At 40.6% G+C, this 144,179-nt stretch overlaps 1 protein-coding gene across 5 annotated transcripts; it reads left to right on the forward strand.

The window, feature by feature from the left end:
• Nucleotides 1–43,009: 43,009 nt before the first annotated feature.
• Nucleotides 43,010–105,293, forward strand: LOC134474679 (zinc finger protein 709-like). Of its 5 annotated transcripts, none has more exons than XM_063243189.1 (5): nucleotides 43,010–43,147; nucleotides 43,625–43,707; nucleotides 54,686–54,812; nucleotides 98,055–98,129; nucleotides 102,663–105,293. In XM_063243189.1, the coding sequence occupies exons 2-5, from the start codon at nucleotides 43,663–43,665 to the stop codon at nucleotides 102,806–102,808; spliced, it is 393 nt and encodes a 130-aa protein (XP_063099259.1). In that variant the 5' UTR covers nucleotides 43,010–43,147; nucleotides 43,625–43,662; the 3' UTR covers nucleotides 102,809–105,293. The 5 variants fall into 5 exon arrangements, with proteins under 5 accessions (XP_063099259.1, XP_063099256.1, XP_063099257.1 ...); XM_063243186.1 differs by lacking the exons at nucleotides 98,055–98,129; nucleotides 102,663–105,293 and adding exons at nucleotides 55,012–55,072; nucleotides 56,755–70,407; XM_063243187.1 differs by lacking the exons at nucleotides 98,055–98,129; nucleotides 102,663–105,293 and adding exons at nucleotides 55,012–55,072; nucleotides 56,755–70,407 and having other exon boundaries at nucleotides 43,631–43,707.
• The last annotated feature ends 38,886 nt before the right edge of the window (nucleotides 105,294–144,179 follow it).

The raw sequence follows: 144,179 nt of genomic DNA on the forward strand, positions 1-144,179 counted from the left end.
CAATATCTAAAATTGTATACGCCAGTCATTATGAATGTTAAATAATTGGTTTGAGTTTATTATTTAGCAAGAACTAGACATTGCCATTGCAGTAGGTTGTATCTTATTAAAGAGAAGATTCACCTATAATTGTTCAGAAAAGTTTCTACATTATTGGCTGCTTGAACAATTTTTCATTAGAAAAAACTGTGTATTTTTGTCAGTTTCTAGAAGGCTTCTATTATATTATTGAAAGCTGTCTGTAGGTCTCTAGGACCTTGGCTGTATTTTGAAGCATATTTGTGTTTTGAAATTTATATGGAGATTTATTTTTATCTTAGGATTAAACTTAAACTATTGACACTGATAGAGTGAAGCAACAGCCCACTACATTAATTTCCATTGGGTCCTCGTGGCATTTAACATGAGAATTACTGAAAAGCTAAATTAGCTTCATACATACACAAGAATCAGTACTGTTACTGAAAGAGTTTTGGCTGAGACAGAACACTGTAGCCAGTGAGGCAGAACCAAGGAGCTCCTATCTCCTCCACCCCTAGGAATTTACCTGTGACTCCAACTACCCTGTGCCTAGGAATTTACCTATGGTGTCAGACAAAGACCAATGGACTACTTGTGCATCCCTAATGCCCCCTCAAGTTCCACCCCAAACCTAGGTTGCCTATATGCCCCCACACCCCGAGTCCATGAGAGAAAAAGCCAGACTCCAGTGGTCAGGGGGTTTTTGTTTTCTCTCTTCGCATTCTCAGAATAAAGGTCTCTTTTGTTTTATACTTCTCATCTTTTGGATGTACTATATAATCTTATCAGTTAGGATTTTGTGGCCCGATAGAGAAGCAGAATATAAGAAAAAGTAAAAGTGTCCTTTCTATTTAAAGAATGTGGAGAGGAGCCTACAGCCACCAAAGGTTTGACTTTTTTTTCTGACTGATTATGGGATTATGGAGTATATGTGAAATTTTGCTCTATGTGGTGCCTAGCACTGACATTGATATCATGCAAGGAGCTGATAGGAATTTTCTTTGGGCCCCTGGGAAAGGAATGAGGAAGTTGCATTCAGGGAAAAAAAGAGGAAGTAGCCATATGGGTAAGCATGGCTGATTTGAACTTTAACCCTGATGAACTACCACCATGATGTCCTGTAATTTATTCTAGGGCAAAACTCTTTCAAGTACATCCTTCAGTTTGAATTACAAAATTAAAATAAAGAATTTTTGCTATGTGTCTTCTTCCACAGTGAGTGGTAAATGCTAGGGTTATTTCCAAAAGATGAAAAATATTAACAAAAGATGAGAAATATAAAATAAAAAGCGGCCTTTATTCTGAGAACACGGAGAGAGATGACCAGCACCCCCACCGCTGGCATCCAGCGATCTCTCTGGTGGACACGTGGCGTGGGGGCCTGTAAATAGCCTCAGTTTGGGGTGGAACCTAAGGCAGGCATTAGGGATACACAGGTAGCCCATTGGTCCTAGGTTTGGTGCCATATGTAAATTTCCAGGGGTGGGAAGATGGCATCACAGGTAACTTCCTAGGGGCAAGGGAGATGGGGCTTCCTGCTTCTGGTTGAGGTTTTCCTGGCTACAGTGTCCTATCTGGGCCAAAACCCTTTCATATCCCATCTTATGATTATTATTATGAAAAGGGGCAAAGATTTCTCTCTTTAACTACTTTCTGATGGCAAAGGGCACTGTACTGGAGCCTAGGGGAGTCGAAGGGATGAAGGTTGATGCCCAGGTAGATGCTGATCCCAGGTGTTTTGGCCATGACAGCTTCACTGGTGAATGCACGTATGTCAGACTGGAAAAACAAAGAGACAAGACGTTACGAGGAGACATGGCACTGTCATATTTAAGGATCCAGGTGAGGTAGAAGGAAAGGTGCCTTTGATTTAGATATATCATTCTATCAGGACCATGTTGAGGTCGAAACATTTCTATGGTGAGGCAGAATTCTGAAAATTAAATGTGGGTTTAGGAGGAGTGGAGTTATGAGAGGTGATTACTCCCCCATCTGAAAGCATAAAAGTTAAGAGGGTAGGTGTATAAAACTTGTCTCTGGTCCAGGAGTTGAACTGGAAAGAATAGGGGGAGCAGGGAAGGTGGTGGCTGTACCCGTATAGGGAAGGTAAGGGCTTAGGCTTTCAGGGATGTCACGTTTAACCAGACAGCTGAGGGTAGGAAGAACTGCAACTGTTATCATATAGAACGTTATGAAGATTATCTTACGCATGATGTGGGAGTCTTTAGGAAAGACTGTCAAGAGTCCTGCTGTAAAAATGATCATTAATAGAATGTAAGAAATTAGGAACCAAAGTGGATAACAAAACAAGATTTAGCCTGTTAACTGTGGCTGCAAGGCCTTTGTGAGACGGAGACAGGTAGGCGACAGAAGATGAGATCACCACTCAGAATGATCAGATTTAGGGCTGGGAGGGCACCTCTTAGCCTGAGTGATGTGAAACCAGGATGGGAGTCCAGCAACTTTGACTGCTATAGGGGGAGCCAAGTAAACCAGATGGGGGCCACTCCACCTTGGTTGTAGTCCTGTGGATTTAGAACATTTGAGATAAATTAGATCTCCTGGGGATATGGGAGGATCTGGTTTGGCCTCTCCAGAGGGCTGTGGAAGGCAGAGATCAGCATGTTGTCGCAACAGGTGTCGGAGGAAGGAGAGAACTGGGACATAGTCAGCAAGGGGAGGGAGATTTTGGGGAGTAGGAAGATTGTGGTGTAAGAATGGCCTGCCATACATAAATTCAAAAGGACTTAAGAAGGTAGGAGCCCAGGGGAGTGCCCTGAGCTTGGCTAAGTCTAAGGGCAAAAGTTGAGGCCAAGGTTGGTGTAGTTCTAAAGTGAGTTTTGTAAGGTGTGTCTTTATGAGGCCATTTGCCTTTTCTACTTTTCCTGAGGATTGTGGATAGTATGGGATGTGTAGCTGCCAGGTGATGTGTAAGCTTGAGGATACCTGTTGAGTAATCTGAGAAATAAAGGCGGGATCATTATCTGACTGAATACTCTGAGGTAGACCAAACCTTGGAATGATTTCTTGTAATATGACTTTGGTAACTACATCAGCAGTTTCCCTGGTTGTGGGAAAGGCTACTATCCATCCTGAAAAAGTACAAACAAAAGTGAGAAGATATTTGAGAGTTTTGTGGCGGGGCATGTGTGTAAAATCTATCTGCCAGTCCTGACCAGGGGTGTGTCCTTGAAACTTATGGGGAGGAAAGGAAGGGGGTGCCATGTGTCCCTGAGGAGAGGTCCTGGCACAGAGATCACAGATGTGAGTAGTCTTAAGAATGATAGCTTTTAGAGAAGGGTGTGTGACTATTGGGGCTAAGAGTTTGTATAGGGCCTGTGATCCTATGTGAAAACAGTCGTGCAGGTCAGCAATGATGTCTAAGGCCTGTTGATGTGGGAGAACAAGTTTAGATCCCTGAAAAATCCATCCCTGAGTGTTTTGGGTGTAACCTGGTTTATGAAGTAGCTGTAACTGCTCTGGTGAGTAATTAGGCTGAGGTAGACTGTTTGGGACTAACGGGAGAAGATGAGAAGGGCACGGCCCTTGTGCAGCTAACTTGGCTTGTGAATTTGCAAAGGCATTGCCTTGAGCAATAGGATCTGTAGAGCTTTGGTGTCCCCTACAATGAATAACTGCTGCCTGCTTTGGAAGTTGGGCTGCCTCTAAAAGTTTAAGGATAAGGGGAGCATTAATGGTGGGAGTTCCCTGAGTGGTAATAAAAATCCCGTTCTTGCCAGATAGAAGCGTGAGAGTGTAAAATGCTAAATGTATACTCTGAGTCAGTGTAAATATTTATAATCTTGCCTTTTGCTAGTGTAAGAGCCCTTGTAAGGGTAATAAGTTCTGCCCTCTGGGAAGAGGTCCCAGGTGGCAGTGCATTTGCCTCTATAACTTCTGACTGGTTAACTATCACGTACCCTGCCTTTTTTTGGTTGTCTGTGTTTGTTGAACTGCCATCTATGAACCATGTGTCAAAGGCCAAGGAGAGAGGTGTGCTACTGATGTGAGGGAAAGGGGTGGGAGTCATCTGTAAAAACTCAATACAGTCATGGTGAGGATGGCCCTCTGAGGTGGGAAGTAAGGTGGCTATATTTAGGGGACCACTAGTTGCAATAGAGATGCAAGGGTCTTGAGAGAGAGCTAAGTGTACTTGTTGAAGGCGAGAAGGGGTCATTAGGGCAGGGAGCACCTTATGTGAGATAAGCTCACTTAGGTGATGAGGTGAGTATACTGTAATAGATTGCCCTAATGTAAACTTTTTAGCTTCCTGTGTCAAGAGGGCTGCAGCGGCAAGAGCTCAGAGACAAGGAGCCCATCCTTTTACTGTGTGATCTAGCTGTTTTGATAAGTAAGCTACTGCTTGGAAAGAAGGTCCTTTTTTGTGTCCTAGTACACCTATAGCATTGTGGCCCTGAAAGGTAGTGTATAGGATGAAAGGTTGAGTGGGATCAGGAAGGGTGAGAGCTGGAGCTTTTAGGAAAGCCTCTTTTAATTTATGAAAGGAGGCATGTATGGGCCTAGTAGAGTCCAGGGGTTCCAATAAGGGACCCTTAGTGGCCTTGTAGAGGGATTGAGCTAGGGCTGCAAAGTTAGGAATCCAGAGACAAAAGAAATTAGCTAAGCCTAGGAAAGATGTAACCTGCTGTTTAGTCGTGGGCACCTGGAGATAACGAAGGATTGCCTTACGATCTGAGGTAATGGAGCGAGTAGTGGGGATGAGAGCAAGACCTAGGTATTTGACTTTTGGGGAGGCTATCTGAGCTTTAGCAGAAGAGACCCTGTATCCACGACTAGCAAGGAAATTAAGACTAGCAGAGTGGTGCATGGCTAACACATGGGATGGAGAACATAATAGAAGGTCATCTATATATTGAAGGAGAACACTAGGTTTGAGATTAAGTTCTGTGAGGTCAGTATCGAGAGCCTGGCTAAAGAAGTGGGAACTATCCCTGAACCCCTGGGGGAGTACTGTCCAAGTAAGTTGTTGGGACCTGAGAGTGTCTGGGTCAGTCCATGTAAACGCAAAGAGGTTCTGGCAATCAGGGTGTAGGGGGATAGTGAAGAAGGCATCTTTAAGATCTATAACTGTAAAGTGAGTGGTGGAGGGAGGGATATGAGAGAGCATGGTATAAGGATTTGGCACCACTGGGTGAGTGGGGGTAACAGCACTGTTAATTACCCTAAGGTCCTGTAACAGGTGATAAGACCCATCAGGCTTGAGTACCGGGAGAATGGGAGTACTGTGGGGTGAATGGGTAGGTTTAAGAAAACCATTGTCTAAAAGCCGCTTAATTATGGGTTTAAGTCCCCTTAAATGTTGGGGGGCTATGGGGTACTGGGGAACACAGGGAAAAGTTGAGGAATCAAAACAGGCATGGCATGTGTAGCCAGAGTGGGATTGGATGTATCCCAAACTATGGGGTCAACCAGAGAAGGAGGAAGGGGAGGGAATGGCTTTGCGACGCATTGTGAGGCTGTTTGGAGAATTAGGGCTGTGGGGAGAGAGAAAGTGAAGGAAAATTTGAGCTTTTGAAGAAGGTCTCTACCTAAAAGAGGTGTGGGACATGTTGGGATTATTAGGAAGCTATGGGTAAAAAAAAGAGTCTGGAATCTACACGGGATAGGCCCAGTCTGCAAAGGTTGATTTGGCTGGCCATCAACGCCCACAACAGAAATCAAGGATTTACTACAAGATCCTGAGAATTCAGGAAGTACATTATAAGTCGCCCCCGTATCCACAAGTGGAGATATTATCTTACCTGAGATCTCCAGTGAGACTCGGGGCTCCGACAAGGTTACCAGAGTGGGGGCTGTGAGCCCCGAGCCCCATCAATCTTCTGCAGCAAGCCCAAGCAGGTCAGTCAGCAACGAGTCTGGCATTGATGGAATCTCCTGTGAGGGCGAGGGATTAGAGGATGGCTTACCAGCTCATTGGTGGCCAGGACAGTTGCTCTTCCAATGCCCTTTAAGTTTGCAGTATGGACATAGTCCTAGAGGAATGCCAGGGTTAGGGCAATCTTTTGCCCAGTGTCCTTGCTTGCTGCACTGGAAGCACGGTCTGGGCGGGACTCGGGCAGCCACACCTTGTTGCAGATATGTTGTCTTGGGAGCTCCGAGTGCCACTGCTAAGAGGTCAGACTGATATTTAGCAAACTTTAATTTTTGAGCCTGTTTTTCCTCCTTTTGAACCTTATCTCTATTGTTGAAGACACAGAAGGCTAATTTAAATAGATCCCCTTGTGGAGTTTGAGGGCCATGTTCAACCTTTTGTAATTTTGCATGAATATCAAGAGCAGACTGTGAAATAAAATAAGAATTAACAACAATCATCCCTTCTTGAGAGTCTGGGCTTACATTGATATAATTAATTAAGGTTTCCCGAAGCCAATTTAGAAACACAGCCGGGTTTTCATTAGCCTCCTGGACCTGTTCTAAAAGCTCGTTATAATTAGTGTGTTTGTGAGTGATCTTATTAAGGCCCACAATCAGACACTCAATCATCTTATGTAATTTTGTTGAACCTTGACCATTTTGATAGTTCCAGTTAGGGTCTTGGTCTGGCACAGCTACAGGCCCAGGATCATTGTCAGTAGATTTTCTCTGTGCCTGCAATCAGCCTCTTCTCGAGCTGCCTGCCACAGCTGATTTCTCTCTTGTGAGCTAAGGGTAGTATTTAAAATCACATAAACATCCTTAAAATGTAAATCATAATAATTAGTAATAAATTCAAATTGCCTGATATAATTCTGTGGGTCAACAGAAAAGCTACCTAATTTATGGGCAATCTGGGATAGATCAGAAAGGGAAAAAGGCACATGGATGTTAACAAGCCCCTCAGGGCCAGCTTGCTCCCAAAGCAGTAGCAGATCCTGAGGAGATTCTGGAGCAGAGGGCCATTGAGCAGCCATCCTTCTGGTAGGCACATGTGAGCAATCATCTGTAGAGTGGCTACAGAGATGCTGCTGGTCACCCTGGGAAACACAAGCAGATGGCATCTCACTGTGTGCCTTGCAGCTAGAGGACTGCTGTCGGAAGCACAATGAAGCATCATGTGCACTGCAACAAGGTGGCTGTTGCAGTTCACAAGAGGAGCCACAAGGAGACGCCCGTTGACAGTGAGGGTCCTGGAAACATGGCGGTGCCCTGTCACGTGACCCAAAACATGGCAGCACCCTGTCGCCTTGTGGTCCTCCTGAACATGGCGGCACCATGCCACATGGCAGAGGGTTGCAACATGGCAACTGTTCCCGGCACAAGCTGGAACAATCACATGGCCTTCTGGAAGGACATAGCGACCGAGACCTAGTATGGTGAGCGGGCAGTGCGAATGCTGTAGGGGATACAGAATTCTCAGGAGAGGAAGTCAGAGACTGTGAGGAAGCGCTAACAGAGGGATTAAAGCTGCTGGGAGAGTTATGGGTCCCAGAAGGCAGAGAGGGAGACGATCGCACAGCGGGAGGTATCTGCGATGGAGAGGGATTAGAGCTGCTGGGAGAATCAGGCATAGGGGGAGTGGAGGTAACGGCAGGGAACGAGTTTGGTGGTAGGCAGGCGGGGGCCAGGAAAACACCAGAGGAACGTCCTCATTGAATCCTGAGGGCAGGATGGAAAAGTTTGCAGTGCGGTAGAGTTAGCTAAAAGTATCTCAGCAGGAGCACAAGACTTAATGAGAGACTGGCGTGTTCTCAGAACAAGAAAGCCTGGACATAAGGGAGTTCTAATAACTTGTTGCCAGCTTGACAAAAATCATACAAGTTCCTGAGAATGCAGGGGTCAAATGTTCCTTGTTGGGGCCAAGGCTTGCTGATAAGTGGGTAGGTGGGCCAGACCTCCTGGCAGTAAAAAGTTTAGTTTTTATGGTACCTTTAATTTTTAGAGTACATAAATTGGAAATTAGGCATTGTAAAGGCATCTTTTGGGAGTTAGAAAATACGTTCCCGATGACTGATTCAGGCAAGAAAAAAAACCGGAGGTCCAGAACAAGTTGTCACTTATTTGTGGCACCATGCGGCGGCTATGGTTCCAAAAACTCGTAAACTGAAGTCGTCACTGAGAGATTCATGAGTGGAGCCTGCGTGGGGTCAGTAATAGTTTTGCCCATGAAAGCGCAAGTCTTTAAGGGAAGTGAGGCGTTCTTTCAGTGTGGGCGGTCCCAAAGATCTCTGCTTTGGGCTATCCGAACCCAAAGAATGTGAGAGATTTTGTGGACACAGGTTTACCCAGAAAGAACCCTGCCCTGGGTGGTCCTAAGGACATGAAAATGCACAGACCCACACAGATGGGGAGAACATTCCACTAGGGCTGCCCAGTGCCAAACGTTCCCTGGGGAGTGCTCACCTGAAATCAATCTGGCCGATGCAGAGTGAAGGCGGCTGGCGACAGGAACATCTTGGGAGAGGAAAAAGCTCAGGATTAATCCAGGATGTTATCTGGTTATCGGCTAGGGGACTCAACTGACTGTGTATCCCACGAGTCAATCGCCTGCCGACTGAGTCACGGCACCAAATGCTAGGGTTATTTCCAAAAGATGAAAAATATTAACAAAAGATGAGAAATATAAAATAAAAAGCGGCCTATATTCTGAGAACACGGAGAGAGATGACCAGCACCCCCACCGCTGGCGTCCAGCGATCTCTCCAGCAGACACGTGGCGTGGGGGCCTGTAAATAGCCTCGGTTTGGGGTGGAACCTAAGGCGGGCATTAGGGATACATAGGTAGCCCATTGGTCCTAGGTTTGGCACCATATGTAAATTTCCAGAGGCAGGAAGATGGCATCACAGGTAACTTCCTAGGGGCAGGGGAGATGGGGCTTCCTGCTTCTGGTTGAGGTTTTCCTGGCTACAGTGTCCTATCTGGGCCAAAACCCTTTCAGTAAAAAATTCACAAGAAAAGTTTTTAGTCATTTGCTTAATGCATTGTACAAGTAAACACAACGACAGATCAGTTCACTTTCAGAAAACAGAAGCAGCACTTAAAGGCAAGGATAAAGCCCTTCAGTGCAAGTGTCCCTTAAGAGGTGAGATCAACATTTAAGAATACAATCATCTACTGATTTCGCTGACTTCTAGAAAAAGAAAAATTTATAGTGGTATTGCGATAGGGGAATGAAACTCCCGGTCTACTATGCTGATATGAATTTGTGTTCTCTGTAGTCAAAAAATGAATTTTTAGAGCAACAAAAGTCAAGATAATATACTTATTTAGAGAAAGACAGCTGTGGGAGAGAGCGAATTCATCCTGAGTGGGTTGGCACTCAGGATGCCAGACTGTCTTTTCCAAGGACATTTATAGAGTAAAATCATGTGGTGAGATGGGTTTAAGTTGGAGAAAACTGGGAACTCAAAATGCAGATGGGCATAAGATGGGACAAATCTATGCTTGTCAATAAGATAAATAGTCCAGGTAAAGTTAATTAAATTGGGAACAAATGGGGAAGGGAGTCACATAGAAAGCAGGCATTGTTAGGCAGCAGTGAATCTTCCCTTAGGAGGTTGGGAGGGTGACTCTTGATAGGAACTAATTATGATATCAGTCCTTAGGATATGGAGACATTTATTTGAATGGTGACTCCTGACTTCCTCAGGTGCTAGGGAACTATTTAGAATATCAGTCCTTAGCGTATGGATAAATTTGTTGATTTTTCTGTCTTGAGGCTTGGCCCGTAGCAGGAGCTGTCCATTCTTGCAACCTAGTTCTAACCAATGGACCCCCTTTCTGTTCTGTATGCACCATTTCAATAGAGATTAAAATTCCATCTCCAGCAAAGACTAAACTTTCAGCTCCTTGTAAATCCCCCCTCCCCTCCCTATTCTTTTTAGATTCAGTAAACTTGAAGTTTCAGTTTCTTGTAATCCCCCCAACCCCCTTCAGCCTACCTGCAATACAATGTGCTGTGTTTTAGAAAAGTTTAACTACAAGGAAGTTATCAAACTGGGTCAAAATTTGCAACATTCCTATGGTTTTTGGCTTTAAAACCCAACATTTTAGGTTGTAAGGTTGGCAGGCTCCAAATTGGCTCCTGGAGATTGCATTGCCAGGCCTGGCCTAAAATAAAGCCTTTGCTCCCCAAATTTTAATTTCTTGCTTCCTTGGGTTTTATTCCAGAGTCCAAACTATCACATCCATCTTATACATAGGTGCAAGGTATCTGGGTTTCTGCATGGGCTCCTTGGAGGAACTAGCCCTGTCTCACTGCCAATAGTATTTAACTAACTCAGCTTCCCATAACAGTATTTTTCTGAAAATTGAACACAGATGTCTTGTGCTCTGGGTGAATGATCTGGGGATGACAGTGTGCAACGTATATACCAGTGTTGCCCCCTAATTCACATGTTCTGAAATTTAGTTTTAGTTTATTTTTTCTTTTTATCCTTGAAATAAAATGGATTTGGAAGTGAAAAGCCTGAAGTAAAGCCCTTTGGTACACATATTCCTCTGTGTAGCTGAGATCAACATTGTAGAAGACAGCCAGCTCCAGAAGTCCCTGACCATAGTCTATCATTTGGGATCCTCTCTTGCAGGAAGGAGTTCCTTTCCCGGCTTATTTTTAACTTAGAAGAGTGCAGTAGAGAAGCAGTCAATCAGTGATGAAGAGGCAGGCTATATGAACTGTCCAATTAGGGGAGCCATGACAGGTGGTCTCTTGGGTCTCTTCCATTGTCTAGGCATTATTTACCTGTTTGGAGCACAAAACTGGGAGCAGAATACTTGCTGCATCTCATTTCCTCATTTCGAAGTCCTGTGGCCTGATTAGCAAAGAAGCTGGGAGACCCTCTAGCCACAGAATGGTGAGGCTTTGGATGGGAGGCCAGAAATAGGGTGGAATTGGGAGGAACCAGTTACAAGTGTTTAGAAGCAGTTCTGCTGTCTGTAGACACAGGTATTTAGATAGCTTCATTTCCTGATGTATTCTAGCATTGGCTTTGGGTCATCCACTGTCCCTTTTTACTCCTGCTGGGAGTAAGCATAATTTTGTGTCCCCAGAACCCTGACCTAACTATGATAGCAACAGACTGGAGTATCATCTTTGAAATTGTCTACTACCTTGGCACCTCCATTATAGGGGCAGAGGAAGGAGCTTGGGGAGACCCTGACTCTGATGCATTTTGTAGCTGGTGCAGCAGTACTGAGCTTGGTCTCTGTTCTCATTCCTGTTAGCAGCAATCTTTAGGTTCTAAAGTTTATAAATATCTGTAATGCAGGGCCTCATATCCACAATGGCTCTCCTTAAACTTGTGTTTTTTTGTATTTATAGGGATCAACTAAATCTATGGTATGTTCTCACATTTCCATCCTCATGACAGGTGTTGGAAAAAGTCCTAACAATTCAGAGGTGTGTAGTTATGTGCCTCAGTGAAGTAAGGCTTCCCAAACACCTGGTGAACTCCTGTGAATTACACAGAACAATGCAAAGAATTTCTAAACATACTTTTTGTTGCCCACCTGCTCATAGACTATGTGTGTGAGAACAGCGATAGAAATTTGACTTCTGACAAAAATGAAACCGATTTAAAAGTGTTATCAAGGGCAGAGTAAAGTGTGCTTCCTAAGGACAAATTCCAGAAAGGGCTGTCTGTTAGATCCTCATTGAAAAATTCCTAAATTGAGTCATTTGCATGAACTTATACAGATGATATCATTCTGAATGGAAAGAATATGGGTGTCATCTCTGAATTAACAGCTGATTTAATAGCTTTGTTGATCACAGCCATTGTTTAAATACGGAAATGCTCTGCAATGGACTTTCCTAAGTGGTGTAAAGGAGATGCCCTAAATTGACATTGTTCAGGAATATCAATAGTTTAGGCATGAAGGGTTTTCTGCTTAGGGTGGATCAGAAGAGCATGGAAAAGATGTGGAAGTGACTGGCAGGAAACAATGTGCCAATAGCAGGACATACAACAGAGAGCTTCCTCACTAAAAGTCACGTATTCTTAGGGCAAGCATGAAGTTAAAGGTGGCTTATTGTTTCTTCCTTGAGGTGAATAACACCAGCTCTGGTAACAATCATTATTACACATCTCTGTAAACCCATGAATTCTGTGTTCTTCACTTGAGATCCAATTTTGATTATCTCTAATTATGACCCATTGTCATGAAAGTGAAAGTTGAATTTTTTTTGTCCAAAGGATTGAACTCATGATCTCAAGCTTGCCAGTTAGGTTTTCATGCTGCTGAGCTAAATACACAGCTCTGAAAGTGTTTTCTCTATAATATGAATGATATCAAAATTGTTCCTCACAAAATGTTGAATATTGTGGAATTTTTCTATATTTCATGGCTATAATTTTTTAAAGCAAACCAAACGTGTCTTATGCAGTCACTTTTCAAGTTACACATTGTCTGCGAGGTGTCTCAGTCAGGGTTTCTTTTTTTGAGACAGCTCTGTAACGTAGGGTAGCCCCAAACTCAAGGAAGTTATCCTGCATCAGCCTCCCAAGATATATTTATTATATCTGAATGTAAAGTGATCACTTGGTGACACTGAGGTATAATTTGAAGCTTGTACCTGATTTCATTGTCTATACATTTTTTACATATAGCAGTTTTCCATGAACATTTGAGTTATTATTTATGTATCATATTTGATGTTATTTATGTTTTGTTCTATGAAACCAAATTCAAATATCAAAATGCTGCCTAAGTATATTAATAACAAAGGACTCAGTGGCCTAAATGAGATTTGAAGATATAACATTGGTAGTACATCAAAGTGATTGATGAGATATTTGTCTGTCTCTGTGCTTTATGGATGTTGATCATGCAGGTTCCCACTATAAGCTCTGCTTTAGAGACAGTAAATAGGGACTCTTGCACTGACTCAGCACAAGAATCAGTGCTCCTATTTGGCTGTAGCATTAGCAGTGAGTTCCAATCTAGTATTAAATTTGCTGTCTCAAAAAATGTGTATATACAAAAAATTAATGCCTGAGACATGGAATTAAGATTTGAAGGGATCAGTCTCCATTCAGCTGTTTTGTTTGGATTTACTTGTTTAGTTTAGTTTTGTTTTATTGAGACAAGTTTTCTGTATGTATATCAGCTAGATTTAAACCCCTAACAGAGCTCAGAATTGCCCTAACCTCAAAGCAGCACTCCTGTTTCAGCCTCTTAAGTGGGGGGATTATTGATATGTTATTTTTACCCCAGAAAATATTGAGGCTTGTAATTTAGCTGTGTTGTAGCTTGGCATAATGGATGCCATTTTGAGCTTTGCATTTAAATAGTGCCCTGTATTTCACCCAGCAAAATGGAAAATCACTCAGGGTAGAAGTCCCAGGAGAAAAGCAAAATGAGCTGTACCCAATGAAAAAAATTAACCTGCTCAACAAAAGAAGCAGAATACAGTTGTCATCCAAAAATTATTATAATATTCTAGATAAATGATTTCCAACAGGATATTTTGTGATTCTATCTTTTAAAACATCTGTAACTTTCCAGTTCAGAGCCTCTTGTTTAGATCCAGAAATGAGGGTGGGAGTTCTGTATACAAGAGATCCTGAGACCAGCTAATGAAATTCCACATTTCTCAGTTGGGTTGCTTGGCTTCCTATAACTCAACTCAAGCTGCAGAAACCTTTACTGACACAAGCAAACACCACAATTAAAAGGCAGTGCCACTGAAATGAAAGAATAATAGTGAAAAGGAGAGGAGAAAAAAGACAAATGCCATGTGTTATAATGCCCACCTCTTTTCCACAGCAATGAAGAGGCTGAAACAAGACAATGGCCATATACTCAAGGACAGCCTTGAAGAGTTAAAACATTCAGGAAACCCCTCTTGCCTTGTCACTAGATCAGAACAACCAGATGTTCTGACTTGATAGGGAAGTTGTGATCCGACGTCCCCAAAAATAAGAGCACTGTGAACTATCGACCTTGCAGACAGGATATGAGTTTTCAAAAACATCAAACCACCTGCAGCACATAGCTCACCCACCAGTAAACAAACGACACGACCCCCATTAACCAATGCCATCTGCTTCTGTAACTTGCTTTCCGGGCTTTGGCTTTATATCCTTTGCACTCCCCTATTCGGGGCTCTCTCTCTCCCGCCCCCCTCTCCCACTGGAGTGTGGTTGGAGGGTCCCTCGCATGTGCAGACAATAAAAACCCCCTGATTTTTCATGAGAGCTGGATCCTTGGGGCCTTCTTTGCGACTGAGATCTTACAGCCTAACCTACAAGTGAGTGCAAGGCTGGCCAGAACTCCAAAGTGAGACTATGTCTTTAAATCAAAAAACTAAAATGAAAAAAATAAACAACCAAGGAGAGAGAAAGACTATCCAAAAACAACCAAACAAACAAACAAAAATTAACAATAATAGAGCTGTGTGAAAGTTGACTTCTCTAAAATGGAAATTATTGAATGATGCTGCAAAGGAAAGAAATCCATGTAGTGCCATCCAGGAGGCAGTGACCAACACAGACTTAGGAATTGCACCTATTGTGCTACAGTACAAAAGTGATTCCTTCCTGCAATACACCTGCAATTCACTAGACTGAGGATTTCTAAAAGCACATGGAAACATTAAACCAATGGAAAACAAGCAGTTTGAAATCCAGGCTTTGGAACATGGCCTTTAGCAGACATTTCATATTCAAATTGAAATAAGAGAAATCAGGGCTGGGGATTTAGCTCAGCGGCATAAGCACCTGCCTTGCAAGCAGGCAGTCGTGAGTTCGATCCCTGGTACTGATGAAAAAGACAAAAAAAAAAAAATAAGAAAGAAGAGAAATATAATCCTGCCCTGTTTGATGTCAAATGCACCAAGTTTTACGGCTCACAACATTGATAAAGGAAGTCACAAAATTTCTAAAAGAAAGTTTCTAAAAGAAGTTCACAAATTTTCTAAAAAAAGAGAGAGAGAAGTATAGCCCTGAATTTTCAGGAGTGGTCTTCAGCATTTGGCCACAGACCTATTGTCAGGAATCATTTATACAGGAAAGTCTCAATGTGGGTACAGTGTGTGTCTGAAACTACAATCAAAATATAACTTTAAAGCTGCTTAACTAATATTATTCAGCAGGGGAACAATTCAGCCAGAAAATGTATGTGGAAAGAGCCAAGGCATTTTGTGGGAACAATAGTCCAGTTGTTCTGGTCATTGAGTATGGTAATTGAGGCCTATCTGAACTTCCTGGAGGAGGTGGTGGTAACTGTAGTGCATTTCAAGCTATTGTTTTTTTCTCTTCAGGAGCATGTAGACATGGTCACTGCATCTTCTCCTTCATGCCTGGCTTTCTTCAGCTGTGCCTGTAGCAGTGATTGTTGTATTTAATTTTTTGCACTGACTCTTTGAGGGTCCAGTTCCTCTCTGATTGTGTATCAATTTCTGTCTACATTGACATCCTTTGCTAAAATCACAATATTATTTGAATGAATAAAGTGATGTTTACACATTTAAAAATATTCATTAATATAGGCCAGGGATTTAGCTCAGCAGGCAGAAACACCTGTCTGGAAAGTGCTAGGTGGTTACTTTGATCCCCAGTACCTAAAAAAAAAGTAATTTAAATTCCAAGGAAAGAAAATAATTTCATTTATGAAAATGTAGGTTTAAAAAATTTATAACTAAATATGTAAATGGCAAATTAAGCATTGTTCATAGTCATATTTAGTATCTAAAGTAGTTGGGGCTGGGGATTGAGCTCAGTGATACAATGAGCTGCCTGGAGAGCACAAGGTCATGAGTTCAATCCTTCATAGAAAAAAATAATTCACAGTTGTCAATGATGAAGTGCTATGAGCAGATTTATTGAGACTGATACTTGTTAAATATAGGCTCAATGTTTCTTTTGTGGTCTATCTAATACCTGCAGATTACATGGCAATTACTGTGAATGATATACTGTCCCCTATAGGATTGCTATTTTCTGAATTGTTTTTATTTTTTATTTTCCCACATACTTTAAAGTTGAAAATGTTGGCTGGTGCTAGGTAGAAAAACTGTGATAATCATTTATTCAATTTAATGATATATTTCCCTATATTCATTAAGAACATTTTATTTGCTACAATTATTCCAAGTGAAATTGATAAACAATTCTTAATGTTACAGGCAGCTGAGTTAGTTAGATATACAGGCAGCCATACTGTGATAAAGTGGAATGAAATTCCTGACCTTCTATGTCTGGTATGAGTTTGTGTTCTCTAAAATGGAAGAATGAATTTAAGAACAACAGAGGTGAAAAGCAGAATATATATATTGAGAGAAAGAAGGTGAAAGATTTTGCCCTAAATAGGATATTTTGGCAGTGGACTGAGGAACCAGGAAACCTTTATCTTGCGATCACTTTCCCCTCCCCTATGCAACTTACTTGTGTCCAGAAAAGAGTCTCAATCAGGCACCTGCATACAGCAATGCCACCTTTAAGCACCACCCAAATCAAAAACTATATGTGTGCCCACACATTTCCAGAAGAAAAAGCCAGAACCCCAGTGGTCATGGGGTTGTCTCCCTGATTTTAGAATAAAGGCCTTTTTGACTTTATATTCGCTTCTTTACTACACCAAAAATCCTATTGGAAAGCTTCTGTCTGAGAGAAAGAGGAAAGGTTCTGAGCAGGTAGCAAAGGGCTCTGTCTTTTCTAGGGACTTTATAGAATAAAATCATGGGGTGAGATAGGTATAAAGTGGGTTAGATTACTGAGGTTAGTGAGGAGGTAAATTAGCACATTAGAGAAGCAGAATATAAGAAATGGAAAAGTGACCTTTTATTTAAAGAATGTGGGGAGATTCCCACAGCCACCAAGGATTTGGCTTCTTTTTTTTTCTGACTGACTATGGTGTTGTGGAGTATATGTGACTTTTGACTGGATGTGGTGCTTGGAGGGGACATTGATGTCATGCAAGGAGCTGATGGAAATTTTCTTTATGCCCCTGGGAAATAAAGAGGAAGTTGTAATCAAGGAGAAAAGAGGAAGTGGCCATATGAGTAAGCATCCCTGATTTCACCTTCTTCCACCTTGGACTACAACCATGAGGTCCTATAATTGTGTCTAGGGCAAAATTCTTTCAAGTACATACTTTGGTTTGAATGAAGAAATCAAAGAAAGAATTTTTGCTATCTGTCTTCCTCCATGGCTGGTGGTAAACCATTCATAAGAAATATTTTGAGTCATTTCCCTAATGCACTGTTGATACCATAAAAAAATTACAGAACAGTTCACTTTCAGAAAACAGAACCACCACTTGAGGCCGGGATAAAACCCTTCAATGCAAGTATCACTGGAATGGTGACACCAACATTGTAGAATACAAACTACTGCTGATTTCTCTGACTTCAAGAAAGAGAAAAATTTACACTGATATTGCTATAGGGGAATGAATCTCCCGGTCTACTATGTCTGATATGGGTTTGTGTTCTCCAAGGTCAAAGAATGAATTTTAGGAACAAAAGAGATTAAGGGTAACTTATTGAGAGAAATAAAGCTGCATGAGAGAGAGAAGGGTTTCTGAGCAGGTTGCCAAACTCTGATCTTTCTATGGATTTTATAGAGACCTAGTCACATTATATCATAAATCTAAAAAAACCAATTAATTTGTATTTATTACTCTAATGAATCCTGGTATTTCTATGTCTACAATTCAGGAGGACTTGGGGATATCCAGGAAGCTGAAAAAGAATGCAAAATTTACTGGAGATACTTAAGATAATTCGCACTCACGAGGGGAAGGAATGTTCCTGAGTAATTAGTTTGTGAGCAGAAAAATGACAGCCAAAGAAATGAGGCACCATTCAATTTAATGTCAGTAATATTCTCCCAAGATGTATAAGTCAGGGTATGTATAATGAGGGAATTATATCATAAAAATGTATGACATTACCTATAGATGTGTATAAAAGGCATACACTTTGAGTTATGACATTCTGCCTCCAGTTTTTCTATTCATGTATACTTGCAAATACAACATTATTTAACAATTGCTAAGATTGCAATAGAATTTGAAATAAAACTGAGTGCTCATGTTTCCAAGCCATGCTATAGAGAATCAGCCATTCTGATTAAAATTCCAAGTAGGCTGGTGGAATGTTAAGTGCATTCATAGTGAATATCAGTATGCAGTTATCTCTAAAAGTTGATCCCCTCATACTTGTCCTGGATATATTTTTAAAAACTCAAAATCCACATAAAATACAGATACATGCTTACTCATATACAAAGCAGATCAAATTATAAGAGACCAGGCCTTGAAGCAGCTTAGCAATCTATAACTGGATTTGTGGAGAAGGAAAATGTTAATAGACTGTCTGTGATTGTGCATTCTTGTAAACCGAGCACCGTATGAATCAGATTTTGCAGAATGGCAAATTCAAGTTCAAACTTCACAGGTTAATAATCAGTGAAAATCTCTTAAAATACATATAAAAGCTAGAGATTTTATGCTAATAGCTGTTGTTCATTCCCAGCATGGAAAATAAAAACGTGTTATATATTGTCAAAAAATAAATAATATAATGTCATTTACGATAAGAAATACGTGAGTCTTTCTCCCTTCAATTCAGTGAAATAGCTCAGATATGAAGCCTAAAAGGTCACAGGGTTTCTTTTAGATGAGAAACCAAAATATTAATTGTGGAATGCAATGAAAGTGGGTTGATAGAGAAAGGTAACACTGACTGTTTGGAAATGGGAATTACAGGTTAAGGACAGAAGGGAAACTATGATTGAGAAATGTATCAGAATGATTTGTCTGTGATACACACATACACCCATGCCCAAAGTGAAGCTAAATATTCTGCATTTCAAAAGGTACCAACTTTTAAGATTTCCAAATGTGCACTAGTGTTTTGGGAATAGTTGTTTTCAACATATCTTACAAGGCCATTCTGTTGCTTCCTTGTCAGAATTTCTTAGCAAGCATTAAAAGCAGAACTTGACGTTAATGGAGTCATTAACACAGAGACCCATTTCACTGTGATTTTTTTAAAATTTTATATAAGGAAAGACTAAACAAAACAAAATAAGTAGAAATAATGCTACTTTCAAAGTGAAAATAAATGGTAAGATATAACTAGTTGACGATATTATATATGCTCATAGAAATAGTTAATCAAGATACAAAAGTGAAACACATGAAGTGGGGATTCAAACAGTGAGACTGCAAACAGTTTTGTTCAAGTCCCCAACAAGAACTTAGTAATATGGTTATCGATCCTATAGGTGATTTTTTTCTTTACAGAAATGACAAGCTAGGGAAATCCTATGGACACACACCTTGGAATCAGTGTAAAGAAGTATTCCTTTGTACTGCAGAAGGTAATGTGAATGGGAAAGAAACAGAAACACACCACAATGTTCAGATCCATAAAAAATATTGCAGTGGAGGGAAACCCTATGTATGCAAGCAATGCGGGAAATGTTTTACCACACAAGGAATTTGTAAGAAACACAAAAGAATTCACAGAGGAGAGAGACCCTACATATGTAAGGAGTGTGGGAAAGATTTTAAAACATGTACATATTGTTAAGCACATGAAAGGCTTCACTCTGGAAACACAGGTTATAAATGCAACTACTGTGAGAAAGCTTTCAGCACATGTACTTATTGTGTAATCCACGAAAAACCACGTTAGGCAGAAATCGTATATATGTAAAAATGTGGGAAAGCTTTTAGCAGTAACATTCATTGTCAAATACATGAAAGAATTCACACTGGAGAGAAACCCTATGTATGTAAGCAATGTGGAAAAGGTTTCACCCAACCTGGAAATTGTAAGCAACATGATAGAATTCACATTGCAGAGAAACCCTATGTATGTAAAGACTGTGGGAAACCTTTTACCACACGTGGAGGGTAAAAACAACATGAAAGAACTCACACTGGAGAGAAACCTTATGTATGTAAGCAATGTGGGAAAGCTTTTACCAAACACGGACGTTGTAAGGAACATGAAAGAATTCACACTGGAGAGAAACCCTACATGTGTAAGCAATGTGGGAATGTTTTTACCCAACATAGACATTGTAAGTAACATGAAAGTTCACACTCAAGATAAATCCAGTGTATATAATCATTGTGAGAATGGTTTGAGCACATGTACATATTGCATAATGCATGAAATCTTCACACTGGGCAGAAAAGTTTTATATGTAAGGAATGTGGGAAAGGTTCAGCAGAAACACTCATTGTGCAATATATGAAAAAAATTTACACTGTTGAGAAACCCTATGTATGTGAAGAACATGAGAAAGCTTTCACCACACGTGGATATTTTAAAAGACATCCATGACTTCACACTGGTGAGAAATCCTATGTATATAACAATGTGGCAAGCTTTTAATGCTTACAGTCATTGCAAAACATGTGAAAGAATTCACACTGGGAAGAACCACTGGCTATGTAAGCAAGTGGAGACACTTTCAGCAGCCCGAGCCATGTATTTCACTTACACAAAGAAACTCACACAAGAGATAAAATCCTATGTGTTATGGGAATCCTCAGCATACATGATCATTGTAACATATCTGAAAGAGCTCACTGGGCTGAGATCCTATGTGGATTAGCAATGTGTGATATATTAGCAATCCATATTTGTTGTTAAATACCTATTAAAAGCGTCACTGGTCAGACAGTTCAGATCTAAGTTTACTTTAAAAATCCCTAGGAGACCTGAAGAAATTATCACAAGTTTTCCAGAAAGGACAAATCTGAGGTGGAGCTCTCCTCAAGTGCACATGTTGTATGGTTTTCAGTTAATCACTTGTACCTCTCTAGATTTTTTAAAGTGTCTTTGTGCTTCAACATGGCATCTTGTAATTAAACATGTTAAACTGAAATGTGCTTTTCACTTTCAAGTATGGATAGTGACTGTTGTAGTCAGGGGTGTGCACAGAGAACAATTGGATCAAGACAAATGTTTATAATATTATTTTTATAATAGTCACCAGGAGTTAACACAGGAAACTGCAGGAAGTCTATCCGCAACACCAAAGACATAGATTATTTAGTCAAGGGCCTAAATGCCATAGCAATGTCCTACATGAGTCCAGATAAAAATCCAGAGCTCAGGACAATGCCTACTATTAGTCCAAATGGAGGTCCAGAGCACACAAGAAGGACTCATGGAGTCTCTTTTATGGATCCATGCTGGAAAGACTCAAGGGTCAGCGGCGGAAGATAGAAAGTCTATGCCAGCTGGATGATGGAGCTGTGCTAGTGGGATGAGTGTTCTACGCTAGATTTGAGAAGTCACACTCACAACAATGAACAGGTCTATCCTGAAAGGCACCCCAGCAGTCCTCAGTGACACAGAGGCCCGGAGCTCCTCCGATGAGAAGCACAGTCGAGTACATGCCCGGAAGCAGTGTGATGAGCTCATTATGGAGACCAAGCAGCACATGTCTTCCCATCCAAGCCCTTCCTAGTGAAAAAGCAATGCTCAATGTGAGAACCAAGGCTTCCTCAGGAGAACCAACAGCTCAGACAGCAACTCGTAGGACAACCCACAATGCTTCCTTAATGCCTCAACCCTGATCACCTCCCTTCTTCTCCACGTATTTATCCTGGCAACTTACCTCAGGTGGAACATCTTTGCTCAATGCCATGCTGATGTAATCCAGCTGACATTAAGTTGACCACCAGTTCTTAATGTAAAACAGTATCTATGTACTTAATGTTTTGTCTTTAAAACTCAATTTTCATATTTTTTGGTGAATTATAATGTTTTTTATTTAAAGAGAAAAAACAGAAAAAAGGTAGAAATAACACAGAATTTAAAAAAATAAACAATAAGAAATCACTGGTTGATAAGTTACATATTGTCATCTTAGAAATAGTTGTTCAAGTTAAAAAATTAGAGCGTACAAAGTGGCATTCAAATAATGACACTGTGAACAGTTCTGCTCAATGATCCAATGAAAACTTAGTAATATACTTATCTGTCCTACATACTTATTTTTTAATCTTAAACAGGGTAAGATTAAACATGACAAAACAGTACCGAACAGTTCATAAGAAAACAACTTAAAGAAACACAGATTTCAAAGCAAGTCCACTGGAGATGTTCACTGTTTATCTTACTGTCTCTAGTTTTCTTTTAAATAGTTGTTCCCATCTTCACACACATTGAATATATACTGAACATTATAGAACTAATCAAATAATTACAGGATGATGCCGGCTTTTTCGGTCTTCAAGACTGATTTTGGGGAAGCTGATAATAATTACAGTAAGGTCTTTCACTCTCTTCGTAGTAGCTGTCTTTATCTTTATGTATGCTGAAATTCAACATATGAGACTAGACTACTGTCTTAGTTACCTTTTACTCGTTGCTGAGACAAAATATCTGAAGCCCAAAGTTGGGAAAGGAAAGGTTTATTTCATACAGTTCTTCGATGTTTCAGCCCACCCTTAGTTGGCTCCAAGACAGGCGGGCATGACTGGACCGCAGTTGATGGCAGCTGCCAACAGCAAGGTCAAACCAGAAAAGAGAAAGAGATACCTTCCTGCCATTACATCACATCCTGGATCCACTCCTTTGTGGGTGGAGCACTGACAGCATCAAGCCAAGCACTAGACACTGAACGAATAACAAATGCACAATTCAAATTTGTGAGGCCTGGGGGACACAGACATAAACCATGACAACTATTATCACTTTGAACAGTGAAATATAGTATCCTGAGAAGGAGAAAGGTGAGGAATTGCCTAAAAAAAGAAGGCAGAGGACATTGTTAAAAGTGTATCAGGATTTAAAAGCTACAGTAGTCTTATTGGTATGTTTAATGTGATTATATTTTGTTCTGGTCTGTCTACTCATATTAGATTTGAGGGCACAGATATATATCCCAATAATAACAGGTTATACCATGGTAACTATCCTTAATTTCCTATTAACTTAAACTGAAACCCTATATTACTTACATTGTCTTACTATGACTGATCTTATTTGAAGCTGGTTTGTCTGAATGCTATTTGGCCTTGACTGATTTTATTCACATTTGGTATGCTTGCTGGTATCAAGTGTAAGAATAGAGGCAACTACTCTGAAGATGACAAGATGTAAAAGATATGCATTGGTGGGCCAGGGATTTAGATCAGTGGCTTAAGCACCTGCCTGGCAAGTGTGAGATCATGAGTTTGATCCCCAGTACCAAAAAAATAAATAAATAAAAGATACCCATTCCATGTTTGACTATTAACTGCTTTCACATCCTACAATGTCTTCAAAGTGGTTTTCATAAAAATAGCTATGCAATGTTATGCTTAACTATATAATGCTTGATAGTGTGGACAATTCTATTGATAATAACAAAAGAAAGCATAGTAAATACTGTACATCACCTAATATTGTGGTCTTATATGTCTTTTTCATATCATGATTTTATACGAATTTGTTTTGTTGTCTTGTTTTGATCTGTTTTTCTGGATAATACAGAAAGGATTGATATACACATAGAGATTTATACCTGGGAAGAATTTCGAACCTATTTATGGGAACAAATTATATAATACACGATGTAATGAGTAGATACTCTGAAGAAGAGACACTAAGAAACCCAATGCAAATTCTGTAGCATTGTGATATAAAATTGAGCAATACTATTAATTAGTCTAGTCACTTATTTTTTGGTGAATTGTAATTTTAACACTGCATTTGCTTTAATCTTTTGATGCACATGATTCATTTTCTCTTTCATAAATGATGTTTCTGAAGTGGATGCAATATTTGGCCTTAAGATATACATTTATAAGGCTCAAAGCATGTGGTTTTGACAAAGTTGTGTTCTTTTCCCATAACTTGCACGTTAATGAATGTTACTTTTTCCATGTTGTGACGAGACAAGATATCTGCTGATTCCCTACATCACTGGACATCATACTATGTACATTATGTTGCCTGATTTTCTTTCTCGGTGGTGCCAATATTTGTCATTTAACTAAACTGTTGTTTTTCTCACCATCAGAATTTTACCTGTTATGTTTATATTGCATTTTTACTTTGCTAGTAATGTTTCCCCACATGTACCAAAGTAAACCATACTACTGTGAATTTCTGATTTCCCCTTACTGACAGAATCATAACTTGTCTCCAATGGCATGTCACAAAATATATTAATATCTCCAGAAATTATAAAATTTGGCATGATTTATGAGTAACCATACTTTGAAATCAATTTTTCTTAAATATGGAGTTGTTTTGGGGGAAATCGTTGCTATTGCATGTATCATGCAAATGCCTTTATTGTATTCCTTGATGCTGTTAATGTATTATATATTTTGTAATTATTACAGCTTTTTCCTAAAACACTGAAGCAATGGCACGAAGGAAAACCTAAATTTTGAGCTGTCAACACAACACAGTAAAAAGTACATTTGCTAAATTAAGATTCAGAATGTGTTCTGTTTTACTGAATTATGAATTTATACAATGACATATCTCTTTATTTATAATGACCAGTGCCTGATGTTTGTGGTGTGTGCCAATTATCTTTAAACACATACACTGGGCCATGAGTCCCAGTTGGTTTCCTTTGGCCTATGGTTTATACTTCCATTTTAACATTCATGTAATTTGTAAAGTGTTTAATGCAGTGTTGTTGAATTCAAAATCTGCCTAGGTTCCAATGGAATTATGTTTTTAAAAAATTGTGGTGTCATGAAAACACGAGTGAGCATTTCATTAAATACCCCTTATCCAGTGAAGATAGCTTGCCCAAGTCTCAATTATCCTTTGAAGAATACATTACTCACCTGTTGTGTAATCACCACTAAAACTATATCTATTTTGTACCTGAGGAACCTTATATACTTCACAAAGTAAAAGATACTGTGAAGTATATTGTCAGCCTGTATGTACTTCAGCATGTGGCCAGATTCCCTGAAGCACATTTCTGCTTACCATCAATGGGAAAATTTGGAGTTTGTATTGCAGCTAATAGTAGAAGACTGAATCTATAATACATATATCCTGAGTACATGCACTTTCTCATTTTACCATGGAAGTAAATCTTGCTGGTCCTGTTTATGCATGCTTGTAATCCTAGTACCTAACGGAGCTTAAATTAGTGGAAGAGGAATTTGAGTCTAACCTACACAATTAGTGTGACCCTGTCTCAAAATATATCTTCAAGTTCTGCAGATGTAGCTTAATGCTTTACATCTCTTCCCTTTCCTCCCCAGTGTCAACATTTTTAATACTCACAATTACACATCAATAGTTGTCCTTTTATCACTTGGCCACCTAGCAATTATCCCCCAAAATCACTTGGGAAGCCCACTTGTTTATGGAGTGACCATCCTGAGCATCATTGGGGCAGTTGTCATTATAACACATTCATTCTTGTAATGAGTATAGTAGAAATGTCACTTTTATATTACTTGTTACTTTATAAAAACTAAGAAAAAGTATGCAATTTTTGATTATTTTGTATTTAAATAATTGCATTTGTAAAGAGTTACCTATAGAGATTGGCTAATGGTGATTTCTTTAGTCCCAGCATCAGGAGAGAATGAGACGGGATGATCATGGCTTTGAAGCTGACTTTGGGTGGCCACTGCTAGATGATTTAGCAGAGTGTGAAGCAGTTCTTTTTATCCAGGCATTTGAAGTTTAAGGAAACAAGTAAGTTGAGGTCTAGAATAAAAATGTATGATAGAACAAAAGAATCACTACTGCAAATTGTGATTTTTCTTTCACTCAGGAAATGTACTTTTTATCGTAATTTGTGCTCCACTTTCAAATATTACTCTATTAGAGTAAAACATAGTGAAACATGAAAGAGCCAGGCATTCCATGTTCTGAATGTAGAGGTATTAAAAACACTTTTTCTTAAGGCTATTTCTGCTGTTTTGTGTAGAAAATAAGATAGGGTTACAAAACAAGCAAAAAGGACTTTGTAAGATTTTAATCGTCCTGCATAAACATAGAAGCCACGAAAAAGTCAAACAAGATGATGAAATAAACTACAGAATGAGAGAAATTGTACCTGTTCCTCTCTGATAGCTAACATGTAAAACCCATAGGATCGTGAAAGGAATGCACATTTTTCAGCATATGTACAACTTGCCAAGAAATACCTGAAGAACTTTTGAGCATTTTTGCACAATAGAGAAATTCAAATAGGGACATCATCTCATTGCAGAGAAAACAAATCACCACAAGATCTAAGGGACGTACATGAGACTGCAGGAGTAAAGAAACTATTTAACTTGTTGGTGGAAATGTAGGTAAGTAGTTCAACTACAATCAAAATCAGTTTTTAAAGTATTCAAAAGACTAAAATTACTAATTCTCATTAGTGCAGAGCTTCCTTTAGTGGGTCTCTTCCTCAAAGAGTTAAGGACATATTGCAGTGATGCATGCAGATTCCTGTTACTGCAGCAATAGTCATTTTTCTGTTGAGAGCAGCAGCACACACTGCTCCATCACCACCAAATATCAATGATGAACAACAAATACTCACTAGTGTACTCCATTTGGTAAATGGTGTGATATTTTATTGTGAAATGGGCTGCAAGTTAGGTTTTCCAATGTACTGTAGGTCAGTACAAACATGATAGTCATGCTAATGTCTCAAGGCAATCACTAGTACACTATTATGTTCATTAGATGTTGCTATGAAGTCCAGCCTGGCTTTGAGATCACTTTATAAACCAGAGTGGTCTCAACAAGTCTCCTTCCTCAGTATCTCAAGTAATGGGCTCCATGCATGAGCCACCAGGCCTAGTTTAGATTTGGTATATTCAGTGTATTCGGTATATTTTACTTCAACTGTTTTTGTTGTTAAAGTATTTCCACTTTTTTACCTCCAGCATCTGGAGAAACCTCGGCCTTTTTGAGGTGGTGATGTGCATACAACCAGCCTCATGACTTTCTCTCCTGGGTTCAGTGCTGTCAGGGTACTGCAGTGAAACATAAGTGTACATAACTGTTTCTTTTTATCCTTTCCTTAGAAAAGATTTTTAAAATTTCCATGGATAATCAGAGGGTCAATAGCCCTGACTATAGTTTCATTCAAATGCCCATAGTTATGTAGTTTGTAGGACACACAGATAGAAACATATCACATAGTTCCACTGAGAGGTTTGTCAAAGCAGATGTGAAGACTACTTGGTGAAGGTTTGTGTTCCAGAATATTTCATTAGAATGAACCTCAGGTTTTCTCACTGTTGTTTATGTGAAGCAGACCAGATGGCCACTTTAATATATGAGGTGATATAAAACCTGTTTGGATTTTAAGTATCTAAAGAACTGCTCTGGTGCTGTGGCCTGCTTAGTAATGGTCAACTTGGATTACCCAGTGAATGAAGTCATCATGGTTTTGGGACAGAATATCCATTGATGGATTGTTTAAAATAGCATTAAAGGAGAACTAGAGGGAAAGGAGCTGGGATGTTGATTCACATGGAGAAGCTGGTAGCACTGGTTTTCCAGATATGATCTCAGCCATCATCATCATCATCAAAGAAGCTCAGGTCCTCATTATGGCTGTGCATGGCTACTGTTCTCTTTTGCAGATCTCTGGCTCTTATCTTGAGCTTCATGCCTTGGTTCCAGTAATGATCACTCAACTTTGTGGCATAGATTCTGTGACCAAAGGAACAGAGTTTCTAGCTTCCAGCACTGAACTTTGAGCCTTCCAAGTGTACAACCTTAACAGAGACTTTCATGATGCATTGTAAGTGCCTCTAAGTCTCGAGATAAACTTTTGATTGTCCTTGCGATGGGCTCAAATTCTTCAGCTGTACTTGTGATGGATATTGTCATAGCATTCAAGTGCTCAGTTGGATTTATTGGTCTCTAGTATCTGTAAGGCTCTACATCTCTCTAAATCTGACATTCTGGGATAAATATGTTTAAATTATCTTATCAATTATAAGTTCCATGTTAAGTCTCTTTACTCACAAACCCTGACTATAACAGATGGGAAAGGATAAGATGTGACTTTTTGAGACAAGAGAAATTTTCTTAGTTACCTAATGTTATATGTCATTTTTCTCTTGGAGAGAAACCCAGCTATATCAATAGCTTGATTTTCAGGACTGTTGATAGCTTCTCCAAAACTATCAAGCCATTACATTGTGTGTTGCATGGGCAAGAAGTATGTGTGTTAGGAACCTGCATGGTGCTGCCAGTCACCTTAACATGAGCCTTTGCAGCCTATGCTGTCTGGCCTCTGTGTACCTAACTTGTCACTAAAGGATGCACTCACAGAGGCAGTTATTTTTCATTGGAAAATAATTTGAAAGTCTCTCAAGTCTTTTACTGATGTTCTAATGTGAAGAAAAATGTAGGATGCACAACCTGAGTTCCCAAATATAGTTATGATAGCAGTATATACCTATCTGAACTCAATTAACATACAAAAATGCAAACCCAGACTGCAAAAGTGCTTTGAAAGATGTTTCTATGAAACGTGACACTTCTTTGGAAATCCCTGGTAAGTATTATAAGGTCCCTACTACTTTTCATGATCCCCTACCTTCTGGGACAGCTGGTCTGGTTGTTTCCTGTTCACATGCATCAAAAATAGCCACTTTTGTGATTCCTGATGTCATTGATGCTGCTTATACAATCATATTGTTGATTCAATTGTGATCTCTCGTACCCATCAACTAAATGTTTCTGAATCTGTAGCTCAACTAACTGTCTTGTCTTATGTCTCCTCTAAAGGTTGTCATATTATTTATGGAAATCAAGGATATGACTGCAATTTGGTGTCTGCTGCTATTCCCATAGGAGATGCATGCCGAAGCCTCTCTTTAACTATTGACAACCTTTCCTTTTCATGTTTGCTCCTGGAGCTGATGTTACTCTTTTACTTCACTAACTTGGTGATATTTTATTTCCATGGTCAATGCTATTCCCTCTCGTCTCTTGAGATGTACTGGAACACCTATAGTCCTTAGAATTGATTTAATCACTACTATCTTGCCACTTACCAAGGCTTACTTTTCCTTTTTGCTATCCTCTGCTGTTCCCTCTGCAAACACAGGGCTGTAGAATTAGCTCAGTGACATGAATGCCTGCCTTGCAAGTGCACAATCATGATTTTAATCCATTGCTCTTTGAATCCCCACTTTTTAAAAAAATTATTTAAAAGGAAAAAGAGAAAAAACAAAACCAAGTGGTGTAAGGGTACAAGTAATACAGACTACAAAAAAAAGGAAGTAATCACCAGTTAATAGATTACACATTATCATGTTAGAGATAGTTGCTCAAGTCACAGTATCAAAGCATACAAAATAGACATTCAAACAGTGAGACTGTAAACAGTTGTCTTCAATGATCCAACCAAAAACATTAATATGGTCATCTATTTAACACCCCTAAACACACTTGCAGTTGTATCCTTTAGAGGACTTTTTCCCTCTCTTTTTTACAACACAATTTACAGATTTGGGGTTTTATTACTGCTTAGTTCTTATTACTTTTTTTTGGAAGAGAATAAAGTCAAATATGGCAAAACAAAGCTGTCAGTCAAAACCAAGGATAGACATAGCCCATGATGTAAAACCAAAGTGTAAGGTTATTGACAATTGTTACCATAATGCCTCTTGTTTCCTTAAAAAGAATTGTCTATCTCATTAGGTATTATAAAGTTGAACTAAACATTAGAGAATAAGACCAATAAAACCTAAATATTATAAACATTACAGGACTTCCAAAGGAGATAATTGTCAAATCAGAATGGGCATCTTAGTGAATCTTATTGCCTTCTAAGTAGTTGCCTGTACCCTTAAACTTGATACTATCATACAGAATGGAACAGAGTCTAATCATTCAAAACAACATAGTGTGAGTATTACAGGAATTCAAATCAAGTTAATAGGAAATCAAAAATGTACTATAATATATCCTGCTAATTTCTTTTAATTTTTCCCCTTAATTAAAAAATCATAAAAATAACTAAATGATTTTTTAATGAATAAGGGAGAGATTGAGATAAAAGAGGACATAACAACATACAGGTCAAAGCATGACAGTTTCAGCAACCTAGTGCTTCAGCACAAATAATCCAACTTAATAGTAGTTACCATAGTGTCTGTCTTTTTCTTTGAAATATTTGAATATAATTTCATATACTATACCTTCAAATATTTCCATATCAAGCATCCCAGAATAAAGCCATTCCAATTAATAAGTGAAAACTTTGTGAGGCTTCAAGGCCACATAATGGGGAATCATGTGAATCCCCACTTTGTATAATCCACTCTTGTATTTGAACATTTATTTGCAAGAGGACAATATGTAAACAACCAGTGGCTTCTTATAGATTAGTTTGTCTTTGAAAGCATATATCTTTTCCACCTGTTTTCTCTTTTTTTAGCCTATTTTAAATAAAAAATAAGAAAAGAATATCTCTTCTCTTTAAACAATTAAAAAAGAAAAATGCACTTCCTACACAGGTTTTACTATTCTCTTCATGGTGCTATTTACTTTAGGTCAGCAGTCTGTCACAATGAGGCTGTTTTCTTCCCTGATTCAAATACATTCTTGCCAGTATATACCTCTGACAAACCCTTTTGTATGATACAAAACTCCCCAAGACCCATGTGGGCTAAGGCTGATGCCTCTGTTGATCTGGGGAAGGGGCATCCTGTGTGTTTTTGCTAAGGTCTTGTGTGGATTTCTGCTAATTGTGTTTGCCCTGTATGGAATGAGTTGGCATCACAGGCTACAAAATGCAATTCCACCATTTCAACTCTCCCTGAATCAGGCCTTTGATCCTTTTTATAAGATCTCTGCTAGTTGGTCTAAAGCAAATCCAACTGGTTGATTCATAGTTGTAGATTTGAAATTTGTAAGAAGGTATTGTAATTTGGCTTGATTAAGGATATGCTTGAGTGAACTCCGATTTTGAAAGATGTTTATCAATCTGTCCATATATCAGTTGCCTGTTTGTCCAGTCCATTTTTAAGCAGTTGCTGGGAGTTGCTGAGTTAGTGATTGTTCATACCTGTAAAGAAGAAAGCAAAAATACACATACAGGCGTGCTCAAGTGGCACAGAACATCTGGGAAACACACTGAGGGCATAGAATGCTTGAGGTGAACAGGTGTTCCAGCACTGGGAGCATGTGGTTTAAGAGGCAGCTAGTTTAACAAAGAGGCATGGTACAAGTACATAAATGGCCTTTGGGGAACTTAAATATTCTCACAGACCCCGACAAGTTGTGTGCTGATTTCTGTGTTTATTTGAATCCACACTGATCATCTGTTTGTTTGTCCATTTGTCCACTCTGTGAACAGCCGTTCCTTTCATTTTAAGCGCAGTAGCATTTCTCTTTTTCCAAGTTTGCATTGTTTGATCAAAGATATATTTGTGTTGCAAATTCATGAAGCATGATTTCACATTGGTTGGCAGCTGCTCGAAATGTCACAAAGCCTGGGTATATGAATGCAATATGTTGTTATTCATCACTGATTTATAGTCTCATTATTTAGAAATCATATTATTAGGATGAATAAACAAAGTCCTGGAGGAGAAAAGATGGTGGATAGGTAACAGCAGGCTACAGAGACTCTCTGAGATGTAAACTTAGATTCCAAAAATAATACAGCATAGTGAGACCCAGGCAGAGGGAGAAAGACCCTCCCAAGCCTGGAACAAATTAAGCTGAGAGAAACCATTTAAAAATACAGTCACAGTGCTTCTACTGAAACAGCTACAGTCTTGGTGCTGCCACTTGAACTTGCTGCCACTCCTACACTTGATCTCATGCAGCCAAGATTTATGGAAGTACACTCATAAGTTTCATCTCACTGGAGATGCATTTGCACTGAGGATGGGAGTCGGTGATCTTAACTGACAAGCTGAGCTGGCAGGGAAACCTGCATTGACCTGTGGTGAGTGACAGGAATTAACCCCTTCCATAGAGCTCCAAGAGATGACATTCTGGGACTGGGCAAATTGGCCAGAACAAGGGGCTGAAGTGACTTCAGTCAGCTTCTCCCTTCTCAAGTGGGATTGATGGGGAGCACCTGACCTGTGTCATGCCTCAGGCTGAGACCAATAGGCTAGCCCATACCAGTTCCGATGCCTGTCAGTTCACCCTAATACAGTGAAGCCTTCAGTAGGCTGATTAATTCAGAGGGTTGGGCCCAGCATAGGCTTCCCTGGTCTGTATCTACATAGTAGACTACACTGGGTGGGAACATACAACCAGCACTTCAGACAAACTGTAACCAACAAAGAAAGAACCTGGACCTCCCATATACACCTGTATGGAAGGAACAAAAAATAATAAGAGGAAGAAACAAGAAAGGGTTCCCATTCCCCAATCATGAGAACATGGATCCAGGAAAGGTAAATGCAGAGGAGAATGAGGACAGCAAAACATGCAACATCAGACATGGCTCCAGTAGACATAAAGCAATATCTTCAGGAATGCATAGATAATTTGAAAGGTGAAGTATTTAACCAAATAAAGCAAGATATACATAGAATAATTTAAGAAATGCTAAGCACCTTTCAAGAAAAAACATGGAAAAAGGGAAGAAAACAAAAAAAGGGGAGAATTATTTCATGAAGAAAATAGAGAAAAGATAGCAGAAAGAAAGTTGATTCAAAGAGACAACCATGAATTTAAAAAGTCCTTTGAAAGCTGGCAAAATTGATTGCAAGAAACTACGGTAGATTATCCAAACTAGAGGACAGGTTTGCACAGTGGGATTATGAAAGGAAAAATTTCTTAAAAATAATAAGGAAACAAGTATTAACAGGACAAAGACTAGACGATGACAAAAGGATGTATAACTTAAGAATAACGAATGTGAATGAATAAGCAGGAGTACAAACAAAGGAACTACAAAGGCTATTCACAAAAATAAGGAAAACATCCCAAGCATAGGAAAAGGAAAAGATACTCAGGTGTATGAGGCATACAGAACTCCAGCTACCTAAACCAAAACATAACTACACATAGGCATATAATAATCAAGATCCCAGAAATCCAATATAAGAACACAATATTAAAAGCTGTCAGAGACAAGAAACAGATCATTTATAAAGGAAAGTCAATCAGAATTACATCAGACTTCTTGGCATAAACCATCAAATCAAGAAGAAAATGGAGTGAATCATTCCAAGTCCTGAAAGAAAATAACCTACAGCCCAGATTGATGTATCCTGAAAAGTTTTCCTAGAAATTAATGGAGAAACAATATGCTTCCAAGATAAAGAGGAACTGGGAGAATTCACAACTACCAATCCAACCCTACAGAGAATACTATAGGACATTCTAAAGAGAGAGAAAATCACCAGGATTTCAGGAACAGTGGTAGAGAGGCCACAATAAATGGAGCAAAAAGCAAAGTGAAGAAGACAAATAGACAACTGATGACAGAAAAATAGAACAACAGAAATGAGACAGAGAAGGTTGTATATAATTTTTAATGCAGATGTCCTATATACACTAAATTAAGGAAAAAAGAGAGAATCACAGGCAGAATGGATCAAGAAATAGGGCCAATTAGATGCTATTTATAGGAAGTATAATTGACCTGAAGAAGTGTATTTGGACCAAAATTGAATATGAGAAAATAGAACTCGGGGGCTGGGGATTTAGCTCAGCGGCATAAGTGCCTGCCTTGCAAGCAGGCAGTCGTGAGTTCGATCCCTGGTACCGGTAAAAAAAAAAAAAAAAAGAAAATAGAACTCGATATGATAGGGAATGAGAGAGTAATAGGGGTAACTGGACAAGTATTTATGGGTAGGTTGGGAAAACAGGCTGTAATAGGTAAAGAAATACAACTAGAGATCAAGTCCAGGAGTGAGAAAGTTCTGAAACACTTAGATAAATAGCATGTTGCCCCCACAATATAAAACCAAGGGTTTTGGGGAGACCCAAAAATACACAGTACACCGTGGGGGAGTGAAAGGGGAAGAATAGTCTTTAAAAAGACAGAAGAAGATATTGCTATAAGTGTATCAGGAATTAAAATCCATATTACTTGTACCACTCTGTTTAGAGAGAACTTATTCCATTCCAGTTTTTATATGAGCACTAGATCTGAGGGCACAGAGTGCTATCCTAAAAATATCAGGATATAGCACAGTAATCATCTTTAATTACCTGTTAACTTAAACCAGATCCCTCTATAACTTATACTGTTATATGTTTACTGATTTTAGTTAAATCTGATTTGTTTGATTGCTTCTTGTTATTGACTATTTTATTCAAAACCGTTAGGTTGATAGTATCATCAGAGTGTAGACAACTATACTGAAAATAGCAATTATTCACTATAATCCCCATTCTGATTTAATTAATATCTGTTTTTGTAGCTTTACTCTATCTACAAAGTTGTATTTCTGTTAATACTGTTATGCACTGATATATTACTTTATCTGATGTTATAGCCATTTTTATTGATGATAACAAGAGACAATACAGTAACCATGGTAGAACTCCTTGTACAGCAGTTTTAGATGTCTTTTTAGTTTTATGTATCTCTAGGATTATGTTTTGCTCTGTCCTGCTTTGTTCTCTTTCTCCCTCTAATATAGAAAGGATAGTAACACATGTTAAGATGCATGCTTCCATAAAACCTATCAACAATTTACAAGAACTTGTTTTATGACACATGATGAAATGAACAAATACTTTGAAGGAGAAAAAAAGGGAATACAATACACAGTGCTGATTCCATAGTGTCATGATGTGAAATCAAGCAATACTATTAATCTTCAATTAGAGTGATTTTAATCTGCTTTGGTTTGTTTAAACTCAACATAAATGAAGATATGGATAAATACATACATGTTTAAGTGTATAGGATTGATTGCCATATTACTTAGTTTTTATTAGATAGTTGAACACAACTATTTGCAGTCTCCCTGGTTGAATTCCCATTTATATGTTCCACTTTTGTATCTTGAACAATTATTTGTAAGAGGACAATATGAAACCCAAACTAGTGATTTATTACTGTTTATTCTTTTCTTTGAATGTATGTACTGTTTATGCCTGCTTTCTGTTTTGTTTTGTCTTTCTTTAAATAAAAATAAATTTTAAAAGATAAATAAATAAACAAAGTCCCTTAGCTGTGAGATTGGTGGACCAAGCTCTGATTGATAAATAAGAAAGCAGCTGTCTGGTAACATTTTTAACCAGTTTTTGTCCATTGATTAGAGACTTCAATGATCACCAGAGCATTATAGGAGACACCTCAAATAAATTTATGAAATGTATTCCTAAATGTTCACATTGGTCATTATCAAATGAAGTAATATATATTTTTAGTTTAATGATGCCTGTATAAAGGTTTCACATGGTTATGACTGTTGACTGTAATCGACTATATGATATATTGCATATATTCATAATTCTGGATGCATAAGACTCCATGATTGTAAAATGGGGATTACTTATGGTAACAGATGTTTGGCTGATGTGCACACCTTTGCTGATAACAAAGACTTGTGGGATTCACATTCAACTAAAGATCAATAAGTTGTTCAATAATACACAAAAAACTTCTTGACTATTAGATAAGGGTGATTGACTAAAAGGGATATTTTATGTCAAAACAAGAATTTAGATTATTACAAGAATCTCATGATTGTCATGATGCAATACTATGTATGGTTCTTATTCCTGATATGTTATGTAAAATATGCAACTATTAATACTATAGGTATTCAAATGCTAAAATGTCCATGGATAAAAGAATAGGATTCATTTAATGTTCTAAGTTGTTTCATGTTTAGATAAAATAGTAATGTTACACTTACTGCCTCTAATATACTCTATTGTTACCAAAAACAACTTTTGGATGTTTGACAGCTAAGGTTTGGAAGCCAAAACTTAGAGAAACAGATGGAATAAATGGATAGCGAATATTTTGGCCCCAGCCCTTCAAGGGTGGTGGAGACCCAGGGTATAAAATAACTTCTGATTGCATCATCCTAAGATACTCAGTGAGTCCCTGGTTGTCTCATTAAGAAGATGATGAGACCACAGAGCAAAGTCACCTTCAATGCAAGGTGTGCCTATGAAGAGTCACCAGGAGAAAAGTCTCCCAATCTTTCACAGAGAGCAATGTGGTCAAGAAATGATTGTGACTCTTCTAAGTGGCTGACACTGACAGAAAAGCCGTGACGTGTTATGCATGGTTCTAAGATAACTCCTGAGAAGATCTAAGTGACCTTGATAGGAAGTAAGTAACTCAATGTAGTTGTCATGGTTTATACATGTGTCTTGCAGGCCTCATGCATTTGCATTGTGTATTTGTGATGGTTCATTGTCTAGTGCTTGGATTGATGGTGTCAGTGAGAAACTCACATTGGGGTGGAGCCAGGATGTAATTCAATGGCAGGAAGAATGGGTGGCTTGCTGTTTGCTGGTTCCTGCTTGCTCTTTGCAGCCTCTGTGAACTGTGGCCCAGGCATACCTGCCTGTCTAGGAGCCAACTGAGTGTGAACTGAAACCTGCAAAAACTGTAAGAAATAAACCTTTCCTTTCTCAAATTGGGCTTCAGGTATTTTGTCTCAGCAACAAGTAAAAAGTAATTAAGACAGAATTTGGTACCTGGGAGTGGGGTCATTTTCTGTGACTATACTTGACCATGTTTTTCGAGAGGGTTTGGAAATGGCTTGTAGGCAGAGTTTGGAAAGGTTTGGACATGTCACCTGGGTGCGTAGAGCTGGAGCAGCTTAGGCTGTACTGTAGAGGGGATTCTGGTCCAAGCTTAGGAGACCAGAAGTCTGATAGAGGGCCTGATGGTAAAGACCAGGCTTGGGAGGTTTCTGGTGGGAAGAAGGACTGCACTGATTGTTGGACTCCACAATGTGTGTGTTATGGCTTGGCAGAAGGTTTGTCTACATTGTGCTCCTGCCCAGAGACTTTGCTGAGACTGAGACAAAGGGCAATGAACTGATTAATCTTGAAAAAAAATTAAAAAGCAATAAAACCTTGAGGCTGTGGCATGGCTATTGTTGGGGACTTTTAGCCAGATTTATGTTGCATATCAAAAGCAAAGAGATCAGCATGATTGTGTACAATGCTCTGAGTTTGGCCAGAAGGAAAATTCCAGGAAAACTGTGGACTGCAAAGACAGAGTTGAGATTTTGATTCTTGAGGAGAAACAGAGAGATAAGAAAGATGGCCCCGGGGCATCATAGGAAGGGGTCCCCACCCTGTGCAGCTTCACTGCAAAAGTGAAAGAATTTGCTCAGAGGGAAAATCTGCAGAGTGCCATGTTCCAGAATGGTGACAGAGGCCACTTGAGGTTCTAGAATGGTGGCAACTTGGAGAAGCTTTTCCTCACAATCAGGCAAACAGAGCCCTGCAATCCAGGCAACTGACCCCTATAGCCAAAAGACAGAAAAGCCTATGTACTGCTCCAGTCAGCAGCAAACCTTGGTGGCATCCACAAGGTGCTGATTTTAGGTGCAAGGAAAATGCACAAATTCTGAGGCAAGATAGCATCCACCTCAATTACAAAGTGCCTTGGAGGCCAAAAAGTGTGCCCCTGAGAGGGCAATTTGTGAAGACATAAGGGTGAAGCCAAAGGTGCAGTGGAGACCGCAGAAGTTTGCAAAAGGCAGGAATGTGGATAATTCAAGAGAAACTGCAAAAAGAGAGCAGAGAAGATTTAAGAGAAAAGCTGTGGGAGTTAAAATCACTGAAAGTGCCATGAGGGTCGAATTACCCAAGCCTTTTGGAGTTTGCAACCAGATTGCTTCTGATGCTGAACATGGAATTCTAGGACTTAATGTTTACCCTGCTGGACTTCTTTTGTTTCCAATGCTTTATATTCCCCTTCTTGTTACTTTTGGAATGATAATGTTTACCTTGTGCCTTTGCACTTGAGAAATGTTTAACCTTGTTTTATTTGTACAGGGGTTACAGTTAAGAGTTTGCCTTAGATCTTGGAGGAGACTTGGGAATTGGACTGTTCAGCAATGCTGAAACATAGGACACTGGCAACTCTTGGAAGTGGACTAAATGTCTTTTGTATAGTGGCTGTACATGAGTCCTGGGGCCCAGGGGCGGAATGTCATGGTTTATGCCTGTGTCCCCCAGGCTTCATGAGTTTGCATTGTGCATTTGTAATGGTTCATTGTGTAGTACATGGATTGATGGTGTTAGTGCTACACCCACATAGGCGTGGAGCCAGGATGTAATATAATGGCAGGAAGAAAGTGTGTCTTCCTTTTTGCTGGTTCCTGCTTGCTGTTTGCAGCTGCCATGAACTGCGGCCCAGCCATGCCCACCTGCCTTGGAGCCAACTGAGTGTGGACTGAAACCTCCAAAACCGAAGAAATAAACCTTTCACTTCTCAACTTGGGCTTCAGGTATTTTGTCTCAGAAACAAGTAAAAAATAACTAAGACAGTAGTTAATGCAGGTCTCATGTTAGTTTGGCCTTGGATGTCCTTCAGAAAAGCCTGGCCTCTGAAGATGTAAAAGCTTGGCTGTGGGGGAAGCTAGGATCACTAACATCCTCTGACAATTGCTGGCTATACAGGTAAATGACTACTGTTATGAACTGATGGACTATGATGAGTTTAAATTGGAGTTTTCCTCAATGCTTCCCCACCTTAAGCTGGCTACCCATCCTGGGAGTCAACAAGACAAAAAAAGAGACAGATGTTGGAAAGGGTTGAAGATGAATACATGTGCAGGGCTGTAGTGTGGCCCAGGCATGATTGAATTGAGAATGAGGAGACACCATAAGAAACAAGATAGACCACAGCTGAGGCCACCTGGAGACTTCCTGGATAGTTTTTCTTAATTAGAATCATCTGTTGCTCTGTGGGCTCCTTGAACCTCTCCCAGGGGCCTGCTCAGGTTTTTCCATTGTGCACTGACTTCCTTCCTTGTTCTGATTAAATATGGGCTGCCTAGTGACAGGTGACTGGCTGGTTAGCAGAGTTATGAGTTCTAAAGAAGATTTCACTCTTCCTGTTGCCCTCAAGACAATTCCACTTTTCTGATTCTTTTGGTCCTTTGCTGTGCAATTTTTTGGGGGCTAGATATTTAGGCATAGGCCCCAACAGAAAATTAACTTCCAGATAGGATAACTGTAAGTTTCCTGAAAATTTTGTTGCATGTAAATTTTATTTACCTGTAGATGGAAGTGTTATTATCAACAAATATATTGCTAACTTATCAACATATGCTACCTTATTAACATATTGAGGGGTATTATAGTGATTTCTCAGAAGGCATGATTATACACCTCTTTAGATCATTGTGAGTATTCTGCATAACTTTTCTAAGTCAGTACTTATAAGTGAAATTGGTAGATAATAAAGGAGGCCTCCATCAACTTGCTAAGTACTATGTAACATGAGTCTCGGTGTTTCTAGCAGTTCATTTGTTTTAACCATGAATTTCTCACCAGATGCCAGTTATGCCTGCTTGGCAGACAATGGATTGTACAGGAAATTACGTGGTTTTGATCTCCAAAGAATTGCTGGAGTCAAAGTGAAACAGGTAAAAGCTAAAAAACTGTTAGGGTATTCATAGATTAAAATCTCATTTACATAATTAGTTGAAGAATGAGTTGATGCACTGGAAGTTTATTCAGAACATACAGCTAGGTGAATTATATTAGATATTTATTTCTTTACTTTTTTACAGGTACAAAATACCTGACTTACAGAATTTAATATAAATATATTTTTTATCTCATTGTTTCCATGAGGGAAGTTTGGTTTTGACTGTTTCCAAGCATAAATATCTTGGAAAAAAGTGAAAAGGAAAAGGCAACTTTTTTATGAGGTCAGGGTGCCAGAGAACAGTTTCAGAATCTGAGAGGAAGGATCCAGGGACCAGATTTGGTTCATGGGTTCCAACACACATGGCTGCAGTGTATACATATAGAAGTGATCATAGTAATATCCTACACATTTCTGAAGCCAAAAAGGTGTTAAAAATGGATCACCAGGCTTTAGGAAATATATGACTTCTGGGAATGTTAAAATCCTGAAGAGCTGAGTGCCAATTAGTGACAAGGGAACTATACAGCAAGGGGAACTTAGAGTGTGAAGTCCTTGGGTATCCCTGCCTCCTCAGAAGGAAATGTTTAATTGGATTACGAATTTGGTTCCATTTCAGAAATAATTGTCACCTCCATGCTTGGCAATATGATCACTTTCAGAATTCAGCTTTTTTATGAGTCTGAATGAGTAGCAAGCTTGTCTTGGAGAATTGATGCTTGCTTTTATTTCATCTTTACTCTGTTGCAGACCATCACTATCATTTAAATGTAATGTCTTCACTTTACACAGTAACTGTGTTCCTTTTGTGTTCACATACTGGGTTTCTAGGTGGAAAATTAATAGAAATGTGTGAAAACCATGAAAATGAAGTCTGCTACCTCTAACACAGTCTTCTGACTCTCTGTTCTGTTGTGTTCCGCACTGGCCTGGTCTCAGAATATTTTCTGACATCAGTGGATTTTTTATTCCTGGAGGATTGAACTTGAATCCTGAAAACATTTGCAGCCCATTATGGAAAGAGTCCACTGATCCTTGAAAGAAAGCAGGGGTAGCCATAAAATCGCAGGGATAAATAAGAAATTTAGAGAAGACCTAACACCACCACTTCTTAAAATTTAATGAAATCAAATGGGAAATGGTACTTCTCAATTCATTCCTGCAAGCAAGCATTACCGTGATACCAAAACCAGAGAACAATCCAAATAAGAAAGAGAATTACAGACCATTCTGCCTAGTGAACATTGAAGCAAAAATCCTCAATAAGATACTGGCAAACAGACTGCAGAATATCATCAAGAAGATTTTACACCATGATGAAGTGGAATTATTCCCTGGGACACAGGGGTGGTTCAACATACATAAATCCATACATATAATACACCGTTTTGACAAACCCAAAAGCAAAAATCATTTGATCATTTCAATAGATACAGAAAAAGATTTTGACAAAGTCCATCGCCTATTCATAATAAAAAACCTACAAAAGTTGGGAGAGATGATCTTTATCTCAATCTGATAAAAGCCTTTTACTACAAACCAACAGTGAACCTCATACTAAGTAGACAAAAACTGAAAGCTTTCACTCTAAAGTCAGGAATAAAACAAGGATGTCTACTGTCTCCACTCTTATTCAATAAAGTCCTGGAAACTATCTGGGGCAATTAGACGAGAGAAACAAATAAAAGGAATAAAGATAGGAAAGGAAAATCTTAAACTATCATTATTTGCAGAAGACATGATACTCTACTTAGAAGACCCTAAAAATTCCACCAAAAGACTTCTAGTTTAAGAAGCAAATTCAGTAATATAGCTGGTTACAAAGGCAACACTCAACAATCAATAGACTTCATAAACAAGAATAAAAAACTCATGGAAAGAGAAATCAAGAAAACAATAACTTTTACAATAGCATCCAACAAAATGAAATACTTAGGAATCAATCTAACAAAGGATGTAAATGACCTATACACTGTAAACTACAGTACTCTCAACAAGGAGATTGAAGAAGATATTCTAAAATGAAGAGCTATCCCATAGTCTTGGGTAGGGAAATTCAATATAGTGAAAATGACCATCTTCCAAAGCTATTGTACAGATTCAGTGCAATCCCAATCAAAACCCCGTAGCATATCTCAAAGAATTACATAAAATAAATCCAAAAATTCATCTGGAACCAGAAGAGACCTAGAGTAGCAAAGGTGATCCTGGGCAACAAAGGCAAGATAGGGTTCACCAAATCCCTGACTTGAAATTATACTATAAAGGTATTGTGATTGAAAAAAAAAAGATGTGGTACTGACAAAAAACAAAACAAACAAAACCAGACCCAAAGATCAAATGAACAAATTAGAAGATGGAGAAACAACCCCAGACCACTAAACCATCTTATCTTTGACAAAGGTGCCAAACAGAGTCATTGGAAGAAAAGCAGCCTCTTTACTAAATGGTGCTGGAAATCCTGGCTCTATACGTTCTGAATATTATCTTTCAACGTGTATTAAGCTAAGATCAGAATAGATCAAAGATCTTATATTAAAACAGAAACATTAAATCTGCTGCAAGATAGAGTAAGTAAAACTCTTAAAGACATTGATGTAAGCAAAGAATTTATGAAGAAAACTTGGATTGAACAGCAAAAATCAAAGAGAATTAAGAGAGAATCTCACCCTACTGAAAAACTTTTTAATAGCAAGAGAAATCACTAACAGAGTGAAAAGACAATGCACAACGTGGGAGAAAATGTTTGCCAACTGTTCCTCAGACACAGTATTACTATTGAGAGCACGGAAAACTAAAAAATTTTAGTCTTCCCAGATTTAAAGACCCAATCCAAAAATGTGCATCTGAGGTGAAATACACAGTTCTCAGATGAAGAAATAAAAACAGCAAATAAATATGTGATAAAATGTTCTGCATCACTCGTCATTTAACAATTGCAAATTAAATAACACTGATATGTCACCTTACCCCAGAAAAAATGCCTACTGTCAAGAAATCAAGCAATAACGAATGCTGGAGGGGTTGTGGGGGAAAAAGGAACCCTTCTCCTTTGTTGGTGGTAAAGCAAACACTATGGAAATCAGTGTGGAGATTCCACACAAACTAGGTCTACAGGTCCCACTCAACTCAGCTATTCTCCATCTGGGTATCTACCCAAAAGAATAAAAATCATCATACCACAGTGATATATGTGCACCCACGTCTATAGCAGCACAGTTTGTGTTAGCCAGATCTGGGATGGAATGCATAACCTTTAGCTTGCCAGGTGGGCGCTTAACCTAAATACCTAGACCACTTTTTTTTTCCTTTTAACTTTCAAATAAAATGGGTTTGGGAGGAAAAAAACAAGGACTGAGGTAAAGACTTTCAGTGCAAATACCCATCAGATGAGCTGAGATCAACATTCCAGAAGACAGCCAGCTCCAGAAGCCTCCACCATCTTTCATTGGGGATCCACAGTTACAGGGTGGGTTTTTTTTCTGTAATTATTCTTGGTGGGGAAGGCAGGCAGGAGAGCAGGAGCCAATCAGTGATGAAGAGGCTGGCTGAAGAACTGTCCAATCAGGCGGGCCAAGGTAGGCGGTCTCTTCCGGTGTCATGGCGTCAATTGCAAGGACAGGGTAAAATGGGAGCACTAGATGTTTGCTAGACCACTATTTTTTGCTTCTATTCGCTGTGGACTGCTTAGAAAGAACCTGGGAGACCTCCAAACTACGCAATGGTGATGTTATGGGATGGGAGCAGTGAAATGGGGTGGAATCTGGTTGAGACCAGTGAGAAGGGCCTGGGGGATTAGCTCAGTGGCATAAGCGCCTGTCTTGAAAGCAGGCAGTCATGAATTCGATCCGCGGTACCGATAAAAAGGAAAAAGACCAAAAAAAAAAATCAAGTGGTGAGAAGCAGCTGTGCTTCCTAGAGCCTGTGTTCTTAGCCTCAGACCCTGAGGTCCTCTAGTGCTAGCAGTGAGTCATCCTCTGTCACTTTTACCTCTCGCTGGGGCCAGGACTGTTCTGGGTCCCTAGAATGCTGTTCCTACTGTGATACCACCAGGCCACAATGCCATTTTTGAAATTGCCTGGTGCCCTTGCTCCTTCAACAGTCAGCGCCCAGGAAGGGGCATGAGGAGAGCCTGATTCCGATGTGGTTTCAAGCTGGGTGCAGCTGTAATAACCTAGGTCTCTGCTCTTATTCCTGTCAGCAACAGATCTGAAAGCCAGAAGTTTATAAGTGTCTGTGATGCAGGACCTCATAGCCACAACTGCTCTCCTTAAACTTATGCATGTATGTATTTTGTGATCACCTAAATTTATACTATGTTCTCATATTTTCATGCTCATTAAAGGTGGAGGCAAAGGTTCTGAGAATTCAAAGGTGTGTAGTGATGTGCCTCAGTGGAGGAAGGCTTCCCAAACACAGGATGAACTGCTGTGTATTATAAAGAACAATGCAAAGAATTTCTGAACATAATTTATGTGACACATGTGCTCATAGACGATGTTTGGGAGGACAGCCATAGAGGTTTAAATTTTGAGAAAAATGAAGCAGATATAAATGTGTCATCAAGGGCAGGGAAAAGTGTGTTTGCTAAGGACAAATTCCAGAAAGCGCTGCCTGTTAAATTCTCATTGAAAAATGCTGAAATGTAGTCATTTGCATGAACATATAAATACATGATATCCTTCTGAATGGAAAGGAATATGGGTGTTATCTCTGAATTAAGAGCTAATTTAATAGCTTGGTTGATCATATACCAAAATGGAAAAGCTCTGCAATGGACTTTACTAAGTGGTTAAAGTAGATGCCATAAATTAAAATTGTGCAGGGATATCAGTAGTTTAGTCATGAAGGGTTTTCTGCTTAGGGTGGATCAGACGAGCATGGAAAGGATGTGGAAGTGTCTGGCAGGACTCAGTGTGCCAATAGCAGGATATACAACAGAGAGGGTCTTCCCTGAAAGTCAGGTAGTTCTTAGGGTAAGCATGAAGATAAAGTTGGCTTATGATTTCTTCCTTGAGGTGAAAAACACCAGCTGTTGTAAGAATCAGTATTCCACATCCTTGTCAACCCATGAATTCTGTGATCTTCACTTGAGATCTAATTTTGATTATCTCTAATTATGACCCAGTGTCATGAAGGTGAAATTTGAATTTTTTTTTGTAACAGGGACCGAACTCATGATCTCAAGCTTGCTAGGTAGGTGTTCATGCTGCTGAGCTAAATACCCAGCTTTGAAATTGTATACTGTTTACTATATATGATATCAACATTGTTCCTCAGAAAATGTTGAATATTGTGGAATTTTTCTATATTGTATGGATATAATTTTTAAATCAAACCAAAGGTGTCATATGCAGTCATTTTTCAAGTTTCACATTGTCTGTGGGGTGTCTCAGTCAGGGTTTCTATATTTGAGACAGCTCTGTAAATTAGGCTAGCCCCAAACTCAAGGAAGTTATCCTGCATCAGCCTCCCAAGAAATATTTCTTATATCTGAATGGAGAGTGATCACTTGGTGACACTGAGCAATAATTTGAAGCTTATACCTGGTTTCATTTTTTGTATATTTTTTACATATAGCAGTTTTCCATGAACATTTGAGTTATTATTTATGTATCATATTTGATGTTATTTATGTTTTGTTCTATGAAACCAAATTTAAATATCAAAATGCTTCTTAAGTATATTAAGAACAAAGAACTCAGTGGCCTAAATGAGATTTGAAGAGATATCATTGTTAGTACATCAAAGTGATTCATGAGATATTTGTCCACCTCTGTGCTTTATGGATGCTGGTCCTGCAGGCTCTCAGTATGAGCTCTGCTTTAGAGACAGTGCACAGGGACTCTTGCAGTGACTCAGCATAAGAATCAGTGCTCCTATTTGGCTGTTACATTAGCTGTGAGTTGCAATAGAGCATTAAATTTGCTGTCTCAAAAAATGTGTATATACCAAAAATTAACCCCCAAGATGTGGAATTAAGGTTTGAAGAAATCAGTCTCCATTCAGCTGTTTTGTTTGCTTTTATTTTTTAGTTTAGTTTTGTTTTATTGAGACAAGTTTTCTCTATGTATATCAGCTAGTTTTGAACCCTTTGTGGAGTGCAGAATTGCCCTAACCGCAAAGCAACACTCCTATCTCAGCGTCTTAAGTGTGGGATTATAGATATGTGTGTTTTTACCCCAGAAAATATTGAGGCTTGTAAGTTAGCTGTGTTGTAGCTTGGCATAATAGATGCCATCTTGAGCTTTGCATTTAACTAGTGCCCTGTATTTCACTCAGAAAAATGGAAAATCACACAGGGTATAAGTCCCAGGAGAAAAGCAAAATGAGCTGTACCCAAAGAAAAAAATTAACCTGCTCAACAAAAGAGCAGAATATAGTTGTCATCAAAAATTATTATAAGATTCTAGGTAAATGATTTCCAACAGGATATTTTTGTGATTTTATCTTTTAAAACATCTGTAACTTTCTAGTTCAGAGCATCTTCTTTAGATACTGAAATGGGGGTAGGCGTTCTGTATACAAGTGTTCCTGAGACCTGCTAATGAAATTCCACATTTCTCAATTGGGTTGCTTGGTTTCCTATATTATTGTTCGGAAACTCACCTCAAGCTGCAGAAACCTTACTGATACAAGCAAACCTCAGGATTAAATGACAGTGCCCCTGAAATGAAAGAATAGTTGTGAAAAGGAGAGGAGAAAAAAGACAAATGCCATGTGTTACAATGCCCAGCTCTTTTCCCCAGCAATGAAGAGGCTGAAACAGGAGAATTGCCATGTATTCAAAGACAGCCTAACCTACATAGTGAGTGCAAGGCTGGCCAGAACTCCTAAGTGAGACTATGTCTTTAAATCAAAAAACTAAAATGAAAAAAATAAACAACCAAGGAGACAGAAAGACTATTTAAAAAAATAATAGAGCTGAGTGAAAGTAGAATTATGCAAAATAGGAATTATTGCATGATGCTGCAGTGGAAGGAAGGCTATGTAGTGGCATCCAGGAGGCAGTGACAAACACAGACTTAGGAATGGCACCTATTGTGCTACAGGACAACAGTGACCTCCTTCCTCCAATACATTTGCAGTTCACTAGACTGAGGACTTCTAAAAGCTCATGGAAATGTGAAACTCATGGCAAACAAGCAGCTTGAAATTCAGGCTTTGGAACATGACCTGTAGCAGACATTTCATATTTAAATTGAAATAAGAGAAATATAATGCTTCCCTGTTTGCTGTCAACTGCACAACATTGAGAAATGAAGTCAAAAAATGAAGTTCAAAAATTTTCTTAGAAAAAAAGAGACAAGAATAGCCCTGAATTTTCAGGAGTGGTCTTCGGTGTTTTGGCCACAGACCTATTGTCTGGGGTCATTTATACAGGAAAGTCACAATTTGGGTTCAGTGTGGGTCTCAGACTACAATCAACCTATAAGCTTATAGCTGCTTAAAAATATTATTCATCAGGGGAACAAATCAGCCAGAAAAGGTATGTGGAAAGAGCCAAGGCATTTTGTGGGAACAATAGTCCAGTTGATCTGGTCATTGAGTATGGTAATTAATGCCCATCTAAACTTCCTGGAGGAGGTGATGGTAACTTTAGGACATTTCAAGCTGTTGTTTTTCTCTTCAGGAGCATGTAGACATGGTCACTGCATCTTCACCTTCAGGTCTGGGTTTTTTCAGCTTTTCCTGTAGCAGTGATTGTTGTATAATTTTTTGCATTGACTATTTGTGGTTCCAGTTCCTCTCTGATTGTATAACAATTTCTGTCTACATTGACATCCTTTGCTAAAAATCACAGTACTATTTGAATGAATAAAGTGAAATATTCATTAATACTGGCCAGGGATTTAGCTCAGGAGGCAGAAACACGTGCCTGGAAAGTGCTAGGTTGTAACATTGATTCCTGATACCTAAAAAAATAAGTAATTTAAACCACAAGGAAAGAAAATAATTTCATTTGTGAAAATGTAGGTTTACAACATTTATAACTAAATATGTCAATGGCAAATTAAACACTGTTAATAGTCATATTTAGTATCTAAAATTGTTGGGGCTAGGGAATGAGCTCAGTGATACAAGGAGCTGCCTGGAGAGCACAAGGTCATGAGTTGAATCCCTCATACGGAAAAAAAAATCACAGTTGTTAACGATGCAGTCCTATGAGTACATTTATTGAAACTGATACTTGGTATTTAATAGCTCAATGTTTCTTTTGTGGTCTATGAAATACCTGCAGATAGCATGGCAATTACAGTGAATGATATACTGTCCCCTGTGGGATTTCTATTTTCTGAGTTGTTTTCATTTTTGTTTTCCCACATACTTGAAAGTTGAAAATGTTGGCTGGTGCTAGGTAGAAAAACTGTGATAATCATTTTTTCAATTTAATGATATATTTCCCTATATTCATTAAGAACATTTTATTTCCTACAGTTACTCAAAGTCAAATTGATAAACAATTCTTAAATTTACAGGCAGCTGAGTTAGTTAGAAATAGAGGCAACCATACCATGATATAGTGGAATGAAATTCCTGACCTTCTATATCTGGTATGAGTTTGCAAGAATGAATTTTAGGAACAACAGTTGAAGAGCAGAATATATTTATTGAGAGAAAGAAAGTGAAAGTATTTTGCTCTAAATAGGATATTTTGGAAGTGGAGGTGGGACCAGGGGACTTTTACCTTGAAGTCATTTTCCTCTCCCCTATTCAACCTACCTGTGGCCAGAAAAGTATCTCAATCAACTTGTTGCATATCAGCAATGCCACCTTTAAGCCCCACCCAAGTAAAAAAATCTATATGTGTGCTGCCCACACATTTCCAGAAAAAAAAGCCAGAACCCCAGTGGTCACGGGGTTGTCTCCATGGTCTTAGAATAAAGGCCATTTTGACTTTATATTCTCTTCTTTACTACACCAAAAATCCTATCAGAAAGCTTTTGTCTGAGAGAAACAGGAGGGATTCAGAGCCAGTAGCAAAGGACTCTGATTTATAGAATAAAATCATGTGGTGTGTGTGATAGCTTGGACCCCAGCATAAAACCCAATGAAGCAAGAAATTAAAATTTCGGGAGCAAAGGCTTTATATTAGGCCAGGCCAGGTGATGCCGTCTCAGGGAGCCAATTTGGAGACTGTGTGCCTTACAGCTAAAAAGGTTGGGTTATAAAGCTGAAAACCACAGGAATGTTGTGAACTTTGACCCAGTTTGATAACTTTCTTGTAGTTAAACATTTCTTAGGGACAGTACATTGTACTGCAGATAGGCTGAAGGGGGGGAATAACAAGAAACTGAAACTTAAAGATTTTTTGTGAAATGGAGACTTAACCTAAGAATGGGGAGGGGAGGGGAATTTACAGGAGGCTGAAACTTACTGGAGATGGAATTTTATTCTCTATTTAAATGGCACATATAGAACAGGAAGGGGCACATTGGGTAGAACTAGGTTACAACAGTGAGAAAGGTTTAAAGTGAGTTAGATTACTGAGGTTACTGAGGAGGTAAATTAGCACAATAGAGATGCTAAATACAAGAAATGTAAAAGTGGCCTTTTATTTAAAGAATGTGGAGAGGAGACCACAGCCACCAAGGTTTTGGCTCCCCTTCCACAGGACTAGCTATGGGGTTATGTGATTGTGATAATTCAGACGCTGGAATAAAATCCAAGGAAGCAAGAAATTAAAATTTAGGGAGCTAAGGTATTATTTTAGGCCAGGCCTGGCAAGGAGTCTCCAGGAGCCAATTTGGAGACTGGGCATCTGACAGCTAAAAGTCAGGGCATTTATCTTGTAAATCCACAAACAGCTGCTGGTCACACAATGCAAGGAGGGGGGTGGGGTGTGGTGCACTACAAAACAGAAACATGGTGCATTACATTTAATGGGAAGAGCAAGATTCAGGTAACAAGCAAGTTTTCCTGTAAACAAGCAAGTTTATATAAGAAGAATCCTGTTTTCCTCAGCAGAGACTAGAAGTCTAGCAGTGATTAACAACTTCTGTTATCTTATCTTAGCGGCACATCTGTTATTTTTAGGGGGCAACAAAGGTTAACATATCAATTAGGTAAGAGTTAACAATTCTTTACAGAGGAGAGCATTGATTGACATACTAATTAGGTCATCCAGAGGGGGAAGGGAAAAACACATATACAGTAAGGCCAAGTTACAGGTATTGCTCCGATACAAAAATAACGAAGCTATTTTTCTAGACTACAACAGAGGTATATGTGACTTTTGAGTGGATCTGATGCTTGGAGGGGACATTGATGTCATGCAAGGAGCTGATGGGAATTTTCTTTAGGTCCATGGGAGAGAAAGAGGAAGTTGTAATCAAGGAAAAAAGAGGAAGTGGCCATATGAGTAAGCATCCCTGATTTGCCTTCTTCCACCTTCAACTACCACCATGAGGTTCTGTGATTGTTTCTAGGGCAAAACTCTTTCAAGTACATTCTTCAGTTTCAAGGAAGAAATCAAAACAAAGAATTTTTGCCACCTGTGTTCCTCTATGGCTGGTAGTAAACCCTTCATAAGAAATATTGTTAGTCATTTCCTTAATGCATTGTAGATACCGTAACCAAAATTTCAGATCATTTCACTTTCAGAAAACAAAAGTAGCACTTAAAGTCAGGGATAAAGCCCTTCAGTGCAAGCATCCCTGGAAAGGTGAGATCAACATTGTAGAATACAAACTACTACTGATTTATCTGACTTCAGGAAAGAGAAAAATGTATAATGATATTGCTATAGAGTAATGAATCTCCTGGTCTGTGAATTTGTGTTCTCTAAAGTCAAAGAATGAATTTTAGGAACAACAAAAATTAAGAGCAAAATATACTTATTTAGAGAAAGAATGCTACCTGAGAGAGATAAGGAGTCCTGAGCGGGATGTCAAACACTGTCCTTCTGGGGACCTTTATAGAGTAAAATCATGTGGTGAGATGAGTTTAAGGTGGAGAAAAATTGGAATTCACAATGCAGATGGGCATAAGACGGGACAGAGCTATGGTAGCCAATAAGATTATAAGTTCATGTAAAGTTGATTAAATTGGGAACAAAGTGGGAAGGGAGTGTCATAGAAAGCAGGAATTCTTAGGCAGCAGTGACTTTTCCCTTAGGGTTTTGGGAGGGTGACTCATGAGTTCATCAGGATGATAGGAAATATTTAAAATGTCCGTCTTTAGGATAAGGATCCTTTTTTTTGAATGGTGACTCCTAACCTCCTCAGAGTGCTATGGAACTATTTAGAATATCAGTCTTTAGGATATGGATGAATTTGCTGATCATTTGTCTTGAGACTTGGCCCATAGCATGAGGTGTCATAGTAGATACCATAACCAAAACCAAAATTACAAAACCAAAACCATAACCAAAATTACAGATAGTTGCCCATAGTTGCACAGTATCTGGTCTCCTGCAAAGACTCCTTGGAGGACCTAGCCCTGCCTCATGCCAATACTATTTAAATAACTCAGGCACCTGTAACAGTACTGCTTGGAAAATTGATTACAGATGTCTTGTGCTTAGGGTGAATGATCTGGGGATGACAGTGTGCAATGTATATACCAGTGTTGCCCCCTGGTTGACATGTTTTGAAATTTAATTTTAGTTGATGTGTTCTTTTTTCACTGAAATAAAATGGATTTGAAAATTAAAAGCCTGAAGTAAAGCTCTTCAGTACAAACACTCCTTTGGTCGAGCTGAGTTCAGCACTGGAGAGGAATGGCAGCTCCAGAAGTCTCTGCACTACAGTCTATCATTTGGGATCCTCTCCTGCAGGGAGGGGTTTCTTTCCCTGTTGATTCTTGACTCAGAAGGTAGGCAGTAGAGCAGGAGTCAATCAGTGATGAAGGGGCAGACTATATGAACTGTCCAATCAGGTGTTCCATTGCTGTCTGTGACTTCTGTCTTTTCTGGTATCTCAGCATGATTTATCTGTTCTGCATACAACAGTGGCAGCAAAATGCTTGCTCGATCTCACTTAGTACTTTTGATGTCCTGTGGCCTGATGGGCAAAGTATCTGAGAGATCCTGGAGCCATGGAATGGTGAAGTTGTGGATGAGAGTCCAGAAATAATGTAGATTGGGTGAAACCAATTACAAGTATTTAGGAGTAGTTCCGGTGTCTGGAGCCCCAGGTATTTAGTTAGCTTCAGCTCCTGATGTCCTCCAGCATTGGCTATGGTTCATTCACTGTCCCTTTTGCCTCTTGCTGTTGGCAAGGGTGATTTGGGGTTCCCAGAACCCTGGCTTCACTATGACAGTAGAAAACTCAAGTATCATCTTTGAAATACACTTCTGGCCTGGTACCTCCACCATCTTAGACATTGGAAGGAGCTTGGGAAGACAGTGGCTATGATGCTTTTTGTAGTTTGTAGAGCAGGAATGAGCTAGATCTATGCTCTCTTTCCTCAGAGTAGCAGATCTGGAATGTCTGAGGTTTATTAATGTCTGTAATGCAGGGCCTCATAGCCACAATGGCTCAACTTAAACTTGGGCTTTTTTGTATATATAATGATCTCCTAAATTTATGTTCTCTTATTTCCATCCTCAGGACAGGTAGTGACAAAGTTCCTGAGAATTCAGAGATTTGTAGTAGTTTGCATCATTGGAGAAAGGCTTCCCAAACACCTGGTGAACTCCTGTGTATTATACAGATCAGTGCAAATTATTTCTGAACATACTTAATTATTTAGGTGGCACCACTGCTCACAGACTAGGTTTGTGGGAACAGCCATAGAGTTTTGAAGTCTGAGAAAAATGAAGCAAATATGAAGTTTTATCAAGGCCAGGGTAAAAGTTTGTGAAGGACAAATTCCAGAAAGTGCTACCTGTTAAATTCTCGTCGAAAAATGCTGAAATTTAGGCATTTGCATGGACATATACTTGTGATATCCTTCTGAATGGACAAGAATACAGGTGTCATATCTGAATTAAGAGCTGATTTAGTAGCTTGGTTGTTCATAGACAGTTTAAATATGGAAATGCTCTGCAATGGACTTGTCTAAGTGGTATAAAGGAGGAGCCATAAATAGAAATTTTTCAGTGATATCAAAAGTTAGGCATGAAGGGTTTTCTGCTTAGGATGGAACAGAGGAGTGTGGAAAGGATGTGGAAGTGACTGACAGGATTTAGGAAGCAAATAGCAGGACATACAACAGAGAAGGTCTTTACTGAAAGTCAGGTAGTTCTTGGAGTAAGTATGAAGTTAAAGTTGGGTTCTGATTGCTTCATTGAGGTGATCAACACCAGCTCTGACAACAATCAGTATTCCACATCCCTGTCAACCTATGAATTTTGTGTTTCATACTTGAGATCTAATTTTGATTATCTCTACTTATGCCCCAGTGTCATGAAGTTGAAATTTGAGTATTTTTGTACAAGGATCGTACTCATGATCTATGCTTTCCAGGCAGGTGGTCATGTCAGTAAGCTAAATACACAACTATGAACATGTTTTCTGTGTAGTATGGAAGATATCCACATTGTTTCTCAGAAAGTGTTGAGTATTGTTGGAGTTTTTCTGTATTGTATGGCTATAATTTTTTAAAACAAACCAAAGCTGTTTTATGCAGTGACTTTTTAGATTTCACATTGTTTTTGGGGTGTCTCAGTCAGGGTTTGAATATTTTAGACAGCTCTGTAACTTTAGGATAGCCCCAAGTTCAAGGAAGAACTCCGTCACCAGCCTCCCAAGATATATTTCTTATATCTGAATTGAAAGTGATCACTTGGTGACAGTGAGGTATAATTTACAGCTTGGGCCTGGTTTCATTTTATATACATATTTTTAAAATATAGCTGTTTTCCACTAACATTTAAGTTATTATTTATGTACCATATTTGATGTTATTTATGTTTTGTTCTATGAAACCAAATTCATATTTCAAAATGCTGCTTAACTATATTAAGAACAAAGTACTCACTGTTCTAAATGAGATTTGAAGATATGTCTTCCATAGTCTATCAAAGTGATTGATGAGACTTTTTTTCTTTTTTTTAAATTTTGAAATAGATAAAATATAACAGAACAAGGCAGAATAAGCCCAACTAAGATCATACAGTGAAATTGGTACACAACTTCACAACAGGTTACTGGGATAACAGTAGTAGGTATCACAGTATATTTCATTATCTTTATAATAGTTTTTCTTTCAAACATGTATATCAAAATGAGATGAAATACAGAACATTATAGAACTCATCAAAACAGAATATTGAATAGAGCAGTACCATTAATTAGAATAGAGCCAAACAGTAATAAAAATATTTGCCTTCAAAGATATAGTGGAAGAAAGTCCCCCTTATTTGCTATGGACAACTTCCCAGGAGACGCTCAGATTCCTGGTTCATTTGCTAATGGGGTTGGGTGGGGGGGTAGGGGAGTGATAGGAGTAGAGGGGTAGGGGAAATGGGATATTTGACTCTAGGTGGTGCATCAGTAGGTTCACTATTGCTTAGTAGGGAGACAGGATGGTGTTTGGTTTCACAGAATCCTAAGTTCCAATGTTGCATGTATCTCAGGAGCTGCTGCTGGTTCTCCCCCTGGAAGGACTGCAGTTTGGAGACTGCCACTGCTCACCAGGGAGGGCAGGTGCTTGCCTGGCTTCCCAGTGTCCTAAGTTCCAATATTGCATGGATCTCAGGAGCTGCTGCTGGTTTTCCCCCTGGAAGGGCTGCAGTCTGCCAAACCACCACCACTGACCAGGGAGAGGAATTGCTTGCTTGGCTTCCCAGTCGATTGATGAGATATTTATTTCCCTCTGTGCTTTGTGGTTGCTGGTCCTGCAGGCTTCTCACTGTGAGCTCTGCTTATCAGACAGTGCACAGGGAATCTTGCTGTGACTCAGCACAAGAATCAGTGTTCCTATTTGCCTGTTACATTAGCAGTGAGTTAAAATCTAGCATCAAATTTGCTGTCTTCAAAACTGTGTATATACACAAAATGAATGACAAAGACATGGATTTAATTTGAAGAGATCAGTCTTCATTCAGCTGTTTATTTGGTTTTATTAGTTTAGTTTAGTTTTGTTTTATTGAGAGAAGCTTTCTGTATGTATATCAGCTGGATTTGAACACCCTATGGAGCCTAGAATTGCCCTGACCTCACCGAAACTGTCCTGGCTCAGTCTTTTTAGTGCTGGGATTATAGTTATGCACCACCACACTTTCCTTTTGATTCAGATTTGTAGGAGAGAGTTTAAGATATCCCAAACCTGGGGTCTCAATCTTCCTTTGAGAAATATATGTATGATCCTTTAGGAGGTGGTGATCTTTGAGGATGTGGTCGTGAACTTCAGCAATGAAGAGTGGAGTTTGCTGAGTCCATCCCAAAAGAACCTCTACAGAGATGTGATGGGTGAAACTTTTAGCAACATGATTGCGATAGGTAAGGATGAAATCTTTTTGTCACTCATGCTGTCAGAATATTGTTTGTTGCTCATCAGTGCTGTTTCATTAAAAAGAACATGAAAATAATTTTAAAACTACCTCAGATCTGGACATGTTATATCATATATCTAAACAAAACCTATTAATTTGTATATATTTCTCTAATGAGTCCTGGTATTTCTATGTCTACAATTCAGGAGGACTTGGGGATATCCAGGAAGCTGAAAAAGAATGCAAAATTTACTGGAGATACTTAAGGTAATACACACTCACAAGGAGAAGGAATGTTCCTGAGTAATTAGTGAGTCAGCAGAAAAATGACCACCATTCAATTTAATGTCAATAATATTCTCTGAAGATATATAAGCTAGGGTATGTATAATGAGTGAATTAAATCATGGAAATGTATGACATTGCATATAGATGTATACAAAAGGCATACACTTTGAGTTATGACATTCAGTTTCTGTACCGATATATACATGTTAATGCAACACATTATCTAACAATTTTTTGTAGCAATATATACAAGAGAATGCAACACATTCATTATCTATAAATTGCTAAGATTGCAATAGAATTTGAAATAAAACTGAGTGCTCATGTTTCCAAGCCATGTTCTAGAGAATCAGCCATTCTAATTAAAATTCTTAGTAGGCTGGTGGAATGTTAGTGCACTCATTTTGCATATCAGTATGCAGTTGTCTCTGGAAAATGATCCTCTCATACTTGTCTTGGTTATATTTTTAAAATCTCAAAATACACTTAAATACTGATACATGCTTACTCATTTACAAAGCAGATAAAGTTATAATAGATCAGGCCTTGAAGAAGCTTAGTTATCTATCACTGGATTTGTGAAGAAGGAACATGTTAATAGACTCTCTGTGATTGTGCATTCTTGTAAACCCAGCATACTATGAATCAGATTTTGCAGAATGGCAAATTCAAGTTTAAACTTCAAAGGTTAATGATCAGTGAAAATCTCTTAAAACAGATTTTAAAAAGCTATAGATTTGGGGCTGGGGATTTAGCTCAGCGGCATAAGCGCCTGCCTTGCAAGCAGGCAGTCGTGAGTTCGATCCCTGGTACCGATAAAAACGAAAAAGACAAAAAAAAAAAAAAGCTATAGATTTTATGCTAATACCTGTTGTTCATTTCCAGCCTGGAAAAGAAAAAAAAATGTGTTATATAATGCCAATAAATAATATAGTGTCATTTGCCATAAGAAACAGATGGGCCTTTCACCCATCTGTTGATGAATGAAATAGCTCAGCTATAAAACCTAAATGGTCACAGGGTTTCTTTTAGATAAGAAACCAAAATAAAAATTGCAGAATGAAGTGAAAGAGAATTAATAGAGAAAAGTAAGACTGACCATATGAAAAAGGGAACTACAGGTTAAGGACAGAAATGAGATTGTGATGGGGAAACGTATCAGAATGATCTGTCTGTGATACACATAAGTGCCCATGCCCAAAGAGAAGCTAAATATTCTGCATTTCATAAGGTACCACCTTTTAAGATTTCCAAATGTGTACCAGTCTTTTGGGAATGACTGTTTTCAACATATCTTACAAGGCCATTCTGTTGCTTCAGGGTCAGAACTTCTTAGGCATTAAAAACAGAACTTGACATTAATGCAGTCATTAAACTGAGACCCATTTCACTGTGAATTTTTCTTTTTTTTTTAAATTTAATGTAAGGAAAAATTAAACAAAACAAAATAAGTAGAAATTATACTACTTTCAAAGTGAAAATGAACAGTAAGAAATCACAAGACGATTACATATGCTGCTCATAGAAATAGTTAATCAAATACAAAAGTGAAACATGAAATAGGGATTCGAAAAGCAAGACTGCAAACAGTTTTGTTCAACTCTCCAACAAAAGCTTAGTAATATGGTTATCAATCCGATATATGATTTTTTTCCTTACAGCAATGACAAGCTAGGGAAATCCTATGGACATACATCTTGGAATCTGTGTAAAGAAGTATTCCTTTGTACTGCAGGAGGTAATGTGAATGTGAAAGAAACAGAAACACACCACAATGTTCAGATCCATGAAAAATATTGCAGTGGAGGGAAACCCTATGTATGCAAGCAATGCGGGAAAGGTTTTACTACACATGGAATTTATAAGAAACATGAAAGAATTCACAGAGGAGAGAGACCCTACATATGTAAGGAATGTGGGAAAGCTTTTACAACACATACATATTGTCAAGTACATAAAAGTCTTCACTCCGGAGAAAAACGTTATAAATGTAGGCACTGTGAGAAAGCTTTCGGCACACGTACTTATTGTGTAATCCATGAAAAATTTCACACTGAGCAGAAATTGCATATATGTAAGAAATGTGGGAAAGCTTTTAGAAGCAACATTCATTGTCAAATACATGGAAATCTTCACACTGGAGAGAAACCATATGTATGTAAGCAATGTGGGAAAGGTTTTAACACACAGGGAAATTGTAAGAAGCATGAAAGAATTCACACTGGAGAGAAACCATATGTATGTAAGCAATGTGGGAAAGCTTTTACCCAACATGGACATTGTAAGCAACATGAAAGAATTCACACTGGAGAGAAACCATATGTGTGTGAGCAATGTGGGAAAGCTTTTAACACACGTGCATATTGTAAGTTTCATGAAAGAATTCACACTGGAGAGAAACCTTATGTATGTAAGCAATGTGGGAAAGCTTTTATGACACTAGGACATTGTAAGGAACATGAGAGAATTCACACGGGTGAGAAACCCTATGTATGTAAGCAATGTGGGAAAGCTTTTACCAAACATGGACATTGTAAGGAACATGAAAGAATTCACACTGGAGAGAAACACTATGTATGTCAGCAATGTGGGAAAGCTTTCAACACAAGGGGTGGTTGTAAGAAACATGAAAGAATTCACACTGGAGAGAAACCTTATGTATGTAAGCAATGTGGGAAAGCTTTTAACACACATAGATATTGTAAAGAACATGAAAGAATTCACACTGGAGAGAGACCATATGTATGTAAGCAATGTGGGAAAGCTTTTAACACACGGACAGATTGCAAGAAACATGAAAGAATTCACACTGGAGAGAAACCTTATGTATGTAAGCAATGTGGGAAAGCTTTTAACACAAGGGGAGGTTGTAAGAAACATGAAAGAATTCACACTGGAGAGAAACCATATGTATGTAAGAAATGTGGGAAAGCTTTTAACACACGTACACATTGTAGGATTCATGAAAGAATTCACACTGGAGAGAAACCCTTTGTATGTAAGCAGTGTGGAAAAGGTTTTACCAATTCTGGAAATTGTAAGAAACATGAAAGAATTCACACTGGAGAGAAAACATATGTATAAGCAATGTGGGAAAGTTTTTACCCTACATGGACATTGTAAGCAACATGAAAGTTCACATTCAAGATAAAATCAGTGTATATAAGCATCATGAGAATGATTTGAGCACACATACATATTGCATAATGCATGAAAATCTTCACGCTTGGCAGAAAAATTATATATGTAAGTAATGTGGGAAACGTTTCAGCAGAAATGCTCATTGTCCAATACATGAAAAAATTACACTGTTGAGAAAGCCTGTGTATGTGAAGAATGTGGGAAAGCTTTCACCACACATGGATACTGTAAAATACATCAATGACTTCACACTGGTGAGAAACCCAATGTATATAACAATGTGGTAAAGCTTTTACTGCATACAGTCATTGCAAAACACATGAAAGAATTCAGACTGGGAAGAACCACCGGCTGTGTAAGCAAATGGAGACACTCTCAGCAGCCAGACTGTAAGTGAAATACATGAAAAAACTCACACTAGAGATAAATCTTATGTATTATGGGAATACTCTCAGCACACATGATCATTGTTACATATCTGAAAAAACTCACTGGGTAGAGATCCTATGTGGATTCACAATGTGAGAAATATGGCAATCCATGTGTGTTGTTAAATACATAGAAAAAAGTATCGCTCCTCAGACAGTTTAGATCTAAGTTTACTTTTAAAATCCCAAGGAGACCTGAAGAAATAACCAATACAGAAGTTTGATGTGAATATATATTCATAAATTTTCCAGAAACGACAAATCTGTGGTGGAGCTCTACTAGAGTGCACATGTTGTATGGTTTTCAGTTAACCACTTGTACCTATTTAGATTTTTTAAAATGTCTTGGTGCTTCAACATGACATCTTGTAATTAAACATGGTAAACTGAAATGGGCTTTTAACTTTCAAGTATGGATAGTTTCTATGTACTTAATATCTTGTCTTTAAAATTGAATTTTTATGTTTTTTGGTAAATTGCAATGTTTATTTAAAGAGATAAAACAGAAAAAAGTGTAGAAATAATACAGAATTTCAGAAAATTAAACAATAAGAAATCACTAGTTGATTAGTTACATATTTTCATCTTAGGAGTAGTTGTTCAAGTTACAAAATAAAGCGTACAAAGTGATATTCAAATAATGACACTGCGAAAAGTTCACCTCAATGATCCAACAAAAACTTATTAAAATGCTTATCTGTCCTTCACACTTGTTTTATTTCTTAAAGAGGGTAAGATTAAACATGACAAAACAGAACAGAACAGTTCATAAGAAAACAAGTTAAGGAAACACAGATTTCAAAGCACGTCCACTGGAGATTCACTGTCTATTTTACTGTCTCTAGTTTTCTTCCAAATAGTTGTCCCCATCTAGAATGCATTGCATATATACTGAAGGTCATAGAACTAATCAAATAATTACAGGATGATGTAGGCTTTTTCAGTCTTCAAACTGATTTTGGGGAAGTCGATAATGACTACCACAATGTCTCTCATTCTCTTCAGAGTAGCTGTCTTTATATTTGTGTATGCTGAAATTGAACATCAGAGAATAGACTAATATCACTCTCAACAGTGAATAATAGCATCCTGAGAAGGAGAAAGGTGAGGAATTGCCTAAAAAAAGAAGGCAGAGGGCATTGTTAAAAGTGTATCAGGATTTAAATGTTACCATAGACTTATTGCTCTGATTAGTTTGATTATATTTTGTTCCAGCCTGTCTACTCATATTACATTTGAGGGCACAGAGAGATAACACAAAAAATAGCAGGTTATACCATGGTAACTATCCTTAATTACCTATTAACTTAAACTGAAACCCTGTATTACTTGCATTGTCTTCTATGACTGATCTTCTTTGAAGCTGATTTGTTTGAATGCTATTTGGCCTTGACTGATTTTATTCACATTTGGTATGCTTGCTTGTACCAAGTCCAAGATTAGAGGCAACTACTGTGAAGGTGACAAGATGTAAAATATGTACTTTGGGGAGCAGGGGATTTAGCTCAGTGGCATAAGAACCTGCCTGGCAAATGTGAGGTCGTGAGTTTGATCTCCAGTACCAAAAATAATTTAATAAAAGATATCCATTCCAGGTTTGATTATTTTTTTATTTAAAGAGAAAAAAGAAAGGAAATAAAAAAAACAACGCATTAAAAGTGTATAAATAATACAGAATTTCAAGAAAAGTAATACAGTAAGAAATCACTTGTTAATAGGTTACATATTTTCATCTTAGAAACAGTTGTCCAAATTATTGAATTAAAGCATATAAAGTGGACATTCATACAGTGAGATTGCAGACAGTTCCATTCAATGATCCAACAAAAGCTCAGTAATATCGCTTTCCATCCTACACACTCAAACATGCAGTTATATCCCTTAGACCACCTTCATTTCCTCTCTTTTTTACAATAACAATTACAGTTTTTGTGTTTTTTTACTGCCACAGTTCTAATTACTTTTTTTTAAGAGAATAAAACCTAACATGACTGAAAAAAAAAAGATTCAGTTAGAACAGAAGGATGGGCATAGTACATGATGCAAAAATAGAATATCAGGTGATCAAAAATGGTTATGAGTGTGCCTCTTGCTATTTTTAAAAAGAGTTGCCCATCTCATCAGGTATAATAGAATTGATCAAAACAGTACAGAATAAGACCAATAAAACCTACACTGGAGACCTTACAGTATTTCAAAACAAGATAATAGTCAAACCATAATGGGCATGATAGTAAATCTTATTGCCTTCATAGTGGCTGCCTATACCCTCAAATTTGATGCTATCAAACAATACAGAATTCAGTAAAATCAGACAGAAAAAGATGGGGAGAGCTATAGTGGGGTTCAAATCAGGTTAATAAGAAAACAAAAATGTTACTATAATATATCCTGCTATTTTTTAATTTAGTTTTCCCTTAATTGAAAAAAATTAAGAAAACATAGATTAATTTTTGAAAAAGAGTGGAGATTGAGATAAAAGAGGACATTGTAATAGAACAACACAGGTCAGAACCGAACTATTTAAGCATCATTGTGTTTCACCCCCAAATAATCTAACATGATATTAGTCACCATAGTGCCTCTTTCCTAGAATTATTTGAGTATAACTTCATGTACTGTAGCATCAAGCATCAAGACAGTGTGAAGGCATTCAAGAGAATGAAAGAATTACAGTGTACTTAGAACCAGTTAACAGAAAATGAAAAATGATTTCTATATTATCTCTTTGCCTGTAAAAGTTTTGTTTATACTATCGCATATAGTAAAATATAGAAAGATACAACATGTTAAAACCAGTGGAAACAGATGTACAACAGCTTGATGGGACTTTGAAACAATATGCTATTAAATCAGCAGTAGCTTTTTGATGTGTTGTTTTCTTCAGAATAGCTATTTGTACTATCACTGATACTAAAATCGAGCAACCCAGGTTAAAACCATTGCACTTAATGAGTGAAAACATATGGATTCAAACCAATATGATTGGGAATCATAGTTACCACATACTTCTATGTATTCTTATCACTTTTTACACTAGGGAAAATATTCGGTATTTATACATCTGACTTTGATTTATTTCACTTATGAGTATGGTCTCAAGCTGCATCCATTTACTTACATCTCAATGTGATCATTCTTTATAGCTGAGTAGTACTCCATTGTATAAAAATACCACAACTTTTTATCCATTCCTCAGTTGATGGGCACTTAGGTTGTTTCCAAGATCTGGCTATTACAAATTGTGTGGTTATAAACATGGGTGCACATATATCTCTGTGGTATGATTATTTCAGTTCTTCTGGGAATATGCCTAGAAATGGAATAGGTGGGTCAAAAGGTGCTTCCAGTCCCAGCTTTCTGAATAATCTCCAGACTGACCTTGTCAATGGTTTCACTAGTCTACACTCCCACCAACAGTGCAGGAGAGATCCTTTTACCCCACAGCCTCTCCAGCATTTGTTGTTGGTTTTAATGATCTCAGCCATTCTTTCAGGAATGAGATGAAATCACACGGTGGTTTTAATTTGCATTTCTCTAATGACTATTGATGGTGAACATTTTTTCATGTATTTATTTGCCATTTGTATTTCTTCATCTGAAAATTGTTTATTCATCTCAGATGGCCATTTTTGGATTGGGTCTTTGAATTTTGGGGGTCAGATTTTCTTTTAATTCTTTATATGTTTTAGACAGAAGTCCTTTGTCTGAAGGGCAGTTCACTAAAATGTTTTTCCCAGTTTTGGGTTTTTTTTTTTTTTTTCACTATGCTGGAGATTTCTTTTGACGTGCAGAAATTTTTTAATGAGGCCATCCCAATTATTGACGCTGGGAAGTATTTCCCATGTGGTTTGAGTTCTGTTCATGAATTCTCTACCTCCTCTTATGCCTTCAAGGTTTTTACCCAATTTGTCTTCCAATAGATTTAGTGTTTCTGTTTTAATATTTAGATCTTTGATCCATTTAGATTTTATTTTAGTACATGGTAATAGGCATGGGTCTTACTTTTAGTTTTGGGTGTAGGGAGGGCCAGTTTTTCACCACTATTTATTACAGAGACTGTCTTCCAGTGAACATGTTTGGCCTCTTTATCAAAGATAAGGTGGTTGTGTATGTTTGTAGTTTTGTTGTATCTTCTAATCCATTCCACTGATCTTTGGCTCAGTTTTGGTTCCAGTACCATGTTGATTTTACTACAGTTGCTTTGTAGTATAACTTCAAGTCAGGGATTGTGATAACTCCTGGCTTGCCTTTGCTACTTTTAACTGTCCTTGCTGTTCTAGGTTTCTTCTCACTCCAGATGAATTTTAGGGGTGATTTCTCAATTTCTATGAGGTATGTTGATGTTTTTTAATCGAGATTGCATTGAATCTGTATAAATTTTTTGTGAAAATGGCCATTTTCACAATATTTATTCTTCCTATCCATGAGCAAAGGATGTCTTTCCATTTTCTGAGATCATCTTCAGTTTCATCTTTCAGGGTGTTATAATTTTCCCTGTATAGGTCTTTTACTTCTTTCATGAGAGTAATTCCTAAATATTTCATTTTTTTGGTTGCTAGTGTTAAGGGTGTGGTCTCTTATTTGTCTCTCTGTAGCTTTGCTGTTAGTGTATAGGAATGTTATTGATTTTTGAGCATTGATTCTGTATCCAGCTACATTACTGAATTTATTATATCTAGGAGTCTTTCAATGGAGCTTCGGGGATCTTCTATATAAAGTGTCATGTCATCTGCAAATACTTATAATTTAACTTCTTCTTTTCCTATCTTTAAGCCTTTTATTTCTCTCTCTTGTCTAATTGCTCTGCCCAGTATTTCCAGTACTATATTAAATTGGAGTGGTGATAAGGGACATCCTTGTATTGTCCCTGATTTTAAAGTAAATATCTTCAATTTTTGTCCATTTAGTATGATACTGACTGTTGATTTGTCATAGGCAGCCTTAATTATATTGAGGTAAAGACCATCTATTCCAATTTTCTGTAAGGTTCTTATCATAAATGAATGTTTGACCTTATCAAAAGCTTTTTCTGCATCTATAGATATGATCATGTGATTCTTACTTTTGGCTCTATTGATATAGTGTATTACATTTATTGATTTACATATATTAAACCATCCCTGCCTGCCTGGGATGATTCCCACTTGGTCGTGGTGTATGATCTTGATGATTTGCTGCATCCTGTTTGCCAATATTTTATTGAAGATTTTTGCATCTGTGTTCATTAGGGAGATTGGTCTGTAGTTCTCTTTTTCAGTTGGGTCCTTCTCTGGTTTTGGTACTAGAGTAATATTTGCTTCTAGGAACAATTTAGGAAGGATTGCTTTCCTTTCAATATCATTGCAGATTTTGAGGATTGTTGGCATTAGGTCTTTTTTTTTTTTATTTCTTGTAGAATTCTGCAGTGAATCCATCTGGGCCGGGGCTCTTCTTTGTAGGTAAATATTTAATTTCATCTTTAATTTCATTAATAGAAATTGGGTTATTCAGTAGTTTTACATCTTCATTACCTAGCTTTGGTACTTCGTATGCTTCCAGGAATCTGTCTATTTCCTCTGTGTTATCAAACCTTTGAGAGTAGAGGTTTTCGAAATAGGTGTTGATGAACTTCTGTATTTCAATAGGGTCTGCAGTAATTTCACCTCTTTCATTCTTTATTGCATGAATTTGAACTTTTTGTTCCCTTTTTAAAATAAGGTTGTTTAGGGGCTTATCAATTTTATTTTTCTTTCAAAGAACCAGCTCTTTGATTCGTTGATTTTTTTGGATTGTTTTTTTAGTTTCTATTGCATTGATTTATGTTCTGATTTTTATAATTTCTTCTCTTCTTTTGGTTTTGTGCTTGACTTGCTCTTCTTTTTCTAGATGTTTGAGGTGTAACATCAGGTTATTTATTTGTATTCATTCTGTTTTCCTAGTGTGGGAACTCAGTGCAATAAATTTTCCTCTGAGAACAGCTTTCATTGCATCCCTCAGATTTCAGTAAGTTGCCTTTGTGTTTCCATTTGTTTGTAGGTATTGTTTAATTTCTTCTTTAATTTCCCCTGTGACACACTGATTATGCAAGAGTGTGTTATTCAGGTTCCATGTGTTTGTGGGATTTTTGCAGTATCTTTTATCATTAATTTCTATAGCATGCAAGGGATAATTTTGACACTTTTGCATTTTAAATACATTCTATGAATTAATATATGGTCTATTTTAAAGAATGATCCATGTACTGCTGAGAAGAATGTGTATTCTGTTGTGGTTGGGTGGAATACTCAGTATATGTCTATTAAGTCCATTTGTTCAAAGGTGCGATTCAGTTCTTTTATTTCTTTGTTGATTTTCTGTCTGGTTGATCTGTCCATTGGTATCAATGGTGTGTTAAGGTCTCCTGTTACAATTGTGTTACTGCTAATTTGGTTTTTCATTTCTGTTAGTACTTATTTTATATAACTGGGTGCTCTGGAGTTTGGTGCATATATATTTAAGATAACAATCTGTTCCTCTTGGAGTTTTCCCCTAACCAGTGTGTAGTGACCTTCTATATCCCTTCTGATCATTACTGGCTTTAAGTTTATATTGTCGGCAAATGGAATAGCTACCCCTGCTTTTTTGGGGGTTCCTGTTGCATGAAGTATTGTTTTCTATCCTTTGACTTTTAGTCTGTGAATATCCTTTTGCATTAGATGGTGTTCTTGGAAACAGCATATCATTGGATTTTGTTTCTTGATTTACTCTGTCAGTCTGTTTCTTTTAATTGGTGCATTGAAACCATTTACATTAATGGTTAGAACTGTTGTATATTGGTTTATTGTTGACATGTTATTTTTCTGCTGTTGCAACTTTATCTTTCTGCTCTGTTTAATTGTCTGCTTTGTTAATGGCTTTTTCGTAAATGTATCTAGGCTCTCTCAGTATTCTCTGCAGGGTTGGATTGGTGATCATGAAGTTTTTCAGCTGTTCTTTGTAATGGAAGTATCTTATTTCTCCATCAATTTTGAAGGACAGTTCTGCAGGGTACATCAGGCTAGGTTGGAAATAATTTTCCTTTACAATCTGAAATACTTCACTACATGTTCTTCTTGACTTTATTGTTTGTGCTGAGAAGTCTACTGTGATTCTGATAGGTTTTCCATTATAGGTGATCTGTCTCTTCTCTCTGACAGCTTTTAATATTCTATTCTTTTGTTCAATTTCTGTGATGGTCACTGTTATATGGGTGTAAATTTATTTTGGTTATGGCTATTTGGAGTTCTATATGCTTCATTGACTTTGATATCAGTTTCCAATCTCATGTTTGGGAATTTTTCAGCTATTACTTCTCTAAATATCCTCTTGACATCCTTTATGTTGTCCTTCTTTTTCATTTATCCCTATCAACCTTATGTTGTTCTGTTTTGCATCACCTTGCAGGGGTTGAATAGTTATTTCCTGATTTCTTGTGTTATTTTTAAAAGATCTTTCCTTTCCTGTTCACTGGCTGCAATTTTGTCTTTGAGGTCTGAGATTCTATCTTCACATTCATTGAGGCAGTTTTTACAACTATCAATGGAGTTTTTGATTTCCTGTATATCACTTTGCATCTGCTTTATGCATTCCATTTGTTTCTTATAGAGTTCATCCAGGGATTCTGTCTTTTGTTTAGTTCCTCCAATTTTTTAACTGTGTCTTCTTAGATATGTTCAGAATCTCCTTCATTTCTTTTAATATTTCTTCTTTTACCTACGAGATTATTTCTAGTTTGAATTTCTTTAATGCTTCCCAAAGTTGCTTCTTTATTTCAGTTACTATTATTTCAGGTATTTCAGTTATGTGGAATGTGTTTTCTTCTATGCACATGGCTCCTAGGCTTTTTTGGGATGGGATGGATGTTTGAGATTGCATTTTGGACTTTCGTTCTGTCATTTTGCTGTATTTTCAAGCTTCAAGTGTCATTCCAAGTGAGTGAGCGAGTTCACCCAGACTGGCCCGGGATTCCATGCCTCGGTTGAACTTGCTGTCAAGGTAGGGAGTTACCCCAGACTGGAATTGGAATCTGTACCTCGGCCCCACTCGCTAGTCTGGGCAGGAATCCGCGGGCTGGTCCCCAGGTGAGGAAGTGTTACCCCAGACTGGGAAAGGATTCTGTGCCTTGGCCCAACTCCCTGGTTCTAATTTGCTTGTCCCAAATCACTGGGCCTAGTGGGCAACTATGGGCTGGTCCCCAGGTGAGGAAGGGAGTTCCCCCAGACTGGGATGAGATTCTGTGCCTCAGCCCGACTTGCTGGTCTTGGCAGGAAATCATGGGCCCTACATCAGGTTGGATTATTGACTGCTTTAACATCCTACAATGTCTTCAAAGTTGTGTTTTTATAAAAAATACCTATATAATGTTATGCTTAATTATATAGTTCCTGATGATGTGGACAATTCTACTGAAAATTATAAGAGAAAGCATAGTAAGTACTGTATATCACCTAATATTGTGGTCTTATATGTCTCTTTCATATCTTGATTTTCTAGGAAATTGTTTTGTTGTCTTATTTTGAGCTGTTTTACCCCATAACACAGAAAGGATAGATATACACATAGAGATTCACACATGGGAAGAATTTCTAACCTATTTATTGGAACAAATAACATAATGCATAATGTAATGAACAGATACTCTGAAGAAGAAGTGACACTAAGAAACCCAATGCTAATTCTGTAGCATTATGATATAAAATTGAGCAATACTATTATTCACTGTTCAGAGTGATATTAGTCTAGTCTCTTATTTTTTGGGGGAATTGTAATTTTAACACGGCATTGCTTTAATCTTTTGATGCACATGCTTTATTTTCTCTTTCATAAATGATGATTTTGAAGTTGATGCAATATTTGGCCTTAAGATATACATTTGTAGAGGCTTGGAATATGTGTTTTTGACAAAGTTGTGTTCTTTTCACATAACTTGTACATTAATGAATGTTATGTATTACATGTTGTGACGAGATCAGATACCTGCTGATTTCCTAACATCACTGGGTATCATACCACGTACATTATGTTGCCTGATTTTCTTTTTCAGTGGAGCCAAAATTTGTCATTTACGTAAACCTTTGTTTTTCTAACAATCAGAATTTTACTTGTTATGTTTACATTACATCTTTTTTGGATAGCAAGGTTTCCCCACTCGTACCAAATGTAAACCATACTACTGTGAATTTCTGATTGTGCCATACTGACAGAATCATAACTTGTCTCCAATAGCACAACACAATATATATATCAATATCTCCAGAAATTATAAAACTTGGCATAATTTATGAGTAACCATACTTGGAAATCAATTTTTCTTAATTGTTGAGTTGTTTTGGTTTAAAAGGTTGTTATTGGATGTATCATGCAAAAGCCTTTATTTTATTCCTTGATGCTGTGAAAGCATTATATATTTTGTAATTATTACTGTTTTTTCCTAAAATACTGAAGTAATGGCGTAAAGAGAAACCTAAATTTTGAGCTGTCAACACAGTAAAAAGTAAATTTGCTAAATTAAGATTCAGATTGTGTCCTGTTTTACTGAATTGTGCATTTATACAATGGCATATCACTTTATTTATAAAGACCAGTGCATGATGTTTGTGGTGTGTACTGATTATCTTTAAACACATACACTGTGCCATGAGTCCCAGTTGGTTTCCTGTGGCCTGTGGTTTTCACTTCCATTTTAACATTCATGTAAGGTGTAACGTGTTTAATGCAGTGTTGTTGAATAAAAAATCTGCTTAGGAATTATGTTGTTAAAAACTGTGGTGTCATGAAAACACAAGTGAACATTGCAGTAAATACCCCTAATCCAGTGAAGACACCTTGCCCAAGTCTCAATTATCCTGGGGAAAATAAATTACTCACATCTTATGTAATCACCACTAAAACTATATCTATTTTGTACCTGAAGAACCTGATATACTTCACAAAGTAAAAGACACTGTGAAGTACATTGTCAGCCTCTATGCACTACAGCATGTGGCCAGATCCCCTGCAGCATATTTCTGCTTACCATCAATGGGAATATTTGGAATTTTATTACAGCTAATAATAGAATACTGAATCTGTAAGACATATATCCTGACTACATGCACTTTCTCATTTTACCATGAAAGTAAATCTTGCTGGTCCTTTTGATGCATGCTTGTAATCCTAACACCTCAGGGGGCTCAAATTTGTGGAAGAGGAAGTTGAGTCTAACCTACACAATTAGAGTGACCTTGTCTCAAAATATATCTTCAAGTTCTGCAGATGTAGCTTAATGCTTGAGATCTCCTACCTTTCTTGCCCAGTACCAACATTTTTTAATACTCACAATTGCACATCAGTAGTTGTCCTTTTATTGGTTGGCCACCTAGCAGTTATCCCAGAGAATCACTTGGGAAACACATTTGTTTATGCAGTGACCATCCTGAGCATCATTTGGGCAGTTGTCAATTTAACCCATTCATTCTTGTATTGAATACAGTAGAATTGTCACTTTCATATTCCTTGTTATTTTACAAAAACTAACAATAAGTATGCAATTTTTGATCATTTTGTATTTAAATAATTGCATTGGTAATTGTTACCTATAAAGATTAGGCTAAAGATGATTTCTTTAGTCCCAGCATCAGGAGAGAATGAGATGGGATGATAAGGGCTTTGAAGCTAACTTTGGGAGGCAACTGCTAGATGATTTAGCAGAGTGTGAAGCAGTTTTTTTTTTTATGCCTACATTTGAAGTTTAAGGAAACAAGTAAGTTGAGGTCAAGAATTAAAATGTATGATAGGACAAAAGAATCACTACTGCAAATTGTGATTTTTCTTTTACTCAGGAAGTGTGCTATTTTTGGTAATTTGTGCAGCAGTCTCAAATATGCCTCTATTGGAGTAAAACATAGTGAAACATGAAAGAGCCAGACATTTCATGTTCTGAATGTAGAGGTAGTAAAAAACATTTTTTAATACTATTGCTGCTGTTTTGTGTAGAAAATAAGATAGGGTGACAAAACAAGGAAAAAGGACTTTGTAAGATTTTTGTCCTCCTGCATAAACATAGATGCCACAAAAAAGTCAAACCAAAAGGATGAAGAAATAAAGGATTAAAGAAGAAATAAAGAATGAAATAAAGGATGAAGAATGAGAGAAATTTTGCCTATTACTCCCTGACAGCTAACATGTAAAACCAATAGGAACGTGAAAGGAACACACACTTTTTTACAATATGTACAAATTGTCAAGAAATAGTTGAAGAAATATTGAGCATTTTTGCACATGTTACTCTGCTGGACTCCGTGACTCTGAGTGGCTTGTGGCCGAGTATAGTGACACCTGTCCTGGGCTTCCTCCTGCCTCTGTGTGCCAGAAAGCTGGGGACAGTGAGCCCTATCCTTTAATGCCCTTGTCATTTGGAATTTGCCAGCAATCATCCTAAAGGCTCTGGGATGAGTGAACCATTTTTTCAGCCATTCCCACATGGACTACTTATGCGGGATCCTGAGGCTGTGGTCCCGTGTCCTGGGAAAGCTGCCTAACCTGCTCCCTGCTCACTGTCTTGAGCCAACTGTCTGTGAAGACCAACTGTCACCAGACCAAGGTGCCTGGTGACCTGAGCCTTCAGAGTTCTGTTTGGACCTATCACCAAGGAAGTGAGGTCATGCACTGGGGTTCACAGTTTGGCCTTCCTCTGTGATATTACCGTTCTTTTTGTTGTAAAACAAATTTATGTCCTCCTTAGAAACAACAAGTTAAAATGCTAGAGTACTGTGTATACTTTTAGACTTTGCTGCACTTTGAAGATTTTAATGCAGCAAACATGTAGATGCTTCACATGTGTCAGGCTGGGTGCCAAACACAAAGGTCCATCCAAAGAGTCCATTGTATCGGAGGATGAAACACACATTGTCTTCTGTTAAAGATTTGTCAAATGTTAGGATGACTTCCTTTCCTGGGCTCATGTTAGTTTCATTTCAATTCCATTAGGAAGCAGACTAGCCATAAAAATTTTACCAAACAATGTGAAGGTCTCATGTTATAAACCCCATATATCCAGGGGAGGAGGATTCATAGCCAGTTTTACTCTCATGTGCTTAGGAATGATTATTTATTCATCCTTAGACATTCAACTCAGCTATACACTGTAGTGCTCCAAACTCTGACCTCCAGGGAGGGGGGACAGCAGGTGGTGAGTACAAGGGAGGTGACATCATCACCACACTGATGAAGGATATATGTACATCACTCCTGGGGAACTTGTCTCCTAGCTGCTACTGTCACTTCATTTACTCCCCTCCCAATCAGACCATGGGCTTTGGGCCCCTGATGGGTAGTTTCCTAGAGGTGATGGTGCTGAACCTTTTCAGTTGCAATACTCTTTGGTTGGTCTTCTTGAAGCAGTGTTTCCATGCGGGGCTCTCTCTGTGTTGCCAACACCCACTATTATGTGGCTGAACCAAGCACATGAACCTGTCACCCATCTTGTGATTGCCGCTTTTTATGTTTTTGGGTTGGACTTCAAAAGGGAGCTGCCACATCCATTGTTACACAAGCGTTTGAGTGGATACTGACATTTATTTCAAAGAAAATGTATTGTATTGCTGGTGTATGGATAACTTAGAAATTCTTACTGTATCTTTGGAAGCAGATGTTTAAAGCAGAGTTATGTGGTTCTTTTTTTATTTTGTTTTGTGATATTATGCTATACTATATTATGCTCTGTTATGTTATATTATGTTATATGTTGGTGTGGATTTTGAAAGTCCTTCAGAGTGTTTTCAGTACTTTCTGATTTGGTTTTGTATAACCAACCTGATGAACTTTTAGAGTATCAAAAACTTTGAGGAGTTTTGTTTTGGAGAAAATTTAAAGAGGAAAACACAATCAGAGATGTTGGTGCACACCTGTCATTCCTGGATTCGGAAGGCTGAGGCAGAAATTTTGTGGTGAGTTTTAGGTCATCCTGGGCTACAAGGGAAGATCAAGGCCAGACTGAACTGCATAGCAAAACCCTGTCTGAAGAAAAAAGGAAAGAAGAAAGAGAGCAAAAAAATGATAAAAATGAAAAGTCAAAAATCAACTTTCTAGTGAGAAATCTTTGTGAGGTTTTCTTGCATGTGTACTTTAGTCAGCACACCTAGCATAAGGTTTACCATCATGGAGACATTGATGTGCTTCCTGGTGTTTGTACTCTTTCAATTTTTAAATACTTTTTACTTAGATGACTGCAGATATGCAGCTAAATATATCCTTTTAGGATTTGGGTAGTTCAGTATGAAGAGATTTTGATCATTCAGCTTTTTTTTCTGTCCTAAATTTATATTTAGTACCAGAATTTGAGCAAAGGATTACTATTTTAATTTGAAATAGTAATAAGAATCACATAAAAACACACTTTTTAAGTCTATAAAGAGATAAAATAAGTATAGATTAATAGTGATTAATGTACCTTGTTTAGTGACTTCTGAGATTTCTTAAAGATCAATATTTTCATACATTTGTAAAAGCTTTGGTTTGGTACAAATTTTAAGACATGGTCTCACTAATTTTCTAAATGTCCCAGGCTAGGCTTAAACCTTTCCTCATCATTCCTCCCTCTCCCAGAGTGCTGGGATTACAGGTGTATATTATCCTGAGTTGGAAATTGGTAGCAATGTTGTGTATTCATGCAATAAAATGTTTGGCTTTGGTCTTCAGACACTTTGTAGAAGGAGTCACTCTAGTTAAGCTGTCTGACACCTTCCTAGCCTGCAGCTTCTTTCACAGTGAGCAGGACTTAAAATCACATTAACACTGTTAGTAGATTCTCTGCTTTTCTAGCTGTATTCAGCAGGCACTTCAGAAGATCACTCCAAATGCCTTCTGCACTAGGATTGAGGCTTGGTGTCTTTGAAGCACATTCTCTTTTTCTTTGCTCCCTCATGGAATTTGATGATTTTTTGAAGTCAAATCGCAAGAAAGGTGGGAAGGTTAAAGCTACTTGGGGCACACTCCCCTCCAGAAGGCCATGCCAGTGTAAAAATTTATTTAACCTCCTGGTGTCAGTTGCAAGGATTTTGTTGTTGTTGTTGTTGATGTTGTTGTTGTTGTTGTTGTTCAATTTCTAGGATTTGAATACAGAGCTTTGCATTGGCTTCTTTGTCTTCACCTTTTAACACTTTTCTTGTTTTAATCCAGGTCCTTAATAAATGGCTAAATTGCTGAGGCTCCCTTTAATTTGTGATGCTCCTGAATCAGCCTTCTAGACTGCTAGGATTACAAGCCACACCACCAGACCCGGTCTCATCATAGTGTTGTTAAAAACTTATTGGCTGAGCAAGGAATGGTGAAAATGCCTGTAATGCCTGTACTCAAGTGGCTGAGGCAGCAGGGTTCCTAGGAATTCCATACAAGCCTGCAACATATTCTGAGTTCAGCTCAGGCTAAAATGACACAGGGAGACCCTGACTATAAAATGAAAATGACAAAATAGGAAAGAAAAGGAAAGGAAAGGAAAGGAAAGGAAAGGAAAGGAAAGGAAAGGAAAGGAGAAACAAAATGAAATTCCTAGCGATTTTGTCACTTGGTGTGCATCTGGGCAAGCTGTTTTAGTCTGTGGTCCTTTTCTTCCAGTGTAAAACCCTTTTGACTACTGTTACTTTAAAGTTCCTGGAAACTAGTATTTTGATGCCTCTACTTTTAATGTTCTTTCTATGGCTATAGGATGACTCTTTGTACTTCCTTGTGAATTTTCATATATTTTTTATGTTTCTAGGAAAATGGCACTGATATTTTGACGGGAATGGCACTGAAACCCCTGGTTGCTCTGTGTAGCATTTACATTATAACATGAATTCTTCCCATCCCTCATCATAGTATAGCTTTTCTTCTGTTAGTGCTCTTCTACTTATTGCATTCCCAGAAGATGTGACTTTGCTTCCATCTCACCTAATCATTAGTTATTTTTGATTATTTGTGAAATGAATTGTGTTCTTTGTATTTGACGCTACAATTTGTTTGTAGTATGTAGTAATGAATTGATTAGGGCATGTTGCTCATGTATCCTGCAATTTAAGTGATTGTGAATTTGTTCTATAAGGTTGTGAATGGAGTTTAAATTTCTTATACAAAATGCTGCACCCCCAGGAGAACTGTAACAACAATTAATTCTTCCCTTGTGATTTGGAAGGCTTTGCTTTCTCTTTCTGGATTAAATTCTATGGCCAGGACTTCGAGTACTGTATTTTGAAAAGAGTTGCAAGCCTTGTCTCCTTCATGACCTTAGAAGCTAAGCTTGCAGCTTGTCAGCCTCTGAGCACCATGTCAAGGATGGAGCTTGCCATGCTGTGCTGAGGCCCATTCCTCCTACTTATAGTCTATGAATGATTTTTATCATGAAAAAATGGTGAACTTTTGAGGTTCTCAAAGCTGTTTTTCCAAATCTCTTCAGGGGTTAGCTGTGCTTTATGCTGTGAATGTGGTAAGCGACACTTAATAGTTTGTGTGAGAGGGAACATTCTTTCACCACTGAGATTGAGCCCAGTGTTGATCGTGTTGGTTAATTTTGAACATGCTGGTGAGTTAATGTGGCAAACATTTAGCTGAATACTTTTGTGTATGTTTGTTAGGAATATTAGCCAACAGAGTGTTTTCATTTATTTTATTTTTAACACATTGTGGTCTGGCTCCATTCTCAGGATGACTTGTCACTTAAAAGAAGTTGGTGGTGGTTTTTTCTCCAACTTGATGGAAGAATTGAAAAACAATCAGTATTCATTCTTTATCACATACTGGATAAAATTCACCAGTGCACTTATTGTGTCCCAGCTTTGTTGTTGTTATTAAGCAGCTGTGATGTTTATCCATTGCCTGTGATCCTTATTGCTCTGTTCATCAGACTGTTTCCTTCTGATGCGTGTGGTTCGGTGACATCAATAGACACCACATATCCTTTGAGGGTCACGTCTCATTTTATTTACGGATGCTACCATTTACATTTGTATCTTCAAACTATCTCCATAATATATAATTTTGTGAGTAACTGCTTTCAGTTACTCAGTTTTAAGCACACTCTTGCAGGGTTTGGTTACTGCTGGAGGAAACTGGGGCTGGTGAGGACCTGGTCTCTTATGTAAGGCTTTGTACCTTGACCTGCCTGCAGTGCCTCCATATCCTGGCCTGCACCCTGTAAACACCTGTCCTGCTCCATAGCTACGGTGATTCCACATGTGACAGTTCAGATCTGCACCTGGGTGGAAAACATTCATTCAATTTGAGTTCTGTAACAGACTGACTTTCTCATACAGAGCTCCCCTGAGTGAGACAGGGGGCCTCAGGCATGTAGGGAGGAGCTCTGGAACCATTCCACCTCTCTCCTGTCCAGTGTGCAGTGTGTGATGCTTTCCTTAGAACTCACTGATGGATGAGGCAGCCTAGACTGGGCCTTTTTTAGGCATGATTCGTGCTAGGTGCCATATTGTTCTGCACCTCTGCTTGGACCATCTCTCTGACTACAGATCTCCACAGATATCTGAGCAGAATCAGTCTTCCTCTACCAGGCTCTAACTCTATGCTGAGGCTTCAGGTGAAATATCTGTGACCCTCCAATTCATCTTATATACATTTAACCTGGAAATTCCACTTCTAAGGGTCATTATAAAAAATGAGATTGATAGACACCATATTCTCTTCTTAATCAGTTAAGGTGTGGACAGTTAGAAACCATGAATGTTCCACAGCACATCTGCTGAGTTAATTATAAATGACAGCCACTGAAAATTCTGAAAGAAGGCCATGACCCTGATCTTTCCTGAGATGGAAAAGAGCTTTTGTCCTGGCCTCTCTCCACCCAGCAGTGAAGAGACACATGCCTGCACAGCAGGTGAGGACAGGAGAGAGGAGCTGGTCAATGGCAGACCTCTCATCCTGGGAGGGATGCCTTTGGGGTTTTTCCATTGCATTATTTATAGTGCTGCACTCAATATTACTGCTTTCCTGTTCAATTCACTTAAGAATACATAATTGGTATTTTCTTGAATATGTGAGTGGAAATGGATGACTTAATTTTCTTTTATCTGTAATGTAGGATAAGCATATAGAAGAATATTCAAGCATCACTTTATAGATATATAACATAAGGATTCTTTTTTTATTCAGAAAGGCAACACATCATTCATGACTAACTTTTAAACCCCCAACATATAAAGCCATGTGAATCCCGTTGTGGTGGGTGTCCTGCCCTCCCTACCTGAGAAGTCACTGTGTTCATCTGTTTCTGGTCTGTTCTTCAGAGTCTTTTTTTCCAGCAAGGAGGACTTGAATCTTCCTGTGCTCAGGCCACGCAGGGAGTGTGCAGCATGCAGAGGAGCCAGCACCTCCTGCCTTACACCCTTTTCCACTACTGCATCCATGTTGCAGCCCTGCAGGCCCAATAAGGCAGAGCCATGAGGGTACAGCAAAAATTCTGCCACCTCAGCCCAAGGGGCCTCAATTCCTGGGTCCTGACCTCAGCCTCCACCAGGCTCCAGTCTCTGCCCTTACATAATGGTTGGACTTACATAGTGGGCCAGACACACCATCAGCGTCTTGGGGCTAAGTCGATTTTACACAGTGACCCTTCCATTCCACAAATTTTGATCCTTTCCTTTTTAAATGAGGCTGAGGCATTGGAGACAAAATCCCACACATTAGCATTACTTTTTGTTTTTCTTTCTTTTCCCTGCTTTTCCTCTTCTTCTTCTTCTTTTTCTTCTTCTTCTTCTTCTTCTTCTTCTTCTTCTTCTTCTTCTTCTTCTTCTTCTTCTTCTTCTTCTTCTTCACCTCGTCATCTTTGTCTTTGTCCTTGTCTTGGACTTCTTAGTCTTCTTCTTGGTTTCTTTGTTGCTTTAAGCATATATTTAGAGGTGCATTTTGCCAAAAACCTTTCTTTGTCTTTTCACTTTCCATTTAACTGAAGTTTTTATAGATCTCTGCTGCAGTTCTAATTGTATGTGTTTGAATGCTCAGAATCCATTCTGTGGCTTGGTAGAATGAGGGAAGTAAAGCAGAAGCTGAACTTGGGGAAGTTTCTGTGCATTTTAGCATATCGTAGAACAACCCCTGACTCATGGCTTTTTACCTCGAAAATATGGACTTCAGTAGCAAGTGAGTCTGCCACAGACAAAATGAGTTTTCTGTATGTATTTCAAACAATCTCATTTCCCCTCAACTTGTGAAGTACATGGTATAGGTTTCTTATGGCCAATCTGAAAAATTATTTCCAGTACATGAAAGGCTGCCACTAGTCCTGAAATCATGACAGAACTTTCTTGTAAACATATAGTCTGATCCATACCCTGGTGGACAGAAGCTAAGAGAGTCAGAGATGGCTGGCACAAATAGAAACACCTCAAAATTGTCAACTACCAGTCACAACAAGCAGGAACCACGTTGCTGAGCTTTCACTGTTGGGTGATGGAATTGTGTGGTGGGTTTTGCACTAGGTTTTCTGAGGCAGCTCAGTGAATATAGGTTGCTGCCTGGATCCCCCTTCCTGCAGTGCAATACAAACAGAAAGTCATGAACATGCATCATTTATTTGAAAATTTCTATTGCTGTTATGAAACCTGTATTCATGAGAGTCCACATCTCTGCCATAGCAGACCCACCCATGTGCATTACCACCATAACTTATAAAGGTTTAGTTTATTTATACAAAATGCAGAGTGATGTTCTCAGCCTTTATTTTCCATACTGGTGCATTTCTTGAAGGGAATTTCTTGAAGGGAAGTCATCAGTCATTCTTAAAGGTAAGCTAAATCATTTAGTTTGAGTAAACTTCAAGTATGTTGCTGTGCTTCTGTGTGATGTCCTTGCTGCCAGACATGAGGAAGGCAATGAGTGGTATCTGCTGCAGGTTTAGCTCCAGAGGGACACACTTTGCACAGCTGTGTCACGCAGGGCTCTCCATCAACTGAGTGGCCACCCTGGTATCCAAATACCCTTGCCCGGTGCTGTCCCTGGCTTTGGGAGGTGCTGGATTGCAGTGGAGATGCCCAGTGTACTGGCTGGCCCTGGGGAAACCTTGTCATGCCATGAGTTTGTCATCCTTATCCCTGCACCTCTGTGGCCCTGGGCCCAGGGCAAGGTTCCCCCCAGCTGCAGTGAACAGCATCGTCCAGACAGCTCTCCTGTGTGTATTCTATGTGGAGGCTAGCAAGGGTCCGAGTTCATTCCCGCTTTAAAAAGTACTGTGAATCAAACTCTTGAAAATTTGTGCAGCATTCTGTGTGGGAGAAAACTCTATTCTTAGTCCTAGGAGTTCTGGGGAAGGCTGTTTAGAGCTCTGATGGGAGCTGCAAGATAGGGCTGTGCTCAGCCCCCCATGTCCTTCCCATTGTTGTTCAGCACCTGCCTTAAAGTGTGTCAGTGGATGGGGAAACAGCACATTTCAGGGATGTGTGCCTCCATGTATCAGGTTTAGGAGGCTCAATGTTTTGTGTGCTTGTTGGCCATGTCTGGTGATTCCCTTTGAGTTAGAAGAATTTGCCATTTCCCTCACAAAATGGACTCTTGAAACCTCTTTCACACTTGTAATAAAAACCATCTATCTGACTATTGGTTGTAAAGAAAGGTTTCCTGTTGTGGTTTTTGCATTATTGTTGTTTTTCAAATGCTATGAATCAGCCCTTTGTAGCTCCCTTTGTATCACTGAAATCCCGGAAAACATTTTCAGAAATGAAAAGATCAGTACATAAACAATGGTCTCTACATTTTCCCTATAGCCTTTTTTTCTCTAGTATTTTCTCTTCTCTCAAAGAGCAGTAGCAGCCAGTCTCCTCCAGGAATATTTGGCCAAACAGAATCTGATGGACTGATATGAAAGACCCAGGATAGTAAATCACAGTGAGAGAAAGGTCAGCACTGGGTGGTGACTACAAGCAGAGAACAGGGGTATGGATGGGTCCAACACTCAGCAGAAAGCTGGAACTCAACAGATGTGAAGATTGTACCAATTGACGATGTGCTTACGTGTGACTCAACTGAACATGTGGAAACTAATGAAATCTTAACTTAAAATTATCTTAGAATTTAGTGTTTCAAAGAAATATAGATTTAAGAGTAGAAATGAAAACTGAGAGAAATAAAAGAGGTAAACAGAAGGGGAAGCAAAGGGCAGGTGCTTTTCAGGACTTGAGCCCTAAGTGGAGCTCAGGACACCTGCCATGGAGCCAGCGACAGACTTGCCTTGGAATTCTAGCAGACCGGGTATCTGCCGTTTATTTTCAGGTTGATCCCAGAGCTGGTGAGGTCATTGGAGGTGGAGCTGGCACAAGATCTGTAAGTAGACCTTGAGCTCAGTCCAGTACCAGCCCTGCTTTAGAAAAATCCCCAACTGTTCTTGCTCCTTGCAAGGCCCAAAGCCTCCCAGGGCCTGTCAGGGACAACTCTGTGCACAAATGCACCCCAGGAAAACTTCCCATTCTCCCTCACCCCACTCTTGCATGCCTCTGTGTTGCAGAAGGCCCCAAGTCTGAGAGTCTTTCTCCCTCTAAAGTTCCCCGTGTCCTCCTCAGAAAGCAACAGACCCAGGCCAATTCCTTCTCACTGTAGTTCTCATTTTCAGTGAGCTATGCTTGGCCCAACTCAATCAGATTAGGTTGGGCTGGTTGTCCCACCTTGCTCAGCAGCACCTGCCAGGAGCCAAGAAGAGAAACTCTGATCCTGAGGAGGACAGGTGTAAGCAGCACTACAGGTCTGGCCTCCCTCCGAAACAGCCCTCCAAGGGTATCCTGTGTGATAACCATAATCAGCCCTCACTTGCTGTCAGAGGTCCCTGGACAGTGCTGTTACAATCTGTCCTTCACTCTGCAGGAAGCCTGAAATGCATCTCCCTTTTCCACCCTTGTGGCCTGTTGCCTCTGTGAGAAATCGAGTGGAGTCTGCAGTGTTACTCTAATCATGGGTGCTCCACAGGGTGCTGCTGTGTAACTATCTGAGAAGTGAGTGGACAGTGGGAGTGCATCCTGTCTGCTTTTCCTCCACCTTCAGATCATATACTCATGCATCACCCCATTCTGTGTGCCTTTGTGCGTCTCCCTTTCCCCTATTTTATGTCCATATGAACAGAGGCGAAGAAGTTAGGCACATTCACCGTAATGTGAGTCATACATGGTTTACTCTCCATGGTGACTGTGTGGCCTTCATAACAGGGAAGCACAAAGACCAGTGTTTGTATCTGCTCTGGTCATTGCATCATGGTCAATGCCTGGTACACTGATGATTTAAGGCACCCACCAGCTCCCTCCATGATGTCTGTGTGGAACTGGGTCATCTGGCATGCCCCAGAGATTCTTGCTCTAGATACCGTGGAAGCACATGGAATGACTGCCCAGTGTCCTTCAGAGTGAAGACAACTGCTCCACCCAAGTGATGGATCCTTGGCAGGAGGCAAAGCTTCCACACAGGAAATGAAAAACTGCAATGAAGCCAGGGTCCCCGGTAGGAGAAGACCTAGTTTTAGACCCAACTCCTCCTTCCTACTTCCCTTGTCAGCTTAGAAAAGACACCATGCCTCTCAGGTCCTTTCCAGTGTGTCTCCCTGAGCTATGGAGTTCATATTGGCATCTGCTTCCTAGGGACATCATCAGAGGTGAGAGATGACAGTTTTAAATTTGTGGGCTGGTGTCATGTGTACACAGTGTACAGAATTAGAGGTGAAATCCATGAAAGGTTGGGAGGGAGGTGAACACATTGCACACAGGCCTAGATCCTTCTGTATGGTGGTGTAAATGACATTCACCTCCTGGACATGTTTCTCTGGTGTCATCATGAGGGGAGATCAGCCATCATTTTGTTCCCTAAGCATCTCAATTTCTTTTATGTATTGGTTCTGTGGCCTCAAATCAGGACCTCACACAGGCTAAGCAACCAGTACACCCCCAAATCTACCAGCACTGTGCCTACATTCACACCTGTGTGAGTCAGTACACCCGTGGCCAGGATGCTCAACTGCTGACAGCTCAATTTCTGATGGCCACATCCTGGTTAGCCCATTCCTTGACCATAGGTCACAGGTAGTGAATTTTGTTCTGGTTTCTATTAGCCAGGGTGAAATTTAGCCCAGGTCCTCATGCATGGTAGGCAAGTACTCTATCCTGAGCTCTCTCCCCAATTCCTTGCTTGTTCTTAATAACATAACATGGCAGATGTGATGGGATGTGACTATCAAGCTTCACACATAAAATGCCTGTGTGACCAGCCTCTGATCTCTCCCTCCACTGTTCTTCCTTACTTTCTCTCTCTTTTGTTTTTTCTTCCTCTCTATATCTCTGTCTCTGCATCTTCCCTGAGGAGAGGCTGACTCTTTGCAGAGAAAAAGAGTAAGAGACAGAGCAGACATCAGACCTCCATCCTAAACTTGTTCCTGCCTATTAGCAAGAGAGAGAGTCTGAGAACAGATTCTGCCATAGATGTGCTTCCACTGATCCTGCAGCCTGATCAGGAGAAACTGTGGTGGATCCCCCAGCATAACCTGAATTCCTAACCCATAGAACCTGAGAGAACTGAAGTTTACCTGTTGTACCTAAGTTTGCAGTCATGCATTCATCAGTGGTCACTGATGCGCTATAGCAGATGTGAGGTTCTGTCCCCACCCCTGACCCTTGCCCACTCCTCCCCTCCCTTATTCTCACCAGGCCCTCTGTTCTCTCTTCTCATCTCTTTCTTGACTAAAAAATTTTGACTTTGAATCTCTAAATGGTTGGTCCTCTGTCTTCTGCCACACAGACTCAGCTCTGTACAACTTTAGGACCTGCATGTCTCAGGTTCAGGCATCAGTTCCATCTCAGTGAGGCTGTTCAGATGCCCCCATGTAGTGACCTTGGCCTCTGTGTGCCCTTGCTTTATTGGGATATAGTGCTGGGTCTTCTCTTCCACTACATTCTGCAGTGGTTTGTCCCTCTCCTCCAGCCTTCCACCTTCTGGGTGGCCAATGACATATTGTCCTTTTCTGTGTTGGTGCCAGCCTCGTTCAGCCCAGGAATAAGGTGATAATTTGAGGCACATAGATTGAATGAATCAAATCACTTTTCCTGTGAGCAACCCTGTGGGTGTCCATGGAATCACTGTGTGTTTGTGTGTGTGTGTGCGCGCGCGCGTGTGCACATATGTTTGTATCCCTTGGGATGCTGCTTGAAATCAGTCCCACATGTTTAGGCTCAGGTCCCAGGAGCTTGGGGGCAGCTTTTCTAATGCCTTTGGGAGTGGGCTGGTTCCTGTGCTAGGAGGTTTTTTTCCGTTGGACTTCTCCCCTATCCTCTTCACTCTGCCCATGTCCTGTGCCTTGGGCCTGGCATTGTCCCTCTCTGGGCACTGGTTCTGAAATGTCCATCAGGAGTGCAATAACACACATAGTCCTTTACTGTGGAGATTCTAGCATGCTTGGGGGTGAGGGTCACATGAGGCTCTCTTCACTTGAGCATTGCCCCCATCCACATCTGCCTGTAATTTGATACCATCCCTACTGAGGCCATCATCTTCAGGTTACCTCACATTGCCGTTGTCACATGCAGTCCATTGGGCAGGGCAAGGCGTGGACTTAGAACTCACCACTCAATGTCACTGATCCTTGCCCCAAGCCTGTGACACTTTATATGCCCACTTGGTTCAAAGACCATGGGAAAACTTTCTATCATCCATCAAATTCAGGAGCTATACCTTAGCTCACACTGGGGCATCCATGTGCTCAGCTTTTTCTTTGTGGGAAACCCAGTGGCTGCTGAATCAGGGACCTAACCTCTCTTGCTGTGCAGGCCCCAGTGGCAGCCAGGACTTGGGGGAATAACTTCAGCCTGGAGCATTCATAGCGTGGAGCAATCAATCAGCTGGCCTCTGCAAAGGCTACAGGGCTTTATACCATGACACAGCAGATCTCTGATTGAAGACCACACCCCAGCCCCTGAGGAGTCCTGCAGAACTCTTGGCTCCCCACCATCTACCACAGCCTGGCCAGGAGCCTGGTGGATTCGAGTTCTGGCTGGTTTTTACTACCTGGGATCTGATGCTAGTGCTGTTTCCCAGTGCTCATTTCTCCCACTTGTTTGCCTCCTTGACCATTTTAATACTTTTCTTATGTACACAAGGCCTCTTTATACTTAATTGGGCTGTGTTCATGTGTCTTGCTCTTTGACTGAACTACTGGGTAAGAACTGAAACTTATAGGTGGTGACATGCTGAGCCAGACTTTATGCAAATTTACTCTGTCCAGAGAAGAGGACAAAGGCAACCATATTCATGACATTGCATGGAAATAAACCACAGAGGAATTCAATGGACATGCTGCCTGCAACACTGCACTTTCTATACTGGGTTATAGACTTTCCTTGGAACCACACACTACCTCAAATTTTAATGGTTGTATTACAATTACGATACTTTACTTTCGTGATTTTTTTTCCTGTTAAGCACTCATAAATTAAAATTAATAATTTATCATTGAAAATATCTAAAATATAAACATGAGTGTGACACTCCCATGGTGCTGCTCTGTAACAAAAGAAAGTGTGTTAATCTCCTTCATATGAAATAGACATGAAATGACCTACATGTAATTAAACGTGGAGCAGTTTTGATGTGTATACGTCTATAAAGCCAGGAACATAATTAAGAAAACAAAGAATCCTAAGAATTACAAAATTTCCTGAATTCTTTTTCTATGCCCTGCCAAGAGTCCATGAATACGTGAATGAGAAATCGATACAATCTGTCTGGATTTTCCCTTCTCAGACAAGGCGAGATTAAACAGTTACTTACAGCAGGGTAAGGCAGAGAGAAACATAACTGCAGTGATGTGGAAAAGGTAGGACAGGTAAATTTCAAGGACATAGAATGAGTGGTGGCCAGGATCTAGTAGGAAGGAAAATAAAAGAAAATATATTTGGGTAGTGAGTTGATGAAAATGTTCTGGAAGAGGACACTGGTGAAGGTTTCACAATATGGAGAAGGCACTAAATTGTACCAAACTCATCAACTGAAGCAAGAATAAACCCTTAAATTTCATTTACAATGATCCTATCACTGGCAGCCCAGAATAGAATAATAATAAATAGAATAATAAGTAAATCTGGAAGAGAGGGGAATGGCAGGTGTGGGTCAAGAGCTGACTGCAGGTAAAGGTCGAGAGATGACTCCTGCTGGAGAGCCACCAGGAGATCCAGTTCTGCAGCTGTGGAGAAAGGAAAATATGTGCCTGTTCTTGCTGTGGGGCCAGAGCTGGTGAGGGAGCTGTAGGGGGAGCTGGCATGAGCTCTGCGTGTGCAAATCCAGCATGCACTGGAATTGCCTCTGCAGTTGCAGAAGAAGAAAACATCACTGACTTTCCAGCGACTTCTCAGGGCCAAACCTTCCCACTGCCTGTCAGAGGCAACTGTGTGCATGAACACAGCCCCAGTAAAGCCTCCCAGACTGCATCTCCACACTGACTGCTGAGGGGCTCAGGTTCCTGTGTCTCCCATCCTCTGGGCACATTGCTGAGTTCCCTAGCAAATTCCTCCTCTCAAGGCCACAACCCACACCCAGGGCTCCTTACCCTGTGACTTAGGTGCCAGGGTCTTAGGAGGCTCCAGCTGGTCCATGAGAAGCTTGGCCTGGGGATCCACCTTGGAGTTCATTTCCAGTGAGGAGTCAAGGACAGGAGATGCAGACTTGGAGCAAACAGGGCACTAGCAAAGCGAGAGGTCTGGCCTTTCTTCTAACACTACCTACACAGGTTACCTTAGGGAGAGGCACATGGGTCTCTAGCCCAGCAAGTTCAGTGTCCACTCTCACCTCCCAATTACAGTGTGGGCCTTGGGATCCCTGAGAGGCTGACAGAATGCTCCATGGGAAACAGCCCTTGCTTAGTGGTATGACACCACTCCCTTCTTTAGGGAAACATGACACAGTTTCTCCCTGCCCTTCACCCCTGCAAGTCAGCTCAACAAAGGCAAAGACTGATATCTGCCATGTCTTTGCACTCAAGGGCTCAGGGCTGGTGCTGCATGAATATCTGTGAAGTGAGGATTCATCGATGTCTATCCCAACTTTCTGCATTGTCTAGGTCAGGCAAAGATCTGCTGCCCATTTCTCTTGGTCTCTGTAGAATTCCTCCTACGTGGTCTGTAACCTCTTCTAAGGGAGGCCTTGGACACAGAAAGACTTCCTTGAGGTAAACCATATCTGTTCTGCTGCCAATGCTGACTCTGTGGCCTCCAAAGAACATCAAAACTCAAAAGGGCAGTGGTTGCACCTGTTCTGCTTACAAGATCAAAGATAATACTCAGAAAAGTGTCTTCACACAGGGTGTATTCATGTGTATTTTGGCTTGATGACACGCATCCACTTTGCAATGATACCTGTCGGCATGGACAGTTTGCCATCCCTAAGAATTCCTGCCCTGAGCATACCCTGAAAACCCTAGAGTGACTCTCCAATCTCCTTTCCAAAGAACAGAACAGTTTTCACCATGTGTGTGTCAGTGAGGGGGGTGGAAGGTCATCCGTGGGAATCAGGACAGCCTCTGTAGCAGGTCTTCATGGGGCCAAGGCCACAGCTAATCTCTTGCCATGGAGCCCCCATTTCATCCACAGTGACCCTGCACTCTGGATCCACTCAGCACCCCAGAGTTCCGTGTTGTAAACCAAGTCTGAGGTGCTTGCACATGGCCAGGACTTGAATACACACGTGGCCAAGTAACACTGGCTGCTCAGGTGAGAACTTACCTTCCCTGTATCTGAGCTAGTCCTGGACTCAGTGTCTCTGAGTGGCTGATAGTTGAGCCTAGGGATGTGTGTCCTGGGCTTCCTCTTATCTCTGGGTGCCTCTGGGTGCCTCTGTGTGCCAATGAGTCCTGGCCTGAGCTGCTGACAGCTGGGTGTTTCCAGTTGAGCTTCCTGAAGTATCTGGACCAAGTGAACCATCCTCTCCATATGTTCCCATGTGGTTCCCTGACACAGGGTCCTGATGTGGGTCACTAGCCCTGGGAAAGCAGTGTAGCATGTTCCTTGTTCACTCTCTCAAGTCAGCCATCTATGAAGACCAACTATCACCAGACCACAGTGCCTGGTGACCAGAGCCTTCAGAGTTCTGTTTGGACTTGTCACCAAGGAAGTGAGGTCATATGCTGGGGTCAACAGTTGAGGCTCCCCCTCTGATGCCTCCTTTGTTTTTATTGTGAGCTAATCTGTGTCTTCATTAGAAATAGCAAGTTAGCAAACTAGCAAAATGTGTGTGTTTTTAGACTTTTCCATCCAAAAGATCCTTTCCCTTGAGGATGAGGTGCAGTTTCTTCATTTAGAAATTCCTCAAATTTTATTTTGACTGTCTTTTCTGGACTTATGTTAGTTTCATTTCATTATCAATAAGGAGCATGGAGATGTTCCCAGAATGCCCACAATAATTTTATTTGAAGGATATGAAATGTTTCATATGAAGGATATGAAATGTTTATAACACCCATGTGTCCAGGAAAGGAGGATTCATAGCACGTTTTACTCTCACATGCCTATGAATTATCATTTCATCCTTAGATGTTTACCTCAGCCACACACTGTAGTGCTCCATACTCTGACCTCCTTTGAGGAGGGACAGCAGGTGATGAGGGCAAGTGGAGGCTTTGCAAGACCGTGGACATCATCACACCATGCTGATGAAGGACACATGGGCATCCCTCCTGGGGAATTTGTCTCCTAGTCACTGTTTTCACTTCCTGTTCTCCCATCCCAAACAGACTATGGACTTTGTCTCCCTGCTGGGTAGTTTGCCTTTCTTAGAGGTGATGGCGCTGAGCCTGTTCAGTCTTGATGCTCTTGGTTGGTCTCCTTCAAGCAGTGTCTCTGTGCTGGGCCCTCCATGTACTGCTGCTTATTGGTGTTGGAGCCACCACATACTCTCATGGGGCTGAACCTGCCAACTGCAACTTGTTCATGCATCTGTCACCCATCTACTGATCCCATTTGTTCTGTTTCTGGGTTGGAAAAGCCAGCTGCAACAGCCATTCTTATACACGGTCTTGAGCGGACATAGACTTTTAATTCAAAGAAAAAGTACTTAGATGTGAAATTGCCAGATTATATGCCTTGTGTATGATTAGCTTACAAACTGTTAAGGTACACTTGAAAGCATTTTTTAAAATTAGATTTAGATGGTTGTTTTCTTTTTGGTACTGAAGATTGAACTTATGACCTCAGGTTTGCCAAGTGGGCGCTTATACTACTGAACTAAACCTCCAAACCTGTTTTTTTTAAATTTTGTTTTGCTTTGTTTTGTTGTGTCTTTTAGGCTATAATATGTTATGTTATGTTATGTTATGTTATGTTATGTTACACTATGTTTAGTGTTGGTGAGGATTTTGAGTCTCCTTCAGTGCATTTTCAGTGCTTTCTGATTTCATTTTGTATAACTCACTTGATAAACTATGACATATCACATAATCAAGGGTAATTTAACTTTGGAAAAAATTTAAAAATAAGTGAGAGCCAGGTTTGGTAGTAAACATCTCTAAGGCCAGAAGTTACAAGTCTGAGGCAGCAAGATTGCTGTGAGTTGAGGTCAGCCTGGGCTACAATGTGAGTTCAATGAAAGCCTAAACTTCATAGCAAAATCCTGTCTCAAAAATAAGTAAATAAATCAAAATAAAAGATACATTACAAAGCTTTAAAAAGATACAAAAGTCATCTATAAATCAACAAATCAAATCTTGATGAATTTTTCTTACATATGTACTTTAGTCAGCACACTGAGCATTATGTTTACCATGAGGTAGACTTTGATCTACTGCCAAGAATTTGAACTGTTTCAATTTTTTTGACCTTATAACTGAGATGAATGTAGATATGCTACTGAATGTACACTCAGGATTTGGAGAGCATAATATAAAGAGAACTTAATGGTGCTTTTTATTTTTGTACTAATTTTATATATGGAAGTAGGATTTTTGCAAAGGATTACTGTTTTTGGAAAGACTTTCTTGTCTTATTTTAATGTAACTCAAGTACATATTAATAAGGTTCACATAAAAGATGCTATTGTTAAATCTGTAGAAGGATAAAATACAGAAAAATAATGAGAGATTAACATTGGCTACTGTATTGTGCACAATGATTTCTTGGATTTCTTAATGATCTATATTTTCATACGTTTTTAAAATTGTTAATGTTTTTACAAATTTTAAAGCATGATCTCACTAAGATTGTGAGTTTCCCAGGCCAGGCTTAAATCTTTCCTTATTCAATCTCCTTCCCACTCCCAGAGTGCTAGTATTGCAGGTGTACATTATCTTGAGTTGGCAATCAGCAATAATTTTGTGCATTCATAGAATGAAATAATTTGCTTTGATCTTTAGACACTTTGTAGAAAGAGTGGATCTAGGTAAGCTATCTACCACCTTCCTCACTGGCAGTTTCTCTCACAGTGAGTAGGACTGAAAATCCCATTAACACTGTTGGTAGATTCTCTGCTTTGTAACTGTGGTCATCATGCACTTCAGAATATTACTGCAAATGCCTTCTGCACTGGGACTGAGGCTTGGTGTCCTTGAAGCACATTCAGTATTTTTTTATCCTTCATGGATTTGATGATTGTTTGAAGTCAAACCCCAAGAAAGGTGTGAAAGTTAAAGCTACTTGGGTAACACTGCCTTCGAGAAGGCCAGGAGAGTGTAAAATATTATTTTCTCTACCATCGGGCTTTCCAAGTTTTTTGTTTTGCATTCAATTTCTACAGATTGAATACTGAAGTTTGCACTTAGCTCCATGACCTTTCACATTTAAAATTCTTTTTATTTTCATCCAGGTTCTTGATGAGTGGCGATATTGCTGAGGCTGTCTTTAAATTTGTGGTGTTGCTGCCTCAGCCTTCCAGATTGCTGGCATTACAAGCACACCACCAGACCTCGTTTCATCATCGTGTTGTTAAAAACTTATTGGGTGAGCAAAGAATGGTGAAAATGCCTGCAATGCCTGCACTCAGGAGGCTGAGGCAGCAGGATTCCTGGAAGTTCCAGACAAGCCTGCAAAGCACTCTGAGTTCAGCTTGGGCCAGAGCTACACAGGAAGACCTTGACCAAAAAAAAGAAAAAGAAAAAGAAAAAGAAATAAAACTAAAGAAAAATGGAAGCAAATTGAAGCAGAGGGAAGGGAGGAAGGGAAGGGAGGATAGGAGAGGAGAGGAGAGGAGAAGAGCAGAGAGAAGAGAAGAGGAGCGGAGAGGAGAGGAGAGGAGAGGAGAGGAGAGGAGAGGAGAGGACCCAAGAAGCAAAGCTTGCAGCTTGTCAGCCTCTGAGCAGGATGTCAGTGATGGGCTTGTCATTTGTGTTCTTTGCTGTGCTGAGATTCATTCCTCCTACACATGGTGTATGAATGGTTCCTATCAAGAAAGGATGGTGACCTTTTTAATTTCTCAAAGTGATTTTTCCAAATCTCTTGAGGGGTCCATTGTGCCTCATGCTGTGAATGTGGCAAGTGATACTGAATGATTTGTGCAAGTGGAACCATTCTAGCACCACTGAGGGTGAACCCAGGGTTTATTGTGGTGTTTGACTTTTGCATGTGCTGGTGAATTTAGTTGATGAGCATTTAGTTGAATATTTTTGTGTATGTTAAGAATATTGGCCATTAGAGTATTACCATTTTTTAATGCATTATGGTCTGGCTTTGTTATCAGGTGACTTCATCATCTACAAGGAGTTGGGGGTGGTTCCCTTCCCTTGAAAAACCTGAAAAATGATTAGTATTTCTTCTTTTTCAAAATTTTATTTTGATGGTAGTAAAATACAGCAGAGCAAGACAGAACAAACAAGTGGAAACAATGCAATAAAATTGGTACAGAACTTCACAACAGGGTACCATAAGAAGTAAGAGGTACCATAGTACATCTCGTTATCTTCACAATAATTTTCCACTCAATAAGTTATAGCATAATCAAACCAAAAAAACATTTAAAAACAAGTCAGAAGAGAATATTGAACAGAGCAAAACAATCATAACAAAGCAAAAGATTACAAACAACATTTGTATTCAAACAGAAGATAAAAGGATATACCCCATATTTTCTATATTGCAAACAGTCATATTTCCAAGACATGCTCAGAACTCCGCTTCCTGTTGCTAACCAGGGGCTGAGCAACTGGGATGTATGTTTCTCAATCCATGCACCAGTAGGCTCACTGGAAATGGTGGCTGGTTCTCCTCCTGGATCCCACCAGGGGTGCTTTCCAGGAAAGCCTGAGAATTTTTTTATTGTTCAGCTGCCTAAGTCCCAATATACCTAGATTCATTACTTATTCTTTATTATACACTTGATAGAACTCAGCTGGGCTTTTATCGTATGCTGGCATTTGTTATTGTTATTAAGCAGTTATGATTGTTGACCCATTGCCTGTGTTTGTTATAGCTCTGTGAAAGGTGTGTTTTCTCCTGAGGGTGTGGGTCAGGGACACCAAAGTAGATCATGTACCCATTAAGGGTCAAGTCTCATTTTACTTAAGGATAAAACCATTTACTTTTGTATCTTCAAACTTCCCCTACAATATATATTTTTGTGAGTAATCTGTTAAGTTATTTAGTCTTTTAATGCTCATTGTTGCAGGGTGTAGTTACTCCTGGAGGAGACTGGGGCAGGCTAGGGTCAGGTCTCTTATTTCAGGCTTTTTGTCCTTAACTGCCTGAGAAGTGTCCCCACCTCCTCACTTGCTCCCTGTAAACACCTGTCCTGCTCCACAGTTGTGGTGATCCACATGCTGCAGTTGAGATCTCAACTGGGTGAAAGACATTCAGTCAAGGTGGGCTCTGTAACAGGCTGAACTCATACAGAGCTCCCCTCAGTGAGACAGGGGGTCTCAGGCCTGCAGGGAGGAGCTCTGGCAGCAGGGCCACTCCCAGTCCTCTCTTATCCAGCAAGCAGTGTGTGCTGCTTTGCTGAGAAGCTGACTGATGGATCAGAAGGCCTGGACCTGGGAATTTCTTGCCCATGATTCTCTACTAGGTACGCTGGAGTCCTCCAACTCTGCCTGGTCCATCTTCCCCTGACATCAGATCTCCACAGAGACCTGAGCATCCCTGGGCTTCCCCTTCTAGGCTCCAACGCTGTGCTTAGGTCTAGTGTGAATTCTAAGACCATAAAATTGAATTTGCATATGTTTAACCTGGAAATTCCACTTCTAATGCCTCATTATAATAAAATGAGATTGACAGACACCTGTAATCTCTTCTTCCTCAATTATGAGTGTGGATAATTAGAAGCCATGAATGTGTCAGAGCAGAGCTGCTGAGTCAATTATAAAATTACCATCACAGAGAATGCTGAAAGAACTTCTTGTCCTAGGCCACTGAAAATGTGGAAAGAAGGCCTATTCCTGGGCCATGTCTCCATTCCTACCTAAAATGATAGAAGAGCTCATGGCCTGGCCTCTCTCCACCCAGCAGTGAAGAGATACAAACCAAAATCACAGATGAGAACAAGAAAGAGGACCTCCTGGAGGGCAGCCCGCTGATCCTGGGAGGGATGCCTTTGTGGAGTTTTTTCCATTTTCCATTCCATTGCATTATTTATAGTATTCTATTCAATATTACTTTTGTTCAATTCAGTTAGTATTTAATAGTGGCTAATTTCTTGAATAGGTTTGTGAAAATGGATGATTTAATTTCATTATATATAATGAAAGTTATGCACAATACAGACACTTCGAATACAACTGTATATATAAAATAATGAGGCTTGATATTTAGCAAGCCAACACATCTGTCATGACTAACTTTTAAAAACTCCAACACATAAATCCATGAGCATTCCTCTGTGGTGTGTGTTGCTGCCCTCCCTACCTTAGAAGCCATCTTGCTCACCTGTGCTTGCTACTGCAAGGGACAGAAAGAGTTTTTCTTCAGAGTGTATTTTTCCAGCAAGGAATTCCTGAACCTTCCTGCCTTCAGGCAGAGCAGGGAGTGTGCAGCATGCAAAGGAGCCCAGCACTCTTCACTGCCTTACACCCCTTAACCCTACCACATCCATGCTGCATCCCTGCAGGCACGGGAAGGCAGAGCAGCCAGAATGCATCAAAGACTCTGCCACCTCAGGCCCAGGGGCCTCAGTTATGGGGTCCTGGTCTCAGGCTCCACCAGGATTTAGGTGCTACCCTGCATTCATCTTGCTTAGTGGGCTGGGCACACACTCTGCCCCTTAGGGAAGGAAGACCACTCACACAGTGACCCTTCCAGCCTTCAAATTTTGCTTCTCTTCTTTCTGACTGAGGCTGTGGCATTTTAGCAAAACATAGCATTGCCATTACATTTCTTTTTCTTCTCCTTTTTTTCCTGGTTTCTCTGTTTATTTAAGCATATGTTTAGAACTGCATTTTGCAAAAGAAAAACATTTCCTTGTCTTTTCGCTCCTCACTTAACAGAAAATTTTAGAGATTTCTAATGTAGTTCAAACTCTATGTGCTTGAATGCTGAGAATCCACTCTTCAGCTTGATAGAATGAGGGAAGCAAAGCAGAAACTGAACTTGGGGACATTTCTGTGCCTTCCAGCATTTTGTACAGCAAACCTTGACTCATGCCTGTTTACCTACAAAATATGGGCTTCCGTACTAACTGAATCTGTCAATGACAAATGAGTTTCCTGCATTTACTTCAAACAATCTCATTTGCCCTCAGCTGGCTAAGCACATTGTGTAAGGTTTATGATGCCTAAACTTGAAAAATAATTTCCAGTAAACCAAAGGCTGCCACCCATCCTGAAATCATGATGGGATTTTATGTAAATACAGTCTGATCCACATCCTGGCAGCCATGAGCTGAGAGAAGTGGAGATGGCTTATGCAGGTAGAAACACCTCAAAACTTTCAACCAGCAGCAGCATCAAGCAGGGAGCAGAGCTGCTGAGTCTTCACAGTTGCATAATGGAATCATCCGGTGGGTTTTGCGCTGGGTTTACTGAGGTGGTAGATCTAGGTTGCTGCTGGGATTTTCCTTCCTATAGTGCAGTGCCAAAAGGAAGTCATGTACATGCAGCATTTATTTGGAGTTTTTCTTTTGCAGTTGTGAAACAGGCATGCATGGGATTTCACACCTCTGCCATAGCAGACCCACAAATGAGCATTATTTTTAGGACTTGTAAAGGGTCAGTTTATTTACACACAATGCAGAATGCTGTTCTCAGCCTTGTTTTACTCAGACTTGTGCATTTTCAATCATTTCTTCAAAAGAAGCTCAGCAATTTAATCTGAGCAAACTTCAGTTTTGTTGCTTTGATTCTGTGTGAAGTCCTTGCTGACAGACCTGAAACAGGAAGTGAGGTGGACCTGCTGGAGGTTCAGCTCCAGAATAATACTCTTGGCTCAGCTGTGTCAGGCAGGGCTGACCCTCACCTGACTGGCCACTCTGGCATCCAAATGCCCTTGCCCAGTGTTGGCCCTGGTTTTGGGAAGCACTTGTTTGCAGTATAAACTCCCAGGGCACTGGCTGAACTTTGGAAAACCTTACTGTGCCATGAGCTTTTCACACCTAGACCTGCACAACTATGACCTAGGGGCACAGCTCTCTCCAACAGCCATGCACAGCATCCTCCAAACAGCTCTTAGGTGCATGCTGTACGTGGAGGATAGGGAGGGTCCCAGTTCCTTCCTGCTTCAAACAGTACTGTGAATCAAACACTTGAAAATAAATCTTGAAAATTTTTGCAGCATTCTATGTTGGAGAAATCTCTCTTCTTACTCCTATGAGGTCTAGGGATGGCTCTATATAGCTGTGATGGTGATGTGGGACAGGATTCTGCTCTGTCCCGCATTTTCTTTCCAGTGCTGTTCAGCTCCTGCCTTAAAATGTGCCATTGGATGGGGACACAGCACATCTCAGTGAGTTATGCCTGTGTAAATCAACTTTGGGAGGCTGAGTGTTTTCTGCCCCTGTTGGCTACAGGTAGTGATTTCCTTTCGAATTACAAGACTTTCTCACTTCTCTTACAAAATGGACTAGTGAGACCTCTTTTACTTGGGCAATTCAAACCCCGGGAAGGTGAAGTACTTTCATCACCAATCACAGCACTAAACGATGAACCAATCACAGTTGCTAGGTTTAGCTACCTCTGTGACTTCATGAGGCTTTGGAGGGACACCCAGATACAAACCATTACACCTTCTAAAGTAAATCCTCTGAAGATGCCTGTGCTCTGGACTAGCAGATAATAACTTGCCTTATTCCAGGTATTTATCTTATTTATTTTATTTTATTAATTTATTTTTTGAAACTCTCACTGTGTAGTTCAGACTGGCCTTCAATTCACTGTGTAAACTTGGTGTAAAACTTGGTGTAAACCAATTCACTATGTAAACCTAGAACTTGAGATGATCCTTCTGTCTCCCCCCTAACTGCTGGGATTAAAGGCATGTACCATCACATCCAGCTATTGTTTGTTAAGTTGTATTTATTGGTTTACTTGAGACTACTCAATTTATTTATCCTTGTTATTCTTCATTTTACAATAATCCTAATAAATGTGATGAAATTCAAGACAAACCTAAACAACTTAGCAACTTAGCAAGGCCCTGTCTGGAAATAAATTATGATAAAACTACCAAGGCACTGCATTTAATCCCTAGCACTGCCAAAAATAAATAAATCTATAAATAAATAAAACTTCTTATAAATAAATCTATAAATAAACAAAACTGCTTAGAAAGAAATTATAAATAAATAAAATTGCTTCTAAGTAAATCTATCAGTAAACAAAATCTATGATGGGTAGCTCAGATGAAAAGTGTTTTAGAAGCAATTTTATTTCATTATAATTGACATACAATGAACTTTAAGGTTTAAAGTACAAAATTAGATGGATCTTGACATGTGCCAGGGATATAGCTCAGTGGCAAAGTAATCCCTTGCAAGCACACGTTCCTGAATTTGGTTCCTAAATACTAAAAACAAAACAAAACTAAAATTGAAAAACAAACAAAGATCCCCTAGGAATCTTGACATACAAGAGCCCCTTGAAAACCATCACCCAATGGTGATGTGTATGTCATGTTCAAATTTTCCTTATGGATTCTTTTCAAATGCTTCTTTCTATCCTAAGCAATGCATCTGCTTTTTGTCTCTGGGAATCACTTTGTATTTTCTAGAGGTGACAGGTCTGTAACCACCCAGTATACATAGTGCTTTTGTATATGTTTTGGGGGGGAGCTGGTAGAATTTTTTCAATCCTCATAACCATGTGAGGTTTCCCGTGTGCTGCTCCTTGTCAGTGGCTGAGCCATCACATCCCACTGTATGGATGAACCACAGGTCCTCATGTGTTCATCAGCTGAGGCCCTGTGTATTGTTTCCAGTTTTGATCTTAAAAATAAAGTTGCTGCAGTTATTCTTGTGTTTGTATAGCTGTAGCATTCATTTTCCCCGGGGAAGGCACTTAGTGTGAAGTGAATATTTTGTGCCTTGAATGTTAACTGTCTTTCAGAGTAGTTGTTCAAAATTAAGATTTCTGGCTCTTCCTGTGAGTATTTTTAAGCCCTGTTCTTATGTTTTTCACTCTTTTTGAGGTGATTTCATAAAATTTACCTAAGGAAAGGTTATTTCTATTACATAAAATTCAGCATTTTTGACTTTGGGTAGAATTTTAAAGGTGTAAAAAACCCCAAAATACTGTATATATGCATATATGTAAATCACCTATAATTTTAACATCACAAAACTTCTGCCATGTGATGATTAATCTTCATTGTCAACTTGATGGGCTTGAGAGCTGTCCAGAGATTAGTAAAGTGTACTTCTGGGCTCCTCTGTATGAGTCATGGAGGAGTGACCCTAGGTACTCCATCTGGTCTCTGGCCCCTTCCACCCTGGCACTGTCCTGCCACTCTGCTTCCTGGCCATCATGGACTGAGCAGCATTGCTCCATCACACCCTCCTGTTGTGGTGTCCCTGCATTGGAACCAGGCAGGAATGAATCCCGTGAAAACATAAGGCTTCTCCTCTTCCCAGTTGTGGGTCTTGGATTCTGTGTCCTACTAATGTGAAAACTTGACCAGGACAATTGTTTTTATATTTACATATGTGCTTCAACCTACACAGCTTTTATAGAATTTACCAAATTTTACCATTCCTTTCAGGTCAGATGTGGGAATTGTTTTCAATTTTTTTTTACCCATTTAAATGAACTGTGTACAAATGTACTGTTAAATGTATTCATGATTTAGAACTTTTGTGACTAATAAATGATTGTCAAAAGTAAATATTTACTTATTTTTATGCTTCCATTTGTATAAATATCCAGAACAGGCAAATCCTTAGAAAGCACAATAGTGGTCCATGGCTGAGCGTGGGGAATGGAGAATGACAGTTTAATGAACCTAGGTTATCACTGGGGATGGTGAAGGTGTTCTTTACCAGGCATAGTGAGGGTCTCACAGCCCTTAATGCATGAAATGCCACTGGTCTGTGTGTTCCAGGGTAGATGCTGAATTTTAGATTGAATTTTGCCTTTATAAAGAAAAAGAGCAGATGAGGAGTCTCTTTACCCCCACCACAGATGTGTACAGTGGGAGCCTACTGAGGACAGCACTGGCCATGGAGACCTTTCCCAAATGCTTCTTCTACTTCCTCTGCTTGGAATGAAGCACTCAGAGACATGTTACTGAGTGTAGGTGAAAAATCAGATGTACATGATCAGGAGACAAGAAATTTTAACTGTAGGTTCTGTCCTTTGTGTGATATATGGGATGTGTGTTATGATCAGGACCCAGGAGTTATTACTCCTCAAAAAGTGAACAAGGTGTCACAAAATTGTCTCTGAATCCCCTCATCTCTTCTGTCCAATTTACCAACTCCTATCTACTGTCTAAAATATGTTAAAATATGCACAACACAAAATCCACTAATTTTGTCAGTGACCAGTTCAGTGAGTTAAGAACATTTACCTTGTGAAATTATAAGAACCATCCTGCTCCAAAACTCTATTTCCAAACTGAAACTGTGAGCCCTCCTAACAATAGCATCTTTTCCCTTCCTTGAACTCCTGGTAACACCATTCTACTGTCTGTCTCCAAGAATTGGACTCTTCTGGGCCATCACATATTTGGAATCACATAACATTTTCCTTTTCTCTCCATTTTATTTCACTTAACATAATATTGCAGGATGTATATATACCACCTTTTGTTCATCCACCCTTTGGGGGGTGTTTCCATGTTTTGGCTCTTAGAAATAATGGGAATGCAAGTATCTGCTTGAGCTCCTGATTTATGTTAAGCTGTATATGTATATTTAGAATTGTTGAATCATAGGATAATTCTATAGAATTTGGAGAGGACAGCTATGTTGTTCCCTACAGCAGCCAGTCCATTTTACAACCACACCAACAGCACACGAAGTTTGGGTTTCTCGCTGAGATCCTCTGGACCAGGGAGCAGTTACAGAATCTAACCAAGCTGCTGGCACTTATCCTTGGTCTGGGGAGCCTCAGATTACACTCCACCTGACTGATTTGTGCGGCACATGGGGCAGTAGGAACAAAGAGGGGCTGGACCCACACCCAAGTTAGGGTCAGTTCTGCAGTGATGTGAACTCTTTAAGGACTGTCCCCTTCTGAACCATGGAAACCAGTAGCCTGGTGATGCACACCTTGCAGCTCCCCACTCCTCAGTGAAGCCCAGATGCCCAAAAAGCTATCTTTTGCAGTGTGAGTGTGGATGCTCCACTTTCTGATTTTTAGCGGAAAGAGCTAGATGAATCAGCTGTTGCCTCTACAAGGGCAGCAGAGCTCTGATTGGCTGTGTTCCAAAATAAGTTGCTGACTCTCACATTTCCCAGGGAACTGATGTTCAGGCTGGGGTCTGCCTTGGGTGAGCTGAGGAACCAGACCCTGTTTGAATGCCCTGTCCATGCCTGGGACCCCAGTGAGTGGCAGAGGCCAGACAGGAGACCTGTGCATGGAATCCTCACCCTTCAGGCCTCCTGGATCAGTTAGGGGAAACAATTTAGAGAACAAGGGCCCATACTGCAAGCCAAAACCCACTTATTTATTGCACTGCCTACACTGCAACTAGATCTGAATACTGAATTGAAGTTTTAGTTTAGAAAAAACTGCTCATCCATTGACATATTTTGCTTGAGAGAAAAACACAATCACAAAGCTTTCAATGATACAACCTTTTAGAAAAGTGAAGGTTTGCATTTGGTATGCTTTCACACAATTAATGTTTTCTTGCTGTTGCATGCACACTGATAGTTTGTCAAAGGCTGGCTCATACTGCATTCATTTCAGAGCAACACATGCAATACTCAAGTCATCTTTTGGTCTGTTTCATGTATCAAATTTAATATAATTCAAAACTGAAAACAGTGGCCCAAAAGCATAAGATAATCCACAGTAACAAATGCAATCCCCAGTGTTTTCATTGACTTAATAGTTTTTTGTCTTTTTGAGACAGAGTATCACTGTACAGTTCAAGATGGCAATCAACCTGTGAGTAGAAGAGACCAGCCAGGAGAATGGACAAATGAAGGTGAGAAACACAGAGCCATGAGAAAAAAGACATCTACAACTACACGAAGCAGGTCATAATGTAATGGCTTTGTGAATGAGTCAGTGTGTAAATCTCACAAACATAAAGATAAATGAAAAAGTCAGACCCTCAAAAAACACAAACTGTAAGAGTACATGTATGGATATAAATGAACATGCATATGTATAACTGATAAAAACAGGACAAACTAATCTCTGGATAGGATTTATCTTGGGAGAGGAGAAGCAGCCAGAAAAGAGCATGAAAGGTGAATGTTCATTTCATTTATGAAAACTCATTGAATTCAACATTTTCCTTTATTATTCCTTGTTACCAAAGCTGCACTTTCCTTGCTGCCTTCCTACAAAACTTGTTAAAGTTGACTCACTACTCCGCCACCACCTCCTAGCCATTCTGTGAACTACAGTGCTGGACTAGAGAGGGCTCTTGGTGCAGTTGGGCTGAGTGACAGGGATGCTGGTTAAAACTTTTTGCAGAAGACAAAGCCAGCCAACCAACCAAGCCTGGTCACTGTGCAAACATCACTTTAGGGACCTTGTGCAAACAGCATCTCTCTGAGCCAAACCCGCATGTGCAGACAAATGGAGTGGGACAAAGTCATCAACCTAATCACCTTCCTCTGGTCGCCATCTCTCCTGTGTACCCCAGATCTCACCTATGACTGTAGTTTAGAGTCATCAATACGATAAGATGTCTTTCTCACATGCTATATCATATAAAACCCTACATCCTTGATAAAAGAAATGTATTTGATATACCGTGTGGTTAGCAATAATTAATTTCAATGCCATATAAAAACTTTGTGTACATTTACTTAGATTTTACACTTTAGGCAAAATTTAGATTTTTTTAACAAACATCTGTAGAAATCTAATAAATTTAGGATAGAGCATTAATGAAAAAAATATATATATATAGTTATTAACCAATACAATTATATATTATTTATGCAATAACAAAATGCTTATTTAATAAATTCCTGTAGATGTAGATCAAACTTTAAGTATCATGACCAACTTTAAAGAGATGTTGAAATATTTTACTGTTGTTTAACCTTTAGATGTACACTGTGTGACAGAGAGCACTTGTTATTTTTGCATGTTCCAAACAGATGCAGTCTTAACTCTGTACCTGCAATTCTCCTGATCTCAACAAAAATTGTCCTGGGATGGGGACAGAACAACCAACCATGGAAGCAGTAGGCAGCTACATCCAGGGCTTTTCTTGACTTAGTTCATTCAGGAAGTTGACACAGTCTTCTGTGCCACCACTTTGGGCCCTGTTTGTGTTGTCAAGAAGTTTCTCATAATATAGGAACCTTCCTGAAAGAGGCAGGTGCCACTGTGAGGGGTTCAGCACTGGAGAACAGAGAACTCCACATGCACCTAGGAAAATTAGGGATGTACAGCTGCAGGCCAGGGTCAGGTCAGGGAGCTGACAACACTAAGAGTGAGCAGGAGATGGAAGGGAGCTGTTTCCTGACAGCCTAATGGAATGCTTGCAGAGGGCAAGCCAGGCTGAACAGGCATGAACTGCGTGATGGTGGAGGATGAGGAGCCAATCAGATGTTAAGGGTGATCAGACATCAGGGATGGAGGCTTGTGGCCAACTGCCTTAGCAGAACACTTGCTAAAACTGGATAATGCAGATATGAACACAGAAGCCAAAAATGAACTCCGAGTGAGGAAGATGAAATAAATATAGGTGAAAAATTAAAACAACACTGAGATTCCACCTCACCCTGAAAAGAATGTTTATGTCAAGAAATCAACCAATAAGAAATGCTAGAGGTGTTGTGGGCAAAAAGGAAGCTTTTCCCTGCTGGTGGGGGCCTAGACTGGTGCATCCACTGTGGAAATCTGTGTGGAGATTCCTCAAAAAACTAGGATTGCTGGTCCCATTTGACCCAGATATGGATAACAGATTAACTTAAATTAGATTAAATTTTGGTCACCCCAGGGACTTTGTGCTATACTAGGCCATATGAATGTTTGTTCTGGAGGAAGTTTTACAAATGCATTGTGTTTAAGGTAAAGAATGCAGAACCTGGAGTCTCAATGGGTTGCTGCTGAGACAGCAAAATTTGGTTTGCAAAGATGTGTCCAGAGGACTGGTAAATGTGAAGGCCAGGCATAGCCAGAGATGGTTCCTGGGAAATCCCAGCTTCAGGATACAAACGTATCCAAAGTTACAATGTCTTTTTTTCCTTCGAAGAAACTCACTGAAAAAAAATCCACTGTCTTCAAGATAAAATAAGGCCTTACACTGGGCCTTCTTTTGCCTTTTACCTAGAAAATGGGCCATTTCCCTTTGCCTGTAACTTGAGCCCCTGCCTTCTATAGATTCACAAATTCCACAGATTTCCATACCCCATAACACAGAAGCTGCCCAGCCCTAGACCATAATGGGCCTCATTCTCTGAGCACCTGCACTCCTCTGACTGCCTGCATCTGTGAATCTGCTTACTAAATTTATCTGAGGCTCTCATAGGGATACATAGCAATTCTCCTCCATGACAAGACTGGAACATCTGCACCAGGCCCAGGATGAGTGGAGGTCCCCATCTCCTCTTTGTGGAGACTTCTCAGACACTGTCAGGTGACCAGAGGATCCTGACTAGGGTTTGGGCAAGGAGAGAATAGTTGTGAGATACGAATGGAAGTGACACATGTCACTACCCATTAGAAGCCTTAAGAGTCAGGGCTGTGAAAGACAATAAAACAAAGTCAGGAAAGCTAAGACTTTCTGAGGTAAGTCAGGAAATGGCTACAGGACAGTATGCAAACCCGCTGAAGGTGAAACTGAAAGATGTTCCCTAGACTTAGAGAACAAATGAACATGATCACCTCTTCCTGCAACACCTCTCACCCAGGAACATCCTTGTTAACTAACAGTCAGATGCACATGTGACTCTGGAGTCTGTGTAATCATGGAGATGTCTCTGAAAATAACTATGGGAATCCTCTACAACAAACTTCACTGCATTTGTTTTATGGGGCTTCCTTGAGGGGGTGCACCTGAATTGCAACACGGTTTCCCATCTAACCATTTCTTTAGACATCTATTTTTTGTACTTGACATTGAATAATTAGTAAAAATTATTTTTGCTCTGCTGTAAGAAGTGCAGTGTCCCACTGAGGGGAAGGAAGTGCAGGCGACGTGAGTTGGACACCAGTGTTGGCCCCTGAGTGATGCACACATGAGAAATGCTTCTTGTTTGTGTGTGTGAGGATTTGGATTGTAATTGTCCCTCAGCGATCCTTGTGGTAGAGGCTTGGTCATCAGCCTGTGGCCTCACTGGGAGGCCAACATGCAAGAATGTAAACATAACAACATATACAGAGGCTGGAGGATAAAGACACAACTCTCCCTGCCTGCTGCCTGCTGCTGCTGATGTGCTGAGGTCTGCCTCCCTGCTGCCTTTCCGGACTTCACAAGCAATTTACCCCTTATCCTCCTCCTCTCTGATAGATGTAAAGGCAAGGGAGTAAAGTTCACACCAGCAAGGAGGGGGTTCTGAGTAGGATGCCTATGAGGGAGGCTTTATCTAAAGTTTTTAATGGGTTTAGAAAAGAGCTACCCTGTGGAAGACTACCTACTTTTCAGGGTTCAATCTATGTATTGTTGTGGGGAACCACTCAGACTGCTTCACAGTTCAGGGACATCTAAAGACAACTGAGGACATGACCCTGCTTGTCTGTACAGGCACACAGTGGTGTACAGTTATGTAACCATGACTTAGCACAGGTGAACTCATATGAACAGATTATAATACTACACAAGAATATAAACATGAGATAACAACCTGTGTAAAAATTATACATCAAGAACAGTGGTTTTCTGCTCTGTTCCACTCTGCCTACCACTGTTGCTGATGTCTTCAACATGTACATTCTCTAATTTTGTTACCTCACGCAACAAAATCTTTGTTGAGTCCACAAAACAGGCCAAAAAGTGTTCACACAGTGCCCATGCACAGCCCATGTACCCTTCAGCCAATGTCATGCATGATCATGCTCTTGACAGGTCCCAAAAAACTGCAGGACAGTCAGCAGATGTTTTTGTAAGGTCCCTGGAAGGTCACAACTCAGCAGACTCCATTTTGGATTTTCTGACTCCAATTTGAGGCTGCTGTCCTTAATGCCTGGTAGAATTCTAATTCCTATTTCACTGATTCCTGTTACAGTGATGTAAACCTAAATTAATCACCCTGGAACCACATCTACAATAAATCATTAACAGGAAAACGGAGGCTAAAAAATGTACCAAAGATACATTACCTCTCTACATAGAAAAAGAGCAAATATTTCTAATTTTCCTCCTTGTTTGTTGTACTTTTTGAAATATGTAAATATTACCATAATTACCAAAACAATGATTGAGACACAAACAGAACAAGAAAAATTAGAGGATTCAGTGATGAAACTTCAAAGCTCCCCAGCATGGTGACCTGATTTGGGCTTCTGCTGACTCCTACTGCAGGACCACCCATTGTGCTCTTGTTTTCCTTAGGGAAACAAGAGCCTTGTTCTTCATCTTTGATGGCCAAAGATTCAAGGCTGAAGAAGATGCTGCAAAACAGTTTCCCCTGGCCACCTCTCACTCATGAACACCATGGAAATTCTGTTTCTCTCCTCCATTCTCTATACTGCTGCTAACATAAGTGATCATTTGTAAGTGAGAAAACTAAGTGTGAAAAAGTGACCAGATCTGTTAAAGTTCATTTCTACAATAAGAGAGTCAGCATGCAGACCCTGTTCCTGGTGTCTGGCAGCTACCTCCCCACCATATGAAGGCAGGGTATCTTTTTGCTATAGTACATGGCTTGGGGCAAGGGGACCTTCTATCATTTAGATTCTTAGCCTTGGGTCTCTTGATTCATGTTCCACATGCAAGTGTCTGAGCCTTGAATATGGCCAATGATGTTTTCCCAGCAATCACTGCACTCCTATTACCTGCAACCCCCCTCCCCCAGGTGCATGGGATTAGCAAGGGATTAAGCAACATATGCAATAGCATGTAAATGTCCACATGCTTTAAAATTTGTTCAATCCCTTTTCCTTTTTACACATGATAATTATTGATGCATACTAGTTGTATAGAGTAAGGGGATTCATTATGATATTTTCATATATACATATACTGTGTATTGGTCTTTTGTCAACCCCTCTCCTATCTTCTTGCTCTCTTCTAACTCTCCTCCCAGGCCTCTATAGCCCCTCTTCTACTTTATTTTTTAGTTTTCACATATGAGAAAAAACATGCAATGTTTGTCTGTCTGAATTATTTTGTTTAACATGATATCCTCCACTTCCCTGAATTTTTTAGCATATGACTTGATTTCATTCTTTTTTATGGTTCAATAGGGTGTGTGTGTGTGTGTGTGTGTGTGTGTGTGTGTGTGTGTGTGTCTGTGCCTGCATGTGTGCACATGTGCATGCCACTTTTGCTTCACACATTCTCTTGCTGACACATACCTAGACTGATTGCTTGCCTTGGTTATTGTGAATAGTGCCTCTCTTGCTCTTATCTTGCTCATTAGCCATTGTTGTACAACAAAACATTCCCAAACTCAGTGCCTTATTGCAAAATTTTATAACTGGCACCCAATTTTTTGGTTTTACTAGGCTTAGTTGGGTAGTTACAGTGTCCTGTCAAATAACTTTAGACAGCTTGGGGCTAAAACTGCAGTACATTCCCATGGCCTAAAGTCCAGCAATAAGAAAGGGAGGACTGGAACATATCTTGAGAGTAGAGCACTTGTCTAGCATGCAGGAGGTCCTAACTTCCATGCCCAGCGTGAGATTGTATAACAGCTTACAACTGATTGTTAAGACCATAGGGAGAATGGAACATGGATAGAGGAGCATTATTTGCTATCATAAAGCAAAAGAAATGACAAGCTTAGTGCCTACAGAGAGGAAAACTGATGAGACCTCATTTCACTGCAGAGCCTTGGAAGCAGTGAAATTCTATTTGATACAAATCTATAATTGTGTGCGACTGCTGGTTTTCTTTCTGTCAACAAGAGCGCACCATTCTTGTGTCAGGCATTGATTGGGTATTGAGAAACACTGATTATAAGTTGTGTGAGTTACTTTTCATTGGTTGTTGAGACAAAATACCTGACAACCAACATGCAAGAAGGAAAGGTTTATTTCTTACAGGACAGAGGTTTCAGTCCATACTCAGTTGGCTCCAAGGCAAAGTGACATGGTTGAGGGGAAGCAGTTAATTGTGGCTGCAAACAGCAAGCATGAACAGCAAAAGAGAGAGACACACCTTCTTCCCTCTGGTGCACTGTATGCTGGCTCCACTCCTGGGCAGGTGTAGCACTCATACCACCAATCTGAGTGCTAGACAATGAACCAATCAGAAATACTGGATTTGGCCACATTCATTATTGCATGATGCTTGGGAGGGGCACTGACATAAACTATGACACCAGTAGAGGCAAAAAGACTGCTCTCATACTCTCAGCATGAAGCTTATGGTCTACTGAGGTAGGGGGATATTTATCAAATCACTATCCAAGTATAGGCTGAAAATTCCTAATCTGAAATCTGAAGTATGAAATGCTTCAAAATCCAAAACTTTTGAGTACTGATGTAGTGCCAAATTGAGAAATTCCACAAAATGAAATTTTATTTCAAACAGAATATTATTTAATTAAGATTATTGGTACATTTTAGATATAAATAATGATCATGTTGATCGTGGGAAATTTGTACCATACGTGATATGAATCCTTTTTTTCTCCATTCCCCTACCTTTCCTTCAACTCCCTTCCCCTCCTTATTTATGGAAGGCTGGTTTCCTTCTTTTCTCATCACTTTTTACATTTCCCTTCTTCCTTTCTCCCTCCTCCATCCATAATTCCCCATCTCATTAAAAATGTTCAAATATCTATTTTATTTTAGTCCTTATCTACATTTTCAGTTTCCCACTCCAGAGAAACAACACAATACACATGTTAACCACAGAATTAATACAAATATTGTATAAAATTATCTTCAGGCTCGGAGTATGAAGTATATATGAACTATAAATAAATTTCATGTTTAGACTTGGGTCACATCCTAAAGACAACTTATGATGTCTATGCCAGTTCTCCAATAAATAAAAAAAATCAGAAATTCAAAACACTTCTTGTCCCAATCATTTTGTATAAATGACACTGAATATACAGATGTTTAATTAATAACCTCAAGGAAGAAGTACAAGGGCTGATCAAAATATACAGTTAGATTCAAATTCTTTAAATTTATTACCATAAGAGATACATACTCATTAATCCTCCTTAAAAACACATTCTGAAAATAAATTAAATAAAATACACCTCCTTGCTTCAAACACACTTCTCCATTTGTTATTGCAATTTTTGGAGCTGTTTGGAAAAGCTCTTTTGTGAGTATCTTTACAAATTGAGATAAAAATATAGTGAGTGCTGCTGCTGAGTGCCATCCAATGGAAAGAATGGCTCACATATACACTATGGTGTGTCCTTATTCACCTATTCACCAGATCAGAACCCTGTGACTTCTGACTCTTCTCCAAAATCAAAATGATCATGAAAGGTAAACAGTTTGAACTGCTTCAAACATTGAGGCAGCCACAACAGCAAAACTAAAGATCCTTATAAGAGGACTTCCAGAACTGATTCAGAAAAAAATGCCAAGAATGATGGAATAAGTGCATTCAAATGAAGGGAGAACTGGGTGTGGTGGTGCACACCTGTAAACTCAGCACTTGGGAGGCTGAGGCAGCAAAATCTGAGTTTGAGACTAGCTTGGGCAACACAGTGAGTTCAAGGCCAGCCTGAACTCCAAAGAAAATCCTGTCTCAAAAACTAACAGCCAACAAGCAAAGAACACCTAGGGGATTGTTTTATCACAGTTTTTGTTTGTGTGTAGATTACTAACTCATTGAAGATGGAAGACCTTCTCTGTGTGTGGTGGGCAACCAATAGTGCTGCATCCTGGAGGCAGTAAAAAGGGAAAGGAGAAAGTCTGGCTTCTGCCTCTTCAGAAGACTTTGAGTCCTTGCCATCACCTTAGGTGTCATTTCTGGGCTCCTAGCACAGATTCTTCTACTTTCTGCTACAGACTCTCTCAGGACTCTGCTGTTAGCTCCAGGTCTTAGACTTATGTATTGATCTTTTGCATCTCCAATGAGCACCTGGCCCTTTTGCTCTTCTTCACCACCTGACTCTGCTGATGGCCTTCCTAAGCCTCCTTTGTAAATCCCTATCTGTCACACACACACACAAATTAAATCTGATCCTCTAGTGCACCCTGAAACAAACTGCCTCTAGCTACCTGTGCAACCTCCCCTGAAAAATTTCATGCTTCACTCATGTGAAAAATCCAAAGCAGAACTGCAGCAGTGCTGTGCTAATTATGGGTTAGTTAACAGAGATGCTGGTGTTGGGCCCATTGGGTTAAAATTCTGTCCACTGGTTTGTTATTGGAAAGGGTATTTAATGTTGGTGTTTAGGCTCACACAGCTATGAAAATGAAGATAATTCCTAACTCACACTCTTGTAAGAATTAACATATGTAAAGCGTTTCAAAGGGGCCCTGGCCTGACACCTATAAGTGCTACATATGCTTATTAATATGTTATATTAACATGTAAAGGTACTTTTTTTTAATCGGTACCGGGATGGAACTCACTACCGCCTACTTGCAAGGCAGGTGCTTATGCTGCTGAGCTAAATCCCCAGCCCCCATCTAAAGATACTTTTAAGATATAAAGAAATCAGGCGATAGATACCGAAAGCACTCATTTCTCTGTAATAAAAGGACAACAACACAAATAACAATTGTATCTGAGCACTTGCTATATGCTAGGAACCATGGGAAGATCTCTTCTTTGGATCTTCACAGTAGTGCCAAGAGATGAGTATTGCCTTTCATAACGCTTTGTTTTTTTAATGGAAAAAACCCCACAATATTTCAAAGCGAAATAATAGGAGAATAACAATAGTGGAAACTGAGGCTCCCAGAAGAGAAGCAGTGTGCCTAAGGTGTCAGGCCTGGGAAGATTTGAGTCCAGACATCCATAAATTCCAAGCCTCAGACTCAGTCCACTCTCCGCTTCCTGTCATAGCAGGCCTGGGGCTCAGAGTTCCCACAAGCCTCATCAGAGCCCTGCAGCCACACCTTCCTTCAGCCTGACCCAACACCCACATCCCCTTCCTCACCGCCCCCACAGGAGGACTACATACCTATTGGGTCCCAACTTTCTGGCCACGCCCCTTGCCCCGCCTCCCAAGAGGCTGACTCCCACCACTGGCCTCAAGCGAAGATTACACTCCACCTGGCCCAAACTGCGCGGGCCGCGCCCACGGACTGTCCTACCTTGTGCCTGCACATCCCACTCAGTCCCGCGCTGGCCCTGGCCTCGCCCTCACAGTGGATGCTTGTCTTGTGCTCGGAGTCGCCATTTTGCCGTTAGAGAAGCCCTCTGGAGACCTGAACGCTCTTTCTTCAGCAGCCTAGCCTGCGGTGGGGCAGGGTATGGGGTCTGGGGTCTGGGCCAGGCAGGCGGGTGGGAGCTGTCTGTGAGCGGCGGCGCGGCCCGGTGGCCCCGAGGTTAGTGGGCGCATTTTCCTCGGCGGGGAGTCCTGCCGGCGGGGTCGCGGGCCCAGGGCGGCGGGCACGGCTCTGGGGGCGACCCGGCCTCAGCCCACAAGGCCCCTCTCTCCCTTCCTCCCTCCTCTCCTTCAGGGGTTGGCACAGCCAGGCCTGGCGCACAGCCCGGAGTCCCTGGCCCCCGCCAGGCGCTGCTGGGAGCCCAACCCTGGTGTGGTACCTGCGGGAGGCGGCTCTGGTCTCACATGACCTCTGCTGTCACAGCCTGGCTGTGCTGAGCTTGGGACATTTACCCCCAAAACGACGATTTCATTTCACTCCGAGCTCCTCCCTGCAGAGACTGAGAGAAGACCAAGATATTACAGTAAGATAGCAGTTATTATTCTACCTGCACATGGTTTTAGCTCACGTCCCTTCCATTGATAAGGGGTTTCTGCTTCTTTTAATATTGGTGCCACTTGGGTGTTTAGCTTTTGTGAGCAGACTGAATGCAGCATGGGGCTTTGACAACAAGGCAAAGTGTGATAAGTAGGGTTTAAAAATTTAAATCCACAAATAAAAGTAATTCACACACATTGTTGAACCCTGCTACAGAATATCCATCTTGCCCATATTTGGCTGTCTCTAACCACTACCACCCAGTTCTGCTCATATAATTTATATATTTGCATAGTGTTGAATATTTATATTATACGCATAGGTAGAGGTTTATTTAGTTATCCTGTTACTGACCATGTACAAAAGTCTAGTTCCTCTAAGAAAAATTGCATTGAGAATATATCATCTTTTGGGCGGATAAATTCCAGAATTTGAAAATACTAATTCAGAGTTCTCTGTTCTTTCCCTGATACTTGACACGAACTGGTGCCTAAACAACCCATGTTAACATCTTTCACAGTCTAGGTATTTGTCCAATTATCTTGGAAAATTTGGAGTTCAGCGGGATGTTGAGTCATTTTCTATGCAGGCTGAGAGGCAGGCCACACAATCTACTGTAGGATTTTGTTTTTAAGTCATGTAACATGTTCATGTTTTTGTTTTAATTGACTATTCTGTTTTGTTTCATTTGGTTTTATTCTCTTTAAAATAAAAAAAAAATTTCTTGCAGGGCATGGTGGTTCATGCCTGTAATTGTAGCACTCTGGAGAGTTAGACAGGGGCATCACAGGGAATGCCAGGCTAGCCTGAAATACTTGATGAGTTCAAGGTCAAGCTGCAGTACATAGAAGGATCTTGTCTCAGAACAAAACAACCCCTTTTTCGTCTTTTCTTATTTTAATATAGCATAAGTAGATACTAATAAGTTTTGAGACAGGGTCTAAATAATTCACTCAATTCCCCGGGTTGGATTTAAATTTGTGGTCTTCCTTCCTTAACCTCCCAGTTTGCTGGGAATCTACCAGCTATCATTACTTAGAAATTAACAATCATTATATATGTTTATGGGATAAAATGTGCCTTTGATCTGTGGCTCCTTTGTAGTAAGAATCAATCTAGTTAATGTGTCTACCACCTTCCCAACCTACAAATTCTTTCACAGTCACTGCAAATCTCACTGTTTAGCAGTTTTTAAAGTTATCCTTCTTATTAACTGTGGTCACCATGCGGTTTAGTAGAGAGTTGAAAATTTGTTCTCCACCGTGCCCTAGATTTTGTATTCTTAGGTGAACATCTTCCTTTCCCCATCCCTTATGGAATTGATCATATTAAAAATCAGAGTGCCCAAGAAAAGGTGTGAAGGTACTTGGGGCACATTGCTCTTCAGAACGACCAGGCAGTGGTACTCTGTAGCCCCTCACCTTGCTCCCAGTTTTTATTTATTTATTTTTTATTCTTTAACTCAGTTCTGGGAATTGAATGCAGGGCTGGCTTAGTTACTTATTTCTGGTTGCAGAGACAACATATCTGATGCCAAATGTTGGCAAATGAAAGGATTATTTCTTACAGTTTTTGGAGGTATCAGTCCATACTCAGTTGGCTCCAAGGCAGGCTGGCATGGTGGGGCCACAGTTTATGGCTGCTGCAAACAGCAAGGCAAAAGAGCAAGACAGGCCTTCTTTCTGCCATTACATCACATCCTGGCTCCACCCCTAGGTCTGTATAGCACTCAAACCCCCAGTCCAAGGGATAAACAATGAACCAGTCACAAATGCATAATATAAACGCATGAGGCCTGGGGCCACAGACATAAATTGTGATAAGGGCCTTGCACTGAACTAGACTAACTTCTGTTTTTAAAATTCTTTTTTATTTTGAGCCAGGGTCACCACAAGGAACTACAGTACTGAGACACCATTCTTGGACATAGATTCTTACATGTCTATGTGTGGATGCACCTTGATTTCATATTGGAAACTACTAGGAGGTGAAGCGGCTCTGAGCAGGATTTAAATTTTACTAATTGGCTTTCTATGTTTAGCTGTGAATCTGTCCTAGGCCCAGATCCCTTGCCTGGAGACGGGAGCTGATTCATAGTAAGTGAACCTCTATGAATCACAGGTCCTGACTGAGGCTTGTAGTGGCTTGTGAGGCCAGAGATACCTCAAAAGGTAAGATAAGGCCACAGCCGTGGACAGTCTGGCTCCAACCCCAATTAAGTAGGTAGAGACTGCAGCTGCAAAGATTACTCCAACAGTCTCACTTCCACCATGTCTTCATGATAAGACAGTGCTACTGAATTGACTTGATTCATTACTTGGAGACATCCTTGAAGTGACTCCCAAGGTCCTGCTCATTGCTTGTACTTTCCTCAGTTTCTCTGCCCTTTGTCCTTGGTCCTAATATAAGTGGACTGACACAGAGAATCCTTTGTCTTTAACCTCACATTGGAGCCCTACAAATCATATAATTTCTCACTTTTTATTTAACCTCCACCATAAACTAGTTTGGGAGATCCAAGATTTAGGACAGTACCCCATAACATCAGAGACATTTCACTTTGAAAACTGAGATCCTTGTTCTCGCATTCATGTATTATTTCATGATCAGATTCCATGGCTTCTTTTCCTGTCGACCCAGAGGGAACAACCTCAGCATCCCCCCAGCTTTCCCTGCTTCCTGTGGCCCACACTGATGCCCCACACCCTTTATGTGGAAGATAGGGGTGTTCCAATTTCCTTCCTGCTTCAAACAGCTGTGAATCAAACTCCTGAAAAGAAATCTCGCAAAGTTGTGCAGCTCTCTGTAAGTCATAAACCTCTATTTTAACCCTCCCAGGTCCAGGGACACTTGTGTAGTGCTCTGATGGGAGCTGTGAGAAGGGGCTCTGCTCTGCCCCCCTTGTTCTCCCCAGTGTTGTTCAGCACCTGCCTTTAAACCTGCCATCAGATGGAGACATAGCATCTATCAGGGATGTGTCCCTGCATGAATCAGCTTTGGAGGCTCAGTGTTTTCTGCCCTTGTTGGCCACCTGTGGTGATTCTCTTTTGATTTATAAGAATTTTTCATCTCTTACAGAATGGATTCATGACACCTCTTTTACACCTGTATCACAAACCATCTGTCTGACTATGGCTTGTAAGGAAAGGTTTCTTGTTATAGTTTCTACATTATTCTTTTTTCTGTTTTTCAAATGCAATGAATCAGACCTCTCTAGCTCCCTTCTATCATTGAAGTCATGGGAACACTTTTCCAACATGAAAAGATGAGTAGATACAAAATGCTCTCTACACTTTCCTGACAGAATTGTCTACCTGGGGTTTTATCTTCTATCAAAGAGCAACATCAGCCACTGTCTTTCAGTAAAATTAGACTGAACATCACCTGATAAATGATTATTAAAAACCCAGAGTACTAAATCACAGTGAGAAAAAGGTCAGAGGTGGGTGGGGTATAACAGGAGAGGACAGGGGTATGGGTAATTCCAGTACTGAGCAGAGAGCTGGAAATCAACAGATGTGGAAATTGTACGAATAGATGTTGTACTTATATGCTACTGAATTGAACATAGTGAAACTAATGGTATCTTAACTTTTAAGGTAAATTGTACTAGAAGTTAATGTCTAGAAGAATTAGAGACTTAGGAGTCGAAATGTAAACTGAAAATAATACAAGGTGTACAAGGAGAGGGGTAAGGAAAGGCAGGTGCTTTGCAGGAGTGGCCCTAAGTGGAGCTCAGGATGCTTGTTGTGGAGCCAATAAAACCCTCAGCTATAGAATTCCTCAAGACAGGCTGCCTGGCCTTAGTTTTCACTTTGATCCCAAAGCTGGTGAGGTCACTGGAGATGGATCTAGCATAAACTCGGCATGTGGGACTTAAGCTCACTTAGCTACTACCCTGTGACAGCAGAAGGAGAAAAATCACCAACTATCCTTGTTCCTTGCAGGCCCTAGAACTTCCCAGTGCCTGTCACAGACAGTTCTGTGCACAAATCAACCCCAGAAAAGCTTCCCATTCTTCTTTGACCCACTCACCTCTGCATGTCTCAGTGTTGCAGGAGGCCCCAAATCTTGGAGTCTTTGTCTGTGTAAAGTGTCCCATGCACTCCCCAGAGGCCCACAGACCCAGGCCAAACCCTTCTGACTTCAGTTCTCATTTTCAGTGAGCTCAGGTTGGTCCAACTCAACTGGGCATCTTATAGATTTGGACAAAAACCTACTGCTGCAGTTGCAGAGCCCTGCCCCAGCTTTTTCTTTGCCATGAATGGGGTAGTGCTGGCCCACGTGGTCCTCACATGCTGACAGAAGTCCCTAATACTGCTGTGACCACCTGTCCTCCCTTCTTCAGGTAAGCCTAACATAAACCTCCCTTTCCAACCCTTGTGGCCTGTTGTCTCTGAGCAAGAGTTGTGTCTGCAGTGTTACTCTATGCATGGTCACTCTACAGGGGTGCTGTACTATACATACGTGCAAAGTGAGTGGACAGAGAGTGTGGGTTCTGTCTTCCTTTCCTCCATCTTCAGTTTATATAATGATGCATCACCACATTCTGTGTGCCTTAGAGAAAATCCCCTTACCCTATTATGTGTTCACATGTACAGAGGCCAGGAAGTTAGGCACATTCACAGTAATGTGGGTATTACATGGTGTTCTCTCCAAGGTGACTGTGTGGCCTGCACAACATTAAAGCACAAGACAACAGTGTTTATGTTTAATCTGGTCATTACATCTGTCAGAGCCTGGTAAATTGATAATTAAATGCACCCACCAGCTTCCCGCATGATTTCTGTGTGGACCATGATATCTCACAGAAATTCCTACTCTAGATAATAGGGAATCCCATGGAATGACTCTCTATTGTCCTTCACAATAAACAACAGCTTTTTCACTCAAGTGATGGATCCTTGGGCGGAGGCAAGCTTTCCCAAGGCTAAGAAAAAACAGCAGTGCAGGAAGTGTCTCACCTCTGAGGCAAAAGTCAGGGATTTGGGATAGAACTTGTTTTTCTGGTTTCCTATGTCAACCTAGACAAGACACAATATCTCTCAGGACCTTCCCAATGTGTTAGTGTACTCAGTGGAGCTCATCCTGACATCTGCCACCTGGGAACATTATCAGTGGTGTGAGATGACATTTGTAAAATCTGTGGGCTGGTGTCACATACACCTAGAGCAGAGAATTAGAAGTGAAATCCAGGAAAGGGTTGGGTGGAGGTGGAACACAGTGCACACAATGCTGCCTCCTGCTGTGTGGTGGTAGAAATGAGACTCACCTCCTGGACATGTTTCCCTGGTGGCTTCATGAGGGTGTGGAAATGCATTGATTCAGCCATCCTTATTTTCCCTAAGCATCTCAATTTCTTCTATGTATTGGTGCTGTGGCCTCTAATCAGGACCTCACACAGGCTGAGCAAGCACTGTGGATGGAGCTACATCGCCATATCTAAGTCCATAGCTCCAATATTCATATCTGTGTGAGCCACCAGGCCTATGGCCTGTGCTCCTACTCAGTAGCTGAAAGTTCATCTTGTGATGGCCATATCCTGTGTAGCCTGTTCCCTATATTATGGTTGTAACTTTGTGGCTTATTATTAATATTATTATTTTAATTTTGCATTAGCAGTGCTGAAATTGAGCCCAGGGCTTCATGCATGGTAAGCAAGTATTGTATCATGAGCTCTCTCCCCATTTCCTGACTCACTTTTAAATAACTGAATATGGCAGAGGTTATTTGATGGTACTACTAAGGTTCACACAAAATAACTTGTGACCAATCTCCTGATATTTTCTTTTGTTCTCCCCAGTATTTTTTTTTTTTTGGTCCCTCTCCGGATCTCTGCCTTCAAAGAAGTCACTGCTATCTCTGTTGCTTCCCTGAGGAGAAGCTGATGGACCCTGAGTGAGAAAAGGGAAAACAGACAGAGGAGACATTAGGCTTTTGTCCTGAGTCCTTCCTGTTGACAAAGGACAAAGCCTGAGAGCCCTAGTGGCATGTTCACTGAGTACGTAGCTCTGTGCACCAAGCTACTATGGTAACAGCCACAGAAAAGCCTCCTGGATTCCTGATCCACAGCAACTCTTGATAGAACAGAGTATTATCTCATGTATCAGATAGGCACAGACTGACCTGCCTTGTATCTTTTAATGTTTTGCAAATATGTGTAATGACTGGACAAAATTTGTCTTCTCTGCCTTCTTTCACCAATCAATCATTGTGAGCTTCTTGTACAATGTTTTTATATTTTTTTTTAGAAATTCAATTCATGGCTTGCTCTGGTTTCTTTATTCATTTAGATGTTATTGGATATTCACATTGTAGTTTTCAGTTATTGAAAACAAACCTGATGTGAATATCTTGTGAAATTCTCTTCATGACAGAGAGGATGCACAGAATATTAAAGTAGTCATATGTGTTACTCTTAAATTAACAACCAAAATGATTTCTAAAATAAATATACCACTAGCAATGCAAAAGGAGTCTCCTTGCTCACCAATACCAGTATACTTTGACCTAAAAAACAAAGTCAGCTCTTAGTGCTCTTCAATACATGAGCAGGGTTTTTCCTTGTGAGATGATTATTCACTTATCTGATTACTGATAATGTTAAGAGACATGTACAGACTGGGAAGGTTCCATATGACTCCCAAAGGCATATTGAAGGCCTTCAGAAGTGATAGACATGTGGATCCCACAGAGGCCTGCGAATCACTGCAGGCTCCTGCTGAAGTCACACTGCATGACCCAGGGAGCTCTGCCTACTTCTGAGGTTAAGGCCCCATGACCAGGAAAATCTCTGTGAGTTCCCTCAGACCTGCTACTTGACAGAAGGTGGATGTGGAGGAGCCCCTAGCCCAAGGAGGGGGACTTGAGGGACTGCTCCTCTCTACCCATGATATACATATACAATTTGTATAGCCCTGGCATATGGGAGCTGGCAAGACAATTGAGTTAAAATGTGAGTGAAACTGTCCCAACATGGGTGTTATAGCTATGGGAAAATGGGGCTGATAACACAAAGATGAGCCCACAGAAGATGTGCCAAATTTATTCCAGCCAGCACTGCCTCTATGTGACAAGTTCTACAGGATGTGAAAAGGACAACCTGTAAGCAGATAAGCATACTTTAATTACTTGTTGAAAGCAGCAGCTGGGATCAGAGATGCCATACCAGCAAGTGCTGATATGGAGAGCATGACCGCACCACAGGGACTGGGGCCTGTTATCTATAATGTCTGGGGTTGGATAACAGGGAACTAAGGAGCATAACTGGATGCAGCCCCACTTTTATTCAACAGGGAAATGCAGCATTGGAGCACCCCATTGTGGGGTGGATATGACTTCACCTGTGTAACTGTGTATCACTGAAAAATGATGCAGACATTTGGGTTGGTAACAAGCTCACTAGGGTGGTGCCCACTCATTGGCTTACTGTGGAAGCCTCTTAAGTCTGTGTCACCTAGGGCTGACTGTAACTATCCAACACTGACCAGGACACCACCTGGGTATTCCCATGTATCCAGGACACCATCAAACCCATTATTATGGACACACTGCAATATTGTGAATCTGTTCTATATGTGCCAACATATTTTACAGATGGCCTAGTGGTTTGCTCTAGTGGCTGTGTTGCTACCAAGGACAAAAGTCATGGACATAAATCCTTGTTAATGCAGGGCCCACACCATTAACTTTACTTGCTGGGCTTGGTGTTGCTCATGGATGAAACTTCTCAAATGTGAAAGGTGGTTTTGCAAAACCACATGAGCCTTGATTTGGGAGCCAAGCCCAAAGAGGTACTTGTGCCATCTTTCATTAGAATATGACATTTATATCTCTGATCAATAAAGATAGGAACAAGAGGCCTTAAAATAAATGGATGTTCACCTGAGACTCCCGGACTGCCACCACGGGTCTGCCCCACAACCCAGCAACCAAGGACATGCTGGACTGCCACTCAGGCCAACAAAGTCAGAAACTCCCCCACCTCCTGGGCCTAGTATTACAGTTGACTTTTGGCTCTGACCCTTTCTCCTAAAAACATGGACTATAGTGGATTACCATGCTGGCTTGATGAGAGACTCAGGAACCCCTCACACAAACAGAACCTGTGAGTAGGCTCCAGTCAGTGTGGTGACTGTACCCCTAAAATAAAGGTCTGCAGTGGGTAAATAGGAGCAGAAACAAAGCTCCCTCCAACTACAAGCCATTGGCACACCTGGCAAGACAGTGAGTAACACTCCACACAGAGAACATCAGACAAGTTGAGGAGTGCACCAAAAAGGCCTCCCCTAGCATGGAGAAAATTAAAAGGGCTTATAAAACACCCAGTGACACAATAGGACCTCAGCTGACACAAACACTATAGACAGGGAGATCTGGTGACCTGAAACAACCTGAAGACATAGAAATAGCAGGAACTAAGAGTTTTCCTAGATCTATTCTTTTAGGCTAGTTAGTCCAGGAAGAATGTAGGACTCACAAAACAGGCCCTGCGTGAGGAATTTGGGTGACTGGCTCTCTTCTTCATTTTGTTACCCAGCAATTGCACAACAATCAACCACACAGTAGGGCCCTAAAATTCACACTGTGTTGGGATTGGAAGACCAAATATGTACCCAAAGGATGAAAATGACAAGGTCAATTGGAAAAATGCAATCTCAAACATCTAGCCAATCAGGAACAAGTACAGGTAACATTGAAATAGAGCATCTTAAAGTCATATACCAGAAATCTTTGGAAAGATAGCAACTGAAGTAAAGAGAGAAATCCATGAGGCTATAGCAGAAATCAAATGAGAAAGATTGTCCCATGTAAAGACAGAAATCCTAACCTTATTAAACTAGTTGCACAACATAGCTAGAGAAGAAATAGATTTAAAAAAACAGAAGAGCATGGGAAATTGAAACTTTGAATGAAAAGTGTAGAAAATAAGAAGAATCCATGAAACAAGTGCAAGGAGATATCCTAGATGAAAAACTATTGAAAGCTGGTAAAGCTATTTTAAAAAGCTGAGGATAGCTTGAGGACAGTGTCATACATAGTGTCATGATAGGGTAGAACTTCTAAAAACAGAGCAACATGAAATAACAGTTCAGTAGCTTCAAGATGATGTGAAGAGAAACATAACAATAACAGACATCAGTGAAGGCACACGACTTGATGCTGACATAACTAAACTATTCAGAGAAGTAATAGTAGTAAATTTCCCAAAGGCGGTAAAAGTCTGATATACAAGAATGTGATGCATACAGACTGTCAAACAGTCACAACCAACATAAATCTACACCCAGATATATAATAATTAAGATCTGAGACATAGAGCATAGAAACAGAATACTGAAAGCTGTTGGGGAAAAAGACACAACTCACCTATCAAGGAAAGCCTAAGAATTGCAGCAGAATATTCAGCACAAATCTTCAGGTTAAGGATCAGCTTGGTGTGAAGTATTTCATGCCCTACAAGAAAACAACTTTTGCCCAGACTGACGTATCCAGCAAAACTTTTATTTAAATTTAATGGAGAAACAAGATAGTTCCATGATAAAGAACAACTGAAGAAATTCATGTCCACCAAACCAATCCTAGAAAGAATACTGAAAGACATGCTAGATAAAGATAAAAATGACCCCAGTCTCCAGAACAACAGAAAGAAACTACCAGGCTGGACAGAAAACTAAACAATGTAGGAAAGCAGGAAGCCAAAAACAGGAACACAATATCGCAAAGTCAAGTCAGTACATCTCAGTGATATCCATAAATGTAAATGGGCTCTACTCAACTATCAAAAGAAACAGATTGAAAGAATGGATCAAGAAATAGAATCTTTTATGCTGCATAAAAGAAACACATCTGACTCAAAAAAGAAACTCAGATTAAAAATCGAAGCATGGAAAATAGTTTCCATGCAACAGGAAACCAGAAAAGAGCAGGGGTAGCTATTATGTTTACAGACAAAGTAAAGTTCATACCTAAAATGATTAAAAGAGTTAATGAAAGCCATTGCAAACTTGTATATGGAAAAATACAGCAGGAAGAACTAACAATTATAAGTATAAATGCACCAAATAGAGGAGCACCCAACTATGTAAGACAAATCCTAATGGACAAGAAAAACTAAACAAACAAGAACACAATTGCAATAGGAGACCTTAACACCCCACTGTCACAAAGAGATAGATCAACTAGACAAAAAGTCAGCAAAGAAATAACAGAACTGAATCATACCTGTGAGTGAATGGACTTAGTGGATTTTAACATAGTATTGCAGTCAACCACATCAAAACATACATTCTTCTCAGCTCTACATGGGATATTCTCCAAAACAGACCATATATTATCCTATAAAATACTTTTAAGTAAATGCAAATGGAGAGAAATTATCCCATGCGTATTATGGGACCATAGTGCACTAAAATTGGAAATCAGTGGCAAAAAGTCTGCAAAACCTGGATAAATACATGGAAAGTAAATAACAACATTCTCAACAACCAGTATGTTACAGATGAAATAAAAGAAGAAATAAAACAATACTTATAATACAATAAAAATGCACAATAACATACCACAACCTATGGGACACAAAGCAATCCTAAGTGGGAAATATATAGTAATCAGTAGTCACATCAAGAAAATGGAATGAACACAAATAAATAACCTAATGCTACATCTCAAGCTTCCAGAAAAGGAAGAGAAAATCAAAGCCAGCTTTCATAGAAGAGTGGAATTTCTAAAGATTAGGGAAGAAATTAATGAAATTGAAACCAAAAGAACAGTATAAAGAATAAATGAATCAATGAACAGGTTTTTTGAGAGAATAAATTTGATAAAAGTCTAGGCAAGCTTATCAAGAAAAAACACACACAATAAGGACTAAAAAGAGAAATTACTATACATTCCATGGAAATTTAAAACATCATGAACACCTACTTTGACCATCTCTACTCACATAGGGAGGAAAACTGAAGAAATAGATTTCTAGAAACATGTTACCTATCAATGCTCAATCAAGAATATATACCAATTTTGAATAACCCAATATCAGCTAGTTTAATCAAAAACATGATTAAAAACTTACCAACAATGCAAAGCCCAGATCCTGCTGGATTCAGGGATGAATTCCATAAGAAATTGAGAGAATATCTGACTCCAATACTCCTTAAACTCTTCAATGAAATTGAAAAAGAATCAGTCCTCCCTAACTCATTGTTAGAAGCAAGTGTCACTCTGACATCAAAACCAGAGCGTGATTCAACTCAGTAGCAGAATTGTAGACTAATCTATAGAAGGAGGAGGGAGGGATGCCTGAGGAATGAGGGAATGGAAGAAGGAAGATTAGAAAAAGGCCCCAAATTACTCAGTGATGGACACCACTCAGTGATTTTGTTACCCACCATAACTTTTGGGTGATAGCAGACACCAGTGACACTGGATTTTGGGCAGCTACAAGTGGATTGCCTCCTCCTGTGACTGCATTCAAAGGTGCAGTGAAGATTGGAGTGGAAAAGGGGGGCCCTGGATATACAAAGTCTTGTAGGAGAATGACAAAAGAATGACCTTGTGGGAGGATGTCATAGGCATGGGGCAGTGGTACACACTCTGTTTGCCCAACGTGGCTGCCAGACATAGCCAGTGTCCACTGCCACCCTGAACCAACACCCCCATGCAGGGATATCCCTAGCTATATCCTGACAGACACTGGGGTCCACACATATCTGAGAAGGGCTGCCCAACTCTATGGGTTCCATAGCACCCGATCCTGCCCTTGCTTTTTTGATCTCCCTCATAGCACTCAGGTACAATGTGGTGCCACATACTAAGAACAGATGGCCTGCAGTGTACATGGGGAGCTGCCTTCAGGAGGGTTTGTGCTGGACATGGGTTCTCCCTACCATGCGTTAATGCTGTGCCTGGTTTTAACACACTATGATACACAGGAAAAATGAGTCTCCATGTGTTCAGGGATCAAGGGAGGCTAAGATATGCTGGCAAGTAGCTCCACCCGTGTGAGAGAGGGGCCAATGGACCCTATTGTCCTGGCCTACAGCCTGGGACTGACTCACCTCAGATCGTGTTCCGACCAAGCTGCTCAAGAACTGCACATCTGCTGCTAGGGGAGCTGTGTTCCACTTCCAGGTCAGAACATTTGGGAATATTAATGTCCTGTGGGCTACAGAGGAGGGATGGAAGTGGGGCAAATGTCCATCACAGGGCTTAGGAAGTGATCACCAAGACACAGGCATAAAACTCATCTACATTGTTAAGCTGTATACCAACAGAGAATTGGACTTTAGGATGTGATGCATGGCTTGGAACAGGGCACAGGGAGTTTAGTTTTGTGGGGTATTAAAGCACCCTGTGTCTGTGGTATGATATTTTCTCAGAGTTAGGGAGGTGAGTGGGTATTTTAGTGGGTAACATCCCCAGGGAGAAGAAACCACACAGAGCCAACATTAGCAATGGTAGTAAGCAAGCATCTTTATTACCCAGCCTGTATGTATCAGCCATCCTCAGGCATTATTTCTTGCATTCTGTCATAAACCCAAGCACTCATGCTTTTATAACTATGTTAACTCATGCTTATATAACTATGTCCATGGTGTGCACATGCCAATTGGTTGGGTGAGGTCAATACAGGTCCTCATATCCTTTGATATTGAAACAATATGCAGTGGTTTTTCTCATTCCACCAACTCAAAAATCAGGGAAAATGTGCTTATTATAAATGACTCATAGGGTGGACTCACATATGCAAAGAATATGACAACAGTAAATGTACTGCACAGTACCACTAATCCCATCGCAGTGCAGGTTATGGCCATGTACAGCTAGATGGATTCCAAGGATTCCTACCACTGCATGAGCAGGTCCTGCTTCAAGGAATCAAAGGCACAAAACTCCAGGTCCATTACTTTTTTTTTCATTTTTAATTTTTTTTATTTTAAGAAAGAAAACAAAATTAAAAAAAACAAAATACAAAAAAGCAAAAAGGTATAGAATATAGAATTCAAAAAAATTAACATCATAAAATCACTAGTTGATACATTACTGATAGTTGTCTTAAAAATAGTTGTTAAAGTTACAAAAACAAAGCATAAAAAGTCACTGAACACTGAAACATTGACAGTGCAAACCCTCATGTCCAGTGATCTAACAGAAATTTAGTAATATGGTCATCTATCTTACATATTATACATACGATTATATCCTTTAGAGGACTTTTCTACCCTTTCTTTTTTATAATATGTATTATACTTTTTTGGGTCCCATTACTTTGTCAGTTTTTATTATTTTTTACACTAGAGAGACAATGTGACATTTTCTAATGTGAGTCTTATTTATTTTACTAATGAGGATATTCTTGTTACCTTCATTTACATATAAAGGCCTCAAGATCATCCTTTTGTATAGCTGAGTAGTATTCCATTGTGTAAAAATACAATTTTTTCATCCACTTGTGGTTGATGGGCAGTTTGGTTGTTTCCAAGATTTAGCTATCACAACTGTGCTCCACATATGGGTGCACTTATATCACTGTGACATGATATTTTCAATTTTTCTGGGAAAATACCCAGGAGTGGAACAGCTGGTTTAAATAAAACTTCCATCCCAGGTTTTGAGGAATTTCCACACTGATTTTGATAGTGCTTTCACCAGTCTGCATTCCCACCAACAGTGGAGAAGTTCCTTTTTCCCTTCATGCTCGCCAACATTTCTTTCAGTTTATTTTTGATGGCAGCCATTCTACCCAGAGTAAGATGAAGCCTCAGTGCTGTCTTAATTTGCATTTATCAAATGACCAGTTATCGTGAACATTTCTTCATGTATTTATTTGCCATTTGTATATCTTCATCTTAGAACTGTGTGCTCATCTCTGATTTTCATTTTTGGAAAGGGTCTTTGATGTTTCTCAATTCTTTATATGTTCTGCATTTAAGTCCTGTGTCTTATATCCAGATGCTTTCTCAATCTCTTAGGTTTTTTTTTTCCTCACTTGTCTGATTTCTTTTGAAGTATAAAAACTTTTAGTAATATGACATCCCAGTTGTTGATTCTTTGAAATATTGAAAATATCATGTTACAGTGATATATGTGCACCCATATGTGGAGCAAAGTTGTGATAGCTAAATCTTGGAAACAGCCAAACTGCCCATCAACTGCAAGTGGATGAAAAAATTGTATTTTTACACAATGGAATGCTACTCAGCTATAGAAAAGAATGATCTTGAGGCCTTTATAGGTAAACGAAGGTAACTTGAGAATATCCTCATTAGTCAAATAAGTAAGACTCACATTAGGGGGCATGGGATTTAGCTCAGCGGCATAGGTACCTGCCTTGCAAGCAGGCAATCGTGAGTTTGATCCCTGGTACTGGAAAAAAAAAGACTCACATTAGAAAATGTCACATTGTCTCTCTAGTGTAAAAAATAATAAAAACTGACAAAGTAATGGGACCCAAGAAAGTTTAATAGATATTATAAAAAAGAAAGTAAGAAAAATACTCTAAAGGATATAACGGTATGTATAGTATGTAAGATAGATGACCATATTACTAAATTTCTGTTAGATCATTGAACAGGAAGGTTTGCACTGTCAATGTTTCAGTGTTCAGCGACTTTTTATGCTTTGTTTTTGTAACTTTAACAACTATTTTTAAGACAACATTATGTAATGTATCAACTAGTGATTTTATGATGTTATTTTTTTGAATTCTATATTCTATACCTTTTTGCTCTTTGTATTTTGTTTCTTTTAATTTTGTTTTCTTTATTTAAATAAAAAAATTTAAAAAATGAAATAAAGGAAATGGACCTGGAGTTTTGTGCCTTTGATTCCTTGAAGCAGGACCTGCTCATTTAGTGGTGGGAATCCTTGGGATCCACCTAGCTTTGCATGGCCATAGGCTGCACTGTGGTGGGATTAGTGGTATTATGCTGTACATTTACTCTTGATGTGTTCATTGTGTGCATGAGTCCACCCTATGTGTCACTTACAATAAGCACATTTTCCCTGACTTTTTAGTTGGTGGAATGAGAAAAACCACCGCACATTGTTTCAATACCAAAGGTATGAGGACCTGTATGGACCTCACTCAACCGACTGGCATGTGCACACCATGGACAGAGTTATATAAGCATGAGGTAACATAGACAGCCATGAATGTGCTCAGGTTTATGACAGTACGCAAGCAATAATGCCTGAGGATGGCTGATACATACAGGCTGGATAACAAAGATGCTTGCTTACTACCGTTGTTAATGTTGGCTCTGTGTGGTTTCTTCTCCCTGGGGATTTTACCCACTAAAATACCCACTCATCTCCTTAACTCTGAGAAAATAACATACCACAGACTCAGGGCACTTTACTACCCCACAAAACTAAACTCCCTGTGCCCTTTTCCAAGCCATGCATCACATCCTAAAGCCCAATTCTCTGTTGGGATACAGCTTAAGAATGTAGACTGAATTTTATGCCTGTGTCTTGGTGATCACTTCCTAAGCCCTGTGATTGACATTTGTTCCACTTCTATACCTCCTCTGTACCCAACAGGGCATTAATGTTACCAAATGTTCTGACCTGGAAGTGGAACGCGGCTACCCTAGAAGCAGACGTGCAGTTCTCCAGTGACTTGGTTGGACCATGGTCTGAGATGAGTCAGTCCCAGGCTGGAGGCCAGGACAATAGTGTCTGTTGGCCCCACTCTCATGCAGGTGGAGCTACTTGCCAGCATATCTTAGCCTCCCTTGATCCTTGAACACATGGGGACTCATTTTTCCTCTGTGTCATAGTGTGTTAAAACCAGGCACAGCATTAATGCATGGTAGGGGTAACGCATGTCCAGCACAAACCCTCCTGAAGGCAGCTCCCCATGTACACTGCAGGCCATCTGTTCTTAGTATGTGGCACCACATTGTAGCTGAGTGCTATGAGGGAGATCAAAAAAGCAAGGGCAGGATCGGGTGCTATGGAACTCATAGAGTTGGGCAGCCCTTCTCAGATATGTGTGGACCCCAGTGTCTGTCAGGATATAGGGATGGCCCTCTTGAATAGCTAGGGATATCCCTGTGTGGGGGTGTTGGGTCAGGGTGGCAGTGGACACTGGCTATGTCTGGCAGCCACATTGGGCAAACAAGAGTGTGTACCACTGCCACATGCCCAGGACATCCTCCCACGAGGTCATTCTTTTGTCATTCCCCTATGAGACTGTATGCCCAGGGCCCTCCTTGTCCACTCCAATCCTCACTGGATGTTTGAATGGAGTCACAGGAGGAGGCAATGCATGTGTAGTTGCCAAAAATCCAGTGTCAGTGATGTCTGCTGTCACCCAAAAATTATGGTGGGTAACAAAGTCAGGTGTCCATCATTGAGTAATTTGGGGCCTTTTTCTAATGTTCTTCCTTCTTCCATTCCCTCATTTCTCACTAACAAAGTCAGGTGTCCATCATTGAGTAATTCGGGGCCTTTTGCTAATCTTCTTCCTTCTTCCATTCCCTCATTTCTCATGCATCCCTCCCTCCTCCTCCTATACTCTGTTCTCCTCTTAAGAGGACACAGCTGGGCTTGTGCTAGCCCTGGCTGGCCTAGAGCTGCTCTATGCTCCTCCCATCCTTTTTTGTCCGAAAGAGAATCCTGTTCCCACAGGCACTGGTTATCACCTGGAACAAGCTTAATCCAACCTGTGTTGCACTTGGCCCAAGGCCTAGGATTGAGGTTACTAGGAGCCCTTAATGTTGGCTCCCAGCTCTAGAAGTTCTCAGGACATGATACTTAAAATAGAGGTCTCAAAATCAGTCTGGAAACTCTAATCAGTGGAGCATCTAAGGAGCGGGTCTAAACTGTGAGTTGCCATGTGATGCATGTGTATCTGGATATGTGGGGAGACAAATGCAGATGGTCCTGTCTGGAACAATCCAAGTAGAAACAGTAACTTTGAAATAGCTCCTATAGAATGAGCAGAATTGGATCTGGCCAGGGAACAAAAGCTGTGTGCACCAGACCTTGAAGCAGGACCCTGAGATCTGGACCGCACATTGGAAGGAAGGGAAATAAGAGTGCCCAAGCCCAACTGTGTCTGGGGACAAATTCTTCCCAACTGTTACAGTACATCTCTGTTCTGTCCCAAGACCAAATGACCATGTTATAAGGCCTGGAATTGTCATCACTCTGTTATTGGTATATCTCTGGGCCCCTCAGGAGTGGACAGCACCTGGAAAGGAGATGGCCCAAGGCTCACCTGTGCATAATGTACCTCTCAGTGACCGACCCTCAGGTAAGGTGGTCATGGCCATTGTCATCTCTTTTTCTGTCTGGCCAGCTAGTTGCCAGGCACTGCTGCATTCTCACTTTCCTGCTCATTGGATCATGAGGGAAATACCTAGTGTTTGAGTTCTGGTGTCCATGAGAATTTAGTCAAGTGTGGTGGGGTGTGATCAGCAATGGGGCAGCTGAGTTTTGAGTGGCCACGGAGTGGGGCAAGAATCCCATACATTTCCTTCCCCACCACATTGATGTGGGTATCTTGGTGTATAAAGCAGGGTTCCTTCCAACTAACTGTCACTTTTTACTACATCTTTCCATCTCATGATAATTTACTGGAAAACTGTATGTGACACAGTATGTCACATATAAAAGTATGTTGATAAAAGTGTATTGAAGGCCCTGTTGAGCATCTCTTCCCAGGCTGCTTGGCAGCAGGTCAGCCTTCAAAACTTAGTGGGAGAGACAGGGGAGGAAGGAGGAAGAAGACAAGGGACTTTCTCCTCGAAGACAGCAGTTACTGGAGTGGCAAGGGTCACCTCCAGCTGTCACTGTTAGACCCACTTTTGAGCCTGTATCCTGAGGTTAGAAAGGAGACAGCAGTTTTGACCACTTTGCTAGAAATCAGGGATCTGAACAGAGTAACAAATGCAGGACTTGGGAGCCAGACTGAGGGCTCCTCCAGAAGACTCCTGTGTTTGCTTTTCACTTTCTGTTCCATGACTCAGTCAACACCAGCTGTTGGCTGTGTGGGTTCACTTGTCTTCCCAAGATTGAGCTGCTTCTGTAGATCTCTGGTACTCAGTGCAGTTAGTCCTCTATGTGTCTCTGATAGGTAGTGCATAGACAAAAGTATAAAAGTGCATATTCCTATGATAGGAAGGTTAGCCCCAGAAATTCCATTAGCGAGGATGTAGATTGAGGACAGCTGATGCTTTGCTCTACAGGTTTGCATCCGCATGAAAGACCCACTGCTGGCCAGTTAGAGCGTGTCCTCCCTGTGTGAGGTTTTTCATCAGTTGCTCTTTTTTTTCCCACATGTCTGAATAGATTGCTTTCTGTTTTGCTTACAGATTATTGTATATTTTTATTAGTACCTATATACCGTGTATGCTGATTACATTGGTGATAGGTCCATTGCAAATGTGATGCATAGAATGGAAATTAGGCCCCATCTTGTGCACAGTGGTACAATCCAACAACCAGTGTCTGTTCTCAAAGTTTTGTGCATTGAGCACACATCTCAGGACTAAGACATTGGCAACACAAGGTGCTGCTTTGTCTTGATTGTCCTTTCTTTATGGCCAATACAGTGGGTAATGATACAATATTTAGGAGCTTAGCCCAATCCTAAACTTAAAAGTCTAGCCAAACCCTTAACCTAAGTCTAACCCTAGAAAGTCATTACCAGCATTCTCTGGCCAAATTGAACTTTATGGCACTGATGTGGGAAATGTAATATAGGTTAATTATGAGAATATACAATCTATGGTGGCTGGGATGGTGCAAGAGGGGAAAGAAAAGAAAACACCATTGTGTAAACATTTGAAGAATATATTCTGGAAGTGGACCTTGGGGAAATTAGCTTCAAATTGAGAATGCACTGAATGCCAGCAAGCTGATTATTTTAAACAACATTAAAATCTTAAATTTTATCTATGTTTGTTCTATCACTAACATATCTCTGGTAAATAAGTGTAGCAGTGAATACGGTAATAAGTAAATCTGGAAAAGAGGGGAATGGAAGGTGTGGTTCAAGAGCTGCCTGCAGGTAGACCTCAAGAGATGACTCCTGAGTGGAGGCACCAGGAGGCTTAGATCTGCAGCTGCTGGACTAAGGAATCTAGGTACTGGCTCTTGCTCTGGGGTCACAGCTGGTGAGGGAGTTGCAGGTGAAGCTGGCACAAGGTCTGCAGGTGCAACTTCTGCTTGGGCTGAACCTGGCCCTGTAGTTGCAGGAAGTGAAAAGATCGCCAACTGTCCATGGGCTTCCCGAGCAAAACCTTCCCACTGCCTGTCCAGGCAGCTATGTGCACCAATACAGCCCCAGCAAAGCCTCCCTGACTGTATTCACACACTGACTGCTGAGTGTGTCATGCTCCTGGGTCACTAAGCATATGGGCACTTTGTTGAGTTCCAAGGCCATCACCTCCCAAAAGCCCACATCCCACACTCCAGGGCTACTTATTTTAGGGCTCAGTCCCTGGTGATTCAGGAGGCTCCAGCTGTTCCAGGAGAAGCTCAGCCTGGGGATCCACATGGGCATAGATTTCCAATGGGGCATCAAGCACAGAAGACCTGGGGAGACAGGGAGATAGCAGAGTGAGAGGCCTGGCCTCTCCTGCCACAATGTCTGCACAGCTCACTTGTAGAGAGGGGTGTATGGGCCTCCTGTCCAGTCTGTACAGCATCCATCCCCATCCTCACCCACCCATAATTGGGCAGTTACAGCCCAAGGAGCTCTTAGAGGCTGACAGAAGTCTCAGTGGGTGGGAGTTCTTGCTCAATTGAATCATAACTCTGCTTTGTACAGGGAATCCCAACACAGTTTCTCCCTGCCCATCCCCAGTTCAATTTATTGTGGTGAACACAAAGAGTGGAATCTTCCCTGTCTTTGCACTCATGGGCTCAGGGCTGCCTCTCCATAAATATCTGAGAAGTGAAGGATCAATCTGTGTCTGTCCTGTGTCGCTGCAGTCTCTAGCTCAGGCAGTGATGCATTGCCCAGTTCTCTTAGCCTCTGTATAACTCCTTGTTTATGGTCTGTTCCCACATGTAGGGAGGCCTGGGGAACAGAACAATGGCCTTGAGGTGAGCAATATCTGTTCTGCTGCCAAGGGTGACTCTGTGGCCTCCAAAGAACATCAAAACTCAAAAGGGCAGTGGTTGCACTGGCTCTGCTTATAGGATCATGGTCAATGCCCAGAAAAGTGTCCACACACAGTGTGTCTTCATGTACATTTGTTGGTTGATGACATCTATCTGCTCTTCCATGACATCTGACAGCCATGGAAAATTTGCTGTTCTTAAGATTTTCTGTGTTGAACAAATCCTGAAGTCCACAAAGTGACTGTCCAATCTCCTTTGCAATGAACAGAACTGCAACCACCAAGTATTGGTCAGTGAATGAGATGGAAGATCATCCATCAGAATCATCACAGCCTCCACAGTAGGTCTTCATGTGGCCAAGGTCACACTTGGCATGGAGCCCCCATTTCATCCTTAGTGACCCTAAGGTCGGAATCCACTCAAAACACACCCATTCAGCATTCTAAACTAGGGTTGATTGAGGCTCTTGCATATGGCCAGGACCTGAATCCAAAGGTGGCCAAGTCCCACTTGGCTGCTAAAGTGAGAACTCCCCTTCTCAGCCTTGGTGCTTGTGGGGTAGAGATGTGATCCTTGGAGGAATCCAGGGATCTGGATAGATCTGGAGGATCTATCCAGAAGGCCAGCTCCATAGGCTCCTTCAGGCTGTGAGGCCCATCTGCGTGCACCGTGCTTCCTGTACAGACTTCTGCCAGGCTCTCTGCTGCCTGAATTCTGAGAATGTGGTGAGACTGTGGGTGGATATGGAATTGGTGTCCTGCATGTGGCTTCTCAGGAGGGTATGGGGATGAAGCAAATCCCACACTCCAATTGGTCCACAGAGGCTAGTGGTAATGGGCTCACAGGATGGTCCTTGCAGAAAAGGAAATCTCATATTAAAAGTTACATTTCACAAGGGACACTTAGGAATACTAGTATGATCAGATCACCTCGATAGAGAGGTTGAAAAGAAGTCTATGCATGAACAAAATCTATGAGTCCTAAGACGGCCCCCAATTTTAGAGATGAGAAAAGGAGACTCATTCTGGATGTCCAGGTCCATTAATGAGACACCACAGAATATTTTCAGTTTTCTGATGAAAAGTTCCCAGGAAGGAATTAAGTTCCTCTTCCATTGCCATGGGAGGCTGAGCAGCTGTGTTCACTGATCCCTTCTTGTGCTCATTTTGCCCAGAGGATCCTGCAATAGTAATTGCAGAGCCTGAAAACTCCTATGAGACAAGTGCCAGAGAAATGGACAGAGTGGATGACATTTGAGGTGAGCACATCTCTAGCAAGGTGATGCTGTGTAAGAGCTAGAGACAGCGGGGGAAAGACAGCTCACTAATTGTCCTTTGGACCCCAGGCCCAGGACTGACAATAAGGTGCAATGGCAGAATTCAGTCATGACAAGAAACGAAATGACTTTTCTCTGTCCCCTTTCTCCTGCTCCCACTGATATGTGTACAGTGACCTTGCCTTTGACAAGGTTGAGACAGAGTTGAGCACTTGGTAGTTGAGCACTTGGAGTCAAGATTCCTTTGGAGCAGGACCATGGGCCCAGTGTTTGAAAAGCCCTGGAGGGAGGTGCTGGAAGGATTGATCTGACACAAAGTTCCTCTCAGTCATCTGTGGGCCTCCATACAGTCCCTTCTGCTCACACACCCTGCACCGGAGCCGATATATGTTGTTACTGTGGGTACCATGTCTGGATCAGGGATGTGCCACACAGGTTCCAGGGTCCATCTCCATGCTGATGTCCTGTATGCAGCTCGGATGGGGCAGTGCCCAGCCACCAACAGGAAGCCTGAGACTCAGACACCACAGGTGAACCCAGATAACCTATGTTCATTAAAGACAGAAAGATCTGTATCAGACATCTACGCAGGAGGACAAGAGATGACTCTGGACGCTGTGGATAAACATGAGCTCTGCCCTTCTCCTTGAGGCTGCCCTGTCCTGGGTGGGAACTTGACAGGAGCACAGGCTCTTGCATCCCAGCACCTGCCCTTTCTGCAGAGCATCTGCCCTTGGTGTCTGTCCTCAGAGCCCTTTCACTGATGATTTAAAATGGGAAGTGTTTAGGAGAACTCACAGAGGTGGCCAGACCTTAATGTGCCTTTCCTGTACTTGGTGTCTCTGAGTGGCAAGTGGCCAAGCCTAGAGACACCTGTCCTGGGCTCCCTCTTGTCTCTGGTCTCTTGGGAAGCCTATGCTGCCCTTGACATTTGAGCAGTTCCTGGTAAGCATCCTATAGCATCTTGGCCCAGTGAACCATCCTTTCCTTCATTCACATGTGGTTTTCCCATGTGGGATCTTGAGGCTGGGGCTTCAAGGCCTTGAAAAGCAGTACAGTACATTCACTGGTCACTCTCTTGAACCAAGTGCCTGTGAAGGTCAACTGTTGACAGAACAAGGTATCTGGTGACCAGAGCCTTCAGAGTTCTTTTAGACCAGTTGCCAAGGAAGTTGTGTCATGTGCTGGGGTCCATAGCTGCCCTGCCCCCTCTGATGCCCCCTTTCTTTTTATTGTGTTCCTTAGAAACAGCAAGTGAAAAACTAGAAAATTGAGTGTGGTTTTACACTTTTCTTCACTTTGAAGTTTTTAATACAACAAACATGTTGATGCCTCAGATGTGGCAGGTTGGGTGCCAAGTGCACATTTCCATCTAAAAGTTCTTTTCATTGAGAATTAGGTTTCACTTAGAGATCTGTCAAATTTTAGGATGAGATTCTTTCCTGGCTTCATGTTAGTTTCACTTCAATTCCATTAGACAGTATGGAGAAGTTCCCAGAATACCCATAATAATTTTCCCAAAGGATGTGAACGTTTCATGTTATAACCCCCATATGTCCAGGGTAGTATTCCTAGCAAGTTTTACTCTCACATGCATATGAATGATTACTTATCCTTAGATGTTTAACTCGGCCACACACTGTAGTGCTCCGCACTCTGACATCCTGTGGAGGGGTCAGCAGGTGGTGATTGCAAAGGGTGGGTTTCCAAGGCCATGGACAAAATCACCCCATGCTGAGGAAAGACAGATGCACATGCCTCCTGGGGAACTTGTCTCATAGCAACTGGTATGACTTCCTGTCCTCCCATTACAAATAAACAATGGGCTTTGTGTAGTTTACCTTTCCCAGAGGTGAGGGCCCTCAGGCTGATCAGGCACAATGCTCTTTGGTTGGTCTCCTTCAAGCAGTGTCTCCATGCTGGCCTCCAGGTGTGCTGCCACCACATGCCATTGGGGGGCTGAACGAAACCAGCTGTCATTTGTTCATGCACCCCTCACCCATCTGCTGATGGCCATTTCTTCTGTTTCTGGGTCAGCCCGTGAAAACGAGCTATCATAGCCATTCTTATACATGGGCTTGCGTCAATGCAGACTTTTAAAGAAAAAACTTCTTAAATGTGAAATTACTGGATCATATTGCTGGTTTATGGCTAACTTTGAAATTCTGAAACTATCATTGGAAGCAGTTGTTTAGCAGAGTTAGGTGGTTGCTTTTCATTTTATTTTGATTTGTTTTATGGTATACTGATGGTATACTGTGCTATGCTATGTTATGTGACATTATGTTATATGTTGGTGAGGATTTTGAAACTGTATTTTCTGTGGTTTCTGATTTGATTTTGTATAATCAACCCGAGAAAAATATAAGAATATCACATAACTCTGAGTAAGTATTTTTTGGAGAAAATTTAAAAAGGAAAACACTGTCAGCAATGTTGGTACACACCTGTCATTCGAGTACTCAGAGGTTGACGCAGAGGGATTGTTGTAAGTTTGAGGTCATCCTGGGCTACAAGGGAAGATCAAGTCCAGCCTCAACTGCATAGCAGAACCCTGTCTCAAACAAAGAATGAAAGAAATAAAGAAGAAGAAAAAAAAAACAAAACAAAAATATAAAGCCAATATTGCCTGTGAATTCAGAATAAAAACATATGTGAGTTTTTTCTAGCAAGTGTACTGTAGTTAGCACACCTAGCATAAGGTTTACCATCATGTAGACATTGATGTGTTACCAGGTCTTCATTGTTTCAATTTTTTTGAATGTTTTACTGAGATGACTCTAGATATGCTACTGAATATACCTTCTTACAATTTGCGTAGCTCAGTATGAAGAGAATATGATCATTGCTTTTTATCATCTCCTAAATTTATATTTAGAATCAGAAGTTGTTCAAGCAATTGCTACTTTTTAAAATAAAAATAAGGACCATGTAAAAGATACTCTTTTTGTGTCTATGGAAAGATAAAAATAATTGTAGAATAACAGTGGTTAAGGCACCTTGCACAGTGATTTCCAGGATTTCTTAATGATCAATAATTTCATACATTTGTAAATTTTTAAAAAGATTTTAAGACATGGTCTCACCAGTTCGCTGAGTTTCCCAGGCTAGAGGTAAACCCTTCCTCATCTTTCCTCTCACTCCCAGAGGGCTGGAATTACAGGTGTGCATTATCCTGAGTTGACAATTGGTGGTAATTTTGTGTATTCATGGAATAAAATACTTGGCTTTGATCTTTAGACTCTTTGTAGAAAGAATTCATCTAGTTAAGCTATCTCCAACCTTCCTAATCCACAGTTTCTTTCATAGTGAGCAAGACTCAAAATCCCATTAACAATATAAGTAGAGTCACTGCTTTTTAACTGTAACAGTGGTCAGCCTGGGATTCAGGAGATCACTCCAAATGCCTTCTGCTGAGGGACTGAGGCTTGGTATCCTGAAGCACAGTCTCTTTTTCTCTGATCACTCATGGCAATTGATGACTGACGTCAAATCCCAAGAAAGATGTGAACGTTAAAGCTACTTGGGGCCCACTGCCCTCCAGAAGGACAGGCCAGGGTAAAACATTTTGCCTTCGCCTTTTACTTTCCAAAATTTTTGTTTTGGTTATGATTTTGGTTTTACACTTAGTTTCTAGAATTGAATACAGAGGTTTTGCATTTAGTTCCATTACCTTCCACTTTTAAAAGTCTTCGTTTTTTTGAGGAGTTTCTTAATAAGTTGCTAAGTTGGTGAGTCTCTCCTTGAATTTATGATGTTCCTGTTTTAGTCTTCCAGAGTGGTAAGCTTACAAGCCACACCACCTGATGTGGTTTCATCATGGTGTTCTTAAAAACTCATTGGCTGCGCAGGGATTGGTGAAAATGCCTGTCATGTCAGCATTCAGGCCACTGAGGCAGCAGGATTCCTGGGAGTTCCAGACAAGCCTGCAACACACTCTGATTTCAGCTTAGGCCAGAGAGACAGAGGGAGTCTGTGACCAGAAAAAGAAAAGGAAAATATAGGAAAGGACAGGAATGGAAGGAAGATACAATACCAAATTCCTGGTGATTCTATGAGTTTTTTGTATCTGGGCTAGTCATTTTAATCTGTGGTCCTATTGCAGTATAAGACTTTTTGGACTGCTGTCACTTTAAAATATACCTTGACACCAGGGATTTTGGTACTTCTAAGTTTAATGTTCTTTACATGGCTAGACGATGTTGTACTTCTTTATGAATTTTTATATTAATTTTTTCGATTTTTAGGAAAATATCAGTGGTATTTTGACAGGAATGCTTTGAAATGGCTGGTTGCTTTGGGATGCACATATATTACAACAACGTGAATACTTCCTGTCCACCATCATGCTATGTGTTTTCTTCTGTTAGTGCTATTTCACTGATTGCATCAATTTCTACAAATTTTAAACAACAGGTGAGTTTCATTAAATTTATCCTAAGTGTTAATTCTATTTGATGAATTATGAAGTGAATTGTGTTCTTTGTATTTGAGGCTGCAGTTTATTTGAAGCACATAGATATGAATTGTTTAAGACATGTGGATCTTGTACCCTGCACCCTATATGATTTGTGAATTGTTCTAAAAGGTTTTCAGTGAGATATAAGTTTCTTATATGAAAGGTTGGGTCCTCAGGAAACAGAGACCATGCTTAATTCTTCCTTTCTGGTATGGAAGCCTTTGATTTCTTATTCTTGAGTAAATTCTAGGGATAGGTCTTGGAGTACTGTGTTGAAAGGCATTGCAAGCCTTGTCTGGTTCCTGATCTGAGAAGAAAATTTTTCAGCTTGTCAGCCTCTGAGCACAATGTCAGGGATGGGCTTCTCATGCATGATCTTTGATGTGCTGGGTCCATTCTTCCAATATATGTTGTGTGGGTAGTTCTTACAATGAGAAAATGTTGAAACTCAGTATTTTTCAAAGCTATTTTTCCAAATCTATTGAGAGGTTACTTCTGTGTCATTCTTTCAGAGTAACAAGTGATGCTGAATGGTTTTTACAATTCTTGCATCACTGAGATTGAGCCGAGTGTTGATCGTGGTGCTTAACTTTTGCATGGGCTGGCAAATTTAGCTGACAAGTATTTAGTTGAATAATTTTGCTTATGTTCATTAGGAATATTGGTCAATAGCATGCTTTCATTTATTTTATTTTATTTTTCAATACATTATTGTCTGGCTTCATTCTCAGGGTGACTTTGTCATCTAAAAGAATTTGGTGTTGGATTTTTCCCTTCAATTTCCTGGAAGAATCCAAAAATGATTATTATTTATTTTTTATTATACACTTGAAAAAATTCACTGGGTCATTTGCCTTATCCTGGTTTTGGTGTTGTTATTAATGAGTTTTGATTGTTGACCCATCGTCTATATTAATTTTTGCTCTGTTCATCAGTGTGTTTGTTCCTTATGGCTGTGGGTCAGTGACACCAAAGGAGACCACATTCCCATTAAGGCTGACATCTCATTTTACTTAGGGATGCAGCCATTTACATTTGTATTTTATATATTTTTGTCAGTAACTCCTTTCATTTACTTAGTCTTTAATTCATACTGTTTTTGTCAGGAGTTTACTGCTGCAGGAAACTGGAGCTGGTCAGGTGCCCGTATCTTATTTCAGGCTTCATACTCTGGCCTGCCTGCAGTGTCACCATCTCCTGATTTGCTCCCTGTAAACACCTGTCCTGCTCCACAGCTGTGGTGAGTCCACATGCGGCAGTTGAAATCTGCACCTGGATGGAAGACATTCTGTCAAGGTGGGCTGTGTAACAGGCTGACCTTCTTGTACAGTGTTTCCCTGAGTCAGCCAAGGGGCCTAGGGCCTTCAGGAAAGAGTTCTGGGAGCAGGGCCACACCAGCCCTCTTCTGTCCAGCGTGCAGTGTATGCTGTTTTGCTGGGAGCTGACTTGTGGATCAGGAGGCCTGGACCTGGGCCTTTCCTGCCCCTGGTGCCACAGTGTACTCTACCTCTGCCTGGACCATTTTCCACTAACATCAGATCTCCACAGGGATCTGAGCACCCCCTAGACTTGCTCTTCCAGGCTCCAACTCAATGTGGAGACTTCAGGTGTGAAATCTGTCTCTATGAAATTCAACATGTATACATTTTTCAGGGAAAATTCACTGCTAAGTCTTCATAACGAAAAGTAAGATTTACAGTTTCCCATATTCTATTCTTACTCAGTTAAGATGTGCAAAGTTAGAAGCCATGAACCTATGACAGCAAAGCTGCTGAGTGAATTATAAACTTACAGGCACTGAAAATGCGGAAAGAAGGCCATGTCCTAGGCCATGTCCCCATTCTTACTTGAGATGACAGAGAGCTTGTGGCCTGGCCCTCTCTCCACCCAGCAGTGAAGAGACACAGGCCAGCACAGCAGGCGAGGACAGGAGAGAGGAGCTGGTCAGTGGCAGACCACTCATCCTCGGAGGGATGCTTTTGTGGTTTTTCAATTTTTAATTTCCATTGAATTATTGCTAGTGTCCAACTCACTATTTCTTCTCTTGTACCCAACCTAGTTAAGAAAAAAATCCTATGTAATTTCTCAAACAGATGAGTGAAAATGGATGACTTAATTTTCATTTATGTAAAATGAAGGATATGCACAGTACAGAAACTTCAAACGTCACCTTATAGATATATAAAATAAGGAGTTTTGTTATTCAGAAAAACAACACATCATTTATGACTAATTTTTGAAACCTTAACATATGCGGAGCCCTTCCATGGTGGGGTGGCGCTGGCCTCCTACCCTAGAAAGCACCGGTTCACCTGTGCCAATAACTCTCAGAGGAGAACAAGAGTTTTTCTTCAGAGTCCCTTTTACCAGTGAGGAGGACCTGAATCTTCCTGCTGCCAGGCTGAACACGGAGTGTGCAGTGTGCAGAGGAGCCCAGCACCGCCTGCTTTACACTCCTCTCCCCCACCACATCCATGGTTCAGCCCTGGAGGGACAGCAAGGCAGAGCTGACAGGATGCAGCCAAGACTCTGCCACGTCAGTCCTAAGTCCGCCTCCACCAGGTGCCTGATACTGCCTGGGTGTTGCTCGCATAGTGGGTCTACACACCCTCAGCCTCCTAGGCCAAGTGAGTTTACCACAGTGACCCTTCCAGTCTGCAAATTTCACTCCTCTCCTTTCTGACTATGGCTGCACCAGTGAAACAAACACAGCATTAACATTACCTTTTCTTCTTCTTTGTTCTTCTTTTTCATTTTTGGGGGGTTTCTTTATTTATTTAACTATATATTTAAAACTGCATTTTGCCAAAAAAAAGCTTTTCTTTTGTTTTTACTCTCCACTTGCCTGAGTTTTTACAGATTTCTACTGCATTTCAAACCTTAGGTCCTTGGATGCTCAGAATCTACTCTGCAGCTTGGTAGAATGAGTGAAGCGAAGCAGAAAGTGAACTTGGGCACATTTCTGTGCCTCCCAGCATCTTGTACAGCAAACCTTGACTCATGTCTTTTTATCCCCAAAATATGGGCTTCAGTAGATTCAGTAGCTTGAATCTGCCCCTGCAAAATGTGTTTCCTAGACTTTTCCAAATAATGTCATTTCTGCTCAACTGGCTAAGCACATTGTCTAAGGTTTTTTATGCCCAAACTTGAAAAATAATTTCCCGTAGACAAGAGGCTGCCACCCATCCTGAAATCATGAAGGGAGTTTATGTAAACACATAGTGCAATCCGTAGTCTGAGAGCATGGTGCCAGGGCAGGGTTCTCTCCAGCAACCATGCACAGCATGCTCCACACACTCTCCTACTTCCACCTTACCCGTGGTCTGTGACTTGTGGGAGGGCCCACCCTGACACCTCATTGTAGGAGTACTGAGGCTGGTAGACATTCCCAGAGCTGCTAATGACACAATCTTCAAGTTCTCTCCCTTTCCAGGAGAAGAGGAGACATTGTCTCTCCCCTGTGTCAACGCCATTATCTCAGTGACTGTATTCAGCTTAAGTCCTCATATTTCTACACTGAAGGATTTTTAATGAGGGGAACCTACAGCAAGACCATTCATATCTGTGGAGCAGCTGAGTGGTACACGGCTTCCCACCTTTCCTACAGAACTAGCCAATGTACAAACAGCTGACATGTAAATACTTTTTAAAAATTTAACATGGTTCTATTGTTCATGTCTCTGGTGGCTCTTTTTACAGAAACTCTTCTCACCTGGTAGTTGTGTTGTTTTCTTGCTAGTTTTTAACTGCAGAAAAAAGCAGAGACATAGTGGCCCTGTAGGGATACTGTGATCCCCTCTCCCACAGCTGAGCCCTGGTCTTCTTCCAACCCAGCCTTGTACTCTGTGCTGCATCCCCGCCCTCCCCCTACACACTGGGAAGTGGTAGCATCTCTCTTTGCTTTAAGTAAGGAGTCTCAGGTGACATTTTTTTCAACTGAGGTTAAACCCCATTTCCCCCTTTATATGGACCTCCCTTCCCTTCCCTCACCCTTCTGTCTTCTGAGTCTGCTAATGACAAGCCCATGGATGACTCTGCTACTGGAGAACTCTTTGTATATCATTAATATATTCTCTCTTATTGTAAATGCCATATTTAGATAAAGAAAAAAGAAAATCTTGGTATATTTATTTATTTCTCCAGGTTCCTGTTACTTCCCTGTGCCACTTCCCCACCCAAAGATGTCATTGTACAATAAAGAACTTTGAGAGTAAAACCGAGAAGAGTGTTCACATTTTCCGTCCTCTGCAGCTCCACTTCATTAAGTGATGGGCAAGTCTCCCAGGCTCTGCCTCACTCTCATCTGTCACTCTGCCTCACACACATCTCTGTGTGTATGCACATTGATGTCAGAGGTATTTCATTGTAAAAACTGAGACCTTCCTCACACACATCCATCTTGCATCCATGGTTATTTCATGACCAGATTCCTTGGCCTCTTTCCCTGTGGGCACAGAGAGACTGAGCTCAGCATCCCTGCAGCTTCCCCTGATTCCCATGGCCCATACTGGTGCCGGCACCATCTACCTGCAGGGTAGGGAGGGTCCCAGTTCCTTTCTGCTTCTAACAATTCTGTGAACAACAATCTTGAAAGGAAAGTTAAGAAGTTATGCAGCTTTTTCTTTATTTTTTTTGTGTTGTTGTGTAGCTCTCTGTGTGGAAGAAACCTCTATGCTTAGCTAAACGAGGTCCAGGGACCTGTGTAGAGGTCTGATGGGAGCTGAGGGAAAGGGCTCTGCTCTGCCCCTCCATTTTCTCCCCACTGCACTTCCCCACCCGCCTTAAAACCTGAAGTCAAACGGGGACACAGCACATCTCAGTGACGTGTCCCTGAATGTATCTGCAGTGGGAAACTGTGTATTTTATACACTTGTTGGCCATATGAGCAGATCCCCTTTTGAACTGTAAGAGTTCATCTTATATCTCACAAAACAAATGGAAAGGTAATTCCAACCTCAAAGATGAATGTATTTAATTTTTTCTTATATCCTATAGTCTATCTAGGATAGTCCCCTTTATCAAAGACAAATATCGGTTAATCTCTTCCAGTACTGCTTGGCCAAACAAAGCTGTGATGCACTGATGTGAAAACATGGTGTAGTAAATCACAGAGGCAGAAAGATTAGTGGTGGCTGTGATGGCAGGGAAGAGAGGGAATGGTGTCCAAATGGGAATGAAGTTGCAGGAAACGTTCTGGCACTGGGCAGAAATGAAGACTGTACACATTGAGAATGGGATAGTGCCACCTCCCTGAGGATTTTAATTAAAATGAATGAAATCCTATAATTTGTTTAAAATTAATCCATGCCATAATATTTAAAAGGAGTATAGAGTTAAGTGCAAGAAAATGGAAAACATAGTGGAGGAGATGGGAAAGTCACGTTTTCAGCAGGAGCTGGCCTCAGTGGAGTTGAGGAGCTGACACTGGCTGTGGAGCCACTGTTAATCATACATCTGAGCTGACAGAGATGGGCTTCCTGGTGCTGCCTCTTCCCATGGCCCCAGAGCTGATGAAGGCCCTGGAGATGAATCAGGTACAAACTCTTCAGCTGGTCCTTGAGCTTGGTGTCCAGCCGACACTTCAACAGCAAAAGGAGGAAATATCATCAATTTCCCATGTTCCTTGCAGACCAAACAAATTTTGCAGTGCCTGTCAGAGACAGCTCTGTGCATAAATCCACTATCAGGAATTCTTCCCACACTGCATCCACCCTCTGCTTGCTGTGTGTCTCAGAGCTGCAGGGCAGTCCCTTAGTCTTGTTCTACTCACATACCCTCAAGCCTATTCCCAGGCCTTCTCACCCTTGTTTCTGCCTCAGTGGGTTCACAGTGCTCCAGCTCAGTGAAGTGGAGTTGCATTGGAGGGTCCATGTGGGTTTGCAGCTGCTGCTTAGAGCTAAGAAGCAGGGCTGTGGTTCTGGAGGAGACAGGTGTGGGGAGCTGAGTGTGAGGTCTGGTCCTCAATCCCAAACTGTTCACTCAAGGCAACATGCTGAGTTCGACACCTGCCTGCTGCTGCAGCAGTGGAGAGCCCAGTTCACTCTATCTCCACCACCAGTGAAGCAGTGCTGGCCCAGACAGCCCTGAGAGACTGACAGATGACTCCATGGGAGAGTCTGTGGACACTGGGGTGACCATCTCTCCCTTCTTCAGTGAAGCTGTACACCATCTGTCTAGTGCTCACCAGTGGCATGTTGCCTTCTTGGGGGATGGAAAATGTCTGCTGTGGAACAGGGGTTGTCTTCCATAAACATGTGAGAAGTGAGGGGACAGAGGGATGTGTCCTGTTCCACCTTTCTAAACTTGTTAGATTGCGCAGTGACTTGCCACCCAGTATTCTGTGCTTACTCTGGGCTCGTCTTCCACTGTTATGCATCCTTGTCTAGGGAAGCCAAGAGGGGGTCTCATGTACCATAATGTCAGTGATACATGATCTGTCATTTAGGTTGGCCTCCACTAGTGTGGAGGGTCAAGAGGGGAGTAGATGCATATTTCCTGGTCATTGGATCATGCTAAGAGCCTGGAAAAGCATCTGTGCATGGTGTAGCTCTATGTATATTCATGTACTCATGGTACCAACTGGTTCCTGCACTGATGTCTAAAAGGGCCTGATGCCTCTGCCATTCCCCAGAGAATCTGGCTCTGAATAATACATCGCAAAGCCCATAGAGTAACTCTCCAATCTCCTCTACAATGAAGAGAGAATGTTTATTCAGTGTACAAATCAGTGCAGGAGAAACAAACCTTTACCATGGAGAGAGCAGCTCAATGGGTAATAAACAGGCCTACTCAAGCAGGCCTTCCACAGAGCGTTGGCTGGGGTCAGCAATTGCCTGGAAACCCCATTTTGTTCCATAGGGACCCTGTAAGATTGGCCTTAAGTGCAATTTACTGTTCTGAGAATTGCACTGTTACTGGGTGCAATTCTCATTTCTCAGTGAACTGAGGCTGAGAGATATAAGCACATTTCAAAGACTCAGCTCTAGGTGGCTGAGTCACACTGTGCACCTGAGAACAAACTCACCTGAGAGCAAACTTCACCTGTGTGGTGGAAATTTTGGCCCTTGAGGGACCTGGAAAGGAAAAGCTGTTGATACGGCAGCTGTACAGAAAGGCCTGCTCCAGGGGTTCCATCAGGCTGTGCAGCCCTTTTGCCTGTGTCACCCTCACTGTGCAGACCACTGCCAGGTTCTCCACTGACTGATATCCAGTCTGTGATGAGACAGTGGGAAGCCTGAAGTTACTGGCCCAGCCAGGCCCCACAGTGAGTGCTGGAAGCTGTAGTGATACTCAAAGGTTAAATTTCATAAGGAGCAGTTAGAAATAATAGCATTTTCAGATCAGTTGTGAGCAAAGAAGTCATTAGCTTCCTACATTAAGAGTATCATCCCACGTGTCCTTTGACAACCACACATTCTGGAGATGAGAAAACAGGATTGTCCTGGGTGTGGGAGTGCGGACCTGTATGTGATGACAAACAGGGTACTTCCCTGTGGTGCTTCTGAAGAAATTGGGTCCGATTTCCTTAGCCATGAAAGGCTGAGTGGCTGTGTTCACTCTCTCCTGGTACAATGTCATTTAGCCTAGTGGGGCCTCAACCTCTGACCTGAGGGACCTGGATATTCTCCCTGAGACATGGACAAAGTAGCAAAGGCCTAGGTTTTGGGTGAGTGCACCCCTGCTGATGTGATGATGTGTCAGAGCTGGGGACAAGGTAGAAACACAGTCACACCAGTGCCAAAGGGATAAATGGGCCCAGGCGTTACAGTGAACTAAAACAGCAGAAGTAAATCATGACAGGAGGTGAAGTGACTTAGTGTCCATGTCCCTATTCTGATGCTCCCACTAATGTGTGGACAGTGACCTGGCACCTGGCCAAGTTGGCTGAGCAGAGAGGAGGTGATAGTTGAAGAATTAGACTCCAGTTTCCTTTGGGGACAGGACCACAGGCCTGCTGTTTACACACCCTTGAGGGAAGTGCTGAAAATGTAATCTGACCCTGAATATCCCCTGTCCTCTTTGGGCCTCATTATAGAATCCCCTTAGCTCACTCTCTCCCCCTGCTGGCATCTGTTGTTATTGCGAGGCCCCACTGTGGTACAGGTATGTGTATTGCAGCCCTGCAGGGACTAGCTCCAGGCTGATGTCTGGGGCAGCACTGTTGGTGCAGTGACTAGTAGTGTGCAAGAAGCTTCTGAGATCTCAGACAAGCAGAGAATGGGGCCACCAGGACTCCCCTAAAGCCTCCCAGAGTTCTGAGTATAGTGAAGACAGACATGGCAGCTTCTGGAAGCCCAGGCTGCACATAGAGCTGCAGGGTCTCCCCTGCACAGTGAGCTGGGAGGGGCCATGCCCTGTTTCATAACTCTGCTCCCCCATGGTAGGGATGATAGGGACACCCAGGCCCACAGAGCAGATAGTCACTAACCAGCATTTATGATCCAGGAAGCCCTCAAAGCCACCAGCCAGCCAGGACAGAAAGCCAGGAGGTCTCACTTTGTCTGTTTTGGGATTGCCTAAGTGGGAAAGGATTCACCTTTCTAGTGACAGCACAGAAGCCACCAGCCATGTGATGAACTACGTCCTTTAGTACAGTTCCCCATGGCAGCCTTTCATACAGCACCTGAGGCTTGCTCACCTGGTGGGGAAGCCAGGCTGTGTCCTTCTGGAAGCTGATCTCACCCACCTTCCCCTCCCCATCTAGAATTTATTCTCACCCTGTGGTTCCCCAAACCCTGGACCAGCTCAGGCTCACTTATCAGCCCCCAGGTGGCCTTCCTCAGAGCCCTAGTGAATCTCCATCTACCTGGGTTGCCTGGCCTCTGCTTTGCATCTGAGGCCTGAAAAAACCCCATCTCTATTCCTGTTTCCTGCTGGGGACTCATGGCCAACTGACTGAGCACTTGGGTAACAGAGCTTCTTATGTACACAGGAAGGTTTTTTAGAAATTAAGCAGCGAGTCCCTAGCTTCTGGATTGAAGTTTCTGCATTAGAGCCAGGTCAGAAGGCTGTACCTTCGCCCACTGGTAGTACATATTGCACACATTACATTTTGTGTCTGGTTGTACCCCCAAAGCCTCATGTAGTCACAGGAGAACGGTTTTTTCAAAAGTTGTTGAAACTAAGTTTGTGATGGATTTATGGTCTAATGCTGAGATTAAGGGTGTTTTTGGAATACCTTCCCTAGGGTTGGTACCTGCTTACATTTTAAGGGATGGAAGGAGACTTCCTCTCCCCTCCTCACCTGTTGTTTTTAGTGTTTTCCACTGCCATGGACTATTGCCCTCTGCCATGTCCCACCCTGCCTTGAAGCCAGCAGGTAATGGACTGAAACCTCTCCAAACTGTGAACTAAAACACCCTCCCCTTTTGAAATTTGGGTGCCTGTTATTTTGCCTCACCAGCAAGAGAAAAGTAACTAAGACAGCAGATGTGCCATTCTCTTGCTTGCTGCTCTGATGGGCATCATTCCCCAGCTGAAGTTCCAGGGCAATAGCATCTCTTGGCCCCACTTTCACACATGGCAGCAATATAACTGGGAGTGTGGCCTCCCTTACTCCCTGAGCCTGAGGGGAGTCACTTGAACTGGTATTGTGCACAGCAAGCTGAAGCACAGGATCAGTGCCAGGGAGCATGGAAAAATCCAGGCCCCTCTGTGTGGCACCATGTGGGAACTGAGCACCATGAGGGAGGGCACAAAACAAGGGCAGGAGCAGGGGCTGTGGAAACCACAGAGGTGGGCAGCCCTTCTCTGATGTGTGGACCCCAGTGCCTGTGAGGGCATCAGGATGGGCCTCTTGCATTGAACAAGGGAGTTACTGGCCTGCCATTTCTGGATCAGGGTGGCAGTGGACATTGGCTCTGTCTGGCAGTGAATTTTCACAACACAGATTGTGTGACTGCTTGACATTGTCTACCCAGGTCCTTCCTTGTCCACCCCAGTCTTCTCTGAACCTTTCGGTGGAGCCACAAGAGTAGACACTGCATGTGTAGCTGCCCAAAATATAGCTGGTGCAGTTTGGTGCTATCAGCCAAAAGGTATGATGGGTAAAACAAAATGAAGTGCCAGCCATTGTGCAGCTCAGGGAATTCTTAGCCTTCTTCTTCCAGCTTCCATTCTCTCTTTCCCCAGGCATCCCTCCATCCTCCTCTTATACACCCTTCTCCTCTCAAGAGCACACATCTGGCTTGTGCTAGCCCTGGCTAGACTGGGAGCTGCTCTGCACTCCCCCAGAAGAG

The sequence above is a fragment of the Cavia porcellus genome, unplaced genomic scaffold, assembly GCF_034190915.1.
Source record: "Cavia porcellus strain 051 isolate PalLab524CR breed Dunkin Hartley unplaced genomic scaffold, mCavPor4.1 scaffold_34, whole genome shotgun sequence".
NCBI classification, from domain to species: domain Eukaryota; kingdom Metazoa; phylum Chordata; class Mammalia; order Rodentia; family Caviidae; genus Cavia; species Cavia porcellus.

Bases quoted from the DNA above. Each gene is read 5' to 3' on its own strand.
- LOC134474679 (XM_063243186.1), top strand. From the start codon at position 43,663: ATGCAGGACCTCATAGCCACAACTGCTCTCCTTAAACTTATGCAT. The intron at 54,813-55,011 runs GTAAGGATGAAA...TCTACAATTCAG, and splicing joins TAGCAACATGATTGCGATAG to GAGGACTTGGGGATATCCAG. The intron at 55,073-56,754 runs GTAATACACACT...TTTTCCTTACAG, and splicing joins ATTTACTGGAGATACTTAAG to CAATGACAAGCTAGGGAAAT.